General features: G+C 36.6%; 3 protein-coding genes and 1 long non-coding RNA gene across 8 annotated transcripts; 3 read left to right on the top strand and 1 right to left on the bottom strand.

Annotated features, from left to right (window-relative positions):
- Window positions 1-41,629: 41,629 nt before the first annotated feature.
- Window positions 41,630-42,697, top strand: LOC131145602 (major pollen allergen Ole e 10-like). The gene is made up of 3 exons (XM_058094774.1): window positions 41,630-41,807; window positions 42,192-42,423; window positions 42,541-42,697. Exons 1-3 carry the CDS (start codon window positions 41,703-41,705, stop codon window positions 42,573-42,575), a joined length of 372 nt encoding a protein of 123 aa, XP_057950757.1. The 5' UTR covers window positions 41,630-41,702; the 3' UTR covers window positions 42,576-42,697.
- Window positions 42,698-63,608: 20,911 nt separating this feature from the next.
- LOC131145601 (major pollen allergen Ole e 10-like) lies at window positions 63,609-64,808 on the top strand. The gene is made up of 3 exons (XM_058094773.1): window positions 63,609-63,814; window positions 64,226-64,457; window positions 64,544-64,808. Exons 1-3 carry the CDS (start codon window positions 63,710-63,712, stop codon window positions 64,576-64,578), a joined length of 372 nt encoding a protein of 123 aa, XP_057950756.1. The 5' UTR covers window positions 63,609-63,709; the 3' UTR covers window positions 64,579-64,808.
- A 13,929-nt stretch (window positions 64,809-78,737) lies between these two features.
- Window positions 78,738-79,758, top strand: LOC131145600 (uncharacterized). Its single transcript, XR_009134172.1, has 3 exons — window positions 78,738-78,865; window positions 78,982-79,210; window positions 79,498-79,758. It is a non-coding gene; the product is annotated as an uncharacterized LOC131145600 (long non-coding RNA).
- A 23,275-nt stretch (window positions 79,759-103,033) lies between these two features.
- On the bottom strand, window positions 103,034-142,857 carry LOC131145598 (uncharacterized). Of its 5 annotated transcripts, none has more exons than XM_058094772.1 (8): window positions 142,591-142,857; window positions 142,307-142,499; window positions 141,856-141,965; window positions 125,136-125,214; window positions 124,981-125,048; window positions 119,011-119,077; window positions 106,904-107,025; window positions 103,034-103,342 (listed from the first exon to the last, which is right to left on the bottom strand). In XM_058094772.1, the coding sequence occupies exons 1-7, from the start codon at window positions 142,819-142,821 to the stop codon at window positions 106,913-106,915; spliced, it is 861 nt and encodes a 286-aa protein (XP_057950755.1). In that variant the 5' UTR covers window positions 142,822-142,857; the 3' UTR covers window positions 103,034-103,342; window positions 106,904-106,912. The 5 variants fall into 5 exon arrangements, 3 of the variants coding, with proteins under 3 accessions (XP_057950755.1, XP_057950753.1, XP_057950754.1); XM_058094770.1 differs by having other exon boundaries at window positions 103,034-103,845; window positions 142,591-142,840; XM_058094771.1 differs by lacking the exon at window positions 103,034-103,342 and adding an exon at window positions 104,344-104,406 and having other exon boundaries at window positions 142,591-142,840.
- Between the last annotated feature and the right edge of the window lie 1,322 nt (window positions 142,858-144,179).

The following is a 144,179-nucleotide window of genomic DNA, read 5'->3' as shown; positions in this document are numbered from 1 at the left end:
ATTGCATGATATGCATTAGGAACCCTGACGACCATTATGTTATGAGCACAGTACCATTGCTAGAGGTTCTTTATATGACCGTGTGCACCCACATTGTACTACAAGAGTGGTGTGGATGGTTTCAACCAATTAGTTGATAGAGGGTGTACCTTCCCTAGAAGCCCGGACTTTCAAGATGTGGTAGGGCAATCGAAACCACACAAGCAAGTTGTGGATGCCTGCGTAGTCAGAGTTAGACGCGGATGTATGTTGACTTTGTCTGGAGGATCACCCCAAGCTTAGTCCAGCCTTTAGGCCACACAACCCTGAAAAACGAGGGTTTATACATGGCATTTAGTCCTAAGGATTGTCTTTTATGCATATCTGTAGATTTATGTAAATGATGTTATGTATTTAATGAACTATTTACATCAAGTAAATGATACAAGTATTTCCAACTGTATAAAGATAGTACCATGTAAGACAACTATTTTTGGTTAAATGAAGAATGGATATTTTCTGTAAGCACTAAATGCATGCTGCCCACACACTGATATTAACTTGATCATCCTTACTAAGAAGTGTCTCACTCCAATAAACAAATCATCTTTTTAGGAAATAACAAGTATTGTGCTTAGCAGGATCCGGGGGTGAAAGTTAGAAGTCTTTTTGGGAAGATCTGTATGATCTCAGGTGTATGCAAATTATGTTGTAAGTCTCTGGACTTGTATAATGGTTGTATGGACTGAGTTAGTTGCCCTTTTTGGGTCAGATTGTAATATGGATGTTTGGAAACCTTTATGTATGAAAGGAACTTAGAACTCTAGTAATGTATGTTTGGAGAATGTTTCATTAATTCTGCTACATTTATTATGATAAATATGGTATCAGGTACACAAATGTCACTAAAGTAGCACCTCGAGCGCGGGTCGGGACGTTACATGTGGTATCAGAGCCTAGGTTTGTTAGGTTCTCCACACTTAGATAGTTAAGGATTACCAGAGTATATTTTGAGATGAGATGAGGATAGAAGTGAATAAGTTAGGCAAGTTTTAGTCTGGAGGCTTGGAGGCGGATTTCCTTCGACAGTCTTCTATGCTTTTCCTGGAATGACAATTTCAGGAAAACCATGGTAAATCCATTGATGGTTTCATTTCTAGGTTGAGGGACTGGAGCTTGGAAATGTAGGTTGGGAACAATAGGTTGGAAAGTATGTATGTAGTGTCAGCGTCATGATTAGGGACTGATACCTTGGCAATATTTTAGCATAAATGTATAAGTGATTCCTTTAACTGCAAATTGGTATGTTTTAACTATTAGTCATTCCATACTTGCATCGACCTTAATAAATGTGGAATTTCTAAGTCGGTTTCTATCCTATCTTCAAGATGGATCCCAAAGGAAAGGAGGTCATGGCTGGAGGGGACAATCATGTGAATACCTCCAATGAAGATGACGTTGAGGCCTCAGCCATGATGTGTTGTATTGCACGACAGGCTGAGAAAGAAGCTCGGAGGGATTCTCAAGAGCAGGGTCAGCTAGTGGCTGATAGAGGCTACACATTCCAACAGTTTTCTCAGACGAGTCCACCGGCATTCTCAGGAGGACCGAACCCGATTGCGGTGGAAGACTGGATTTAAGAGATGGAGGAAATATTGGGTGTGTTGGAATGTACAAAGCAGCAGAAAGTGAAGTTTTCGACCTTTAAACTGGTGGGAGAGGCAAAGAGATGGTGGAGATCGGCTAAGCTAGTGGAGGAACAGCGGTTAGGGTATGCATCTATTACCTGGAGCCGTTTTAGGGAAGTCTTTTTCAACAGATACTTCCCCATTGCCACTAGAGAGGTGAAGGCATAGCAGTTTCTATATCTAACCCAAGGGTCCATGACTGTGCAGCAATATGCGGCCAGGTTCGTGGAGCTTTCTCGTTTCTCTCCACATATAGTCCCTCATAAGCCGAAGAAGGCTCGTATTTTTTAAAGGGGCCTGAGGCAAGGTGTTCGATCGCTGGTGGTAGTGTTATTGATGTAGTTTTTCATTGAGCTGGTGGACAAGGCCATGGCAGTCGAGACCAGCATGTAGGAGGGGGAGAGAGTAGCGAACCAAAAGAAGAAGCCCATGTCTTAGGGGTTTCATTCTAGCTCCAGCCAGAGTACGTGGAAATGGCCCAATAATTTTACGGGCCAGTGACAGTAGACAGGATCACGAGCCCTTCAGGGGAGTTTTCAGAGTGCCACTTGTCCCAGATGCCATAAGAAGCATTGGGGCAAGTGTAGGGTTGGAACAGTTGTCTGCTATTGGTGTAGTGTAGTAGGGCATCAGGTACGGGACTGTCATGCGATAGTGAATTACACACCTCAGTAGCATTCATATGGGAGAGGGAGTTAGGCACCTCGAGGAGGTCATTAGGGGAACACCACCCAGGCACAGGTGTATTATATGATGACGGGTGACGCTGAGTATGCAAGGGGATGTAGTTATAGGTATTAATTATATGATTTCTTATAAAGTTATTGTGCTTTTTGATTCAGGTGTGACCCACTCCTTTGTATCATGGGGATTTGTTAGAGTGTGCGGAGTAGAGACTCGGTTGTTAGGAGTTGAGCTAGGTGTGGTCATGCCGACAAGGTCGATTATTGTATGCAGTAAGGTGGTTCAAGACTACCCAGTGGAGATTCAGGGGAGAAGGTTGTCTGCTAGTCTAATCATCTTCGATATGCATAGATTTGACATTATTCTAAGGATGGATTAGCTAACATCCAACTACGCAAGCATAGACTGTCACAGGAAGGAGGTAGTATTTAGACCTTTAGGGGAGTAAGAGTTTAAATTCGAAGGGTCGTGGGTGCACTCTACACTACGGATCCTTTCAGCAATTCAAATAAGGAGATTACTTCTGGAAGGTTACTAGGGGTACTTAGCATATGTGAAAGAAGCACCAAAGGAAGGACTGAAGCTGGAGGATATACCAATGATAAGAGAGTTCTCTGATGTGTTTCTGGAGGACTTATTGGGGTTACCACCTGATTGTGAGGTGGAATTTTCCATAGAATTAACTCCAAGGATGACACCAATTTCCAAGGCTCCGTACCGAATGGCTTCAATTGAATTAAAGGAGATAAATGAGCAACTACCGGAATGCTTGGATAACGGTTTCATTAGACAGAGCGTATCACCCTGGGGAGTGCCAGTGTTGTTCGTAAAGAAGAAGCATAGGTCGATGAAGATGTGCATCGACTACAAAGAGATTAACAAAGTAATAGTGAAAAATAAATACCCGTTACCACGTATTGACGATCTGTTTGACCAGCTTAAGGGCACTCAGGTTTTCTCTAAGATTGATTTGTGATACGGGTATCACTAGTTGAAAGCGAAGTCAGAGGATGTATCGAAGACAACTTTCCGAACCCGGTATGACCATTACAAATTTTTGGTTATGCCGTTTGGTTTAACTAATGCGCTTGTAGCATTCATAGATCTTATGAATAGGGTGTTCCACGCGTACTTAGATCAATTCGTGGTGGTATTCATTGATGACATCCTGATTTATTCGAGGAGTTCTGCAGAGCATGAAGCTCATTTGGGGCTAGTACTTCATGTACTCAAAGAGAAGAGATTGTTTGCTAAATTCAAGAAATGCGAGTTCTGGCTGGAATATGTTGCATTTCTGGGATATGTAGTGTCCAGGAAAGGAATATCAGTAGACCCGGGAAAAGTAAAGGTAGTAGTAAACTGCGTGAGACCGAAGAACATACATGAGATCAGAAGTTTCTTGGGTTTGACAGGGTACTAGCACCAATTCATCAAGGGTTTTTCTAGGCTATCATGTCCTTTGACACAACTTATGAAACTAAATAGTCGGTTTGACTGGACTAGTGAGTGTGAGCAGAGCTTCTAGGAATTGAAGCAGCGTCTAGTCACGGCCCCGGTGTTGACCATTCCATCAAGGGATGGTGGTTGCGTGATCTACAGCGACGCATCCCGGAAAGGGCTCGGGTGTGTTTTGATGCAACAAGGAAAATTTATTGCATACGCTTCTCGCCAACTCAAGGAGTACGAGAAGAACTACCTTATGCATGACTTAGAGCTGACAGCAGTGGTGTTTGCACTAAAGATTTGGCGGCACTACTTATATGGTGAAAAGTGCGAGATCTTTACTGATCATAAGAGTCTCAAATACTTCTTCACCCAAAAGAAGTTGAATATGAGGCAACGCAAATAGCTTGAGCTAATTAAGGACTACGACTACACTATTAGTTACCACCCAGGAAAAGCTAATGTGGTAGTTGATGCATTGAGTCGGAAGTCAGTGCATGCGTTAGTTTCAGCAGTTGTTTTACAGCATCAAATCATGATAGATCTGGAGCGGTTGGGAGTAGAGTTGGTAGTCAGAGATCCATAGGCGTTCATAGCCAGTTTAGTTATTCAGCTAACTGTATAAGAGAGAATCAAAGCTGCTCAGATGAGAGACGTAGAGTTAATGAAAATTGTTGAGAAGGAGTGGAGTGAGCCACAGACAGACATTAATTTTTCTGAGGATGGAGTTCTCAGATTTCACACCAGATTATGTATGCCTAATGATGCAAATATTAAGAGGACGATTCTGGAGGAAACTCATCGCTCTCTCTATACTCATCATCTAGGGAGTACAAAGATGTATAGAGATTTGCAAGAATAGTTCTGGTGGAGTAATATGAAGAGGAAAATTGCTAGATTTGTGGAGCAATGCTTGACATGTCAGTAGGTTAAGGAAGAGCACCAGAGGCCAACAGGACCACTTCAGTGACTTGACATCCCAAAGTGGAAATAGGAGTATATCTCGATGGATTTTGTGTCGGATTGCCTACGACGGTGCATAGGCAGAATGCTATCTGGATTATAGTGGATCAGATGATGAAGACTAAGCACTTCGTTCCCATCAAAGTCAGTTATTCCATGAATAGGTTTATAGAGCTATATGTGCAAGAGATTGTATAACTCCACGACATTCCGATTTCTATCGCTTCAGATCGAGACCCACAATTTACCTCTCATTTTTGGAAGAGTTTGCAAGATGCCTTGGGATCGCAGCTCATATTCAATACCTTGTTTCACTCGCATACGGATAGGCAATCCGAGAGAACTATTCAGACTCTAGAGGATATGTTGCGGGTGTGTGTGTTGGATTTTGAGAACAGTTGGATTTGGTATCTACTGCTTGTGGAGTTTGCATATAATAATAATTACCAGGCCAGTATAGAGATGGCACCATATGAGGCTTTGTATGGTCACCGGTGTCAATCTCCATTGTACTAGGATAAGGTAGGCGAGTTGCAGATTTTGGGATCGGAACTGATTCAGAAGACCTCTGCAAAGGTCGAGCTTATCAAGGAGAGGATCAGAGTGGCATAGATTCGGTAGAAGAATTATTAAAATACTCGCTGACAGGAGTTAGAGTTCGAGGTTGGGGATATGATATTCCTGAAGATCGTCCCAATGAAAGGGGTGATGAGGTTTGGGAAGAAGAGGAAGTTAGGCCCTCGGTACATTGAGTCATTCAAAATCTTGGAAAGGATAGGTTTCGTTGCTTATCGAGTGGTGTTACCCCCAGCACTGTCTAGAGTTCATGACGTGTTTAACATATCAGTACTGAGGAAGTATGTGCTAGACCCTTTGCATGTGCTAAGTTATGAACCTCTGGAGATCGGGGATGTGTTAGCATACGAGGAGGTATCGATTCAAATTCTGGATCAGAAGGTACAGAAACTGCGTACTAAGGAAATACCATTAGTGAAAGTGTTGTGATGGAACCACACAGTTGAGGAGGTTTCATAGGAGTTAGAGAGAGAGATACGTCATAAGTATCCTTATATTTTCAGAGACACTTAGAGCGAGTCAGGTAAGTAGATCAGCAAGTAAGTGGTTTTATGTATGCATAGTGGTTAGATTGGGTTTGGTTTTGAATTTAGAGTATGTTTGGTCTTCGGGAGAGTTTTGTGTGGATATTGTAATCTCTCGAGACATTATGTGTAACCACGGTATTCTTTCACCATAAGTGAGGGCAGATAATAAATTGGGACAGGGTTGCTATATGGGTGGTCTCCAACTCTTCCTAGAGTCAGAGCAGGGATAGTTCCGATAACATAATAGGAAACAGTTAGTAAATTTCGAGGATGAAATTTTTATAAGGAGGGGAGATTATAGAGACCCGAACCTGGAAAATAAGTAAAATTAAATAAGAAAAGGAAAAAAGGAGATTTCAGCATGCTTCATCGATGAATTTTCTATTCTCGTCGATGAAGACCCTTCTGAGGTTTGTCGCCAAAATTCAGAGTTTCGTCAACGAAGAGATCCAAAACGAGCAAAAATATCAGACTTAGGGTTCATCGACGAGGTCCTTCTTTCGTTGATGAATGGCCTTATGTGGTTCGTCGACGAGGGCGTCATTTCGTCGACGAATTTGACCAGGTCCAGGGGTCTACAAATAGATTTTCATTTGCTTCATTGTTAAGAAATCAAAATCTCTCTCTCTCTCTCTCTCTCTCTCTCTCTCTCTCTCTCTCTCTCTCTCTCTCTCTCTCTCTCTCTCTCTCAATCTTTCACCGATCGTTGCTTGTTTCAATGATTGAAAGTTACCACGAGGATCAGGAGGCGAAGATCTACAAATTTAGCAGAGTGGATTCTTGAAATAGGGAAAAAGCTAAGGTTCGGTTTTCGAGTTTTCAATCCATTTCGGCTTCTGTTTCAAAATCAGGTGAGGAGATTGAGTTAAGTTAGCTTTTTAATGGATTTGAACCGTAGGAAATGTTTTTGGAGTAAGTATATTTATGTAAAAACTGACCGTTCAAAAGACCCGTTTTCAAACCTAGGATATTTGTTATGGTATTTTTAGTAAAAATGAATGGTAGGAAGTTTGGTTTATCTTCTAAACCAACGATGCTATGTTTTTCTTGGTTGCCTACCGGGTATGTTTTAAAATACAAGAAATTGTGTGGTAGGTGAATGATATGTATGTACTATTTCATAACTGAAATGATGAATTTTTTTGAAATACTAGAACTGTTTGTGAAAATGAAGGGAGTGTTATATGATGGCCACGAGGGCTGAGCTTTATATGTATGATGGTCGCGAGGGCCGAGCTTTATATGATGGCCGCGAGGACTGAGTTATACATATAACGGTCGCGAGGGACGAATTTATACTATGACAGGTTTTATATGACGTAAGTTGAAATATGGTTTTATATTACTTAAATTGCATTATATACTTTAGGAACCTTCATGTTATAAGCACGGTAGCGTTGCTAGAGGTTCTTATGTGACCGTGTGCGACCACACTATATTTGAGAGAGTGGTGTGGGGTGATTTCAGTCGATTAGCCTCAGTAGAAGATGTACCTTACTTGGAATCCCAGACTTTCAGGATGTGGTAGGGCAATTGGAACCACGCAAGCAAGTTGCGGATGACTGCGTAGTTGGAGTTAGACGCGGATGAATGTTGACTTTGTCTGGGTTGATCACCCCAAGCTTAGTTCAACATTCGAGCCGCACAATCCTAACCACGGGGGTTTATACATGGCGTTTAGTCCCAGGGAGTGTCTTTTATGCATATTTGTAGATTTATGTAAATGATGTTATGTAATTAATGAACTGTTTATATCAGGAAAATGATACAAGTATTTCCAACTGTATAAAGATAGTAGTACCATGTAAGACAACTATTTTCATTTAAATGAAGAATAGATGTTTTCTATAAGCACTAATTGCATGCTACCCACACACTGATATTAACTTGATCATCCTTACTGAGAAGTGTTTCACCCTAATATAAAAATCATCTTTTCAGGAAATAATAGGTATTGTGCTTAGCAGGATCAGGGGGTGAAAGTTAGAATAGTCTTTTTGGGAAGATCTGTATGATCTCAGGTGTATGTAAATTATGTTTTAAGTCTATGGACTTGTATAATGGTCGTATAGACCGAACTAGTTGTCCTTTTTGGGTCAGATTGTAATATGGATGTTTGGAAACCTTTATGTATGAAAGGAACTTAGAACCCTAGTAATGTATGTTTGGAGAATGTTTCATTACTTCTGCTGCATTTATTATGATAAATATGGTATCAAGTATACAGACATCACTAAAGTAACATCCCAAACCCATGTGGCGAGTTGGGGTGTTACATTAACTAAGTCCTTTTTCACAAGTTTTGACAGAAGATCCATGCTAGCATGCCCTAGACGTCTATGCCACAACCAACTTGCTTCATTTATAGTAGGAAAACATGTTACATGTTGTGAAGCTAACTTATCAAAACTAGTGGTGTAAACATTTTCGTGACGATCAGCAGTAAAAAGAATTTTGTTATCAAATTTATTTTCAACAATACATTTGTCATCTTCAAAGGACACTCTATAGCCTTTATCACATAATTGACTTATACTTAGTAGATTATGCTTTAAACCATTAACTAATAAGACATTATCAATAATTAGGGAAGGTTCCTTGCCAACCTTACCTACTCTGATGATTCATCCCTTTGCATTGTCACCGAAGGTCACAAACCCTCTTTCCTTGGAAGCAATGGACGCGAACTTGGCCTTGTTGCCAGTCATATGTCGTGAATAGCCATTGTCCATATACCACTTGTCCTTAGATGAGGACGACCTCAAGCACACCTGTAAAAATACTTAAGTAACTTATGTTAATCCCTAAATTCTATTAGGGGTTAGTGCTTGATTCACCTTTGACTCTCCATACTTTCTTAATTTTCACATTTCTATTTCTACATGGACAGTCAAATTGAATATGACCTATCTATTTGCATATATAACATGTCATTTTCCTGAATGAATCTTAAGGTGGGATGTGTGAATTTGATTTACGAGTAAAATGTCTCAAATGAAGATCATTTCATCTTACGTTTTCAATTCCATTAAAGTTGAGACATTCTTTACCAAGCGAATTTCTTTGGGCCCCAAGAAGTTTTTCAAAATTGTTTTAGCCCTCCATAAATTTATAGATGATTTTGGAACTATCATCCAATTTTCTTTCAAGCACAACAATTTTCAAATTCTTTTTTTCTTACCAAGTAGAGTGAACAGATTTTCCCATTTCAAAAAGTTTTGACTAATTTTTGCATTTATTTTCTAAATCAATATTTTTCTTGGTCAATTTTTGAATCGATTTGCACACACGAATATATTCATGCTGCAGTTCTTTATATGTAGGCATGCTATCAGAATCAGAATCATCAACAGAATAATATGAAGATAAAAAACAAGATGATAGTACCTCATCATTGTGTTCCATCAAGCACAAGTTAGCAACCTCATAGTCGCTAGAGCCCGTGTCTGAATCACTGCTACTATGTTTGTCCCACGATGCGCCAACTTTCATTACTTTCTTCTTTTTCCTTGATTCCTTTTTCAGCAATGGGTAATCTGGTTTGATATGCCTGACTTTGTTACAGTTATAGCATGTGGGGACATTTGATTTTTCTTTTCTTTTGCTTGATTCTCCCTTTCAGATATTGAGTCCTAAAACCTTCTATGTGGTCTACTATTCTATCTGAAGAACTTACTGAATTTCCTGGTAAGCATAGTCATATCATCTTCTGATTATGGTTCACTACATTCACTAGTGGTGTTAGAGGATATCTTTAAGGTAGTCACCTTCTTTACTCTATTTTGTTCATTTAATCTCTCATTAATAGTCAGCTCGCATGTGATGAGTGATCCTATTAGTTCATCCAGAGACATTGCCTTTAAGTCTCTACCCTCAGCTATAACAATAGCCTTTGCTTCCCAAACAGGTGGCAATCCCCTAAGAATTTTTCTAATCATTTCATATGTGGGGTATGTCTTGCCTAATGCATGTAATGAGTTAATGATGTGAGTGAAACGAGTGTACATGCTCTGTATGGATTCACTAGTGTTCATCCTGAATGCTTCGTATTCACTAGTCAATATGTCAATTCTGTTATCTTTAACATCTCTAGTACCCTCATAAGTAACCTCCATTTTATCCCATATTTCCTTAGCAGTTGTGCATGCCATAACCCTATTGAATTCATTTACATCAAGTCCACAGTATAGATTATTCATAGCAGTTGCATTTATACTTACAACATTCATATCATCATCAGTGTATTCATCCTCACTCTTAAATACTCTAACATCCTCTATAGTTTTCACAGGAACATAATTTCCTTTAATGACGACTCTCCACACCTTCCAATCAATATTTTGAAGGTAGATACACATTCTTTGTTTCCAAAAAGTGTAGTTCACACCACTAAAGACAGGAGGACGTGTGGACGAGGGTCCTTCAGGAAAAGAGGTTACAGTATTATAAGTCATAATGATCTTTTTGCAAAAAAATGATTAAGTCTAAGCAACTAGACTCTAATACCAATTGTTGACTTTACTGTAATCCCAAGAGGAGGTGAATTAGATAGTTTAAAAATCTTCTCCCTAGGTCAATTAACCAGCAGCAGTATTTCACAACCCTAGAGTCAATCTAGAACAAGAATGAAACAAACAGATAGAAGCAACTCTAATTAATTTGCTCCAGGTAAATTCAAACAAGCAAGTACAATATAGCAAGACAGATAAAGTAAAGATGACACCAGATATGTTATTGAGGTTTGGCAAATGTGCCTACATCCTTGTCTCTAGTTCGTAAGCTTAAGGATTCCACTAAAGCTCATTTTCGAGTGGAGCGACACCGAATACAACACCAGGTCAAATTACCAAGCCTAACCTCAACCTTTACAATCAATCTTTACGGGCTAGGATTTATTATATATACGTGTTTCTCCAATAAGCAGATATGTACTAATACAATCAATGCACTTCAATATGATAGGATTTATACGCTCAATGAAGATTAAATGACTACTCTCAAGATAATGCAAATATAGCAATCAGAGTGAGATTGTGTGTGTTGGGATCTTTGAAACAAGGTAACAATATCAATCACAAAGTGCAGTATCAAAGATCTTAAGGACACAAGAAAATATCTCAAACAAATTTTTCTCAAAAATTTAACCACGAGAGATATTTGGGTTTTAGCTTGTCAAAAGTGTTTTTCACAAACAAACACAATACAATCTTTTGAGTTTTGCAACAATAATGTAAGACTCACAAGCCCTAGAGTGTTGTCCCAAAAAAGAGTTATGAATAAAATCACAAGGGAAAACTCAAGTTTACTCTCAATAAAAATCAGTATGAATTAGAGAATAAGAGAGTGTAAGCTTATATGAATAATCACTAGAAACTCTCACAAAGGATATCTTGCAATAGGAATGAGTAAGAGTAGGATTTTCAAGCTTGTATGAGAAAAATGGGTATTTGAAATTTCAGAGAATATTTTTCTAATGATGTTTGCTAATCCGTGCTAATCAAATCAAATGAGGGAGTATATATATAGACACTCCAAAAAATATGGTCGTTGGGGACTTATTCGGCATTTTTGAAAAAGTTTAAGTATGGTTAATAAAAAATAACCCCTGTTTAACCTCAGTAAAAATTGGGCAACCCGAGAGGTTCGGTCGACCGTATTAAGGGTTCGATCGACCACTTTAAGAGGTTCGATCGAACTTGGAGATTTTGAACTAGGAATATGGTCAATCTTGTCCGGGTGATTTTGAGCCCCCTTTGTGGGTTCGGTCGACCATGATAGGTTCAGTCAGCTACTCAACTAGGTTCGGTTGACCGTGGCCAAAATGACCTACACATTTGGTCAGCTGAACAGTTGGCGTGTCAGACATGTGCAAGTTTGGTCGACCGAAGACACTACGTTCAAAAGCTGAACAGTTGACCATGAGAAGTCAAAGTGTTGACTTCTTTGACCGTTTATTTCTTTATGGTTCTTCGGCCTCTTTGCTCTTCAAATGCTATAATTGATGTGATCTTTGCATTCCTTATGGCTTCCTTTTGTTACTACCCTTAGTGCATGCAACGGATGATCCTGTTCAAAGAATTTAGTGCATAGGTAAGAACCATTGGATTTGTCATAATCAAAACGGAAAGGACTCATAGAGTCCACACTTAGGCAATTTAGCCAAATTGAGCATACTTCTGACTCTTTCCATGATGGTCCGATTCATCTTCTCGGCTACACCATTTTTTTGTGGGGTTTATGGAATCATCTTCTCATGTCGGATACCACGAACAGCGCAGTAGGCTTTGAACTCTCTAGAAATTTATTCGCTTCCGTTGTCTAATCATAGACACTTCAACTTCTTTCCTGTTTCTCTTTCTACCATGGCATGAAACATCTGGAAGTTGTCAAGTACCTGGTCTTTTGTTCTCAAAAAATATACCCACACCTTTCGTAAAGCATCATCAATAAATGTCAAAAAATATTTGTTACGACCTAAAGTTTCTACTTCCATGGGACCACAAACATCAAAATGTACCAAACTCAACAACTCTAATCTTCTCTTTGTAGAAGAATTAAATGAGACTCTAAGTTGTTTTCCAAATAGACAATGATCACAAGGGTTTAATGGTGTATCTTTAGACACATTGATGAGTGCCTTATTTGCCAATGCGAACAACCATTTCTCTCCTATGTGTCCAAGTCTCTTGTGTCACAGATTTGGTGATGCCCCGTCTTCAGTTGCATTGAGGCTGTATGTCATTACTTTCACATGGATCTTGTATAGGGTACCACAGATATGTCCCCGGGCGACAACCATGACTCCCTTTTCTAACTTCCAATTGCCATTTTCGAAATGGTTGTCGTAGCCCTGTCAATCGAGGGCTGCTCTGGAAATAAGATTGAGATGAAGGTCAAGGATGTGCTGAACATCGTTTAGAGTCATCGTGCAGCCAACATTTTTCTTGATTTGAATATCTCCAATACCCACAATCTTCAAAAAACTAGCATTTCCCATCCTCACAGTACCAAAGTCTCTCGTTTTGTATGAAGCAAAGAAATTACTGTGGAGAGTAGCGTGGTATGAAGCTGTTGTGTTTACCACTTAATCAATATCTTAACTTGCTACGTGAAGGCACGTCTCTTCATCAGGTGAGAGAAGTGATACGTCCCCCGTATGGGTGGCCAGAGATTCACCCCCTTCCTTCTTTGGTTGGCTACTGCTTTGACCTTGATCTCTTTGAAATTTGCAACAATTCCTTTTAACATGTCCGGCAATGGCACAATAAAAACAAATATATCTACCCTGTTGATTTTTGCCATCAGGTGTCTAAGACCATCCTCTACTTTTGCCTCTACTCCTGCTTGTACTCCTACCTTTCGCATTTGTTTGAGATCTTCCTTTGTTTTCGATGACAAGGGCATGTGTCTAATCCATGTCTGCTTTTTTTCGCTAGCTTCTTTACTGAGTAAAACATCCTTGACCAATAACATGGTAAGTTTGCCTTCAGGAGCTGAATTTTCTAGGGATGCTACCAATGTCTCCTAATTATCTAGCAGACAACTAAGCAATAATAAGGCTTGCACTTCATCATCAAGCTTCAACTCAACGTTGATGGGCTGATTCACCATGCTTTGAAACTCACTGGTGTGCTCGGCTATAGAGGTTTCGCTTTTCAGCTTCATGCTTGTTAGTCATCTGATAAGGAGGGCTTTATTTCTAGCCATCTTAGCCTGATACATATCCTCCAACTTTTTTCCAAAAGGCATAAGCTTCGGTCTCTGGGGCAACATAATAGAATACACTGTTGTCCATCCATTGTCTAATATAACCAACAGTTTTCTTATTCATTTTATTCTAATTTTGAATAGAAATTGACTCGGGTCTCTTACCTTCATCTTCCAATGGATCTATTAAATCCTTGCAATTCAAGAAATTCTCCATCCTCAGTGTCCGTAGAGTATAATTTGATGTCGTCAATTTGACCATGGCTCCAGATCATGAATCTTCCTTGGAATGGACTTGAGTTTTTGGTTCTTACTTGCGCAAACAATATAATTAGAGTAAAATCACACAAAACCGACCTCACGGTTGCATCTAAAATGGCCCAGAACCTTAGGAACAAGTCTGACCTTATCAAAAACAGACCTAAAATGGGCTAACTTAGCCCAAAAACCCGTTATAGAGTGAGTTGACTCAATAATGGAATATTCCCTGGCTGTTATGATGTCGTCTATGCTAACATGGCATTGATGACATGGCAATGAGACCTGATGATGATGTGGCAATGAGGACGTGGAAGTCAGGCCCAGGATGATGTAACTGTGATGATGTGGCAAGGGTCATATGACACGCTAACTAGACTCCTTTTTCAACCTCCAACCAAAATAGAATTGCAATAAACATGTTCAAATTGAAAAAAAGAGTAAGAACTTGAATATTGTGGCTGCCGGTGTGGCTTCGGTCGTAGTCCATTTTTTACTTCGTTTCCACCATTGTGACCGTCTCGCCACAAACTACATGATGGTATGACTGAATCGAGGTTTTGAGCAACATAGAATAACTTGGTCAGAAACCTCCTAATATTGCTCTAATACCACTTGTTGGGAAATCTGGAAAAAATCAGAGAAAAAAACATACATAGAAAGACGCCAAGATATACATTGTTTGGCCAATTGCAGCCTACGTCCACGGAAGAGATAACTACTGTATTTTTTTTTCAAAAATACAGAGGAGGAGGATGAGGAGATAAAATTCTCACTCAAAACTCTCTTAACTCTCACAGCTCTCTCTGCCTACACGCTTACTTCCCTCAACTCTATTAATCACTAATATATCTTACATTCACAACACACCTATTTATACACAAAGGAGGATTAGTCACTCAAAAATAATTGCCAAAATCATGCTTGAATTTTGCTCCTAATTTTATGGAGAACCATCCGCAAGTGATTAATGGAATGAAAGAAAAATGCCACCTGAATATCTGTTGGAGAATAACTCTTGCTTTAATTAGGATATGGACCCATCAACCACTACATAAGCCACTAGGGGCTGGCAAGTGAAACCTCGCTTGATTAAATGCAGTTGTAGCATATTGAGCCTATCTATTCAAGAAAAAAGAGACTAGCTCCAATGGTAGTTTGAGTTCGAGTTTTGGGAACAAGTTGTAATCTTTGATAGGGTTTGCATTTGGAATCATAGGGAGGATATTGATTTTACATTTTATGTTTTTTTTTTTAGTTAGATATTAAGAAATAAGATGAAGGTGTTTTCTTTTTAAAAAGTTATGTCATTTTATATGAAATATTTAAAAATGTTAAAATAAATTATATTTTTAAACGGGTGACCCGTTTATGACTCGTTTATTAAACGAACGAATTAGGTTTACATATTAGTCACCTGATAATAAATGGGTCAATTCGAACCCAAATTCATTTAACCCCTACTTGTTTATGATCCTTCTGAACTTGGCTCATTAACTCGTTTTGCCACCCCCTCCCTTAGTGCTTGTAGATTAGCATATTAAGTGACGAAGTGTTTTTTTTTTTTAGTGACTAACTGCGATTCCAACTAAGAAAATATTGAATATTAAAACTTCAGGTGTATAAATATTACCAAAAGTAAAGGAAAAAAAAAAAAAAAAGGACCGAAACTGATTGGTTCAATTTTTCAGTTTTGATTTTTGGTTTCAACTCCTATTTTACATGAAAATCGAACCAAAAATACAAAATAACCAAATTTAGTTATTCAACAATTATAAAAATCCATTTACATCATTACAATTTTTCTTTTGAAAATCGAACCAAAAATACAAAATAACCAAATATATATATAATTATTCAATAACTATAAAAACTAATTTACATCGTTATAATTTTTCTTTTGAAAATCAAACCAAAGATACAAAATAACCAAATATATATTTAATTATTCAATAACCATAAAACTCATTTACATCATTATAATCGATTTTTTGAATTTCAATATCAATAGTCTAAATTATTTTATTCATCTTATTGGTATAAATTCATATTTATTCATTTTATATATATATATATATATATATATATATATTGTGGATGAGAAGAATTTAAAGGCCAAGCATCCCTCAATTAAGAGCACCACTCCTTTCCTTCTTTGTTCAAACAGGAGCTGTGGCCAAGTTCAAATATTAATTTGTCCCCTTACACGCTTGGGCTCAATAAATTTAAAATTTTAGATTTAATAATGATATTTTATTGATATTAATAATAATTGCAGCAGTAGTAGTAATAAATAGCATAAACTTTCTCAAACTCAAGAACCGAGAAAACAACACAACCGAAATGTTGAACTGCAGTCAATTTCATGAAAAATTGTCACTTACCAGTACATGATCCATTTTTTAATTTGAAAATCAATCAGATGTCCCATATCCAAAACCAAACCAAACCAAACCGAACCAAACTAATTACATCCCTAATTAGGTTGAAATAAGTTGATTCACCTTTCCAGCCAAAGTACCCAAAGCCAACAAAATCAATCTACAAGAAATCCTCCAAATAAGGAGGACAAATCCAACTCCCAACAAACAAAAAAGATTGTTTCATAAGCACCAATCCATAGAGCATTGAAGAAATAAACGAGCCTCACTACTAGCATAACACAGTAACACACATATCGGAGAAGACAGCCATATATGGTCAACACAACTGCACGAGATTGTTGCTGTTCACTCTATTGAGGAACACCAGAATCATCCACAAGACTCATTATCCCCAGGATGAGAATGAGTAGAAGAATCTAACTAACCTAGGAGAGGAGAGCTCCTCAGTCCCCTATCATTAAGATTCCTAATAAATTAAAAATCCCAGAGAAACTTGTCAAGAGTAATGAGAGTAGAAAAAAATAAGTGCATTAAGACACAAAGTAAGACAAAGATTGAAGGAAAGACAACTGAAAAGCATAATTCTCCAAGCCAAAGGTCCTTCCAAAACTGAACAATATAGTCATCTCCCACTTAGTATTTGAGGGGAACAAAAAAAATACCTCTAGAAATGAATTTCCATGGGCTTTCATGAGTAAATCTAGCTACAGTATTAGCATCACACCCATTCTTCTGCAGACTAAATTTATTGTTAATAACCTTATGCCAAAGAGAATCTGTTTCCAAAGGGAAATGCCATAACCACTTACTCACCAAACCAAATTTCCTATTTTTAAGACAGCACCAACTTACCAAAACTCAAGCCAACCTCCACCTTACACCTACAAACAACCTCCCAACACACAAGATGATCCCTCCTCTCACCAACCCCTAGATGTGCCTCTAACTTCTAAGGTAGACATCCTCCCTAGGTCCTTTACTGTATCTCTGCTTGAAGTTTCATGGGAAAGATTAGTGGTGGAGTTCTCAGTGTATGGACTTCCTTGTTAAGGTATATGTCTTTGTTTTGGGAAAAACACTTTTATGTATTTTGTTTTTTTGTTCCCCTAGTTGTGTTTTAAGTGGGGATTTACTATTTTTACATGCTTGATTCCCAGTAGACAAGCTGGGAGGCTTTGTCTACTGGGAGGCTTTCATATTACTTCTAGCAGGGGTGGGTTGATAGATTTATTAGGGAGTGTGATCTTCATGATTTTTATTTGAGCAATGCTCTGTTTACTTGATCAGTTGGAGTTGATTATTATGTGTCCGTCTAGCCATTTAGATAGGTTTTTGTGTTGTAGTTGGAGGGTGCCTTTCTGAGTATATCACAAGCGATCGTTACTAGGTCAGTCTACTATAATTATTCCTTATTTTGGAACTATTTACTGTCAGGTGGGGTTCGATTCCACTCCATTTTTTGAAAATATATGGACTTCTCATCCTTCTTTTTTGTCCTTTGCCTTTCTGAGTATATCACAAGAGATCGTTACTAGGTCAGTCTACTATAATTTATCCTTATTTTGGATCTATTTACTGTCAGGTGGGGTTCCATTCCACTCCATTTTTGAAAATATATCGACTTCTCATCCTTCTTTTATGTCCTTTGAGTAATCGTGGGGTAGTTGTTTGTGTGAATGGTGGGAGGGCTTTAGATTCATGAATACGTTGAAAGCTTTAAAGGTAACCTTTAAAAAGTGAAATGGGAAGTCTCCGATGATTTGTTGACTGGGAAGTTCTAAAAGAGATTTCACATAGAAAAATTGGTTATTTTGGTTGATTTACCACGTAGGAGAGCACCTCTTAAGAATGATTTTGAGGCTTTGTTAATGAAAGAGTAGATGAGTTGGAGACAAAAGGTTAAATCCAAATGGGTCATAGATGTTTTTCATACAACAGCCAATGGCAAATGCAGGTGGGTGTGGCTAAAGTGGAATCAAATTGGGTGTTGTTAGGGATCAGACTGCTGTTATTGAGGAGATTACTAGGTTTTCTAGAAATCTTTATAAGCAGGACAACAATTGTCACCATATGACAGGTGTCCAATTGAAAGTGTGAGTTTGGCTAGAGAGACTTTTGAGCAGCATGAGGTTACACGACTGGGTAGGAGAAGGCTCTTGGGCCAACTTATTTTAACCTAGCTTTTTTTCTCTAAGCTGAGATGTGGTTAATGTTGATTTGATGAAGGTGTTTGAGGAGTTTCATACAAATGAGGCAATTCCCAAAAGTATGAACTTGACTTTATTGCATTAGTTCACAAGAAGGATTCCTCAGTTAGGATCAAGGTCTTAAATTTCGATTTCGACTCAAATTTTGAAGCTCCAAAAGTATGGAAATTTCGATGTCAATTTCAATTTCAATTTGAAAAAATAATGGAAACTAGTAGTAAAACATGAAATTCTTTTACAAAGCTTTAGAAATGATTAATAGACATAATAATGTAAGTTTTTGGACTAATATATTACAAGTAAATACATCTATGCTATGTATAAGGTGGAGAAGTTGTAATATAATATGTACGGCAAACATATTTGTAAGATAATGCACATTAAACATATTTAGTGAATCAGTTAATACAAATGAAATTCATAAATCATTTAAATATAATTTATTATAAAATAATGATAATTTAGAAATGAATGGTTAAATAAAATGATGTTGCACATTTATCTTTTCATATAATTTCAAAAACACTTGTAATAATCAATTGTTTCGATAAAAATAAATTAAAAGAGAAATTTCATTTCACTCCTAAATCCCTCATTTGAATTTCGAGGAAATTAAATTACATAGCTCAAATTTCGACAAGTTTCGCTAAAATTTTGAGATTTTGATAAATTTCAGATGATATGTTGAGATTTCGAAGAAAATTATGCAAGATGGAAATCAACAGCCATTTCGATTTCAAGGGTGACGGAAATCGGAAATTTCAACGAAAAATTCGACAATTCATGGAAATTTAAGACCATGGTTAGGATTAGTGAGTTCTGAGTGTCTATGAGAACATTGCAAAGGTTTTGGCTAATTGGATTAAAGAGGTGATAGATTGTACGATTTCTAGCCCCTAGGCAGCTTTTCTAGGGGGTAGATACATTCTGGATGTTGTCCTTGTGGCTATTGAGGTTTTGGGAGAAGAAGAGTAATTTTCAAGTTGGGCTTTAAGAAGGGCCTATGATAGGGACTCGAAGGGTTGGTTGTTTTTTTTTTTTTTTTTCAAATAAGATTTTCAGTAAGAAGCCATTTGGATCAAAGTGGCATTGTTGGAATAGGGGTTGCTTTCTTCTTCCTCTTTCTTTGTGATTATTAATGGTCAACTTAAGATTAGTCTTTTTGCTCTGGGGGTGTGAAGCAAGAGGAACCCCAGTGGCATTGAACAACAATGTGGAAATACTGCCAAGAGTGAGTGAAAGGGAAAGAAAAGAGAAGAAAAGAGAAGAAAAAGAAGAAGAAGAAGATATATGTAAGTGGAGAAAACTCACTTTAACTTCAATTTTCAAAAGAAAACTAACTCTTACATGGCTTTCACACCCAGTTTATAAGAAAGCTTAAAGATACACGGAAATTACAAGTAAACCCCTAAGGATACGAAAATTACAAATAAACCAGTAAAAGACATATATATTACAAACAACTACTAATACACATAAAGCTACTACAAATTAAACTAAACACACAACCACTAATTTTGAACAAAACACCCAATAATTTCTTGATCCTATTCTTCTTCATTAATCTCCAACAACAGTCTATGAATGGTCCTGCTGCTTGGTCTACATCAAATCTCCCCAAATGGAAAAACTTTGGCCTCAAATTTTGAAATGAAGGATTAAAAACAAGAAGCAATAAACTTGGACTCTTCAAAATCCAGTGTTCAAGTGATGCAAGAAATCATGTTCCTTCGGTTGCGCCAAAGAAAGAAAAGACTTGAATTGAAAATGAGCATTAATAACTACATATGGAATGACAAACTCAAGAATAGAATGTTTTGAAGACTTTGGATGTCTTCAAACATATGCATTTCCATGGTCGCAGTGTCTTCAAGTTGAGTAATTTAGAGATGATCATTTTTTTCAAATTCTTTTTCATGGCTGGTTGTTTGAGGTTTAGAGCAAGCTTCAAAATAATATTCTTACCATTACAGTGAAAGGCAGTCACACTCAAATCATCCAAGCAAGGAGAACCAAGGAAAAGATGGCCAATATTCATGGGTATGATATTATGCCAAACATTATAAAAACACTCACCCATTTGGATAGGAACCAAACACCTTTCACTACCATGTAAAGTAGTGTTGAGTTGTCAAGATAAACTATCTTATAACACGGGGTGGGGTTTAGGATGAAGCTGCATACCAGTAACACCATTTATAGAAACCATCTTCATAGGACACCATCAACCAATCACAATTTTGCAGAACTTTTTCCTCCACACTTGAGAAACGTATGAAATGGCTTGATATTCTACCCAAAGTATAGCATTTAGCTTTTCCAATAATATGTCACCTTGTTGCCGGATTTCTTCTGTATATACTGCAAATATATATCACCAAGGACCCTTAACATAATTTGTCCACAGTGCCAATCTAATCATATAAAACCACAAACTTGACCCCAGTTTCTCAAAAATTACCTTCCATTTTTTCCATCATGAGTATCATGCAGAAATTAAACAAATCCTCTTATAAAACTCACAAAATGCAGTGTTGGAGTTTGATTCTTGTTGCTGGCAGGGACAATTGATTCTTCAAAATGCTGATGGTGCAAAGGCAGTCCTTTTTCTAGAAATTCAGATCAAAATATCACACATGAATACAAAATATCGTGTTTGGAATCAACCTAATGTAGGCCGGGAAAGGGTGGCCTAGTCCTACGGTTCAACCCTCACAAGCACGTACACTCAATACACTTTTAATTAAGAATTTAATTATCTGAACATAAACACAATAAACCATGCTATAGCTCACATGTTGTTGAATTTTGAAACGGTATATGATGTTGTCCAGAAAATAAGTCTCATGAGTTCTTTCACAAAGGAATCAAGTTAAATGTGAAAAGATGCTATTTCAATATTTCAAAAATAAAAGTCCTATGATTAGCACAACAATATTCCCAGAATTGATTTAAAGCTAGCAAGTATCAATATTGTAATCTATGGATTCAAAGGTTGTATTCATGGGAAGGCACCTCAAAATCCCAAAACCCAAAACTCCTCTATACCTTGACCCAAAATATCCAAGGAGAGTCATGGCCAATGGCAATATTGTATCATTTTGCATCCTCTCCTTGTTTCTTTGTATTGGAGAGATGACAAGTGTAGCGGTAAGTGCACAATCAAAATAATTATAATTTTAAATATTAGTGGATATAAAAAAGGGGGAAGTTTATGAATTAGAAACTCACTTAAGATGTGTGTGTGTGTGTGTGTGTTGATGTAGGCAACAACATGGTGTGTGGCTAATGTCACAGGGACAGATGCTTTGTATCAACAAGCCATAAAGATGTCTTGCGGAGCACCTAGGGTGAATTGTGCACCAATATCACTTGGTGGCATATGTTTTGAACCCAATAAATTGGCTAATCATGCAACTGTGGCCCTCAATCTCAACTATTTAGCCAATAATGTTTGCCCTCGTCCATTTGGCATAACTGCAGTAACAGATCCTTGTGAGTATCCTCTCTCACCCACACCATGGTTTCGAATCATGGAGGTTAGTGAACTATTTTTTTACTACTTTAACCCCTTTGTGCAAACAATTTGTCCAGTCTATGTGCAATGGGATGTTCTTCCGTAAGGAACCAGATGAGGGCTTATCATTTTTAGACTATCTCACTGAGAGTGCCCAGCAGTGGAACGCACGACCTGAACGGGTGCCGGTAGCTGCCCAACCTATCTGAGCAATCAGTGGCGGGGGCAGATATGAGGTTAAAGAGGACACTAGCTTATAGGCCCTTGTAGCTGCGTTATCTAAAAAATTGGACGTCATGGAATCCAAAAAGTCGAAAGCTGAGATTTGCACGATTTGTGAGACTTCAGACCACAGACCTCAGGATTGTCAATTCTTACCTATGTTGCAAGAGAGCAGATTTGATCAGGTGTCATCGGCAAATTGGGTTAACAAGACGCAGAATCAGCTGCTCTCAAACACTTACAACCCGAGGTGGCGGAATCATCCAAACCTCCAATGGAGAAATGATCAGCCTGGTCCATCATCTTCATGATATCAGCAGGCACCTCAATCATATGCACCGCCTCCGCAATCGACATACAATCCAGTCGTAGCTCCTCAACCGCAGTCTCAACCGCAATAGTTTTCTCGGAGCTACGCACCACCAGGATTCCAACCAGCATTAGTCCCCATTCCAGTCAAGAAAGCTTCAGATGATAGTGTAGCGCAGGTGGCAACCATGCTCCAACAATTCATGCAAATACAAGTTACGACCAATGGAGAACTGAAAGATGCCGTAAGCAAGATGAGTACACAGCTTAATACCCTGGAAAAAGGAAAATTCCCTGCACAGCCTTAGCCTAATCCCTAGGTATATAGACAGCCACAACAGTCAGTGCACAATGTTTCAGGGGATGCGTATGAGTCAGCAAAAGAAGTTATTACTTTGCGAAGTGGAAAAGAAGTTTCCCGTCCTGAATTACCTACTGATCAACAGCCAGCCGCGCCAACACTTGAGGCGGTAGATGAGACAGATAAAGGAAAGAAAAAATCAGATGAGGCTAGCTCGAGTTCTACAACGCCCGATAAGAAGGAGGATGAGCCAGTTAAGGAATACCAACCTGTGGTACCATACCCTCAGCGTTTGACATCTGGACAAAAGAACAAGTATCATACAGAGATTCAAGAGATATTCAAGCAGATAAAAATCAATATTCCACTCTTAGATGCCATACAGCAAATCCCTGCATATGCAAAATTTCTAAAAGACCTATGCACCGTAAAAAGGAAACTGAACGTGAAGAAAAAGGTTTTCTTAACTGAGCAGGTCAGTGCATTGATTCTTAGTCAGACTCCACAGAAACTTAGAGATCCTGACTCCCCCACAATACCTATTATAATTGGTGAATCTCGTATCGGGAGAACTCTACTGGACCTAGGGAGTAGTGTGAATCTGCTTCCGTCTTCATTATATGACCAGCTGGGTTTAGGTGAATTGAAGAGAACTACTATGATGCTACAGTTGGCAGACAGATCTGTAAAGGCTCCACGAGGTATTGTTGAGGATGTTTTGGTTCAGGTTGACAAATTTTACTATCCCGTGGATTTCGTTGTTTTAGATATGCAGCAGCCTGTTTCCACCATTTATCAGGCTCCTGTCATTTTGGGGCGACCATTCCTTGCTACTTCAAACGCCCTGATTAACTGTCGGAGCGGAGTCCTGAAACTCACATTTGGGAACATGACACTGGAAATGAATGTTTTTAATGCTCATAGGATGTCAAGTGGGTGTGATGACGTATATACTAATGCAGTTGATGTGATAGATGACTTAGACACTTCAGAGCTACTGTCGGTACTCAATGTTGATGCCGCACTTGAAAATGACTCTTTTGCGCAGTTTGAAGGGATTGATGAATTATTGCTAGAATCAAAGGAGCAGATCCCAAATAGTGGTCCTCATATGTTTGATGTGAGTTATACAAGTAGTTGGCGTAAGCCTACATTTGAGGCCATTGACCTACCAGAAATTCTGAAGTCGCCCGCAGAAGAAATTCCAACACTTGAGTTGAAACCATTGCCTGCCGAGCTGAAATATGCTTTCTTGGGTCCAGTAGATGGCACATTCCCTGTGGTAATTTCTTCACACCTTACTCTTGAACAGGAAACTAAATTATTGCAGGTACTTCGAGAGCATCGAGGAGCGATTGGATGGACTATCGCTGACATCAAGGGTATCGACCCTTCCATTTGCACTCATAACATTTTCCTCGAAGGAGACGCTAAACCAGCTCGAGATGCACAAAGGAGGCTGAATCTAGCCATGAAAGAGGTGGTAAAAAATGAAGTGCTGAAATTATTAGCTGCTGACATCATCTATCCAATCTCCGACAGCAAATGGGTAAGCCCAACACAGGTAGTTCCAAAAAAATATGGTTTTACTGTTATTGAAAATGCTAATGGAGAATTGATCCCATCTAGGAAAGTAACGGGTTGGAGAATGTGCATTGATTATCGTAAATTGAATTCGGCTAGCCGAAAAGATCAATTCCCGTTACCTTTCCTAAATCAGATATTAGAGAAAGTAGCTGGTAATTCTTTTTATTGTTTCTTCAATGGATTTTCTGGTTACTATCAAATTGTCGTAGCACCTGAGGACCAAGAGAAGACTACCTTCACTTATCCCTTTGGCACCTTTGCTTTCCGCAGAATGCCATTAGGTCTATGCAATGCCCCTGCTACTTTCCAACAATGTATGATGAGTATTTTCTCTAATATGTTAGATGATATGTGCGAAATTTTTATGGATGACTTTTCTGTGTTCAGTAAGTCTTTTGATCATTGTTTGACACATTTAATTGCGATTTTGAAAAGATGTGAGGAAAAGAATTTACTTCTAAATTGGGAAAAATGTCAATTTATGGAACGTAGTGGTTTAGTACTTGGACATTTGGTTTCTAAGCGTGGTATAGAAGTTGACAGGGCCAAGGTAGAGCTGATTTCTCAGTTACCTGTCCCTAAGACAGTTCGAGATATTCGCTCCTTCCTTGGTCATGCCGGTTTCTATAGACGCTTTATTGAGGGTTTCAGTAGTATTACTAAACCATTATGTACCTTGTTGCAAAATGAAACTGAATTTTTGTGGACTGATGATTGTCAACAGGCCTTTGAAACACTAAAGCGACATTTGACTATTGCGCCTATCATGCAACCTCCCCGGTGGGACTTGCCATTTGAGATCATGACCGACGCTAGTGACTACACTCTTGGTGCTGTTTTAGGTCAACGAATTGATAACAAGCCGTCGGTTATTTATTATGCCAGTCGAACTTTGAATGATGCTCAGAGAAATTATACTACCACTGAGAAGGAATTGCTAGCTGTTGTTTTTGCTTTCGAAAAATTTCGCTCTTATGTCATTGGTGCACCTGTCATTATTTTTACTGACCACTCTGCTTTGAAATATTTATTAGCAAAGAAGGACGCCAAGCCCAGGTTGATCAGGTAGATTCTACTCCTCCAGGAATTCGATATCACCATACGCGATAAAAAGGGCGTGGAAAACGTTGTAGCTGACCACCTTTCTCGGTTACAGCTACCCGAGGTACTGGTGTCCCCTCCCTTGAATGATGACTTTCCTGATGAACGTCTCTTTGCTGTGTCAAGCGCTCCATGGTTCGCCGACATTGTGAATTACCTCGTCACCTACCGGATGCCAGACCATTGGCTCACCCAGGACAAGCGTAAGTTCCTAGATGAGGTAAGACATTATTATTTTGATAATCCATACCTATTCAAATATTGTTTCGACCAGTTGGTGCGTAGATGTGTTCCAGATGATGAATTTAGTTCGTGATGCATTTCTGCCATGGTGGGACATGTGGAGGCCACTTTGCTGCTAAGAAAACTGTTTCAAAAATATTACAAAGTGGACTTTACTGGCCTACCATGTTTAAAGATGTTGAAAATTTTTGTAAAGCATGTGAGGCCTGCCAAAAATTAGGAAAAATTACTGCCAAGAATGGAATGCCTATGTCCCCCATATTGACTCTTGAGATTTTTGATTGTTGGGGTATTGATTTTATGGGACCTTTCCTCATTTCTTTTGGGCATTCTTACATTTTGGTCGCTGTGGACTATGTTTCTAAATGGGTGGAGGCAATACCTTGTCGAACCAATGACCACAAGGTTGTCATACGTTTTCTCAAAGAGTTATTTGCACGCTTTGGCATGCCCAAGGCAATCATTAGTGATGGAGGGTCCCATTTCTGTAACAAACCTTTTGAAAAACTCATGCAAAAATATGGTGTAACCCACAAAGTCTCTGCCCCTTACCACCCTCAGACCAATGGTCAAGCTGAATTGGCTAATAGAGAGATCAAAACGATACTTGAGAAAACCGTGTGTCCTAATCGTAAGGATTGGTCAGAAAAACTTGTTGATGCACTTTGGGCCTACCGAACAGCTTTCAAGACAAACTTAGGGATGTCTCCCTACAGGTTAGTATACGGTAAGGCATGTCATTTACCTGTTGAAATTCAGCATCGTGCTTTATGGGCTATCAAACAGATTAACCTTTCACTTGATGATGCCATAGGTTTAAGAAAATTGTAGGTATGCGAGCTTGAAGAATCTCGAAGGGACGCTTATGATAATGCTCGTTTGGCTAAGGAGCGGATGAAGTTGCTACATGATAGGAACATCAAAGAAAAACAACTTTTCCCTTCTCAGCAAGTGCTACTCTATGACTCCCGACTGCATGTGTTTCCTGGGAAATTGAAATCCCGGTAGGGTGGTCCGTATATTATTGAAAAAGTTCATTCTCATGGTGCGGTAGAGATTGTCGATCCGAAGAATGGCAACCGCTTCACAGTCAATGGCCAGCGCCTAAAGCCTTTCATGACCCCATTCGATGTCGACAAAGAGGTCTTGCTTTTGCAAGACCCTAGGGGAGTCCTCTGACCTTTCTATGCTACTGTTTTATTTTTATTTTTATTTTTATTTTTTTCGTTTATTTGTTTTAGTTGTGTTTTTCCCTTTTCTTTCTTGTTACATTAGTCAGTAGTACTTTTCCATTAGTTGTTTACTATGCACAATTTTATTTCCCCTGCGCTTTCACATTGAGGACAATGTTCCACTTTAGTTGGGGGGGGGGGTGAGCATTCGCATGTAACACTGTGCACGTACACGTACCGAGTTTTTAATTTTAAAAAAAATCAAAAAAATAAAATCAAAAAGAGAGAGAAATAAAGGAGGAGCACTGAAGGATTACACTGCGCTATGTCATGCTTAACACTGTGTATACCTTTCACATACTTGCGCATAACTTACGAATTATACACTTGAGTCAATCATGCGCAGTTTTCTCTCTATATGATCTTATGACTCCATGAAGAACTGATTGGTAGTACACTCATGTTAATTTGGCTATATAATTTCCTGTATCTACATGTATCTCACGAGGCTAAATAAACACATTCACGTGATTCATTGCACTTAGGGTTTCATGTGAGCACTGAGAGAGCACCCGTGGCGACTATGACACCTTTGTGAGATATTCTTGAGCTATTATCGTCCTTTTGAGCGTTAATATCAAATCAGAGTTCATAGAACTCAATTATCTTTTTTGGGATGATTCCTTTGTACACTAGTCTTTGTTTTTTGATTTGCTAGCCTAGAGGTGACACCTAGTGGGGAGATAGAAATCTAGGTCTTGTAGCCTACTCAAAATGTGAAGGCTGAGCCACCCCTAGAGATAGACTTAATTCATGAACTCCTATTCGAGCTCAATTCCCATTGATGCTATGAAGATTACACAAGAAGTGTTAAGATTGTCCTAATTGATCAAGAAAAGACAAAAAAATGAAGAATGAGTAGAAGAAAGAACAAGAAATACACATGCGAATGAAATGAAATGTCAGTGCCGGTCTAAATACATATCATAAAAATTCAAGGATGACACATATTTTCCACGTATGAAGATTCTTCAATCGATTAATGCCTCAGATGTATTCACGACAAGTTTGTGAATGAGTTGATTTAGGGTGGCCTCAGTTGGATATGGCGAGTAGGTGAGAAGATGCTAGGGTGAAGGACCCGACACCTCATAGATAGGCTAGATCCTTTCTAGACTAGTCCACTCCATATACTTAGCGTTGTTCCTTTTAATATGTGGGATGTTTGATCGTGACACTCCTCCTCACATATGATGAGTGAACCCATTTTCTTTGAGTGTTCTTGAGGGTATACCAGTTAGGCCGAGTCAAAGCGACCGTTCTGTAGGTGTCCACTGGCGTCCTAGGTGTATTGAGTCACACACATCACACACACCTCGAGAGTTTACCTGTTTATACTCAAACTTATATGATTGCATTAACTCTAAATGTGCCACTAATTAACTTCATGTGAGTATACTGCTCTCAAATCACATATAAACGATGAAACTTGCATGAGTGGCATGCTTTGGAGTCGTGTGCATTGAATATGAACGAGCTTGTGTGAAATTTAGTTATGTCCTTGTATGTGAAGTGGTATAACTATGTCCCATGTGCATTGATTTCATGATTACTAGAGTATGTAGTTATAGGCACCACCCTGAGAATCATTCACGTCATTTGCTAGAGACTAGCAAAACGTTAGTTGGGGGGTGTGATTACGCGTCAAAACTGCGTAATTGGGCAACTTAACCCAAACTTTACGGTTTATATTTTTAATTAAATGTCTAAAATTGTCCAATATTTTAATAAAGTGCCAAAATTATCATTCTTGAACTTTATTGCATTATTTATTAAGTTTTGGTAATTTTTTGTCGCAGGAAAATTCCCCGGAACCAAAACTGACACTTGTTCATATTTCATGCATAACTTTTCCTTCCAAGCTCCGATCGAGACGATTCAAATTTCTAGAGAAATAGAAAAGGATCATCTACAACTTTTGTGTTTTGAGTTTTGTAAGATACAGGCTCCAGAAGAGTCATATTTGCGACGAACAGAGAACAAATAAAATGAGAAAATAAAAAAATATATTTGAATGAATAGTTGATGTGACCCGGCCATGCATGGCCGGGTCGGGTCAGTGCTATCCGGGTCTAGGGCACCCATTGCCTCCTATTTAAGCTCTCCTGTTTCTTCCCCCTGCGTAGACAGCTCCGGCGGGATCCTCTTCTCTTCCTTATTTTTCCTTAGTTTTTGTCTTCTCTCCTCTCTTCTTCTTCTTCGTCTTCTTCTTCTTCTTCTTCTCTTCTCCAGTCCCCTCTCTTTCCCTTAGTTTTTTCTCTATCTTCTCTCTTGTTCATTCTTTTCTCCCCTGTTTTCCTTAACCTTTTGCAGTCTCTCCCTCTCCCTGTTCCTTCCCTGCTGTGCCGGCTTCACGGACCACCCCAGCACTCCTCAGCTCACCGGAGTACCTCCATCCTCTGCAGCATCCTCAACACTCCACCCGAGTCTCTGTTCCACTCCAACGGCAGTAGCAGGTCCTTTGCAATTTGCTGCAATTCTCCATCTCAGACCAGCCTCCACAGTCCCCTACTGCAGCCGAGACCCGAAGCCACAGCAGAAAACCACCAGCCCGAGACTTCTCTGCCAGCAACACAGCACGACAGTAGCTGCCATGGCCAATTCCTCCAATTTGCCAGTACCCGAGAGCTCCACCATAGCAGTTGCCGAGTCTTCCACGGCCTACCATGGCCGCCTCTCTCTCTCTCTTCTTCTCTTTCTCTTTTAGTTTTCTTCTTCACTTTTTATTGTTATTATTATTGTCATTGAGTCTTGAGTTAATTTGTATTGCAATTTATTAAAGTTTTGATTTTTTTTCCTCTTACTTTGATTATTGTTTAGGGATTTTTGCTTGAAATATTTATTTAGTTTTTTTTCTATTGCAGTATTCAGTTATTTATTTATTTCTTTCTTTTCTTTCAATTAAGTTTGTGTTAGATTTGTTTAATGTTTCAATTTAGTAGTTTAATATGGTGATGTCTAGTTTTGTCCTAAAATAAAATTAAAAAAAAAAGAAGAAAAAAAAAAAGAGATACAAAATATAAAAGTATTTTTTTTTTTATCAAAATTCGGTTTAGTTCAGGGTCAGTTTCATTGAAGTTTTCGTTTTTATTGCGTTCAGTTACCGTTTGAACTGCTTGAGTTTTTATTCGTGTCTATGTTTATGTGAGTTTTGCTATTGCTTATTTAAAGATCAAGGTTGTCATTTTTAATTAGCACGTGTTTCGGTTTTGTTTGAGTAGATTAGGGTTTCTATTCTGGCTATTTAATTCAGTGCAAGTTAGTTTTAGGATTTTAATTCGAGGGTTTGTTTTATACAAGTTCCAACCAACTTTGAAAACTCTGAATCTGAACTAAGTTCAGTGCATTTTTGTTTTCAATTGGGTAAACGTAAAATCTGATATTAAAACGCATTCCCTGAGGAGACGATCTAGCCCTTGGGCTTAATATTACACAACAGAACTCCTATACTTGGGATAGCTTCCGAGCTGCTCATTTTTCGAGTGAGTCACTCCAAGGTACACGGGTATATTCCAAGATCGACCTCAGATCAGGGTATCATCAAGTAAGAGTGAAAGTAGAGGATATCGCGAAGACAGCTTTCAGGACCAGGTGTGGGCATTATGAATTCTTGGTGATGCCATTTGGATTTACTAATGCACCAGCAGTATTTATGGATTTAATGAACCGAGTGTTCCATTAGTATTTAGACCAGTTTCTAGTTATATTTATTAATGATATACTGGTGTACTCGAGGAGTTTTGAGGATCATGAGGTGCATTTGAGATAGGTGCTACAAACACTCAGGGAGGAGAAGTTTTATGCTAAGTTTAGTAAGTATGAGTTCTAGCTTGAGAAATTTGCATTTTTAGGCCATGTGATCTCAAGAGATGGCATAGCAGTGGATCCCAGCAAGATTGATGTTGTAGTGAATTGGGCCAGGCCGAAGAATGTACAGGAAGTCAGAAGTTTCTTGGGCTGGCAGGTTATTACCGCCGATTTGTGGAGGGATTTTCAGCTTTGTAAGGACCTCTCACGTGGTTGACTAGGAAAAATGCCAAATTTGTGTGGGATGAAGAGTGCGAGCAGAGCTTCCAGGAATTAAAGCAGCGGCTCGTCACTGCACCAGTACTGACGATTCCATCAAGAGGTGATGGTTATGTTATCTACAGTGACGCGTCTTTGAAAGGGCTCGGTTATGTACTGATACAGCATGGTAGGGTGATAGCATATGCATCCAACCAGTTGAAAGAATATGAAAAGAACTATCCTACTCACGATTTGGAATTGGTTGTGATTATACACGCACTGCAGATCTGGAGGCATTACCTTTATGGTGAGAGGTGTGAGATATTTTCGGATCATAAAAGTCTAAAGTATTTCTTCACACAAAAAGAGTTGAACATACGGCAGAGGAGGTGGTTGGAACTTATCAAGGATTACGATTGTACCATCAATTACCACCCAGGTAAAGCAAATGTGGTAGCTAATGCACTGAGCCGTAAATCGGGAGACACAGCACAGCTAGCAGCAGTAGTTCAGCATCCAATTCAAATGGACTTGGAAAGACTCGGTGTGGAGTTAGTGGAAGATGATCCTCAGGCACTTATTACCAGTTTAGTGATACAGCCTACACTGTATGAAAGAATTAAAGCTGCTCAGAGAGATGATCTAGAGTTAGTGGAGGTGCTTACCAGAATACAGGATGATCAGTGAGAAGAATTCAGTATTTTTGACGATGGGGCTCTGAGATTTCGCACCAGATTACGCGTGCCTACAGATGATAGTATCAGGAGGACGATTCTAGAAGAGACACACAGATCTCTATACACTGTCCATCTTGGCAGCATGAAAATGTATAGGGATCTGCGGGAGTATTTCTGGTGGGGTGGCATGAAAAGGGAGATAGCAGAATTTGTGCAGCAATGTTTGACGTGTCAACAAGTTAAGGCTAAGCACCAGAGGCCGGCAAGGCAGTTGCAACCACTTTTCATTCTTGAATGGAAGTGGGACCACGTATCCATGGATTTTGTTACGGGGCTACCACCGACGCCGCATGGTCAGAATGCCATCTGGGTAATTGTTGATAGGTTAATGAAGACAGCGCACTTTCTGCCCATCAAGTTTAGCTACCCTATGAACCGGTTAGCAAAGATATATATACAAGAAATTGTTCGACCTCATAGAGTGCCAATATCCATAGTCTCGGACCGTGATCCACGTTTCACATCGCGGTTCTAGAGGAGTTTACAGAAGGCACTTGGGACTTAGCTAGCATTCAGCACCGCTTTCCATCCTCAGACAGACGGTTAAACAGAGAGAACTATTCAGGTACTTGAGGATATGTTGCAAGCGTGTGTATTAGATTTTGGGGGTAGTTGGACTCAGTATATGCCATTGGTGGAATTTGCTTACAACAACAGCTGCCGGGCTAGATGGCATGGCTCCTTATGAAGCACTTTATGGTAGGAAGTTTCATTCTCCTTTATACTAGAGTAAGTTGGGTGAGAGGCGAGTTTTGGGACTAGAGATAGTTCAGCAAGCATACGATAAAATTCGACTTATTCGAGATAGAATCAATGCAGCGCAGAGTCGGCAAAAAAGCTATGCAAATACGCACCGCTGGGAACTGGAATTTGAAGTGGGTGAGCATGTTTTCCTAAAAATAGCACCATTGAAGGGGATCATGAGGTTTGGGAAGAATGGTAAGTTGAGCCCTAGGTTTATTGGTCCATTTGAGATACTCAAGAAGATTAGGTCAGTGGCCTATCGACTGGCTTTACCACCATCTCTATCCAGGATTCATGACGTGTTTCATGTTTCTACGTTAAGGAAATACGTCCCCGATCCTTCCCATATCATCAGCTATGCGGACTTGGAACTCAGGGGTGATCTAGTATATGAGGAAGCTCCAGTTTGGATCTTAGACAAAAAAGATTAGGAATTGCGCAATAAGAAGATACCGTTAGTAAAAGTCCTTTGGAGAAATCATGTGGTTGAGGAAGCCTCATGGGAGCTTGAAGATGAGAACAGACGAATGTATCCCCACTTGTTTTGAGAAGTTATAATGATAACGTATATATTAGGATAGTAATTTTCTTTTGTTCGGTAGTGTAACTGTAATATAGAGTATAGGATAGGTAGTATTTTGGTTTTGGGAGAATTTTTTTTTACAGTTGTAATCTCCCAGAACTACCCATGTAACCATAATATTCCTCCGCCATAAGTGAGGGCAGGTAATAAAATAAGTAGACCATTTTCCTTTAAGGGATGATGAATTATATGAACAGTAAATTTCGAGGACGAAATTTTATAAGGAGGGGAGAATGTAGTGACCCGAAGAATAATAGTATTTTAAAAATAAAGAGGGAGGAAAATGGAAACAGGAACCGAAGGAGGCAGTAGACTTCGCTGATGAACGTTCCGCGTTCGTCAACGACAGCGCACTTTGGAGATAATAATAATTTCAAGAAATTTCCAGGCCTCGTCAATGAATACAGGGGTTTCATCGACGAGGGTTCTTCAGGACCTTGTCGACGAGGTTCCGTCTCGTCGACCAAAAAATACCGAGAGAAGAATTTGCGCTACATTGAATTTCGTCGATGAAGGGTAAGGTTCGTCAACGAAATTACTTAAGGACTCGTCGACGAGATGACGTGGCTCGTCAAAAAAGCCCGCAGTATAAATAGCACTAAACTCATTTTAATCACAGAAAATCAGCGCCGCTCTCTTCTCTCTCTCTCTCCTATGGCCTCTCCCTCTTCTCTATTCGATTCTGGCCCTGTCAGTTGCCGGATCAACCATCTAAGGCCACCACGACGTTCCTGGTGGAGTTCTCTTCAAGTCTACTGGGGCAGATCGTTGGTGAAATGAAGTTGGAATTCATCCCAAATCCAAGGTAAGGTCTTTCATTCGGAATTTGGATTTCTAGTAGTTGTAGAAAATGTTATAGACGTAGAAATAGTGATATTTTGTTCTAAAGAAAATTCTTTTCAGGGTGTCGAGTAGGAAACCCTGTGGGTCTAGGACCAGTCTCAGTAAGGGATTTTAGTAGGAGTTAGGCAAGGGAAATATGATATGCTAGGCAATTTTACTATTTTTCAGTATAAACTATACATTTTTATCAGATGATTATTCACGACAGAAATTTATACAGTTTATCATTTATGTATAATATGTTTAAAATTTCTATGTGGCTTGAGAATATGGGTATAGTAAAGAAACATGTTTTACAGTATTTTCAGGATATGTTTTACAGAATATACAGCCAGTGGTTATGTTTTATAGTAATTACAAAAAACCATAATTATACAGTTTTCAGTACCATGACTTACAGATTACAGTTCAGTTCAGAAATACAGATGATACAATTACAATTTATTACAGTGTCATGGTAAAATAATTAGTTGTATATAGAAATATATTATATAGTATCATACCTTGTTGGACCATACAACAGAGCACGGTACTGTAGCTACAGATATTCAGTTCAGAGTGCAACCACCTATTCAGATAATACGTGGTAGTAGGTCGATCGTATAGTGCCCTAACGTGGACAGGCTCCCCATCAGATATGGGTTGAGGATGACAGATCAGACCAAGGGAGTATAGTGGTTTATCCTGGTCGACCAGCCAGGGTAGATCCCGCCTACGGGCCGCACAACCCTGTCATGAGGGGTTAAATCATGACACACAATTATCCACAGGGAAGTTTTCAGTTATTATTATGTATATACAGATTTGCAGATACAGATAATATACTTATGTACATTAGAAGTATTTTGACTAGTAACCTAAAATTACAGATATGTTAAGCAATATGGAATTGGTGGTGGTTTCTGTTATTTGTATATTATTCATAGATCTAGTTATACATGATTATATAGAAATAGATTTTCATAGTATTATAACTCATTCGCCACATACTAGTAATAGCATATTTCCTCTTACTGAGTGTTGGCTCATCCCAATTACTTTAACATTTTTCAGGTGATCTAGGTAGGCGAGCAGATCAAGCTCGCAGATAGAGGGGCCTCAGTATTGCCCTGATATTAGAGTGAGTATTTTTGGGGGTATTTTTGTATAGCTCTAGACAGTTGAGGATATTTCTGGGGAACAGTTATATATGTATATTTTGGGAAACAATTTAACACTCTGGTATTGTATATAATTACATATGGTTACGTTTATTTGATTTCTGCTTCTTGCTGCTTAGGTTGATGATTGGGTTTAATCCAATGTGGTATCAGAGCATTTTAAATGTTATATATATATATATATATATATATATATATATATATATATATATATATATATATATATATATATAAACCCAGTTAAATAGCAGGTCGTTACATCCATTTTTTGAGTACCCCCATCATTAACCTCCTCATTCACAATTTCTTTATTTTTCTCAATCCCATTCGACGGACCACTCACATTTCCAACCTTCTTCTCCTCCACACTCTGATCCTAAATCTTCAAAATAGGACCTTCCTCTTCAATTATCATATTCGCTTTTCTACCAACTTCTTTCCAAACCAACTCATCTCCCTCCTTCCTCATACCCACCTTCCTTTTATCCTTAGGCTTAACTCCAAACCCGCATTCTTCTTCAGTGTGACCTTACCTACAACATTTATTACAATAGAAACCCCTCTTCTCGTATATTACCCTTTTCCAATTCTGCTTTTGTCCTACCACCAACGGAAAACCCTCCACAAGATCCTTCTGCAAGTCCACTTCAACACATAATCTCGCACCAGTGGCTTGTGTTCTATATAAAGTGGCATTATCTGTCCCCAGGAATCTACCAAATCTAGTGAACAAACTCTGCAAACAGTCGATTCTATATAAATGTAAAGGCAGACCTGGTAGAAAAATCCACTAAGGTGCATTCGATGGCTCCTTGTTTACGTCAAAATTCATGGACCAATTAAAAAGCTGAAATTGGCACCCTGCCACCCATCTTCCTTCTCGTGCCCATGCATGAATGTAATTTTTTTCGTTTACCAAATGCAACAGAACATGATAGTTGTCCATTAAAATTATCATTGGGACTTCAGAGACACCCCAATATTGGATAGTATGCCTCCAAAGGACATCGATAAACGGACTTGCAGAAAGAAATTTAAGGACCAACGCAAACTTTAGATCCTCAGCAGCCTTTTCCATCTCCACCTCTAAGAAAACAAAACCAAATTCCCCATTAATTAGTTCCAGTTTCCTTAATGGGATTTTGAATTTTGAAGATGGAATTGGCCTCCTCAAGGCTTCCACAAATGATTTTCCCCCAGCGAAACCTTACCCCTTATCAACCTTATTATCCCCCCAAACCACTCCCCACAACCAGTAAACTAGCATCGACACCTCCCCTTGACCCTCTGGTAACAGCTACCATAGATGGCATGGTCATGTCTATTAGCTACCTTTTCTCCATATTGAACACCAAAAAGCAAAATAAAAATAATCAATAAAAAAACCAAACCTGCAGTAGACCTATGTCTATGTCGCCGACGTAGGTTCGCCGTCACCACTTCGTTATTGTCGCTGTCTCAAATTCTCGCAGTCCAATGTCTTCCTTTTATGTCACCGACGCAGATTTTCCATCACCACTTTGTTGTTTTCACCGCCTCAGACTCTCGCAGCCCACTTCGTCGTTGTCCCCATTGTTGTAGTCGCTGCTGCTTTCCGACGAGAACTACTGCCACTGCAACGCCCTGCGGAATGGTGGGTATGCAGCGGAGATGGCGGCACTTTCCTTTCCTACGAGAGTCAATCCTAAACTACTGACCTCCAACAACACCAACGAAGGCGCCTTGCCGAAACCCAAAGACAGAGTTGCACAAGAGAGTCTAAGGGCCCCCAAACGCCGTATAGGACACATAACACCAGGGCGCTCCAATGCGTCATAGTTGTCGTCTTCCTCATCACGATGGTGGCTTTCAGTGATCCACTCCATCGTCATCTTCTCGTATCGACGGTGGCTAGGTTCACAGAAATCCTCGCAGACCTTAGGAGGACCCCCAAACGACATAGAACACCAGGGTGCTCCAACACATGCAAGAGATAGGGAACTCGTGGCGACAAGGTTCATAGTCGTCGTCTTCCTCGTCGTGACGATGGTTTTCACAGCAGATGCTCCACTCTATCGTCGTCTTCTCGTCGACGGCAGCAAGGGTTCGCGAACTTTTTATTCAATGTATGTCCTTAAGCTTTTAGATACACATACATTGGACTTATTTTCAATGCAATAAATTGATGTTGTATTATAATAATTACACTTATATATTAAAGTCTAAGTATTCAAAGTTCTTTACAAATATTTTTTTTCCTTTACAATGGTTTTTTTTTTTTTTTAAGAAGGGCGACACCTCCATTTATTTATTGATAAACCCTCACTTTTGGTGGAGGAATACCATGCTTACAAGACAAGCAATGAGATATAACAAATGACAAAACTTAAAATGCCTCCCAAAAAACAACACCAACATCTAGCCAAAAACAAGGTTACAAGTCGAAAAAAACAAAACAAAACAAGGACCTACAAAACAAACCTTGCACAACAAAACAAACAAAAGATAAACAACATAAATATGGGTGTGGACAGAGACATTGATACTGCTATGACACCAAAGAGGTAAAAAAAATATAGTAAATCTTAATATACATATAACACACACACACACACACACATATGTAGGGGGATAGAGAGAGATGAAATGATACAACAAGGGCATACTAAACGAAATTAAATATTACATCCTCTTTGATTTCTCCATTTGATTGCCTAATACTATTAATTTATTGACATCAAGTTTATTATTTTGTCAAATATTTCTCCTACTAAGATTGAAATAGTTACATTCCATATATTTTGTCTTATTTCTACTTATCCTAAAACTTCTTAACTCTAAAGCTCTCTCCATAATTCTAACTTGAATTCTACTCCATTCCTACTTTTATCAATCAAAATAGCATCATATGCAAACAATATACACCAAGGGATCTCAATTGTATACATCTAAGGAGTATATAAATTACTAAAGTAAAATGATAAGAACTCCAAGTAGAACCGTGATATACACGTATTGTGATAAAATTTTTCTAGACTATCCACTTGTAGTCTTATCGCTAATCAATACTCTATCTTACACATATCTTTAATGATATCAGTATACTTATTGTGCAATCTCCTTTTTTATAAAATCCACCATAGTTATTATCTGGGAACCTCATCATATGCTTTCTTTAGGTCAATAAAAACAATATGTAAGTCCCTTTTTTGTTTATAAAATTCTCTAGACTATCCACTCCTTCTATTGATTTCTCTAGTATAAAATCAAATTGTTTCTCTAAGACTCTCATTTCTAACCTTGTTCTTTGTTCATTACCTTTTCTCACAATTTGATTGTTTGACTCATAAGTTAATTACTACAAAAGTTATTACAATTTTGAATATCACCTTTGTTTTATTATATAGGTATTGATGTGTTTTTCCTCCATTCATTTGTGTTTTATTTATTTTGTTATAATTATGTTGAATAAATTAGTTAATCATATACTTCCATTACCGCCTAGACATTTCCAAACTTCAATTGGAATATGATCCAATCATATTGATTTTTCCACTTTTCATCTTTTTATAAACTTAACTTCATTGCAAATGGATCTTAGATTTTCACCATTTTTCTAAATTTTTCACTTTTAAGTTTAAGTTTTCGATTTGATTTTCATTAAACAACTTTATTAAAGTAGCTTCGTTAGCTCTTTTAATTTTTACTTCATTAATCATCAATACATTGTCATCCTCGTTCTTTACACATTTTACATTACCTAATCCTCACACTTTGTTTCTCTACTTAACTTTAGCGAGTTCATAAATGTTTCTTTCTCCATTCTTTTGTATCTAATCTAACATATAAATTATCATAACCTCTATGTTGAGCTTCAATAAATAACTTTTTCTGTATCTTTTTGTGTCTCTTTATACTTTTTCAGTTTTCTATATTTTTTTATAATATTTTCATGTTTTACACTAAATTCTTTGTCTTTACGGCTTTTTGGACATCCTAATCCTATCACCAACTTTCTACTTAATATTAGGTGTACTAAGTGCACCTTCCACTTATTAAGTTTTATGTAATGAGAGAGTAAATAGTAGTAATGATTCACTTTTTCATTATTCTCTTTAATGTGTGTATATATATATTTATGAGAAATTGTTAGGTGCACCAAGTGTACCAACAGATTACTAAACTAACCAATAAAAAATGAACACCTGTGTGAGAGGTTTTGCCAACTACTAGAAATCTTGAATATCAAATCAAGAGAGGTCTCTTGATGTGCCAATGGAAAATTGGTGGTGTAACGACCTCAAAATTCTAACCATTTATATATATATATATATATATATATATATATATATATATATATATATTTGCATATCTATCATACCTAAGCAGCGGAAACACAAATCATCCATCCATTCACAGATATGTTATACAATACCAGAATTCAGTATATATACAAGCCATAACCATACAAAAATACCCCTCCAACATCATCTACTCAAAAAAAAAATACATACACAACTCTATCAGAACTCACCCTATAACCAGGGTAATCAAATGACACTCTATCCACGAGCCTGATATGCTCGCCTAACTAGCTCACCTAAAAAATGTTAAAGTAATAAGGTAAGTCAACGCTCAGTAAGTGGAAATATGCTATTACTAGTGTGTGGCAAATAAGTCAAGGATACTTTAAAATAGTAACTGAACTGTAATGCAATAAATCATCTGTAAAGCATATTTTTCTTTCACAATTTAAAATATACTGTATCGTCTGAATTTTCTACTTTTCATACTGATAATATCATACTATACTCATCATATACTGTAAAACTGTATATATATATACATAACTGTGTTTTATCCTTGGGATTCTGTACTTCATGATTTGACCCCTCATGACAGGATTGTGTGGTCTGTAGGTGGGACTTAACCTGGTCGGCCCTCCAGGTAAGTCATCATACTCTACACTACCTCAGTTCGGCCAAACTGCACCACTCCTAAGTGTGGGACTGGCTGCTACCTTGTCTAACCGACCCCCTCTACCCAGTGTACTGGGGAGCTGCATCCTCTCCGAGCACAGCTAGATGGTACCCACACATTATCTGAAATATGTGGTTGCACTCTATCTGTATATAGCAACGGTACTATGCTCTGCAAACTGTATCTGTCTGTAATCTTTCCACAGGGATCTGATATTATATACATATATACTCTTTTACTGTTTTCATCATGTTCCCCAAAATTACCATAACGTTATCTTTATGTACTGTAAATACTGTAATCTATGTATACTGTATATGTAGCATCTTGATGCTACCTCTGTATATCTATCTGTATACTCTGTCTATACACTCTGTATGTTATGGTAATAGGAAAACATGGCATGCTATAACACTGTACTATATATATTGATCTGAGTAAAACTATATACATGTATATGTATATATATATATATATATATATATATATATCTGTATCATGAAACTATTCGTATAAAAGTTGTATATACATGTAAATTTCTCTATGCATTCAGTATAGTACGATACATTATAAAAGCTGTATAAATTCTTCACCACGCGAAAATCTACTCAGGCCACACAAGCATTTAAATTCATATTCTGTAAATACTATATAACAAACTGGTATAAATATGTGTTCATGAAATCTATAATAGCATTATGAAAACTCCTAGCATAGCATATTTCTCTTACCCTAACTTTGAAAAGCCCCTGTAAAATTCTGACTCTATACCTACAGGGTTCCTAACTCAACATCCTGAAAACACAATCCCCCAAAACAAAACATTAGTATTTTCTTACCTACAACATTTCTTATAACTGGAAAAAAGGCAAATACTGAAGAAAATGCCTTACCCTGAGATTGGGACGAAATCCAACCCAACTTTTCCAGCGATCAGCTCTGGCAGACTTGCATAGAATCTTGCCATGAGCGTCGTGGTAGCCTTAAATCTTCGATCCGGAGAGAAATAGGCCCGGAAACGAAGAGAGAAGTGAGAGAGAGCCGTAGAGAAAGAAAGGAGAGAGAGAGAGAGAGGGGGGGGACTATAAATGATAAAAATCTGAGTTTTCCACTTTTATACTGCAGCCTTCGTCGACCAGACACGTCATCTCATTGACGAATCTTTCAATAAATTCGTCGACGAGTCCCTGTATTCATCGACGAAATTCAGACTGCCCTATAAGTCCTCTCGGTATTTTCTTGTCGGTGAGGCCCTGTATTCGTCGACGAATTTCCTTATGTACTCGTCGACGAAGCCCTATATTCGTCGACGAATTTTGGCAATTCCTTGAAATTATTATTATCGTTATTATCTTCAAAATGCGATGTCGTCGACTAAGTCTACTGCCTCCTTCTGTTCATGTTTCCATTTTCATCTCTTTTTAATATTTAAATATCAGTATTTTCTGGGTCGTTATAGGTGCTATATACACTGGAGCACTTAATATTTTCCCACGTGTTTAGGCAATGAATCATAAATACTCTATTTAATATAAAATCTTCCTTATATTAATTGCTACAACAAAAAATTAAATAGCATACTTAAATTCAGATTTTTTTATTGCTCTATTAATAAAATATGCACATTGCGTGTGTCTATATATATGAAGTTCTCTAGCTCATGAGGAGGGCATCCTGAAATCTCAAAACCAAAAATTCTTGTCCAATTTATAGAGTGACCCAAAAGTACCCAAAATAGTCATGGCCAAGGTTAATTATCTATCGATTGGTATCCTCTCTTTCTTACTTTACATTGGAGCTTGCTTAGCATTCGAAGGATACACCACTAGTTTTGAGGAGAAGAGGGTAAGTGCATTGCTTTTATCTTTGTATTACAAGTTGTGGTCATTTCTTATGATGACTTTGAGAAGAACAAAAGAAGACATTAAAGGAGATTTAAGAAAGATCTAAGCCCATTATGAAATTCATAGTTATATTTAAATTGAAGAATTCTATTTTCGAAAATCATTTTTTCAAAGCACTTACTCAGACCCCAAATATTTTAGAAAAATCATTACAAAGTTCTCAAATTTGAGATCTTGGGCAATGTCCCAGCCACTCATAGAGATAGATCCCACCAAACAAGTTGCGGGGACACTGACCAAGATCACGAATTGGGGAAGTCTAGTACAACCCAATATTAATTAATTTGTTCAATGTGTGTGTGTGTGTGCTTGTATGTGGGTATAGGCCATGACTTGGTGTGTGGCGAGTCCAAGTGCAACAACTGAGATGCTGCGGCAAGCCATAGTGACATGTTGTGAAGAGACAGGGATATCCTGCGGTCCTATATATCCTCCTAATGGAAAATGCTTCCAACCCAACACTCTGGAAAATCATGCTTCTGTGGCTCTCAATATCTTCTACAAAGCCCGTAGGCTTTGCCTTGGCCAAGCTGGTGTTGTTACCACCAAAGATCCCTGTGGGCCTAAATATCTCTCTCTCTCTCTCTCTCTCTCTCTCTCTCTCTCTCTCTCTCTCTCTCTCTCTCTCTCTCTCTCTCTCTCTCTCATGTTATTTGCTTTTTGTGGTATTGCAGCTTATGGGCAGCGCATTTTTGAAGGAACTCCATGAGGGCATGCAAGAATTATTCGATTTTTAATTTCAAGAATGGAGATCAATGCAAGAACCTGAATTAATATATGATGCAATTTTTGGTTTTGGAACCTTTTATGCATATCTATATATATATAGAGAGAGAGAGAGCATATATTAAGGAAATAGTTTTGTGTGGTTGATATTTTCCCCTAATAGAATAAGAAATCTCATAGTCACTTAAAATCTAATCCGCTCTAAATTATCTATATATATAGATGACATGGTAAATAATCTCACTTATATTATAAAAAGATAATTACCATATGTTAGGCAATTTGAATTTTGGGGTTTAATTGAATTTGAATATGTGCAGATCAATTTGAACAAAACATAGTATAAAATCATATTAAATTTTGTATAATATAAATATAAATTTAAAACCTCAAATCCATGCTCCCAAACTAAACTTTAACTTTTTTTTTTTTTTTTTTGAAGTCTCTGGCACTTTATTGAGATAGACGTCTTTTACTTACCTAATTTTACCTAACGAGATACTACATAGCTTGTAGTGTTTCACCTTTTCACTAGTCTGAGTTGCATTTAATTTATCCTAGAAGGAAATTAAACAATAAACATTGAATTTGATAAAGAATACTATATTGGGAAAAATCAAACAACACCCCTTATGTTTTCATAAAATGACACTCCACCCCTTTTGTTTTCAAAAACTATCAAAAAACCTACAACAACAACAACAAAATCAAGTCTTAAGTCCCACTAGGTGAGATTAGCAACATGAATATTTTTCAGCTAATTTATGCGATTATGGACCATTTCATTTGACAAATTCAAGGCTATTAAATCCCTACTACTCACTATCTTATTTTATGTCTATCCCTACCCCTTCTACTAACCCTCATAGTAACTAACTCACTATTCTTCACTAGCGCACTATGTGGCCTATATTGCAGTGCCCAAAGCATCTAATTTGTCCCTCTCTTACCCTATCTTCTATGGGAGTTACATTTAACTTGCCGCGAACATTTTCATTTCTTAATCTATCTTTTAGTGTTATACCACTCACTCATCTAAACGTTCTCATTTCGAAAATTTTTACATTTTGTATGTTTTGTTTCTTCGTCACCCAACATTATGATCTATATAGCACAACTATTTTTATAGTTGTCCAATAAAACTTTCCTTTCAATTACAAGGGTATTCTATGATCATAAAGCACACTTGAGACACTTCTCTATTTTATCAAACTTGTTTTAGCTTTATGCATTAAATCCTCTTCAATTTCTCCCTCAGCTTGCATGCATAATAGATCCTAGGTACTAAAATCTACAAATGTTATTTATTTCTTAATCATCAAGTTTAATTTTTTCTCTAATATTCCTCCTACTATTATTGAAATTGCATTTCTTATATTCTGTCTTATTTCTACTAATCCTAAAGTCTCTAGATTTTAAAGTTTCTCTTCATAATTCTAACTTAGCCTCTACTTGGCCCTTAATTTCATCAATCAATACAATATCATGTGCAAATGACATGCACCATGAAATCGCAGTTTGGATACTCTTAGTTAGTTGATTCATCGGTAAAGCAAAAAGATAAGGGTTTGTATGCAAGTCCATCTTCTTTTCCCAAAACTTTTTGATTAATCTTCTTAAAGGATATACAACTTATGTTGTAGATCTCCTAGCCATAAAATCAAATTGACTTTCTAAGACATTTGTTTCAAGCCGTCATCTTTGTTCAACTACCCTTTCTCATAGTTTCATCGTATAACTTATATGTTTAATTTCACGATAGTTATTACAATTTTGAATATTGCCTTCTTTTTTTAGTATATAAGTATCAAAGTGTTTTTCTTCCATTCATTTGCCATTTCTTTGTTTTTTATAATTTCATTATCATCTAAGCATTTCCAAAATTCAATTAGGATGTTGTCTTTTCCTATAGCTTTTTCATTTTTCATCCTTTTTAGTGCAAATTTAACTTTCTTGACTCTAATTTTAGAAAGAAAAAAAAATTCTCATATTTTTAGTTTTTTTCTTCCTTTGTCAATTCTAAGATTAAGTTTTCTATTTGGTTTTCATTCAACAACTTACAAAAGTAACTTCGTCATCCCTCTTTTATGTCTTGTTCCTTAACCAAGACAACACTATCCTCACTTTTTGTACATTTTACAGTACCTAAATCTTTACGTTTTCTTTCTCTAGCCCTCACAACTTTAAATATATCTCTTTCTCTTTCTTTTGTATCTAATCTATCATACAAATTATTAAATGATCTATATTTACATTCACTAATGGTCTTTTTTTGTATCTTTTCAAGTCTTTTTTATTTTTCAAACTTATCCATGTTTCTACATTTTTTTTCACATTTTATACGAAATTCTTTTTGTGTTTACAGCTTTTGGACATCTTTATTCCACCACCAACTTTTTGGCTATTTGAGAATCATCTCGTTAAATCATCTAAATTTCATTTTTCTGTCTTTTTAATAGAGTTACCTATCCTACTCCAAAGAGTGTTTTTATCTATTTCATCCTCTATAATCATATCACCATCTTTGATTGTTTTGCCTTTCAATTTTATTATATGTTTTCCCTTTAGGTTTCATCACCTACTTCTCTTACACTGGTTTATTTTATTTTTTTACTTATATTTTTTAATACATATATTGTTAACTTTTTGAGTCCGATCTCTGTTTTAATGTTAACAAAGCACATATATCTTATGTTTGTGTTTAGTGTTTTAAACAGATTTAAAATTGAGAATGCACACACAGAAGAAGAAGATGGAAGCCATAAACCTCACATCAACTAGCGTTTTCCACGAAAGATGGAAGAGCAAAGAAGAATACATTTGTTTTTTAATTGTATTGCATTTAATTTTTTATCTTTAGTCTATAATAATGCATGTATTTGCATAATATGTATGAATGCTCAGATCAACCACAGATAGACCCTAGGGACCAGCAAAAATCTTTTTCTAAAAAGGCTAAAATCATACAAAGTTTTTGCATAGTTTTAGGGTTAAAATATTCATTGTTAATGCTCTTGGTCAACCAAACCAAACTAGTAATAACTAGCTTTGTTGACTGAACCACTGTTTGCCTAGAAGTCAAGAGTTTGACCTGTGACGGTCGACTAAACCTATGGAGTTATAATTGCCACGATCGACCGAACAATTCAGAAGTCAAATTTTTTACTTTGGATGGTCGACTGTTCTGAAATGAACGTATCATTCACGGTCGACCGAATTGAAGCGTGTCTGACACCCAACTACATGGTCGACTGAACCTTGTAGTTAAAATTGGCCATGGTCGACCAAATCTATAAGAACGGTCAACCAACCTTCTCTTGGTCAACCTAACCCGCAAAAGGATTCAGAATCGCTCTGAGACTATTGGCCGAACATGTAGTTCGAAAGTTCCACAGTGGACCAAACTTGTCAATATGGTCGACCAAACCCTCTATATGGTCAACTGAACCTCTCGGGTTGGAAATTTTTTAAAGTTCTAAAACGTCATTAACTTTTAATTAAACTTTTCCCAAATACTGAGCGTGTCCCCAACGGTCATATTTTCTTGAAAATCTATAAATACTCATTTGCTTTCATTCTCAAACCCCTTGTTAATCAAAGTTCCCCCAAATAATTTTTGTTGGCCTGACAAGACTTTTCAATTTTGTTTTGATGATAACAATTGAAGGATATTTTAACATGTGTTGTTGAGTGACGTTATTTTAGAATTAAGTAAAACAACACTCCTGATCATGGAAGCAAGCTGGAAATCAAAGTCAATCAAGTGAAAGCTTATCAGAATATTGAAGCAATAAAAGACAAATGAAGAGCTTAAAGGCTTAGTGGGACTTGAAGTAAAGTTGAACCTCAAAAGACTTGAAGACTTAGAGTTAAATGAGTTCATAAATAGAAAGATATTTGTAAGTACTTCAATACAATACTATTTAGATATATGAAGCTCTTTAGGATCAAAAGACTTAGAGACCATCTTTTGAAAAACCCTTGAAAATGATTTTGAAAAAGTTATATTTTAGTTTTTCAAAATAAACTAGAGTTTAAAAATCAAAAATGAAAATATTTGAAAAAGAATGGTTTATCCAGCCAACTGACCATTTTTGAACTAAGTTGAGCCAGCCGACGACTGACCATTTTTTAACTAATTTTAGTCAGCCGACTAACTATTTATTGAAATAATTTTTGGACAGACAGAACGCTGTCAGCCGCCTCTCCAGCCAATTGACCTGCACAAAATTTGACCCAGTTGAGTGAGTCAGCCGACTAACTCCACGAAGATTTTGAAATTCGAACTAAACGGGAAGTTTTTCAAAATTAAATCTAGGATTTCAAATATTTTGTGAAATTGACCAAACACTCCAAGTCAACTTGGTAAATAAGGAAACTCTTTCACAAAAGACTCTATAAATACTCCTCTTGCTCAAAATATGCTCAAGCAATACAAGCATTCTACATTCGTACTCTCCTAAATCCATATGTGCTTACAATCTTGCTGGGAGAACTCAATGAAATTGCTGATTGATTAAAAGCCTTGGTTCTGATTTGCAACTAAGTTTTCTCTATCTATAAGAAAGAACCTTTGGTGACATCTAAATCTTGAATTTCGTATTTTCTATTTAGTATTTGCTTTGAAGTATATTAAGTGCTCTAACTTGTACAAATTTGCCCAATTTTGAGAGTGTTCTTGTACGCAGATTCTTACTTCTATTTAGTAGTTCTTTGACGATTCAAAATTGATTTGGATCGTTGGACCAAGCATGGGCCGTTGCTTGGAGAGGTTTCTCTTCCTGAAAAAGAGGTTATTTGTAATAGTTTTGTTCCACTCGGAAAGGAACAAGTATAGTTGAATCCTTAGGTGGTTTGCCTAAGGGTAGGATGTAGGCTGGGGATAAGCCGAACCTCGTAGATAGAGCGGTGTCACTCTCTTTCCCTTATTCTCTTTAAATTCCAACAAAAATATAAACTGTGTGGATGTTGTAATTCTCTCAATCATAAAAACAACGTGTATTGGAAATTAAATAAACAAAAGCTTAATTTGTTCTTGAGCTTGTGAAAACTTAAAGGGAGTACGTTGGTTAATCAATACTTTGCGAAAAACCGTAAAGGAGTACGTTGATTGGTTAACAACCCAAAACCTATTAACTGAAGGCTTATTTGAATTCTGATTTTGGAAAGAGTGATTGGATGTTATTTTGATTATCAATTGAATGGTCAATTACATTCTCTACAGGGCTTACATATTCATATACACAGGGCTGCAAACAATCAAGCTGAATATTAGCAAAAGAATTGCAAAGCATATATTGATTGGTCACTTATATTGTGGTTGATTGGTTTGAGTAGTTGATTGATTGTTTATTTGTGTTGTGGTCGTGGATTGAATAAAATACTTAAGCCTTTGTGCGATTGCTTAAAGAAGTCAAAAAATATTTGGAAGAATTATAAAAGGTTAAGAATTCATAAAAAGGATTTAAAAGAAATTTTAATAACCCAATTCACCCCCCCCCCCTCTCTTGGGGCTACACCTTAGTTTTCAATTTCTATTGTAAAAATAATTCTTATACAAATATCTTCAACTCTCTTTCATGCATTTATTTCAAAATCATTTTTGAAAAGAGTATTTTATTTAGGGCATTTTATTTGCACATACTCTCACTACACGCTTAATCTTTGAAAAACATTTTTGAGAGTATTGCTTAGGTTTTCTCCCAGTTATTTCTTTGATAAATATTTTTTGGAGAAAATTATTTACAGCACAAATATTTTCTTGAGTTTAAATGTAACGCCCTAGAAAAGGATATGCTTGGGAATGTAAAAAAAAAAAAATTTAAATTAAATAATTACTAAAAAATAAATAATAATTATTATTAATTTAATAATATAATATAAAATAATAATATATACATATATATATATATATATGGTTACCTGAAGGATCTAAGATCCTTCAGAATTTTGCTGTGCCAATCTCTCACGTCTCTCACCCTCTCTCTCTCTTCTCCTCACGTCTTCGTCTTGTCTCCTCTCCCCCTTTCCTTGATTTTCTCAGCCAAACGGGCGCCGATCGAAAAATAGAAAATATCGCTAGGATCTTATCTTTGCCACTGACATTTTCACCGGAGTGGATTTGTCATAGGAGTGACATAGGAATCACTCCTAGGGTCCTAGGTTTGATCCTCATCATGTTGGCCGGAGCACATTTTTAATTTGGATTTCCTAGGCACCACTCCAAGGCTAGGTTAGGATAGTGGAAATATATCCGTTAGTTATTTTTAAAGTTTAATTAGTACTGAGAGTGTGTGGACTTAGAAAATATTAAAATAATTATTATTTTGTGGAGTTGAATTGATTAATTTGGAAGAAATGTGAATTTCATGATTTTGAGCGCCGAACTTCATTGCCGTAGAATTTGGGTATTTTGGTGAGATCTCAATAAGTCAGGTAAGGGGAATAAATTGTTGCAGTTATTTTTGAAATTACTAGTTGAGAAAATATGTGAAAATGAAATTTAGCTATTTTGCCTGAAATTATTATGATACGAATATCGGATAAAATTGGGTGACATATGATTTATACTGAATTGAGATGTTTTAGGAAATGATGGAAAGTGATAAATGATGTTGTGTATTTTATGAGAAATAATGAAATGTGAAACATAGATATGTTTACTAGAAAAATGATGGAATAGGGCATACATATATATATATATATATATATATATATATATATATATATGGAAATATTTTCTATAGTAATTGAGGAAATATGAAATGATGGTATGTGTTATTGAAAAATGATGAGAATATTGAAATGTGATATATATTATTATGAGATAAAATATGAATACTGAAAATGTGAGTGTTGAAATGTGAATATTGAAATTTGAAATTGAAATGTGAAATATTGAAATGTGGAAGTGAGAACCCTGATAGACTGCTGTTGATTGAAAGCACGGTACCGTTTCTAGGGAGGTGTTAGTGCAACCACACAGTCTCATGGAGAGTGGTGTTAACAGACAATTGAGCCAGTGAGAAAGGTAGTTTTTTTCTTTGAGTTCAGACCAAGATGTGGCAGGCCAATCGTACTACAGACGCATCTATTTTGATCTAACCGAGTAGGCCAACCGCCATTTAAATCCAACCTATGGGCCTCACAACCCAACAATAGGGGGAAGCATGGCATGGAGAATATCCTCAGGGCAGCCATGAGTTACAGACGACACATAGATTGGTTACCGAGGACACTCATGAGTTAGATTGTGAAATGGAAATGATAACTGAAAGAGCATGAGTTTAATAATATAAATAATTAGGGCAAAGTAAAACTCTCTACCTGAGGGCTTACTGAGTAAGGTGAGTGCCCTGATAAATATCATTTGTAGCCTCACCCGAGTTACTCAAGCTAGGATACAAACGACATCGGGGTAGAGGGAAGCTTCTTGTATGGGCGGGTAATCTTCCCTATCTTCGGGAACTTTCACCGATAAATATGGGTTGCATGTGTGTAAAATTTGAGAAATGGAATAAAGCTTATAAAAGATTGTGTTTTATATCTATATGACTATCAATACGAATTTGTATATTTTCTTATATGGTATTATCACTAAAATTAGTATATTATGATATATAACGAAACTCATACTGCCACACACTGTAAATAATTTATTCTGTCTTACTGAGATGTGGCTCACCCAAATATCTAATATTTTAGGAAACTGTGATAGACTAGGTGATAGAGCTCTAAGATAGAGGAAGCTAGTACCCTAATAGATACACTACAAAAAAACAGGTTTTTAGTGACGAAAGTATTAGTGACAGTTTTAAAACCGTCACTAATAGTGTTGTATTAGTCACGGTTTTTGACAACTCTCACTAATAGTGTAAGCATTAGTGACGGTTTTAGCAGCTGTCACTAATACAAAACTATTAGTGACGATTTAGAACCATCACTAATACATTTTGTCACTAAAAACTGCGTGGCAAACAATTTTCGCGCGAACATTTTTTCAGGAAAATACTAATGACGATTTTATGGTATTAATGACAGATTAAATTCATCACTAAAAGTCACTTATTAGTGACGATTAATAAATCGTCACTACTAATAGTTATAAATATATTAAAAAAATTTAGTTAATGGTATTAGTGACGGATTGGGATATCCGTCACTAATAATGGCGTATTAGTGACGATTTTGAAACCGTCACTACTAGTATTTTTATTTAAAAAAAATATAAAAAAAATTAAGTAAAGGGTGTTAGTGACGGATTGGGAGATCTGTCACTAATAAGATCATATTAGTGATGGTTTTGAAACCGTCACTACTAGTGTTTTTATTTAAAAAAATATTAAAAAAATTAAGTAAAGGGTATTAGTGACGGATTGGGAGATCTGTCACTAATAATAGCATATTAGTGACGGTTTTAAAACCGTCACTACTCATTTTTTATTTAAAAAATATAAAATAAATTTGATTAAGGGTATTATTGACGGTTTGGGAGAACCGTCACTACTAATAGGGCATTAGTGATGGATTTGACAACCGTCACTACTAAAAAAATTTAAGTTCAGACTATTAATGACGAATTTGTGGATTCGTCACTATTGGCCATTATTAGTGACGGTTGACAACCGTCACCAATACTACCTGTTTTAAAAAAATTAAAAATATTAGGTTCAGAGTATTAGTGGCGAATTTATGAATTCGTCACTATTTGTCCCTTATTAGTGACGTATTTGAAAACCGTCACTAATAATTCTTTTTTTTAAACAAATTAAAAAAATTTCAATTTAGAGTACTAGTGACGATGTTGTACATTCATCACGAATAAGAGACTAATAATGACGAATTTTTCAATTCATCACTAATACTTCTTTTTAAAAATATATATATATATATATATATAAAAATTTAAGTTCAGAATATTAGTGATGAATTTATATATTCGTCACCATTGGTGTCTTATTAGTGACGAATTTCTATATTAGTGACGAATTTGGACCATCACTAATGTTGTGTTATTTATAAAAAAAATAAACGGAGAGTAGTAGTGACGGTTTTGAAACCGTTACTAATGTCGAGAATATTAGTGATGAATTTATAAATTCGTCACCATTGGTGTTTTATTAGTGACGAATTTGGACCGTCACTAATGCTTTGTTATTTATAAAAAAAATAAACGGAGAGTAGTAGCGACGGTTTTGAAACCGTCACTAATGCCCAAAAACCCTTATTGTTGTCTGCGAGTTATTTTTCCTCCTTCTCTTGGCTTCTTCCCCTTCCCCTCTGCCTGCTCCCGCAAACAGAGATCCCAGTCGATCTCGCGCTGCTCTCCGCCGCAAGCCACCACGCTAGCTCCTCCTCTTCCCCTCCTACTCCGGCGATCGTCTCTCCCAGACTCCCCTTGTTCTCGATCAGCCGCAAATCCACTCTAGCTCCTCCTCTTCCCCTCTCATCCTGCTCTGATGATCCTCTATATCTCTCCTAGTCTCCCCCTGCTCTCGGCCGCATTCTTTCCCTTTATCTTTTTACTTTCAAGCATAAATTTTGTAGTTATTATCCTTTAGTCGGGGATTCAACTCTTTCAAAGTCAAGATTCATGTTGTACTGTTGGTTTTGCTCATCTACTTGAAGGATGAGGGGGCCATGGTTGCTGTTAATTAATGGATCCTCAAATCATCATGCATCTTTCTTTGATTTGTGTAAGAAAAAATTTCAATTTAATACATGATTTTAATTCTGTGGATGTTCTATTAATTTAAGAGTACTTTTATGTTTATCACTGAAACATCACATTTTTACCTGCCCATTTATTTTATATAATTGTATTGTACACAATCCAATATGCCCAAAACACCAAGTAAATAATTGTGATATTTGAGCAGTAAGTGTAGTATTTTGTTAATTTAAACATATATTTGTTTGGGTTTTTATTAGATATTCAATCCATTTACGGGATGTCCTTGACCACTAGTTTAAATGAATGATGGTACCTATATGGCTAGTGTTCAGTGATAAGAGTTGTCCTCATTATCACAAATATCATGAGCTTTAAGTTTTACTCTTGTTCCATTTATCCACTAAGAAAAAGCCCATTGTCATAACTCATCCCATGCTCTTGCATTTTTACCAAACATGTTAGGCTTTTAATAAATGGGTAAGGTACAAATCAAAGCAAAAGTTTTTACTGGTCTTGTCAGCTCGATCGGTTGAATCAAGATCCGGTCTAGTTCATCATCTAAAATCAAACTTAATCAAAACTAGTCCAAATCTACTTAAGCTAATAAATAATCAAATCAATTTGATTGGTTTCATCGTCCTTAATCTCATAGTCGGATGAATTGGAAGAGAAGAATTATTGTTGTTGTCGTAGTTTGATTGGTTTGTATACAATTTTTGTTTAAAAAATATTTTATGATGAAAATTACTCTTCATTCAAAATTTACAGAGATTGTATTAACGTATGTTTGTTTTATTCTTTGAAATAATATAGAAAAATTGTTTATCTTATCTTACATAAACATTTAAAATATTTATACATAAAAAATATAAATATAAAGTTAATAAGTCATTTATTCAATTGATTCATTCTGTTTACTCTCAAGTTATAATATTTGTCCCAATTTCAAAACTAGCTATAGAATATTTGTCCCAATTTCAAAATTTTTCAACGAGCATATTACCAGATGACTCGAGATAACAATTTTTATTTAAATTATGAATTTAAGATATGGTTACATGGGTTACTGTCGTGAATATGCTACATGATTTCATGCTAGTCTAGAATGCCTCCTGCATGGCGGATGCAGTTGATGTGTATTGCATGCTGGTAGTGGATATAGGTTCTCGTGTGCCTTCAACTTCTTATAAATGATCTATTTGAACCTATTAGGTGCAGGTTTTGTGGGAAAACGTCTAATTTACAGATGGCATGTTGCCGAAATTGTGTTAAAATTTTCTCAAACAAAAAGAAAAGATAGGCTTAGTTTAATGTTAAAATATTTTTGAAAGGATGAGTGAAACTTAGGAATCATAATAAATGAGGCAATGTAAACTTAGTTCATTTAGAACGGACATTCATTTATATGTTTTTGGTCTGGTAAGCTTAAAGCATTCATTGTCGTGCTGAAATCATTGAAAATATTATATACACTTGGCTGAGGATTTGAAAATTTGAAAAAGGCATACGTTGAATATATACATAACTCACAGGGAGCATCAGTTTCATAATTATTTAAATTAAACGCTCTCATCATCTCATAACGTTCATATCCAAATGCCTAGATGAATAACAATACTACACTGAACCCAATACTATCAACTGTTCTCTGTTATTTATATTCTGAATTTAACATATGGTTACATGTATTAATGTCGTGAATATGCTACATGATTGCATGCTAGTCTAGAATGCCTCCTACATGGCGGATGCAGTTGATGTGTATTGCATGTTAGTAGTAGATATAGGTTCTCATGTGCCTTCAACTTCTTATAAATGATCTATTTGAACCTATCAGGTGCAGGTTTTGTGGTAAAACGTCTAATTTACAGACGGCATGCTACCGAAATTGTGTTAAAATTTTCTCAAACAAAAAGAAAAGATAAGCTTAGTTTAATGTTAAAATATTTTTGAAAGAATGAGTGAAACATAGAAATTATAATAAATGATGTCACGCCCCGAACCCCGAAATGGGACCCGAGGGTGAGAATGGAATCTAACCTATCCCTGTATCTGATAAAACATCCAAAGATACAGTACAATGGATGAGGGTCCGACCCCGTGGGGTTCCCAGGCACCCTAAACACATCCAGTCACAATCATATACGCAGCGGAAAAAGGTCATTCTATAAAAACATATAAATTACCATACTAGAGTCTATACAAGAGTAGAACATGGCTCTATCAAAACGTACAAACGGGTGCCCAAACACATCTCAAAATGGCAACCCACCAAAGATACAGTCTTAGCACTTACCTAAGCTCTAAACACAATACACCGGCCACTATGCTCTCTATACCAGGACGCTAGTTCTAATTACTCGAAAGACCTGTAAAAATGTACGTACAGCAGGGGTGAGACACCTCTCAGTAAGGAAGAACACAGGTTATATTGGTGTGTGGCATTTGAGTGTTATCATGATACAACATACACGCAGTTAAATGTATTCCAGTACTAATTTCCACAGTGCATACACGCACCCATACACATACACATTATCAGTAATCCCGGTGTCGTCACACCCTTCAGCCCGAAGCCGGCCCGAGACATACGGCATTGGCCCATAGCCAACTCGCAAACATGACGCCACTGGCACATGGCTCGTCCCCGATTCCCATGGCTTCGTACCGGAGCATAACTGGTGGATCCACACCCTTCGACCTGATCTGCTAGAATAGGCTCATGCCCTCAGATATAGAGTCAGACACTCTTGCCAATCTATGGCCAGCGATTTCATACGCCCTCAGATATAGAGCTGGACACTCTTGCCAATCTATAGCCAGTGATTTCATACGCCCTCGGATATAGAGCCAGACACTCTCAGTACCTGGAACAATTTCGGAACCGCGTTCCTACTAGCATTTCAACATATCACACACACACGCATGTTCATATAACCAAACAAACCACACCCATTTGGTAATCTAAAACATGGTTTTCAAACAAAACATAGTTTAACACAAGTCAAGGCACGACCATTGCAATATCACAGTATAAATCAACATATACCCACTGTTTTCAACAAAACCCGAGGATGCAGCCCATCGCCCCTTTTTTCTCAACATTGTAATAATGAAAAACTCATAGTTTTACCCGTTAGATCCCCTAAAATAAGTAGCCAAAACACATACAGGACCGTGGACCACAGTTCCACCTAGTCCGATTTCGAAAATAACCAATATAAACATAATTCCCCTTACCTTTTTCCCGAATAACAAATCCCGGACTCCAAGACCTCTAAACTGTGAACCAAGTTCCAAAACCTACAAATCACAGTATAGAATATGCTCACAAGACAATTACCTACAAAACTACTGGATCATAAATGAAAATCGAGCCTTACCTCGATTTTTTGCCAAAACCCGAAAATCTCCAAAACGAGATTCTAATCTGTAAAAATTGTAAAGAATCCTTCCACGATCCTCGTGGTAACTTTAGATTTCTGATTCTATCAACGATCGGCGAAGAAATCTAGAGAGAGAGTATAGGGAGAGTTCTAGAGAGAGAGAAAGAGAAAATTTAAGTTTCTTAGCTTGGAAGTAAAGAATATTCTATTTATAGCCCTTTTGACCCAGCCCAATTCGTCAACGAAATGGTGCCTTCGTCGACGAATCTTCCACTGATTTCATTGATGAATCGATGACCTCGTCAACGAATCTGAGATCACCAGTTTTTCTGAAACTTCTCGGCTTCTCCTCGTCGACAAGTCTTTGAATTTCTTCGACGAGAAGAATAAAGGCTTCATCGATGAAATATGCCAAATTCCCAATTTGCCCCTCTCTTATTTATTTAGACCCATTTATCACGGTTCGGGTTCTTACAATCTCCCCTCCTTACAAAAAATTTCGTCCTCAAAATTTGCCATCTCTCATTCATAAAGTCATATCCGAAATACACATACAAACTACCAACAAGAAACTGGCGACTACTACAGCGCAGTCCCATCATACACATACACATACATACCCTCACTTATGGCGGAGGAATACCGTGGTTACATATACAATTGTCTTAGGAGTTCACACACGCGCACACTCCCGAGGACTAACCACCTATCCCAACCCACAGTAGGATCATGTACAAGTGCTCAAAACAACTGTGGATACTTTCGGCATATTTCCGTTTCCAGTTCCCAAGAAGCTTCCTCAACCTCGTGGTTTCGCCACAATACCTTCACTAACGGTATCTCTTTGGTATGAAGCTTCTGAACTTTACGGTCTAAAACCTAAACAGGAATCTCCTCATATGCTAAAGTATCCCCAATTTCCAACTCATCATATCTGATAACATGTGAAGGATCCAACACGTACCTCCTCAACATGGATACGTGAAACACATCATGGACCCTCAAAAGTGCTGGAGGTAATGCAATCCTGAAGGCTACCGGACCTACTTGCTCAAGTACCTCGAATGGTCCGATATACCTCGGACTCAACTTGCCCTTCCTCCCAAATCTTATCACCCTTTTCATCAGAGCGATACCCAGAAATACCTTACCTCCCACTTTGAACTCTAACTCACGGCGCGAGCATTTGCATAACTCTTCTGCAGACTCTGAGCTGATCTAATCCTCTCCTGGATCAAACCCACTTTCTCAGATGTCTGCTGCATGAGTTCAGGTCCTAATACCTGACGTTCACCAACCTCATCCCAACACAAAGGAGATCGACACCTCCGACCATACAAAGCCTCGAACGGTGCCATCCCGATACTAGACTGGAAGTTGTTATTAAAAGCAAACTCTACAAGTGGCATAAACTATAAGGAGATACCACCGAAGTCTAACACACAAGCTCGCAACATATCTTCCAATATCTGTATCGTCCTCTCCGACTGTCCATCAATCTGGGGGTAGAACGCTGTACTAAAAGTAAGCTTCGTCCCTAATGACTCCTGTAAACTCATCCAGAATCGAGAAGTAAACCTCGGATCTCTATCTGACACAATGGACACCGGTACCCCGTGCATTCTCACAATCTCATGCACATAAAAATCTGCTAGCCTACTCAAAGGATAGCCAACTTTCATTAGTATGAAATGGGTAGATTTCGTCAATCTATCCACGATCACCCAAATAGCATTCTGCCCGTGAAGTACTAGCGGCAATTCGGTCACAAAATCCATGGAAATATGCTCTCATTTCCACACCGGAATAGGCAAGGGCTGCAACGGCCCTACCGGCCTCTGATGTTCAGCTTTCACCTACTGACACGTCAGACACTGCTCCACGAACTGAGAAATTTGCCTCTTCATACCAGACTACCAAAAGGTCTCGCGCAAGTCCCGATACATCTTTGAACTACCAGGATGTACCATATACAAAGAACGATGCGCCTCCTTTAGAATTGTCCTTCTGATCTCATCATCGTTTGGAACACACAACCTGGTCCCAAACCTCAGCACATTTCCCTCAGAGATGTTAAACTCTGTAACCAATCCCTGCTGTACCTTTTCCATAACCTCTGCCAACCCTGCATCGCTAGCCTGTGTAGCTTTTATACGCTCAAATAAGATCTGTTAGACCACTCAAATTAAACTCCCTTCCTGGTCAATCGTGTTAGAGGTCCAGACAGTTTAGAGAAACCCTTTATGAACTGACGATAATAACCCACCAGTCCAAGAAAACTTCGAACCTCCTACACATTCTTCGGCCTTACCCAGTCGACCACAGCCTCAATCTTGCTAGGATCAACTGATATACCATTCCCAGTAACCACATGGCCTAAGAACGCAATTTGTCTCAACTAGAATTCACATTTCTTCAATTTAGCATACAACTTCTTCTCTCGCAGAATTTGTAACACTAACCTCAAATGTTCCACATGCTCTTTCGTACTCCTCGAGTATACCAGAATGTCATCAATGAATACCACCACGAACCGATCCAAGTACTCATGGAAAACCCTGTTCATCATATCCATGAACACCGCCGGAGCATTCGTCAACCCAAAAGGCATGACTAAGAACTCATAATAGCCATATCTGGTTCGGAAAGCAGTCTTCGCTACATCCTCCGCTCTAACCCTCACCTGATGATATCTTGACCATAAATCGATCTTCAAAAATACCTGCATCCCCTGTAACTGATCAAAGAGATCATCTATACGAGGTAAAGGATAGCGATTATTCACAGTCACCTTGTTAATCTCACGGTAATCAATGCACATCCGCATCGACCCGTCCTTCTTCTTCACAAACAATACTAGAGCTTCCCAGGGCGAAATACTAGGCCGAACGAATCCCCTGTCTAGTAATTCCTGCAACTACTCCTTCAACTCCCATAGTTTTGCTGGAGCCATCCGGTACGAAGCTTTACAGATCGGTGCCTTACCAGGCAGCAACTCTATCGTAAACTCCACCTCACGGTCCGGAGGTAAACCGGGTAAATCATCTGGAAACACATCTGGGAACTCACTGACTACATGAATGTCCTTGAGTCTCATCTCATTCCTCGGTGGTTCCTTCATACAAGCTAGGTACCCCTGACATCCATCCAAAAGTAGCCTTCTCGCTTGTAGTACCAACAAAATCTGTGGCGCTAAACGCACACACGATCCCACAAATTCGTACTCCCGCTCCCCGGGAGGTCTAAAAAATACCACCATCCTATGACAGTTGATCACAGCATAACTTGAGAACAACCAATCCATCCGCAGAATGACATCAAACCCCGACATGTTGTATACCACAAAATTCACCGGTAGCAGCTTCCCCTGAATTTCCATTGGGTAGTCTACTAACATCTTCTAATAAAAAGATACACTCCCCGATGGCGTAGTAACAGATAACACCTCATTCATGTCCCGAGTCTTAACCCCACACCATCCCACAAAATTCACAGACACAAACGAATAGGTTGCACCTGAATCAAACAAAACAGAAGCTTTATTTGAAAGCAATAATATGGTACTTGCCACCACGTTGCCTGCATGCTCAGCATTCGCTGGAGTAAGAGAGTATACTCTAGCCGGAGCTATATTCTTCTGAACAGTTCCCCAAGGTATCTGGTTACTCCCTCGGTTCCCACTGAATGCAGGCGCATCTTGCTTTAGTGCATGACAATAACGAGACATGTGGCCTAGATGGCCATAGCTGTAACAGTTACCTCCAAATAACTGACACTCATCCTCGTGCCACCTATGGCATCTGGTACAACGACCACTAGTCTGGCTCATCTGAGAATCCTAGCACTCGGTATTCTGATGATAACCCAAGCCCTTGCTCCTTTTCTTCCACGATCCCTGACGAGATCCTATCTGAGAACCAGAAGGTACTGTCCTCTTCCTCGATTCCCGATCCACCTCGTCCTCTCAGATACCGATCTCAATCACCGTGGACTTATCCACCAACACCAAGAACTCGCAGATCTGAAGCATACCCACCAATCTGCGGGTGTCCTTCCTCAATTGCTTCTCAAACCTCCAAGTCTTCTCATACTCACTCGAGATCAAACATGGTGCAAAGTGGGACAGCTCTATGTACCGAGCCGCATACCCCTGCACCGTCATACTCCCTTGAGTCATCACTTTCAATTTCAATAAAACAGGGATGCCTGTTTTCTATTAGTTGAAAATAATATATTATGATCGGAATGATGTATCGCGGGGTCTTTCTGGAACCTTTTTTTCTATATTTTTATGTGTTGACCCACAAGTGCGAGTTCTTAATCACAAGACTTATGAAAATGGAAAAAACTTTACCTTGTTTACTATTCTATAGCATTGTGGAAAAATGCCATGCATCTATAATTTAATTTGCTAGTAGACTTAAACAATTTATTTCTAAGTGACTCCGAAAGTACTCCAACTTCATGCCTTAGATTTTGATTTATCTGGATTTGGACAAAATACAATAACAAAATTGTATTGTATTTTATTCAAACACATACAAATTTAAATTCAAAATATGAAATTCATACTGCCAAATATTACCTTAAGAATATCAATATATATATATATATGTAGAGAGAGAGAGAGAGAGAGAGAGAGAGAGAGAGAGAGAGAGAATCAAATATAAATATTCTTTAGATTATAAAAGTGACTATACTTCATTAATATAATGATGTTCTAAATAGGTAATTATGAGTTTTGATGTTCTCAAGTGATAACAAGAGTGATTGAATGGAGAATTTTAAGTCATAAAATGATCAAAAAAATTTTGAAACACTCATATAAGAAATTGGCATGAGTTTGGGTATATCTATCAAAATGCATGAACTAAAACCTAATGGTCATTTATTTGTGGAAAACATTTTTCATTTTTCATTCTATAGATTTTTAAAGAATGATAAGAATTTTTCTTTTCAATATCCATATTAAAAGGGTGAAAAATAAAAAACAATTATGTGCAAAAATATTATTCTACTTCTATAGTTGAAAATAATTACAAAAGAAACAACTTGTTTTTCAAACAATTTGTGCTTTCCACTTATACTGAATTATGGAATATTTAGATGGATGGTAATTGTAAGTTGAATATTTATATTTAATGGCCCATAGAATTTAAGACACGTATTTAATGGACTCATTTCCCTAGCATATATCTATAATGATCCATACAATTTTAGATACACATACACTGGACTTATTTTCAATGCATCGCATGGATCTTTAATGGCATAGTTTAAACTATTTTAAATAAATTGATGTTATATTATAATAATTACACTTATATATTAAAGTCTAAGTATTCAAAGTTCTTTATAAAAATTTATTTTTCCTTTACAACTGTAAAATATAGTAAATCTTAATATACATATAACACACACACGCACAAAGATATATATATATATATATATATATATATATATATATATATATATGTAAGGGGATAGAGAGAGAGATGAAATGATACAACAAGGGCAATTCGGGTACTTCAGGAGGTGGAGGAATTATTCGAGATTATCATGGCATGGTAAAAGCGGCTTTTTCAAGTTATTTTGGCAATGGTATGAATAATAGTGCAGAATTAAAAGCAATCAGGGAAGGAATTCGTTTGTGTAAATGTTTGCATTATGTTAATGTGATTATTGAAAGTGACTCACGAATTGTAGTTGATTGGCTTTGGAAAGTTAGATGTACTTTGTGGTATCTTTGGGAATTTTGGGAGGTGCTCGTGGCAGAGTTAGAAGGAGTGAATGTCATGGTGATGCATCAATATATGGAAGGCAATAGTGCGACTGATTTTCTTGCTAAAGAAGGAGAAATGGGAAATAATGTAATCTACGAAGAACAACACCTTCTACCACATTATCTGAAAGGTATCCTTCGGATGGATAGGTGGGGTCTTGTTTCCGTTCGTCGTTAGTTCAGCTCTAGAGTTTCGTTTGGTGTATTGCGTTTTGTTTTTTGTTGTTTTTATGTTTCTATCTCCTTTGTTAGTTATGTTTAACTTTGATTGTCCTAATTTGGTTGGTTGGTTTTAACTTGTAATCACGGTATTCCTCCACCAAAAGTGAGGGTTTATTAATAAATAAAGGGAGGTAACGAAATTAAATATTACATCCTCTTTGATTTCTCCATTTGATTGCATAATAAAGGTATTGAAATCTACTAGTACTATTAATTTATTGACATTGAGTTTATTATTTTGTCAAATATTTCTCCTACTATGGTTGAAATAGTTACATTCCATATATTTTGTCCTATTTCTACTTATCCTAAAACTTCTTAACTCTAAAGCTCTCTCCATAATTCTAACTTGGATTCTACTCCATTCCTACTTTTATCAATCAAAATAGTATCATATGCAAACAATATACACCAAGGGATCTCAATTGTATACATCTAGGGAGTATATAAATTACTAAAGTAAAATGATAAGAACTCCAAGTAGAACCATGATATACAAGTATTGTGATAAAATTTTTCTAGACTATCCACTTGTAGTCTTATGGCTAGTCACTACTCTATCATATACATATCTTTAATGATATCATTATACTTATTGTGCAATCTCCTTTTTTGTAAAATCCACCATAGTTATTATCTGGGAACCTCATCATATGCTTTCATTTGTCAATAAAAACAATATGTAAGTCCCTTTTTGGTTTATAAAATTCTCTAGACTATCCACTCCTTCAGTTGATTTCTCCAGTATAAAATCAAATTGTTTCTCTAAGACTCTCATTTCTAACCTTGTTCTTTGTTCATTACCTTTTCTCACAATTTGATTGTTTGACTCATAAGTTAAATACTACAAAAGTTATTACAATTTTGAATATCACCTTTGTTTTATTATATAGGTATTGATGTGTTTTTCCTCCATTCATTTGTGTTTTATTTATTTTGTTATAATCATGTTGAATAAATTAGTTAATCATATACTTCCATTACCGCCTAGACATTTCCAAACTTCAATTGGAATATGATCCAATCCTATTGATTTTGCCACTTTTCATCTTTTTATAAACTTAACTTCATTGCAAATGGATCTTAGATTTTCACCATTTTTCTAAATTTTTCACTTTTAAGTTTAAGTTTTCGATTTGATTTTCATTAAACAACTTTATTAAAGTAGCTTCGTTAGCTCTTTTAATTTTTACTTCATTAATCATCAATACATTGTCATCCTCGTTCTTTACACATTTTACATTACCTAATCCTCACACTTTGTTTCTCTACTTAACTTTAGCGAGTTCATAAATGTTTCTTTCTCCATTCTTTTGTATCTAATCTAACATATAAATTATCATAACCTCTATGTTGAGCTTCAATAATTAACTTTTTCTATATCTTTTCGTGTCTCTTTATACTTTTTCAATTTTCTATATTTTTTATAATATTTTCATGTTTTACACTAAATTCTTTGTCTTTACGGCTTTTTGGACATCCTAATCCTATCACCAACTTTCTACTTAATATTAGGTGTACTAAGTGCACCTTCCACTAATTAAGTTTTATGTAATGAGAGAGTAAATAGTAGTAATGATTCACTTTTTCACTATTCTCTTTAATGTGTGTATATATATATATTTATGAGAAATTGTTAGATGCACCAGGTGTACCAACAGATTACTAAACTAACCAATAAAAAAAGAACACCTGTGTGAGAGGTTTTGCCAACTACTAGGAATCTTGAATATCAAATCAGGAGAGATCTCTCGACGTGCCAATGGAAAATCGGTGGTGTATACACTGGAGCACTTAATATTTTCCCATGTGTTTAGGCAATGAATCATAAATACTCTATTTAATATAAAATCTTCCTTATATTAATTACTACTGCAAAAAATTAAATAGCATACTTAAATTCAGATTTTTTTATTGCTCTATTAATTAAATATGCACATTGCGTGTGTCTATATATACGAAGTTCTCTAACTCATGAGGAGGGCATCCTGAAATCTCAAAACCAAAAATTCTTGTCCAATTTATAGAGTGACCCAAAAGTACCCAAAATAGTCATGGCCAAGGTTAATTATCTATCGATTGGTATCCTCTCTTTCTTACTTTGCATTGGAGCTTGCTTAGCATTCGAAGGATACACCACTGGTTTTGAGGAGAAGAGGGTAAGTGCATTGCTTTTATCTTTGTATAACGAGTTGTGGTCATTTCTTATGATGACTTTGAGAAGAACAAAAGAAGACATTAAAGGAGATTTAAGAAAGATCTAAGCCCATTATGAAATTCATAGTTATATTTAAATTGAAGAATTCTATTTTCGAAAATCATTTTTTTCAAAACACTTACTCAGGCCCCAAATATTTTAGAAAAATTATAACAAAGTTCTCAAATTTGAGATCTTGGGCAATGTCCTAGCCACTCATAGAGATAGATCCCACCCAACAAGTTGCGGGGACACTAGCCGAGATCACGAATTGGGGAAGTCTAGTACAACCCAATATTAATTAATATGTTCAATGTGTGTGTGTGTGTGTGTGTGTGTGTGTGTGTGTGTGTGTGTTTGTATGTGGGTATAGGCCATGACTTGGTGTGTGGCGAAACCAAGTGCAACAACTGAGATGCTGCGGCAAGCCATAGTGACATGTTGTGAAGACACAGGGATATCCTGCGGCCCTATATATCCTCCTAATGGAAAATGCTTCCAGCCCAACACTTTGGCAAATCATGCTTCTGTGGCTCTCAATATCTTCTACAAAGCCCGTAGGATTTGCCCTGGCCAAGCTGGTGTTGTTACCACCAAAGATCCATGTGGGCCTTCTCTCTCTCTCTCTCTCTCTCTCTCTCTCTCTCTCTCTCTCTCTCTCTCACGTTATTTGCTTTTTATGGTGTTGCAGCTTATGGGCAGTGCATTTTTGAAGGAACTCCATGAGGGCATGCAAGAATTATTCGATTTTTAATTTCAATAATGGAGATCAATGCAAGAACCTGAATTAATATATGATGCAATTTTTGGTTGTGGAGCCTTTTATGCATATATATATATATATATATATATATGTATGTATGTATTTGAGTTGAGCATATATTAAGGAAGTACTTTTGTGTGGTTGATATTTTCTCCTAATGGAATAAAAAATCTCATAGTCACTTAAAATCTAATCAGCTCTAAATTATATATATAGATGACATGGTAAATAATCTCACTTTTAAAAAAAAAAAAGAGGGCGGCACCTCCATTTCTTTATTAATAAACCCTCACTTTTGGCAGAGGAAACCGCGGTTACAAGTTAAAACCAACCAACCAAACTAGGGCAAACAAAATTAAACATAACTAACAAAGGAGATAAAAACATAAAAGCAACCAAAAACAAAACGAAATATACCAAACGAAACTTTAGAGATTAACTAATGATGAACGGAAACAATACCCCACTTATCCATTCGAAGGATACCTTTCAAATAACGTGGTAGAAGGTGTTGTTCTTCGTACATTACATTGTTTCCCATTTCTCCTTCTTTAGCAAGAAAATCAGTCGCACTATTGTCTTCCCTATATTGATGCATCACCATGATATTCACTCCTTCTAACTCTGCCACGAGCTCCTCCCAAAATTCCCAAAGATACCACAAAGTACATCTACCTTTCTGAAGCCAATCAACTACAATTCGCGAGTCACTTTCAATAATCACATTAACATAATGCAAACATTTACACAAACGAATTCCTTCTCTGATTGCTTTTAATTCCGCACTATTATTCGTACCATTGCCAAAATAACTTGAATAAACCGTTTTTACCATGCCATGGCAATCCCGAATAATTCCTCCACCTCCTGAAGTACTCGGATTGCCCCTACAACTCCCATCATAATTAAGTTTTATCCATCCTTCTGGAGATTTAACCCATGAAATAATTTTTCCAAGCCTATCGCAAACTTCCTGATGCTTAATTTGAAATTCATTCAAAATCTTAATGTCCGACTTCTTCAATTTTTAAAAAGAAATGGTGCTCTCAGCAATAAAACTAACCTAGAATCGAACACTTCTCCACATCTGATCTGCACTTTGATAAACTCCTTCCATTCTCACTTTACATCTTCGATTCCAGAGGCACCACATAATCAAACATGGAATCAGCCCGATTAAAATACCTTTAATAGAAGATTTTTTAGCATAGTGGAATCAATTTTCCATTTTATTTTTCCAATGAAGAGATCGTTGGAAAGGAATCCCTAATGCCACACTAGTTCGACGCCAAACCTCTGAAGCCACCTCTCCTAAAGAAAGAATATGATCAATATTTTCCTGACTTCTCTGAATGCAACAATCACAAGCTCAAGCCATCGATATTCCTTTGGTTTGAATTCTATCATCTATAGTCAAGCATCTAAACCAGGCTCTCCATAAATACATTGAGATTCTTCTGGGCAATAAAGAATGTCAAAACCAGTCATTCCACAAAAATTTATCACTTCTGATCCTCACTGCCTCCCAAGCCATTTTTGTAGAAAAATTACCGTCCGGGGTAGGCTTCCTAACAAAAATATCCTGCCCACTTTTACCCGCCAACACCTGATGCAAAATTTCCCTTGTTTTATCAGCACCAACCAATTCTCGTACTAAATCAGAGTTCAAATTATTATTTAGCCAACAATCCTTAATACACAGTTTCTTGTTCAAAATATCCTCAGTGCTCACAGATAACGAGCCTGATGACAGCCACCTGTCAAACCAAAAAGAAGAGTTCCCACCTCTCACCAAAATGTTAACATTATCCATAACTTCTAGAATGGTGGCCATAATTGATTTCCAAAACCGAGAGTCATTTGGTCTCCCCTTCCTTATTAATAAATGATCATTTCTGCAATATTTAGCTCTGAACAAACTTGCCCACAGATTGTTAGAAGGGAGCAATCTGAAGGCAAATTTCATGAGAAGAGATTTCTGAACTTTTTTAAGATCTCTCAGGCCCAGACCCCCTTCCGAGGTAGGTTCACAAATTTTCCCACAAGAGCGCCAATGAATCTTCCTTTTATCTTTCATCTCTCCCCATAAAAAAATTAGAAATAAGAGAGTTAATGCAAGAATATTTTTGATTGATAATTAAATGAAAGAATTTAGAATTTTGATCCCCCTCAGTCAACCTTTTTTTTTTTTCGCAATTTATCCTAAGCGAGATGCTTCCCTCTTCTCCCACACCTGAATCCCCACCTTAGTAGTCAAGTAATCAGCTTCGACGTCCTCAGAAAAACCTGCTTATAGTTGATTTTCCAGATATTCCATCCTTTCCTCAAGAGCTTTTAAATTTTCTTCCACTCTCCCAAAGACATTTTTATTCTAAGCACGTAATGCAACTTTAGTTCTCTTAAGGTGAATAGCAAGTTTCAGAAGACCCAAGGCCGAGTCATTCCTGATCCAGACATCTTTAACATACAACAAAAACATATCATGCGAGCTTCACATATTCAAGAACCGAAATAGGGTAGGGCCATACCGGGAGAAAGACGTATTTGTATACACCACCATAGGGCTATGATCTGATGATTTTCGACTCAGATATTTGAATTGAGTCGACCCATATAGCTTGGAAAAACCATTATTAATAAGAACACGATCAAGCTTAGCCCAACTACGAGCCACCCCTTCATGGCCATTGCACCACGACATTCGTGAGTCTGTGTTTGATAAATCAAAGAGACCACAATGATGTAAGCAGTCATTAAACTCCATCATAGGTAACAGTGGTCTTGGATTTCCACCAATTCTTTCAGTATCCGTTCGAATCACTTTAAAATCACCCATGACCAACCAAGGAAAATCTAATTGGCACTCCTCTAGTTGCCGCCATAACTCTCTTCTTTCAACATAAAAACATTTGGCATAGACAAAACCCACCAAAATTCTTTGTCCATCCTTAAAAAACCACCCAGAAATCTTCTAAGTCATGATTGATATCACCTCAAAGGCATCTATATCCTTCCAAAATAGCCACAATTTACCGCCCTAATTTTCATTAGATATAAAATGGTGGTAATTCAAAAAATTACCCAGTATTACCATCCGCTCCTCAGCCGCGAACGGTTCTGAAATAGCAAACAACCCAACATTAAAATTTTTAATTAGCTTCTTTAACCTGCCTCTAGACCTGCCCAACCCCCTAATATTCCAAAAAAGAATTGTATTCATCATAAATTTAATTTACGCAGTTGGATGAGAACACTCTAAGATTTCCTCACCGAATTTTTTACGGAAATCCATCCCTGCCTTGTATCAGACTCATACATTTTTTCTTTGCCCTTTAAAACTGATATTTCACCTTCCTCCCTCTCATAGGAATAACCCTGAGCCAATTCTTCCTGTTGCAAACCTTGGTCCCGACCTTCAGTCAGTTTAGAACTATCCATCTGATCTACTTCCTCTTAAGATAGAGGTTCATCATTTGAAACTCGAGGATCATCATCACATCTGACTTCTTCACACTCCCCTTGATTCCTCTCTATTGAATCTTCATTCTCATTATTTTCTAAGCTCTCTGCGGTATATCAGAGTTTTGTCTTGCATGATCCTCATTTTCTTGAACTACAGGAGTTTCCGCTATTTCAGGGCCCCTATCATTAATCTACTTCGTCATATGTACATTACTGGGTCCTGCTTCTTGCACCACCTTCTTTGCTCCTTTATCCACGTCGGAATTGGTTTCTATTACACCGTCATTATTCTTTGGTTTCCATATCTTTTTTCTTTATATTTTTCCTCCTCCCTTTGCTTCTCTCACCCTGCAAACAATCGAGGTAAGTTCTTGCCTGCAACATTTAGAGCAGAAAAACCTCATCATTTCGTATTTGGCCTCTTGCCAAATACATTGCTTCAAAGATAAAACAAGAGGAAATCCCTTTATCGGCTCCATTGTTAGGTCAACTTCCAGGCAAATACGTGCCCCCAATGCCCTCATACGATTAATTCTTGCATTATCAGTTCCATGATAACGATCAAAACAAGTCGCTATTATTTGGAGAAAATCCGTTCGGTAAAGATGCAATGGTAACCCCAGTAAGAAAATCCATTGAGGAGCCAATGGGGATTCTTTTTTGGTATCAAAATCCTTCGTCGACTTGAACATCCAAAAAGAATTGCCTTCCATAATTCTACCTTCCTTTGCCCAACCATGCAGAAAGTCATGTTCGTTTTTCATGTGAATTAACACGTGATAATCATCCATAACACTAATCATTGGAATTTCCATCAAACCACACGTTTTCACAATCAAAAGCCGAATTTTATCAATAGATGGCCGATTCCTCAAAAATTTCATTACTAATGCAAAACGAAATTCTTCCTTAGCCTTAACCATCTCTGCTTTTGAGAAAATAAATCCTAATTCCCCATTGATATTAACGGGCAATCTCATGGGAATTTTGAACGCAAGCATCTCCACTTTTTTACTCACAATTTGTGCATATGACTGCACCTCAGGACTAGCCTGGATGGCATTACCATACGTTAGGCAATTTGAATTTTGGGGCTTAATTGAATTTGAATATGTGCAAATCAATTTGAACAAAACATAGTATAAAATCATATTAAATTTTTTATAATATAAATATAAATTTAAAACCTCAAATCCATGCTCCCAAACTCAACTTTAACTTTTTTTTTATGAAGTCTCTGGCACTTTGTTGAGATAGACGTCTTTTACTTACCTAATTTTACCTAGCGAGATACTAAATAGCTTGTAGTGTTTCACCTTTTCACTAGTCTAAGTTGCATTTAATTTATCCTAGTAGGAAATTAAATAATAAACATTGAATTTGATAAAGAATACTATATTGGGAAAAATCCAACAACGCCCCTTATGTTTTCATAAAATGACACTCCACCCCTTTTGTTTTCAAAAACTATCAAAAAACCCATAACAACAACAAAATCAAGTCTTAAGTCCCACTAGGTGGGGTTAGCAACATGAATATTTTTCGGCTAATTTATGCAATTATGGACCATTTCATTTGACAAATTCAAGGCTATTAAATCCCTACTACTCACTATCTTATTTTATGCCCATCCCTACCCCTTCTACTAACCATCATAATAACTAATTCACTATTCTTCACTAGCGCACTATGTGGCCTATATTGCAATGCCCAAAACATCTAAGTCGTCCCTCTCTTACCTTATCTTCTATAGGAGCTGCATTTAACTTGCCGCGAACATTTTCATTTCTTAATCTATCTTTTAGTATTATACCACTCATTCATCTAAGCATTCTCATTTCGACAATTTTTACATTTTCTATGTTTTGTTTCTTCGTCGCCCAACATTATGATCTATATAGCACAACTGTTTTTATAGTTGTCCTATAAAACTTTCCTTTTGATTACAAGGGTATTCTATGATCATAAAGCACACTTGAGACACTTCTCTATTTTATCAAACTTGTTTTAACTTTATGCATTTAATCCTCTTCAATTTCTCCTTTAACTTGCATGCATAATAGATCCCAGGTACTGAAATCTACAAATGTTATTTATTTCTTAATCATCAAGTTTAATTTTTTCTCTAATATTCCTCCTACTATTATTGAAATTGCATTTCTTATATTTTGTCTTATTTCTACTAATTCTAAAGTCTCTAAATTCTAAAGTTTCTCTTCATAATTCTAACTTAGCCTCTACTTGGCCCTTAATTTCATCAATCAATACAATATCATGTGCAAATGACATACACCATGAAATCTCAGTTTGGATACTCTTAGTTAGTTAATTCATCGGTAAAGCAAAAAGATAAGGGTTCATATGCAAGTCCCTCTTATTTTCCCTAAACTTTTTGATTAATCTTCTTAAAGGATATACAGCTTATGTCGCAGATCTCCTAGCCATAAAATCAAATTCACTTTCTAAGACATTTGTTTCAAGCCGTCATCTTTGTTCAACTACCCTTTTTCATAGGTTCATCGTATAACTTATATGTTTAATTTCACGATAGTTATTACAATTTTGAACATTGCCTTTTTTTTTTTTTGGTATACAAGTATCAAAGTGTTTTTCTTCCATTCATTTGCCATTTCTTTGTTTTTTATAACTATGTTAAATAAATTAGTTAACCATTATAATTTCATTATCATCTAAGCATTTCCAAAATTCAATTGGGATGTTGTCTTTTCCTATAGCTTTTTCATTTTTCATCTTTCTTAGTGCAAATTTTACTTTGTTAACTCTAATTTTAGAAAAAAAAAATCTCATATTTTTAGTTTTTTCTTCCTTTGTCAATTCTAAGATTAAGTTTTCTATTTGGTTTTCATTCAACAACTTACTAAAGTAACTTTGTCATCCTTCTTTTATGTCTTGTTCCTTAACCAAGACAACATCATCCTCACCTTTTGTACATTTTACAGTACCTAAATCTTTATGTTTTCTCTCTAGCCCTCACAACTTTAAATATATCTCTTTCTCTTTCTTTTGTATCTAATTTATCATACAAATTATTAAATGATCTATATTTACATTCACTAATGGTATTTTTTTGTATCTTTTCAAGTCTTTTGTATTTTTCAAACTTATCCGTGTTTCTACATTTTTTTCACGTTTTATACGAAATTCTTTTTGTATTTACAGCTTTTGGACATCTTTATTCCACCACCAACTTTTTGGCTATTTGAGAGTCATCTCCCTAAATCATCTAAAATTCATTTTTCAGTCTTTTTAATAGAGTTACCTATCCTACTCCAAAGAGTGTTTTTATCTATTTCATCCTGTATAATCCAAGCACCATCTTTGATTGTTTTGTCTTTAAATTTTATTATATGTTTTCCCTTTAGGTTTCATCACCTACTTCTCTTACACTGGTTTATTTTATTTTTTTTACTTATATTTTTTAATACCTATATTGTTGACTTTTTGAGTCCGATCTCTGTTTTGATGTTGACAAAGCACATATATCTTATGTATGTGCCTAGAGTTTTAAACAGATTTACAATTGATAATGCACACACAGAAGAAGAAGATGGAAGCTAGAAAGCTCACATCAACTAGTGTTTTCCACGAAAGATAGAAGAGCAAAGAAGAATACATTTGTTTTGTAATTGTATTGCATTTAATTTTTTATCTTTAGTCTATAATAATGCATGCATTTGCATAATATATATGAATGCTCAGATCAACCGTAGATAGACCCTAAGGACCAGCATATTTTAGCCAAAATCTTTTTCTAAAAAGGCTAAAATCATATAAAGTTTTTGGATAGTTTTAAGGTTAAAATATTCATTGTTAATGCTCTCAGTCAACCAAACCAAACTAGTAATAACTAGGTTGGTTGACCAAACCACTGTTTGCCCAGAAGTCAAAAGTTTGACCTGCGACGGTCGACCGAACCTGTGGAGTTATAATTGCCACGGTCAACCGAACAATTCGGAAGTCAAGTTTTTGACATTGGATGGTCGAATGTTCTAAAATGAACGTATCATTCACAGTCGACCGAACTAAAGCGTGTCTGAAACCCAACCACTTGGTCGACTGAACCTTGTAGTTCAAATTGGCCATGGTCAACCGAATCTATAAGAATGGTCAACCAACCTTGTCTTGGTCGACCGAACCCGCAAAAGGATTCAGAATCGCTCTGAGACTGTTGGCCGAACCTGTAGTTCGAAAGTTCCATGGTCGACTAAACTTGTCAATATGGTCGACTGATCCCTCTATATGGTCAATCGAACCTCTCGGGTTGGAAATTTTTTAAAGGTCTAAAACGTCATTAACTTTTAATTAAACTTTTCCCAAATACTGAGCGTGTCCCCAACGGTCATATTTTCTTGAAAATCTATAAATACCCCCTCATTTGCTTTCATTCTCAAACCACTTGTTAATCAAAGTTCCCCCAAATAATTTTTATTCGCCTGACAAGGCTTTTTAATCTTGTTTTGATGATAACAAATGAAGGATATTTTAACATGTGTCGTTGAGTGACGTTATTTTAGAATTAAGTAAAACAACACTCCTGATCATGGAAGCAAGTAGAAATCAAAGTCAATCAAGTGAAAGCTTCTCAGAATGTTGAAGCAATAAAAGACAAATGAAGAGCGGAAAGGATTAGTGGGACTTGAAGTAAAACTGAACCTCAAGAGACTTGAAGACTTAGAGTTAAATGAGTTCATACTTAGAAAGATATTTGTAAGTACTTCAATCCAATACTATTTAGATATATGAAACTCTTTAGAATCAAAAGACTTAGAGACCATCTCTTGAAAAACCCTTGAAAATGATTTTGAAAAAGTTGTATTTTAGTTTTTTAAAATAAACTAGACTTTAAAAATCAAAACTAAAAATATTTGAAAAAGAATGGTCTATCCGACCAACTGACCATTTTTTAACTAAGTTGAGTCAGCCGACTGACAAATATAAAGAATGAAAAACCTGCCCAGCCAACTGAAAATTTAAACTAGGATTCGTCAGTCAACTGACAACCTAGTCTGTCCAGCTGACTGACCATTTTTTAACTAATTTCTGTCAACCGATTGACTATTTATTGAAATAATTTTTGGACAGACAGAACGCTGTCAGGCGCTTGTCCAGCCGACTGACCTGCACAAAATTTGACCTAATTAAGTGAGTCAGCCTACTAACTCCACGAAGATTTTGAAATTCGAACTAAACGGGAAGTTTTTCAAAATTAAATCTAGGATTTCAAATATTTTGTGAAATTGACCAAACACTCTAAGTTAACTTGGTAAATAAGGAAACTCTTTCACAAAAGACTCTATAAATACTCCTCTTGCTCAATGAAAAAATACGCTCAAGCAATACAAGCATTCTACGTTCGTGCTCTCTTAAATTCATACGTGCTTATAATCTTGCTGGGAGAACTCAATGAAATTGTTGATTGATCAAAATCCTTGGTTCTGATTTGCAACTAAGTTTTCTCTATCTATAAGAAAGAACCTTTGGTGACATCTAAATCTTGAGTTTCGTATTTTCTATTTAGTATTTGCTTTGAAGTATATTAAGTGCTCTAACTTGTACAAATTTGTCTAATTTTGAGAGTGTTCTTGTACGCAGATTCTTACTTCTGTTTAGTAGTTCTTTGATGATTCAAGATTGATTTGGATCGTTGGACCAAGCATGGGTTGTTGCTTGGAGAGGTTTCTCTTCCTGAAAAAGAGGTTATTTGTAACGGTTTTGTTCCACTCGGAAAGGAACAAGTATAGTTGAATCCTTAGGTGGTTTGCCTAAGGGGAGGATGTAGGCTGGGGATAAGTCGAACCTCATAAAAAGAGCGGTGTCACTCTCTTTCCCTTATTCTCTTTAAATTCCAACAAAAATATAAACTGTGTGGATGTTGTAATTCTCTCAATCATAAAAATAACGTGGAAATTAAATAAACAAAAGCTTAATTTGTCCTTGGGCTTGTGGAAACTTAAAGGGAGTACGTTGGTTAATCAATACTTTGCGGAAACCGTAAAGGAGTACGTTGATTGGTTAACAACTCAAAACCTATTAACTGAAGGTTTATTTGAATTCTAATTTTGGAAAGAGTGATTGGATGTTATTTTGATTATCAATTGAAAGGCCAATTCCATTCTCTACAGGGCTTACATATTCATATACATAGGGCTGCAAACAATCAAGCTAAATATTACCAAAAGAATTGCAAAGCATATATTGATTGGTTACTTATATTGTGGTTGATTGGTTTGAGTACTTGATTGATTGTTTATTTGTGTTGTGGTCATGGATTGAATAAAATACTTAAGCCTTTGTGTGATTGCTTAAAGAAGTCAAAAAAACTTTGGAAGAATTATAAAAGGTTAAGAATTCATAAAAGGATTTAAAAGAAATTTTAATAACCCAATTCACCCCCTCTCTTGGGGCTACACCTTAGTTTTCAATTTTTTTTGTAAAAATCATTATTTTGTGGAAAAATCTTTTATATAAATATCTTCAACTCTCTTCCATGCATTTATTTCAAAATCATTTTTGAAAAGAGTATTTTATTTAGGGCATTTTATTTGCACATACTCTCACTACGCGCTTAATCTTTGAAAAACATTTTTGAGAGTATTGCTTAGGTTTTCTCCAAGTTATTTCTTTGATAAATATTTTTTGGAGAAAATTATTTACAGCACAAATATTTTCTTGAGTTTAAATGCAACGCCCTAGAAAAGGATATGCTTGGGAATGTAAAAAAAATATATATATATATATATATATTAAATTATTAATTAAATAATTAATTAAAAATAAATAATTATTATTATCAATTTAATAATATAATATAAAATAATAGTATATACATATATATATATATATATATGGTTACCTGAAGGATCTAAGATCCTTCAAAATTTTACTGTGCCAATCTCTCACGTCTCTCTCCCTCTCTCTCTCTCTTCTCCTCACGTCTCCGTCTTGTCTCCTCTCCCCCTTTCCTCGATTTTCTCAGCCAAACAGGCTCCGATCAAAAAATAGAAAAGACCGCTTGGATCCTATCTCCACCACTGACATTTTCACCGAAGTGGATTTTTCGTAGGAGCGACATAGGCATCACTCCTAGGGTAAGGTAGCCTCTAACTCTCACCTCAATTTTTCCCCAAATCTCCAACCAAATTGACAATCAGGCACCACCATAGGGTCCTAGGTTCGATCCTCGTCATGTTCGTCGGAGCAAATTTTTAATTTGGATTTCCTAGGCACCACTCCAAGGCTAGGTTAGGATAGTGGAAATATATCTGTTAATTATTTTTAAAGTTTAATTAGTATTGAGAGTGTGTGGGCTTAGGAAATATTAAAATAATTATTATTCTATGGAGTTGAATTGATTAATTTGGAAGAAATGTGAATTTCATGATTTTGAGCGCCGAACTTCGTGGGCGTAGAATTTGGGTATTTTGGTGAGATCTCAATAAGTCAGGTAAGGGGAATAAATTATTGCAGTTATTTTTGAAATTACTGCTTGAGAAAATATGTGAAAATGAAATTAAGATATCTTTCCTGAAATTATTATGATACGAATATCAGATAAAATTGGGTGACATATGATTTATACTGAATTGAGATGTTTTAGGAAATGATGGAAAGTGATAAATACTGTTGTGTATTTTATGAGAAATAATGAAATGTGAAACATAGATATGTTTACTAGAAAAATGATGGAATAGTATATACATATATATATATATATATATGGAAATATTTTCTATAGTAATTGAGGAAATATGAAATGATGGTATATGTTACTGAAAAATGATGAGAATATTGAAATGTGATGTATACTATTATGAGATAAAATATGAATAGTGAAAATGTGAGTGTTGAAATGTGAATATTAAAATGTGAAATATTGAAATGTGGAAATGAGAACCCTGATGGATTTCTGTTGATTGAAAGCACAGTACTATTGCTAGGGAGGTGTTAGTGCAACCACACAATCTCGTGGGGAGTGTGGTGTTGACAGACAATTGAGCAAGTGAGAAAGGTAGTTTTTCTCCCTGAGTTCGATCCAAGGTGTGGCAGGTCAATCGTACTACCGACGCATCTATTTTGATCTAACCAAGTAGGCCAACCGTAGTATAGATCCAGCCTATGGGTCGTACAACCCGACAATGGGGGGAAGCATGGCGTGGAGAATATCCTCAGGGCAGCCATAAGTTACAGACGACACATAGATTGGTTACCGAGGACACTCATGAGTTAGATTGTAAAATGGAAATGATAACTGAAAAAGCACGAGTTTAATAATATAAATAATTAGGGTGAAGTAAAACTCTCCACCTAAGGGCTTACTAAGTAAGGTGAGTGTCTTGATAAGTATCAGTTGTAGCCTCACTCAAGTTACTCAGGCCAGGATACAAACGACATCGGGGCAAAGGGAAGCTTCTTGTATGGGCGGGTAATCTTCCCTATCCTCGGGAACTTTCGCCGATAAATATGGGTTGCATGTGTGTAAAATTTGAGAAATGGAATATAGCTTATAAAAGATTGTGTTTTATATCTATATGACTATGAATACGAATTTGTATATTTTCTCATATGGTATTATCACTGAAATTAGTATATTATGATATATAACGAAACTCATACTGCCACATACTGTAAATAATTTATTCTGTTTTACTGAGATGTGTCTCACGCAAATATCTAATATTTCAAGAAACCGTGACATACTAGGTGATAGAGCTCCGAGATAGAGGAAGCTAGTACCCTGATAGACAAGGTGAGTGCTATAAGCTAGGGGTATATATTTTCCCTAGACTATTTTGTGAATTATTGGGAAAGTGTTTAGATATGTATATATATATTAAACTCTGGTTATTTGTATTCTAGATGGTTTATATATGTTGACTTCCGCCGTTAGGTTTGCGTATATGAGTTTTACCATTTACCTAGTACCCATTTCGAGTCAGGTTGTGTTGAAGTGGTATCGGAGTGTTTGACGTAGTCGATATTTGATTAATATCTTTTATTTATATGCAAAAAGGAACGAAAATTAGGGCATCACATAAATTCCTAGATTCTTTAAATATTCTCTATTTTCAAAAATATTTATAGGAGAACAATAATACTCATTTTTCAAATATATTCTACTTGTGCAAAATTATTTTATAACACCCTTACTCTTTTGAACATATTTCATATCACTAGAGAGTGCATGTTTTGAGCCTTAAATTTGTACATACCTGCTTTCTGAGAAGCATTCTCTGTTGTACAAAAAATTATTATTATTGATGTTGTATTTCTGATAGGTTGTCCGAAGAGGGAGACTACCCCTACGAATAGTCCTGGACTTGCTTAAACCCAGTTAGGAGAGCACCAGATTGGTTCAGACCCGGTTAAGAGAACTAGGAGATGCACCCTCTTGGGAAAGTGTTCATGGCGTTAGCTCCACCCGTAAAGTGAGCTGGAGAATGTCCGCCTCGTAAGGACATTGTAAACGGCTTCTACTTCACCTGTTTATGCGAGCAGGTTTAGTGGAATCCTTAGGATATATGCCCAAGACGGGGACGTAGGCTAGTTTGACCGAACCCTCGATAACAAATATCGTGGGTCGTTATCTCATTATCTCATTTAATTTATGCCCTTTTAATTCAACATGTGTATGCTTGATCATTTACAGTTATAACAAATTGCATGCACACATTTATTTTAAATGAGATACACGTGTATCTCTACACATATTGCTTATTTAGTTTTTACATACACAATCATAATTAAAATGAGATATGATATGTGGTGAATCGGTGTAAGTGTTTAAATTAGTCGAAATATTTTAAAAACCAATTTACCTCTCTCTTGGGATCACACCAATTCCAACATATATCTATTTAATTTTTTAACACATATATCTAACCTTAAGACTTTATATTGTGTGGTTAAGTTTTTACCTAGGATAACTTTACAATCCTTGCATGATAAACGATTTACCCACTTAGTTATGAAAAAAATTATTTTAATTTTTTTTTTTTTTTTTTTTTTTTTTTTTTGCCACTTTTTAAGATTATCAAGTGTTCTTCTCTCTTCTTAAAACAAGTATTTCATTGCAATAAAATCATATGACATAGGAAAGTCTAAGATCATCTCCCCATACTCCATAACCATATCCCTCATGTATCCTCTCATAACATTTATTATTCCTTCCAATGTGTCCATTCAGATCTACTCCTATGAATATTTTCTTATCCCTGATATGTTATGTATAATACTGTCTATATTTTCCAAAATTGTCTCTAAAGATTTTTTTCTAAGCCTACTTGAAAAGCATAAGCACTAATGATATTTATTATCTCTTGGCCTATGATCATCTTGATTTTTATAATTTTATCCCCTACTCTATTTACATCTATAACGCTATCTTTTAAGTTTTTGCCTACATATGGAGTATGATATTAAAAAGCCCCTCCCACCTATCTTCTTTTATGTAATGTGAAAGCAAATACCAACTAATATTTCCATTTTTTCATTTTCTTAAGCAATTAATTTCTGAATCTATGCAATTAATAGCACATTCTTTAAGTTATGTGAAAAAATCATAATTAATGCATCATTTATTATGTGTGCCCATTTGTGTATATATATGGCGTTTTATTCATGGGAAGGCATCTCAAAATCCCAAAAGCCAAAACTCTTCTATACCTTGACCCAAAATATCCAAGGAGAGTCATGGCCAATGGCAATATTGTATCATTTTGCATCCTCTCCTTCTTGTTTCTTTGTATTGGAGAGATGACAAGTGTAGCGGTAAGTGCACCATCAAAATAATTATAATTTTAAATATTAGTGGATATAAAAAAGGGGGAAGTTTATGAATTAGAAACTCACTTAAGATGTGTGTGTGTGTGTGTGTGTTGATGTAGGCAACAACATGGTGTGTGGCTAGTCTCACAGGGACAGATGCTTTGTATCAACAAGCCATAAAGATTTCTTGAGAAGCCCCTAGGGTGAATTATGCACCAATATCACCTAGTGGCATATGTTTTGAACCCAACAAATTGGCTAATCATGCAACCGTGGCCCTCAATCTCAACTATTTAGCCAATAATGTTTGCCCTCGTCCATTTGGCATAACTATAGTAACAAATCCTTGTGGGTATCCTCTCTCTCTCTCTCTCTCTCTCTCTCTCTCTCTCTCTCTCTCTCTCTCTCTCTCTCTCTCTCTCTCTCTCACACACACACACACACACACAAACACACACATACATTCATCCAAAAATTTTTAACCTGAACCCTATTTAAGTACGTGGGTCAAGGTCTTGGTCGTTGGACATTGGCTTGTTTTACCTCTCTCTCTCTCCCCCCCCCCCCCCTCTCTCTCTCTCTCTCTCTCTCTCTCACACACACACACACATTATGATTTATTCTTGTTTTTGCAGCATTTGGAAGATGCATTTTACAAGGAAAACCATCTCCAAGACAGCAATATGGAAGAACGTCATCACTTTCAATTTCAATAAAATAGGGATGCCTATTTTCTATTAGTTGAAAATAATATATTATGATCGAAATGATGTATCGCAGGGTCTTTGTGGAACCTTTTTTCTATATTTTTATGTGTTGACCCACAAGTGCGAGTTCTTAATCACAAGACTTATGAAAATGGAAAAAACTTTACCTTGTTTACTATTCTATAGCATTGTGGAAAAATGTCATGCATTTATAATTTAATCAGCTAGTAGACTTAAACAATTTATTTCTAAGTGACTCCGAAAGTACTCCAACTTCATGCCTTAGATTTGGATTTATCTGGATTTGGAAAAAATATAATAACAAAATTGTAATGTATTTTATTCAAACACATACAAATTTAAATTCAAAATAAGAAATTCATACTGCCAAATATTACCTTAAGAATATCAATATATATATATATGTAGAGAGAGAGAGAGAGAGAGAGAGAGAGAGAGGAGAGAGAGGAAGAGAGAGAGAGAGAGAGAGAGAATCAAATATAAATATTCTTTAGATTATAAAAGTGACTATACTTCATTAATATAATGAAGTTCTAAATAGGTAATTATGAGTTTTGCTGTTCTCAAGTGATAACAAGAGTGATTGAATGGAGAATTTTAAGTCATAAAATGATCAAAAAATTTGGACACACTCATATAAGAAATTGGCATGAGTTTGGGCATATCTATCAAAATTTATGAACTAAAACCTAATGGTCATTTATTTGTGGAAAACATTTTTCATTTTTCATTCTATAGATTTTTAAAGAATGATAAGAATTTTTCTTTTCAATATCCATATTTAAAGGGTGAAAAATTTTAAAAATTATGTGCAAAAATATTATTCTACTTCTATAGTTGAAAATAATTACAAAAGAAACAACTTGTTTTTCAAACAATTTGTGCTTTCCTCTTATACCGAATTATGGAATATTTAGATGGATGGTAATTGTAAGTTGAATATTCATATTTAATGGCCCATAGAATTTAAGACACGTATTTAATGGACTCATTTCCCTAGCTTATATCTATAATGATCCATACAATTTTAGATACACATACACTGGACTTAGTTTGAATGCATCGCATGGATCTTTAATGGCATAGTTTAAACTATTTTAAATAAATTGATGTTATATTATAATAATTATTCAATTCGTGCGACGTGAATAACATTATATATATATATATATATATATATATATGTGTGTGTGTGTGTGTGTGTGTGTGTGTGCATTTGTGTGTGTGTGTGTATTCATATCTTATACCATGTTAAGTTAAATTTACAAAATAAGCATGTTAACAAATATTTTCAGGAATAACATGATAAACACAGTAAATTATGATTTCAGAATATGTGATATGTTCGGCGCAAGGCCGTAATTGATGATCGGTGCAAGGCCGCAATTACTCATGTTAGTCAACACAAGGCCGCATTTATTCATATTTTCGGTGCAAGGCTATAATTATTATGTTAATGTAGGATTCATGAAATGATATTATTTGAATTACGATAAACAATATAAGTTTATGTACTATATGTTATCAGAACCCGGATGTTAGTTTAATACAGTTTCAAGAGCACAGTACCATTGCTTATAGATCAGATATTTATGATCAGATTGGTGCTAACCACCCTACGAGGGGGTGGGAGATGGATAGTCGATGTGGCTTTCAGTGTAGAGTTGTAGACGTCCACCTAGCAGTCCAGACCAGGGTGTGGCGGGCTCATCGAACTTACAGACATTTTTGACTCGGCAGTGGTCGGCCAACCATTGTCAGGTCCCGCCTTCGAGTTGCACAACCCGTCATGGGGGGTAATATATGACATCAGCTAGCTATACATCCTAAGTAGTTTTCAGTATTATAGATTATATCAAATAATACATGATTAGTATGATTACTTAGAAGTATGAAATTATGTATTTATCTAACCATATTACGATTTATGTGTTATGGTATGTGAAATGTATGGTATATGTATTACAGCAATAAATATTCATGTTGCCACATAACTGATTTTAATTTATCTACCCTTACTAAGAGGTGTCTCACCCTAAGTTTAAATTATTTCAGGAAACCTAGAGAGACCGGCGGGTCAGGGCCGCCGCTGAGTGAGTTGAGCTTCCCTGCTAGAAGGGTAAGTTTTGACCTAGGACCAGGAGATTTTTGTTGTAAGATCCTATGTTTATTTTGATGTTTTGGAGGTTGTATATAAACACAGTATCTTTGGGAATATAATAGACTCTGGCATTATGTAATTTATGGTTGATAAATGTGATTTACATTTATTGCTGCCTAGGTTCCACTGTGTATGACAGGTGTCCCCGCTACCCACGGGTTCGGGTTGACTATTTTATTTACTATGTTCTATTATATGATTAGTTAAGCAGGTTGTTATAGTTTGGTATCAGAGCCTAGGATACTAGGTTCTATAGACTCTAAAGTGCAACGGTAACAATACCAAAGTATAGGATAAGGGGATTTGAGGTCCGATTTTGTAGTCTAGATGCAGGACTTCCGTGGTGGTTTGTGTGATTTTCCTAGGGTGACGATTTCAGGAAAGTCATGGTAAACAATCGTCGGGTTGGGTATTTAGGTTGCAGGATTGAACCTTGAATTAAAATCAGGAGAGATGAATTAATTAGGAATAAATACTATATTGGTTGGGTGATATATATAGTGAAGGGGTTTTGAGTTAAGTTATTTGTTTTTCAGGATGGACCCTGGTGGCAGTAGTGCCCACGCTAGTGGGAATGAGGGTGTTGGACCCTCAGGCGCTGCAGGTGGAGATTCGGATGCAGTCTTACACTGCGTGGCATAGCAAGTTATGGCCGAAATTGCCGTGAGCTCGAGGGAACAGGGGGTCCATCGGCAGGCCACGGTAGCTTGATTGAGAAATTCATTAAGATGAATCCTCCGGCTTTCTCAGGAGGAACAGATCTTGCAGTAGCTGAGAACTGGGTACAGGAGATCGAGAAAATATTTGCAGTGCTGCAGTGTTTAGAGGAGTAGAGGATGATATTTACTACCTACAGACTGACTGGGGAGGCCGAGAGATGGTGGTCGACGGTGAAACTTTTAGAGCAGCAAAGGACAGTACCTGTGGAGATGACATGGGAGTGGTTTAAGGAGACATTCTTCGACAAGTATTTTCTAGCCTCGTCTAGGGAAGCGAAGATCGAGGAGTTCGTGAATCTGAACTAGGGACAGCAGACCGTAGAGCAATACGTGGCGAGATTCATCAAATTATCTCGCTTCACCCCGTACATCATACCAGATGAAGCAAAGAAGGTATGACAGTTTGAGAGAGGTCTAAGGAGAGAAATACATAAGAAGGTGTCAATATTGAAGTTACAGGATTTTACTGAATTGATGGATAGGGCCACTATGGCAAAGGTTGGGAAGCGATTGGAGGCTAAGGAGCAGAGGCAGAAGAAGAGATCTGCACCTTTCAGTTTCCAGCAGGGAGTCGGTCGTGGTTCGTGGAAGAGAGGTGGCTATTACAGAAATCGGAGACAAGAGACCGGGAATCACAGTTTTCAGGGTGTGCAGCCATCTCCAGTTTGCCCGTCTTGTAGGAAGAGACACCTGGGGGAGTGTCATGCTGGGCGAGGTGTCTGCTACCGGTGTGGGGAGCCTAGGCATATGATGAGGGACTTTCAGGCTCAGATTGGTGTTGCTTCTGCTCCTAGACCTACTCGAGGAGGCTACCAGGTGTCACGTGGAGGCCAGCAACGGAATATGGCCCCAACCAGGGTCTTTGCTTTGACGATGGGTGATGCTGAGGCTGCCGGCAACGTGGTGACAGGTATATTAATATGTTTTCATTTAAAGTTACTGCACTCTTTGACTCAAGGGCCACATGCTCATTTGTATCTGTGGGGTGTGTTAGATTATGTGGTACTGAAACACAATCACTAGATGTTGAATTATTAGTAGCTACACCGACCGAATCAGCAGTGAGATGTAGTAGGATGCTCCGTAGTTGTCCAGTTGATGTTTAGGGGAGAATTTTATCTGCTGATTTGGTAATGTTGGATATGCATGGTTTTGATATCATCTTCGGCATGGATTGGCTAGCAGCTAATTCTGCCATTATAGATTGTTGTACGAGAGAAGTGATATTCAGACCTCCAGGGAGACGAGAATTCAGATTTACAGGGTCACGAGTGCAATCTCTACCTCAAATGGTTTCAGCTGTTAAGGCGAGGAGACTGCACCTAAGTGGTTGTCAGGGATTCGTGGCATTCGTGAAGGAAACAATAGGGAATGAAGTGAAGCTCACCAGTATGCCAGTAGTAAAGGAGTTTACTGATGTGTTTCTAGATGAATTACCAGGTTTGCCACCTGATCGTGATGTAGATTTTTCCATTGATCTACTTCTAAGTACAGCGTCGATTTCTAAAGCACCGTACCGAATGGTGCCAGCAGAGTTGGCAGAACTGAAAAATCAGTTGCGGGATTTGCTTGATAAGGGCTTTATACGACCTAGTGTATCTCCGTAGGGAACTCCAGTGTTGTTCGTGAAGAAGAAGGACGAGTCTATGAGGATGTACATAGACTACAGGAAGATTAATAAAGTGACCATCGAGAACAAGTATCCTCTACCCTGTATCAATGATTTGTTTGACCAGCTCCAGGGTACACAGGTATATTCTAAGATCGACCTCAGGTCAGGCTACCATTAAGTAAAGGTGAGAGCAGAAGATGTATCGAAGACAGCTTTCAAGACCAGATATAGGCATTACGAGTTCCTTGTTATGCCATTTGGACTAACAAATGTTTCTGAGATATTTATGGATTTGATGAATAGGATTTTTCATCCATTTTTAGACCAATTTGTTTTTGTTTTTATTGATGATGTACTGGTCTATTCGAGGAGCTGTGAGGAGCATGAGATACATTTAAGGCAAGTTTTGCAGATGCTCAGGGAAAATAAGTTGTATCCAAAGTTCAGCAAATGTGACTTTTGGCTCGAGAAAGTTGTGTTTTTGGGGCATGTTACGAAATTTTTGTGGATCTTAGTAAGATTGAAGCGGTAGTGAATTAGGTTAGACCAAGGAACTTCCAGGAGATCAGGAGTTTCTTGGGGTTACCTGGATATTATCGTCATTTTGTCGAGGGGTTCTCAACTTTATCAGGGCCTCTGACATGACTAACTAGAAAAAATTCCAGATTTGAATAAGACGATAGTTGTGAGTAGAGTTTTTAGGAATTGAAGCAGAAGCTAGTCACAGTGCCAATGCTGACCATTCCGTCTGGGGGTGAGGGTTATACTATTTACAGTGATGCGTCATTGAGGGGACTTGGCTGTGTATTGATGCAGTATGGCAGGGTAATGGTGTATGCGTTCAGACAATTGAAAGAATATGAAAAGAACTACCCTACCCATGATCTTGAATTGGCTGCAGTGGTACACGCATTGAAAATTTGGAGGCATTATCTGTACGGCAAGCAATGCGAGATTTTCTCTGACTATATGAGTTTGAAGTATTTCTTCACCCAGAAGAAATTGCATATGAGGTAGAGAAGGTTGTTAGAGTTGATTAAGGATTTTGACTGTACTATCAATTGCCACCCAAGGAAAGCAAACGTGGTAGCTGATGCACTGAGCAGGAAGTCTGGGGAATCAGCATTGACGACCATGGAGATTCAATGTCCGATCATGATGGATCTAGAGAGACTCGACATTGAATTGATCGGGAGTAATCCTCCAGTGTGTATCGCCAGCCCAGTGGTACAGCCTACTCTACAGGAAATAATAAAAGCTGCCCAGAAAGAAGACCCAGAATTAGTAGAGGTGATGGACAAAGTGCAGAGTGGTCAAGAGGAGGAATTCAGTATTATAGACGACGGAGCTTTGCGGTTCCGTTCCAGGTTATGTGTTCTTGGCAATATTGACATTAGGAAGACTATTTTAGAGGAGTCTCACAGATCTTTGTATACAATTCAACTCGACAGTACGAAAATGTACAAGGATCTACGAGAGTTTTATTGGTGGAGTGGTATGAAGAAAGAGATTGCCGAGTATGTAGCCCAGTGCTTGACGTGCTAGCAGGTAAAATCTGAGCACCAAAGGCCAGCGGGTTAGTTGCAGTCGTCATTATCCCAAAGTGGAAGTGGGATCATATATCCATGGACTTCGTTTCAGGGCTGCCGTCAACATCGCATGGCTAGAATGCGATTTGGGTGATAGTTGATCGGTTGACTAAGACCACCCATTTCCTCCCTATCAAGATAAGCTATTCCCTCAACTGTTTAGCGGAGATTTACGTTGAGGAGATAGTTCATTCTCGTGGAGTGTCTGTATCTATTGTGTCACATCGAGACCCGCGTTTCATGTCGCGATTTAGTAAAAGATTGCAGGAAGCTCTAGGGTCTCAGGCATCATTTAGCATGACATTCCATCCTCAGTCAGACGGGCAGATTGAGAAGATGATATAGATACTAGAAGATATGCTCCGAGCATGTGTATTAGATTTTGGGGGTAGTTGGACTCAGTTATGCCACTAGTAGAATTTTCGTATAATAACAGTTTTCAGGCCAGCATTGGTATGGCATCTTTTGAGGCACTGTACGGTAGGAGATATTGATCTCTTTTGTATTGGGAAGAGATGGGTGAGCGCCGAGTTGTGGGGCCAGAGCTGGTACAGTAGGCGTACGATAAAGTTCGGCTCATCAAGGATAGAATCAGTGCAGCTCAGAGCCAATAGAAGAGTTATGCCAACCATCGCCGCAGGAATTTAAAGTTCGATGCCGGTGATCATGTATTTTTGAAGATAGCTCCATTAAAAAGGGTTATGAGGTTTGGTAGGAAGGATAAACTTAGCCCTAGGTTTACCGGTCCATTTGAGATTTTAGAGAAAGTGGGGCCGGTGACCTATAGGCTAGCTTTGCCACCTACACTATCCAGTATGCATGACGTATTCCATGTATCTATGTTGGAAAAATATATCCTAGATCCTTCTCATATTATCAACTATGGCGAGTTAGAACTCAGCGATTCGCTAGTCTATGAGGAGGTACTAGTGCAAATTCTGTACCAAAAGGAACAGGAACTACGTAATAAGAAAATTCCTCTAGTAAAGGTTCTATGAAGGAATCATGCAATAGAAGAGGCTTCTTGGGAGCTCGAGGAACAAATCAAACAGAAGTACCCACAATTGTTCCAAGAAGTTCAGATTTAATTGGAAAATGTAAGTAAATATGCAATGTTTCTTTTGCAGGTACATGTAATGCTTTAGTTAGTAAGTGGTATTTTAGTTTTGGGGAAATTTTATTTTAGTATATGTAATCTCCCAGGACTTGAAATGTAACCACGGTATTCCTCCGCAATAAGTGAGAGTGAGTAATAAAATAAGTAGACCAGTTTGCCTTTAAGGGATGATGAATTATATGAATAGTAAATTTCGAGGACGAAATTTTATAAGGAGGGGACAATATAATGACTCGAAGAATAATGGTATTTAAATAATAAAGAGGGAGGGAAATGGAAACAGAAACAGAAAGAGGCAGCAGACTTCGTCGATGAACGTAAAGCGTTGGTCGACAACATTGCACTATGGGAGTAATAACTGAGGAATTTAATCAAGGACTCGTCGATGGATACAGGGGATTCGTCGACGAGGATAACATAGGGTCTCGTCAACGAGGGTATGTTTCGTTGATGAGAAGATACCGAAAAGATATTTGGGGTGACTCTGAATTTCATCGATGAAGGAGAGAGCTCGTCAACGAATTTCCTATTAGCCTCGTCGACAAGGTGACGTGGCTCGTCGACGAAGCTACTAGTATAAATTGTGTGAAATTTGGGTTGAAAAGCAGAAATTAGGAAAAAAATCATTTTCTCTCTCTCCTCTATGGTTTCTCTCTCCTCTCTTTTCGATTTCGGCTCCATCGTTTGCCGGATCGACGATCTGAGGCCGCCACGACGCTCCTAGGGAAGTTCTCTCCAAACCTGTTAGAGCGGATCGTTGGTGGAAGCAAGTTGAAATTCATCCCTGAGTTGAGGTAAGGTTTTTTATTCGAAATTTGGTCTTTCCATAATTGAAGGAAATAATATACTCGAATAAATACTGAAGTTTAGTTCTGGAAATTATCATTTTCAGGGTACTGCTTAGGGTTTCCTACGGGTGTAAGACCAGTATTATAAAGGGGCTTTTCAGTTGCCAGGTAAGGAGATAAATTAAAACAGTTATTTTTCATTGAAATTACTATTATTTAATGGTAGAATAATTTTCAGAAAGCATGTGATTATATATGAGTATAATTGAGAAAATGTAAGTTTGGGAAAATACTGCAATTGTACAGGAAATGTGATTTCAGAACGAAATATATGGTTTCATTCAATTTGTGTGGCGTGAATATTATTATTATTATTATTATTATTATTATTATTATTATTATTATTATTATTATTATTATTATTATTATTATACCATGTTAAGTTAAATTTACAAAATAAGCATGTTGACAAATATTTTTAGGAATAACATGATAAACATAATAAATTATGATTTCAAAATATATGATATGTTCGGCGCAAGGCCGTAATTGATGATCGGCGCAAGGCCGTAATTACTCATGTTATTCGGCACAAGGCCACATTTATTCATATTTCTGGCGCGAGGCCGTAATTATTATGTTAATGTAGGATTCAGAAAATGCTATTATTTGATTTACGATAAACAGTATATGTTTATGTACTATATGTTATCAGAACCCGGATGTTTGTTTAGTACAGTTTCAGGAGCACAGTACCGTAGCTTATAGATCAGATATTTATGATCATATTGGTGCTAACCACCCCACGAAGGGGTGGGAGATGGATAGTTTATGTAACTTTCAGTGTAGAATTGTAGACATCCACCTGACAGTCCGAACTAGGATGTAGCGGACCCATCGTACTTACAAACATTTTTGACTCGGCAGTGGTCGGCCAGCCATTGTCGGGTCCCGCCTTCAGGTTGCACAACCCGTCATGGGGGGTAATATATGACATCAGCTAGCTATACATCCTGGGTAGTTTTCAGTATTATAGATTATATCAAATAATACATGATTAGTATGATTACTTAGAAGTATGAAATTATATGTTTATCTAATCATATTACGATTTATTTGTTATGGTATGTGAAATGTACGGTATATGTATTACAGCATTAAATATTCATGTTTCCGCACAATTGATTTTAATTTATCTACCCTTACTGAGAGATGTCTCACCCTAAATTTAAATTATTTCAGGAAACCCGAAGAGACTGGCAGGTCAGGGCCGCCACTGAGTGAGTTGAGCTTCCCTGCTAGAAGGGTAAGTTTTAACCTAGGACTAGGAGATTTTTGTTGTAAGATCCTAGGTTTATTTTGATGTTTTGGAGGTTGTATATAAACATAGTATCTTTGGGAATATAATAGACTCTAGCATTATGTAATTTATGGTTGATAAATGTGATTTACATTTACTGCTGCCTAGGTTCTGTTGTGTATGACAAGTGTCCCCACTACCCACGAATTCAGGTTGACTATTTTATTTACTATGTTCTATTATATGATTAATTAAGCAGGTCATTACAACGATAAAGGAGATTTGAGAAAGATCTAAGCCCATTATGAAATGCATAGTCATATTTAAATTGAAGAATTCTATTTTCGAAAATCATTGTTTCAAAACACTTACTCAAGTCCCCAAATATTTTAGAAAAATCATTACAAAGTTCTCAAATTTGAGATCTTGGGCAATGTCCTAGCCACTCATAGAGATAGATCCCACCCAACAAGTTGCGGGGACACTGGCTGAGATCCCGAATTGGGGAAGTCTAGTACAACCCAATATTAATTAATATGTTCAATGTGTGTGTGTGTGTGTGTGTGTGTGTGTGTGTGTGTGTGTGTGTGTGTGTGTGTTTGTGTATGTGGGTGTAGGCCATGACTGGGTGTGTGGCGAGTCCAAGTGCAACAACTGAGATGTTGCGGCAAGCCATAGTGACATGTTGCGAAGAGACAAGGATATCATGTGGCCCAATATATCCTCCTAATGGCAAATGCTTCTAGCCCAACACTCTGGAAAATCATGCTTCTATGGCTCTCAACATCTTTTACAAAGCCCGTAGGCTTTGCCTTGGCCAAGTAGGTGTTGTTACCACCAAAGATCCCTGTGGGCCTAAATTGCTCGCTCGCTCGCTCTCTCTGTTATTTGCTTTATGTGGTGTTGCAGCTTATGGGCAATGCATTTTTGAAGGAACTCCATGAGGGCATGCAAGAACTATTTGATTTTTAATTTCAATAATGGAGATCAATGCAAGAACCTGAATTAATATATGATGTAATTTCTAGTTGTGGAATTATAACCCCCCGACCCTTTATGTGGGACCGAAGTGCTACTAATCCATTCATTTATCTGATAATCCACATTCTAACATCATGTACGCAGCGAGAAACATTAGTATAATCTCCACAAATATAATACAAGAGTTTACTGTTTCTATCTATAATCCAAAATAACTATTCATCATCTGTATTCTCATATATACACATTCAGTATTCCAAACCATCCATATCTCATAAAACTTAAAACATAAAACGTAAAGCATAACTTAATATATATATATATACATATATATATATCCCAAAAATGTCATCAAAATTATGCCTTTTTTCCTTCTATAACCCCAAAAAAAGTTGTTATAACCTCGAGCTCTCTAAGCTCGATCTCGTGGAGGTCCTGAAAAAGATAAGTTCATATTCGGGTGAGACACATCTTAGTAAGGAAAGAAATAATATATATTAAAACAGTGTGGTCAACATGAGATTTAGAAATAACATATTAATATCATTTTCAAACCATTAACATGAATTATGAAATCATTTTCTCAACCTAATCATACACATGCAAAATATTTACCCACGAGACTACCTAAGGATAGGGGTGACTACTCGCCCATACAAGTAGCACCCCTCTACTTTGGTAGATTAGACAACCCAAAGGTCACAGTTGAAGCATACCAGGGCACTCACCTTACTCAATAAGCTCTCAAGTGATAAATTAATCTCGTGCTCACACAATTCATACAAAATTTTACCAACGAAGACTCCCGAGAATAGGAAAATCTACCGGCCCATACAAATAGTTTCCCTCTACACTAGCACGTTATGCAGCCTAGTGCCACATTTGATACAAACAGAGCACTCGCCTTTCTTAGCAAGCCCTCAGGCAAAGAGTTTGCCCCGCCCAAACGTAACATGTTCTACTAGCATAAATAGCGATAATACCATAGTACATTATTCTGTCTATTATTTCAGTAATTCACATCCGTTCATGTTCTCATCTTAATTTAACATTACATAGCATTTCACTTTACGTAACCTTTCACATTTTACATCGTTCGCATTTCACATCCATTTCATTCACATTTCCAGTTCATTTCATTCATTCGTACTACAGCTCCTTTTAGTTATACATCAATTAGTCCACATAGAAATGCGGTAAAATTTACTAACACAGCTCCTTTTAACTATCATCAATTAGTCTACAACTTCTTTTAGTTGTCATTGTATACATGGTTTCATAAACAAACACAAGATCACATTTTTATCTTCAGTGCATTCCTTACATAACCTGCATCTCATACGTATAACATATATTTGCATAACATTTATATTTACTCATGCCACACAATTTAGCAATAAAATTCATACATTCCCTGTAAAATAGGTCAATCAACTTTTAATGTTCATATACTAAAAATATATCTTTCATTTCTTACATAAATGTCCTGAAAATATTATTCACTTTCATTGGTTCATTTTCACATATACATAGTTAAATAAACAGCCCTAAGCTCCAAAAAATATAATTTACATGATTGTCATTTTATACCCACATGAAAACTCATATACATATATAACATAGTCTATTTTTATTTAATTCATAAAAACCTTATTTAATATATAAATTTTTTCCTTACCTGGTTTCTTGAACTACGCCAATAGGGACCCCGAAAAGATGCCTGCGGCGCTCACCCAAACCCTAATTTAATAATCCTAGTTCAATTAAATCAATTGTAAATAAAATACTATTTTAACATTTCCTAAACCTATAAATTCCAAATAAATAATTATACCCTCAAATATAACCAATTTACCTAATTCCCCAAATCCCACTCTCGCTTTGGAGTAGGGCCGAGGAAACCCAAATTAGAAATTTACTCATGCCAAAATGATGACGATCGCTACTAGAACCATGTGGTGGTGCCTGATCGTCAATTTAGCGGCATATTTAAGGCGAAATTGAGAAAATAGGGAAAGATTACCTTACCCCAGGAATGGTGCCTACGCCGCTCCCACGACAAATCCGCTCTAGTAGAAATGTTGGTGACGGTGTTAGGAACCCAGCGGTATCTTTGATTTTCCGATCAGCACAATATTGGTCGAGAAAATAAGGAGAGAGAGGAGGAGGCGACAGGAAGTGAGAGACACTGAGAGAGGCATAGGAGACGCAGGAACGAAGAATCCAATTTGAAATTGGATCATGGATAGGTTCTTAAAGAGCTTTAAGTAACTATATATGCATATATATATATATATATATATATATATATATGTATATATATAGACGACATGGTAAATAATCTCACTTATATTATAAAAAGATAATTACCATATGTTAGGCAATTTGAATTTTGGGGTTTAATTGAATTTGAATATGTGCAGATCGATTTGAACAAAACATAGTATAAAATCATATTAAATTTTGTATAATATAAAAATAAATTTAAAACCTCAAATCCATGTTCCCAAACTCAACTTTAACTTCTTCTTTTTTTTTCATGAAGTCTCCGGCACTTTCTTGAGATAGACGTCTTTTACTTACCTAATTTTACCTAACAAGATACTAAATAGCTTGTAGTGTTTCACCTTTTCACTAGTCTCAGCTGCATTTAATTTATCCTAGTAGGAAATTAAATAATAAACATTGAATACTACATTGGGAAAAATCCAACAACGCCCCTTATGTTTTCTTAAAATGACACTCCACCCTTTTTGTATCAAGAAACATACAACAACAACAACAACAAAATCAAGTCTTAAGTCCCACTAGGTGGGGTTAGCAACATGAATATTTTTCAGCCAATTTATGCAATTATGGACCATTTCATTTGACAAATTCAAGGCTATTAAATCTTTACTACTCACTATCTTATTTTATGTCTATCCCTACCCCTTTTACTGACCCTCATAGTAACTAACTCAATATTCTTCACTAGCACACTATGTGGCCTATATTACAGTGCCCAGAGCTAGTTATCCCTCCCTTACCTTATCTTCTATAGGAGATGCATTTAACTTCCCGTGAACATTTTCATTTCTTAATCTATCTTTCAGTTTTACCACTCGTTCATCTAAACATTCTTGTAATAACCCGAAAAATTTTTCAGTATCTCGTCAACAAACACAAGAGATTTGTCAATGAGGATATAAGAGCAGATCGTCGACGAGGACAAGTTTCGTCGACGAGAAAATACCGAGAGGTTTTTGGGGGGCAGTCTAAAATTCGTCGACGAGGGGGGAAATTAGTCGACGAAATTCCTTAGAGACTCGTCGACGAGATGACATGTCTCGTCGATGAATCCAAGGCTATAAATAGTGAATACCCGAATTTTTCCAATAGAAAATTGGTGTAAATTTCCTCTCTCTCTCTCTCTCTCTCTCTCTCTCTCTCTCTCTAAACGCTTCTCCCTCCTTCTCTCTTCAATTTCGGCCCCATTTCTCGTTGGATTGAAGATCTGAGGCCACCACGATGCTCCTAGCGAAATTCTTTGCCAAACTGCTGGAGCTGATCGTTGGTGGAAGCGGTTTGGAATTCATTCTAAATTCAGGATAAGGTGTTTTATTCAAAATCTTCTTTCCCTGCAATTATAGGAAATGTTGTATGTAGGAAAATACCGATGTTTTATTCTAGGGAATGTCGTTTTCAAGATGTTGAGTAGAGAACCCTGCGGGTTTAGGACTAGAGTTCAGTGAGAGCTTTTTAGAAACAAGGTAAGAGAAATATGTCATGTTAGGAGATTTGATTATATTAACAGAAATTTTACAGTTGCATGTATACCAATTATTATATAGTTTTTACAGAATATGAGATTATAAAATATGTGTGACCTGAGTAGATATTATTTGATGTAGAATTTTATATAGATTTCTCAGTATATAATGTTATACAAAACATATAAATATAGCCAGATTGTAAAGACCCGAAAAATTAAAATAATTGAAATAAAAAAATATATAAAATAGATAAAATAACAAATAAATAAATAAATAAAAGGAATGGCGTGGCAAAAAGAACAAAAATTAAATTTTTTTAAAAAAAATTAAATTAAATTAAGATAAATTAAATAATTAAATAACTAGTTGTTAAATTAAATATTAATGCATTGGATTTTTAAAAAAAAAAACTAATTAAAATTATATATATATATATATATATATATATATATATATATATATATATATAAAAGGTAAACTTCCTGAAGCTTTTGCTTTAGGAAGAAGATTTGCAGAAGAGACTCACGCACCCCTCCCCCCTGAGATTTCTTCTGTGCTTCGCGGTCGTCTCTATCTTCGTCTCTCTCTGCCTCTCAATTTCTCGGCGGATCGGAAAACGAAAGGTGTCGTTGGATTCCTAACTCCGCCACCAACATTTCTATTGGAATAGATTTGTCGTGAGAATGACTTAGACATTACTCCTAGGGAAAGGTAAATTTTTTTCATTTTCCCCATTTCTCTGTAAATATGCTGTTAAATCGACAATCAGGTACCACCACGTGGTCCTAGTCATGATTGTCGTCATTTTGACGTAGGTAAACTTCCAATTGGGGTTTTCTAAGTCCTACTCCAAAGCGAGAGTGGGATTTGAGAAATTTGGAAAATTGGTTATATTTGCAGGTACTATTATTTATTTGGAAATTATGACCCTAGAAAATATTTAAATAGTATTTTACTTAGGAATAATTTAATGGGATTAGGAATTCTGATTCAGGGTCCGGGTGAGCGCTGCATACATATTTTTGGAGTCCCTGTTGGCGTAATTTAAGAAATCAGATAAGGGGAAATATATTAAGTCATAATTTTTATAAATTTAATGAAAAATAAATTGTATTATAAGTACGTGTATATGTTTCGGTATGGGTTTAAAATGCCAACTGTTTAAATTATGTTTTTTCGAGTTTAGGGTTGTTTATTAGATACGTATATGTGAAAATGAACTTATGAAAGTGGAAAAATATTTTCAGGATAATTATGTAAGAATTGAAAGGTATATTTTCAGAATATAAATGTTAAATGTAGGTTGACTTATTTTATAAGAAATATATGTGTATGAATTTTACTACTAAATTGTGTGGCATGAGTAAAATAAAATTTTGTGTGAAATTATGTTATATATACGATATGCAAGATATACAGAAAATGAAATGAGTATGAAAATGATATATGAAATATGCTGCATATGAGTGTTAATACAATCATGGAAACAACCACGGCTGAAAAGATGCCGACCACGGCTGAAAGGATGCCGAAGCTAACCAATTACGGCTGAAAAGATGCCGACCACGGCTAAAAGGATGTCAAAACTAACCAATCACGGCTGAAAAGATGCCGACCACGGCTGAAAAGATGCTGAAGCTAACCAACCACGGCTGAAAAGATGCCAACCACAGCTGAAAGAATGCTGAAGCTAACCAACCACTGCTGAAAAGATGTCGAGTATTTATGAATTAAAATAAAAATGAGTATGGAATGAAAATGAAATGGAAAATGAATTAAATGGAAATGAAATGTGAAATGTGAATAATGTAAAATGAGAAAGAGTCACGTAAAGTGAAATGAAATGAAAAGTAAAAGATGAGAACATGAACAGTTGAGAGATACAAAATAATGGCAAACAAAACAATGTATTATGGTATTAGCAGTATTTATGCTAGTAGAACATGTTACATTTGGGCGAGACCAACTCTTCGCCCGAGGGCTTCCTAAGAAAGGCGAGTACCCTGGTTGTATCAGGTGTAGCAGTAGGCTGCATAACGTGCTAGAGTAAAGGGAAACTACTTGTATGGACAGGTAGATTTCCCTATTCTTCGGAGCCTTCGCCGGTAAACTTTTGTATGAACTCTGTGAGTACGAGATCAATTTATCACTTGAGAACTTACTAAGTAAGGTGAGTGCCCTAGTATGCTTTAGTTGTGACCTTTGGGTATTTATGCTAGTAGAACATGTTACATTTGGGCGAGACCAACTCTTCGCCCGAGGGCTTGCTAAGAAAGGCGGGTGCCCTGGTGGTATCAGGTGTAGCAGTATGCTGCATAACGTGCTAGAGTAAAGGAAAACTACTTATATGGACAGGTAGATTTCCCTATTCTTCGGAGCCTTCATCGGTAAACTTTTGTATGAACTCTATGAGTACGAGATCAATTTATCACTTGAGGGCTTACTGAGTAAGGTGAGTGCCTTAGTATGCTTTAGTTGTGACCTTTGGAGATATGTATTTATGTGAATACAGGTGGATGTATGATGTATGTTAGAATGTAGATGGATGTAAAAAACTCTGGTGTTGTATTTGTTGAAAGATTTTAGTTATGTTTTTCGCTGCATAAATGATATTAGAATGTGAATTATTAGGTAAATGAATTGATTAGTAGCACTCTGGGCCCACTTAGGGGGTCGGGGCGTTACACAGATATCCACAGATATTATACAAAAAGATGCATGTACACATACACTTTTATTCAAATAGTTTCACAGATGGATATATATATATATATATATATATATATATATATATATATATATACACACACACACATATGTTTATTCAGATCGGTATATATAGTATTTACAAAATGTTATGTTTTCCTAAATGCCATAACACTCGGAGTATATAAACAGATCATACAAATAGAAAATACAGACAAATTATACAGTTATAGTATCAAGATGCTACAGATATTATAGTGTTTACAGTATAGATTATTTGTGTTACGGTTATTTTGGAAACATAATAAAAACAGTAAAAAAGTGTGTGTGTGTGTGTGTGTGTGTGTGTGTATAGTATCATATCCCTGTGGAAAGAGTACAAACATATACAGTTTATAGAGCACGGTACCGTTGCTATATATAAATAGAGTGCAATCACATATCTTAGATAGTGTGTGAGTACCATCAACAGTGCTCGAAGAGTATGCAACTCCCTAGTTCGCTGGATTGAGGGGACCGGTTTGACGAGGTAGCGGCTAGTCACGCCCCTAGGAGAGTATGCAGTTTGGCTGGGCTGAGGTAGTGTAGAGTATAGTGACTTATCTGGAGGGCCAACCAGATTAAGTCCCGCCTACAGGCCGCACAACCCAGTCATGAGAGGTTAAATCATGACATACAGAGTTTCAGGGATAAAAGCATAGTTATTTATATGTATACAGTTTTACAGCTTTTGTCGTATGTAGTACGATATAGCCGTATGAATGATAGAAAGTTCAGATGATACAAATGTTTTAAGCTACTATACATGTGTCTTATAGATTTTCCAGATCATGTAGTTTTAAATATTATTATTATAATTTTACGACTCAATTGCCACACACTAGTACTAACATATTTCCATTTACTGAACGTCGTCTCACCCCATTACTTCTAACATTTTTTAGGTGAACCAGTTAGGCAAGCAGATCAGGCTCGCGGATAGAGCGTCCCTTTATTGCTCTGTATTTAGGGTAAGTTGGTACCGGGAGGTTTGAATTTTTGGGGAGGTGGTACTGGTACATGTAAATATAATATGGAAGAATTTTTGGATTCTGGTATTGTACGTATATTTATGGTTATGTGATCTATGTTTTCTCCACTGCATAGGTGTGCCCATTACATATAGATATTGGGGTAATATATCAATGTACACACACACACACACACATATATATATATATATGGAGAAAATTTTGAGGATGTTACAATTCTCATTTCGACAATTTTTACATTTTGTATGTTTTGTTTCTTCGTCGCCCAACATTATGATCTATATAGCATAACTGTTTTTATAGTTGTCCTATAAAACTTTTCTTTTAATTACAAGAGTATTTTATGATCATAAAGCACACTTGAGACACTTCTCTGTTCTATCGAACTTGTTTTAACTTTATGCATTAAATCCTCTTCAATTTCTCCTTCAGCTTGCATGCATAATAGATCCCAAGTATTGAAATCTACAAATGTTATTTATATCTTAATCATCAAATTTTATTTTGTCTCAAATATTCCTCCTACTATTATTGAAATTGCATTTCTTATATTTTGTCTTATTTCAACTAATCCCAATGTCTCTAGATTCAATAGTTTCTCTCCATAATTCTAACTTAGCCTCTACTTGGCCCTTAATTTCATCAATCAATACAATATGATGTGCAAATGACATACACCATGAAATCTGAGTTTGGATACTCTTAGTTAGTTGATTCATCGGTAAAGCAAAAATATAAGGGTTCATATGCAAGTCCCTCTTCTTTTCCCTAAACTATTGGATTAATCTTCTTAAAAGATATATAACTTATGTAGTAGATCTCCTAGCCATAAAATCCAATTGATTTTCTAAGACCTTTGTTTCAAGTCATAATCTTTGTTCAACTACCCTTTCTCATAGTTTCATCGTATAACTCATAAGTTTAATTTCACAATAGTTATTACAATTTTGAATATCTCCTTTATTTTTGTATATAAGTATCAAAGTGTTTTTCTTCCATTCATTTGCCATTTCTTTGTTTTTTATAACTATATTAAATAAATTAGTTAACTATTATAATTTCATTATCATCTAAGCATTTCTAATTCAATTGGGATGTTGTCTTTTCCTCTAACTTTTTCATTTTTTATCTTTTTTAGTGCAAATTTAACTTCATTAACTCAAATTTTAGAAAAAAAAAGTTCTCATATTTTTAGTTTTTTTCTTCATTTGTCAATTCTAAGATTAAGTCTTCTATTTGGTTTTCATTCAACAACTTACTAAAGTAAGTTCGTCATCCTTCTTTTATGTCTTGTTCCTTAACCAAGACAACATCATCCTCACTTTTTGTACATTTTACAGTACCTAAATCCTTACATTTTCTTTCTCTGGCCCTCACAACTTTAAATATATCTCTTTCTCCTTCTTTTGTATCTAATCTATCATACAAATTATTAAATGACTATATTTACCTTCACTATGGTCCTTTTTTGTATCTTTTCATGTCTTTTATATTTTTCAAACTTATCCACGTTTCTACATTTTTTTCACATTTTATACGAAATTTTTTGTCTTTACAACTTTTTGACATCTTTATTCAACCACCAACTTTTTGGCTATTTGAGAATCTTCTCCCTAAATCATCTAAAATTCATTTTGCTGTCTTTTTAATAGAGCTACCTATCCTACTCCAAAGAGTATTTTTATCTATCTCATCCTCTCAAATCCAATCACCATCTTTGATTGTTTTGTCTTTAAATTTTATTATATGTTTTCCCTTTAGGTTCCATCGCCTACTTCTCTTACACTAGTTTATTTAATTTTGTCACTTCTATTTTTTAATACATATATTGTTGACTTTTTGAATCCGATCTCTGTTTTGATGCTGGCAAACCACATGTATCTTATGTGTGTGCCCAGTGTTTTGAATAGGTTTACAATTTAGAATACACACACAGAAGAAGAAGATGAAGCCAAAAAGCTCACATCGACTGGCGTTTTCCACAAAAGACAGAAGAGTAAAGAAGAAGACATTTGTTTTGTAATTGTATTGCATTTATTTTTTTATCTTTGTCCTGTAATAATGCATGCATTTGCATGATATGGATGAATGCTAGATAGACCCTAGGGACCAACATATTTTACCAAAAACCTTTTTTTTAAAAAGACTAAAATTATACAAAGTTTTTGAAATAGTTTTAGGGTCAAAATATTCATTGTTAATGCTCTCGGTCGATCGAACCAAACTAGTAATAACTAGTTTGGTCGACCGAACCACTGTTAGCCCAAAAGTCAAAAGTTTGACCTGCAAAGATCGACCGAACTTGTGGAGTTATAATTGGCACGGTCGATCGTTCTTAAATGAACGTATCATTCACGGTCAACCGAACTAAAGTGTGTTTGACACCCAACTACTTAATCGACTGAACCTTGTAATTCAAATAGGCCAAGGTCGACTGAATTTATAGGAACGGTCAACCAACCTTGTCTTTGTCGACCGAACCCATGAAGGGGTTCAGAATCGCCCTGAGATAGTTGGCCGAACCTGCAGTTCAAAAGTTCCACGGTCGATCGAACTTGTCAATATGATCGACCGAACCTCTATATGGTCAACCGAACCTCTTGGGTTGAAAATTTTTTAAAGGGTTAAAACATCATTAACTTTTACTTAAACTTTTCTAAAATACTGAGCGTGTCCCCAACATTCATACTTTCTTGAAAATCTATAAATACCCCCTTATTTGCTTTCATTACCAACTTTGATTAGCCTAAATTTTCTCTCAAACCCCTTGTTAATCAAAGTTCCCCCAAATCATTTTTATTATCAAAATCATTATTTTGTGGCAAAATTTTTATACAAATCTCTCCAACTCTCTTTCATGCATTTATTTCAAAATCATTTTTGAAGAGAGTATTTTATTTAAGGCATTTTATTTGCATATACTCTCGCTATGCACTTAATCTTTGAAAAACATTTTTGAGAGTATAGCTTAGGTTTTCTCCCAGTTATTTCTTTAGTAAATATTTTTTGGAGAAAATTAATTTTACAGCACAAATATTTTCTTGAGTTTAAATGTAACGCCCCTAGAAATGGATATGCTTGGGAATGTAAAATAATAAAATAAAATAAAATATTAATTAAATAATAAATTAAAAGACAAATAATAATAATTATTAATTTAATAATATAATATAATATAATAATATAATGTTTTATATATATATATGGTTACCTGAAGGATCTAAGATCCTTAAGGATTTTACTGCGCCAATCTCTCACGTCTCTCTCCCTCTATCTCTCTTCTCCTCACGTCTTCGTCTTTTTCCTCTCACACTTTCCTTGATTTTCTCGGCCAAATGGGCGCCGATTGAAAAAGTTAAAATATTGTTGGGATCCTATCTCCGCCACCGACATTTTCACTTTGTATGCTTTTTCATTTACAGTCATAACAAATTGCGTGCACACATTTATTTTAAATGAGATACACGTGTGTGCCTGCACATATTGCTTATTCAGTTTTTACATACACAATCATAATTAAAATGAGATATGATATGTGATGAATCGGCGTAAGTGTTTAAATTAGCCGAAATATTTTAAAACCCAATTCACCCCCCTCTTGGGATCATACCAATTCCAACATATATCTATTTCATTTTTTAACACATATATCTAACCCTAAGACTCTATATTGTGTGGTTAAGTTTTCACCTAGGATAACTTTACAATCCTTGCATGATAAATGATTTACCCTCCTAGTTATGAAAAAAATTATTTGACTTTTATTTTTGCCATTTTTTAAGATTATCAAGTGTTCTTCTCTCTTCTTAAAATAAGTATTTCATTGTAATAAAATCATATGACATAGGAAAGTCTAAGATCATCTCCCCATACTCCATAACCATATCCCTCATGTATCCTCTCATAACATTCATTATTCCTTCCAATGTGTCCATTCAAATCTACTCCTATGAATATTTTCTTATCCCTGATATGTCTTGTATATTACTATCTATATTTTCCAAAAATTGTCTCTAAAGATTTTTTTTTTAAGCCTACTTGAAAAGCATAAGCACTAATGATATTTATTATCTCTTGCCCTATGATCATCTTGATTTTTATAATTTTATCCCCTACACTATTTACATCTGTAACACTATCTTTTAAGTTTTTGCCTACATATGGAGTATGATATTAAAAAGCCCCTTCCACCTATCTTCTTTTATGTAATGTGAAAGCAAATACCAACTAATATTTCCTTTTTCTCATTTTCTTAAGCAATTAATTTTTGAATCTATGCAATTAATAGCACAATCTTTAAGCTATGTGAAAAAATCATAATTAATGCCACATTTATTATGTGTGCGCATTTTTGTATATATATGGCGATGTATTCATGGGAAGGCATCTCAAAATCCCAAATGCCAAAACTCTTCTATACCTTGACCCAAAATATCCAAGGAGAGTCATGGCCAATGGCAATATTGTATCATTTTGCATCCTCTCCTTCTTGTTTCTTTGTATTGGAGAGATAACAAGTGTAGCGGTAAGTGCACCATCAAAATAATTATAATTTTAAATATTAGTGGATATAAAAAAGGGGGAAGTTTATGAATTAGAAACTCACTTAAGATGTGTGTGTGTGTGTGTATGTGTGTGCGTGTGTGTGTGTGTTGATGTAGGCAACAACATGGTGTGTGGCTAATGTCACAGGGACAGATGTTTTGTATCAACAAGCCATAAAGATTTCTTGCGGAGCCCCTAGGGTGAATTGTGCACCAATATCACCTGGTGGCATATGTTTTGAACCCAATAAATTGGCTAATCATGCAACTGTGGCCCTCAATCTCAACTATTTAGCCAATAATGTTTGCCCTCGTCCATTTGGCATAACTGCAGTAACAAATCCTTGTGAGTATCCTCTCTCTCTCTCTCTCTCTCTCTCAAACACACACACACACATTCATCCAAAAATTTTGAACTTGAACCCTATTTAAGTACGTGGGTCAAGGTCTTGGTCGTTGGACATTGACGGCTAATCAAATATGGAATTTCATATTTCTAGTGAAGACTTGCAATATAAAATAAGGGTTCAAATAAGTGCTGAGATTACCAAGAGAATTGTTTGGATGACTTGACATTGCCCAACACGCAGTTGGATCACACCATAGATCCTTGGATCAAGCTTTGAAACACCGGGATGAACGCAGCTATGTAATGGAGGGGAAGTGGCGGCCGTGTAGGGGGTATTTTGGTGTGGCCGTGTGGATGCATTGGAGGATGGTTAGAACTCATCTAAAGTTCTTCGTGCACACTTTGAAATATGAATATGTATGCAGCAAATGAAATGATGGATTGGTGGCCTTGGGGTGTAACTTGGTGATGGCCGTGTGGGTGATGGAGGGATGTCGTGAAGGTGGAATAGGGATGGAGTCACTGGATAGAATAGTGGTCTCTCACCACCTAATCTCCGATGAGAACGATGTAACCTCTCACTATACAATCACAAGGATTGGACAAAGCTTAAAAAGCTTCAACAAAGGAATTTCCTTTCAATATCAATACTTTACTCTCCACATAGTTCATACAATGAAGGGGTATATATAGCTAGCATGGGGGGACAAAGCATTAATAAGCTTAGCTAGCATGGGGGGACAAGGACATTAAATAACTAACAATTCCCACACAAACATGAGAGACACAAATAATAAAGACACCAACTTACTAAACACATTAATTACTCTTACAAGTTACTAACAAAATAAATCCTCCAACTTTCTAAACACAATAAATACTAACACAACTTGCAACACACACAACTTACTAAGACATGCACATGCAAGCAAGCAAGTTGTCTTGCAAGATTACAAATTAAATATAAAACAAAAGTCAAAGGGAGGCCCAATTCTATGTGGGGCCCAATGGAGCCGTGTGGGGCCCACATGGGTCTTGAACTCGGACTTGCTTCAGCATCTCTACTGGGGTCTTTCTCACAGCGAAAATTCTTCAAGCATCTACAAAATAATCACGAGCTGATGTGGACATCTGGGGTCGTCTATGTGTCAGCATATCAACAAAGGAAATGTGGACATCGGGAGGTCGTCCACGAGTCATTATGTCGGCAAAGGAAATGTGGACATCAGGAGGTCGTCCATGTGTCACAACATTTGAAAATAAGATGGGTAGGGCATGCTGATCCCCATCACAACCTATCCTACTGCAGATCAAAATTTCAAATACTGGATTTCATTCACACGCATGTCACCAGCGCGGCATGTGCCACCGGTGGTGGTCGTCCAGCAATGGTTTCCCTGGTGCTGGTAGATTGAGGGATGGGGATTGCAGTAGTAGCAGTGGTTTGAGAAGGAAAGCACAGACAGGAGTTCTTTTGCCAGTGCATGGCACCACAGAGGTGGCTGGGTAGCGATATTTTGGGGACCTGCTGTAGAGATATTTTGGGGATCTGCTGCTTGGCATTTTCTGTCTCTGATGGTAGTGGTTGTGTTGCAAATAGTTCCTGAAAAGTGGAGTTCAAAATAGGTTCAGTGGCTGTTATTTTAGATTTCACTGCGATGAACAGTGCAGCAGTCATACTGAAATTTCTGATATGCAACAATGATTACGGAGAAATAGGGAATGTGGAGAAGGAGAATAGAATAGTTTGTGGAATTGGATAGAAATGGAGTTGGATTGAAGGAGTGATATGAAATAAGGGAAGCTACAGCAGTAGTCTGTGAAATTGAATAGATCCTGTGAAAATAAGATAGGTAGGGCATGCTGATCCCCATCACAACCTATCCTGCTGCAGATCAAAATTTCAAATACTGGATTTCATTCACATGCATGTCACCAGCGCGGCATGTGCCACCGGTGGTGGTCGTCCAGCAATGGTTTTCCTGGTGCTGGTAGATTGAGGGATGGGGATTGCAGTAGTAGCAGTGGTTTGAGAAGGAAAGCACAGACAGGAGTTCTTTTGCCAGTGCATGGCACCACAGAGGTGGCTGGATAGCGATATTTTGGGGATCTGCTGCTTGGCATTTTCTGTCTCTGATGGTAGTGGTTGTGTTGCAAATAGTTCCTGAAAAGTGGAGTTCAAAACAGGTTCAGTGGCTGTTATTTTAGATTTCACTGTGATGAACAGTGCAGCAGTCATACTGAAATTTCTGATATGCAACAATGATTACGGAGAAATAGGGAATGTGGAGAAGGAGAATAGAATAGTTTGTGGAATTGGATAGAAATAGAGTAGGATTGAAGGGGTGATATGAAATAAGGGAAGCTACAGAAGTAGTCTGTGAAATTGAATAGATCCTGTGGTAATACCAAATGATGCAAAACAGCAATGAGTAATTACAGCCAAGAGAGAAATTGGAAGGGAAAAAAAGGATAGGAGAGGGAAACAAGAAGATACAAATGGGGGGAAAACTCACATTCACTTCAATTTTCAAATTCACCAAAAACTAGAACTTACATAGCTTCCACACTTTTTTATAAGAAAGCCTTAAGGTACAAGAGAATTACAAATAAACCCCAAAAGATACAAGAAATAACAAATAAGCCCCTAAAAGTCACATTGATTACAAACAAACCCCACACACATAGGCTTACTACAAATTGAAAGTTCAACTAAATATATTCGGGTTTAGGACCCAACAATCCTTTGATCCAATTCTTCTCCATTAGTCTCTTACAAGGGTCTACCCCTGGTCCAGCTTCTGGTTCTACATCACCTTCAGACCTTGTCTGCCTTCTTTATTTTGGTCACTAATGTGTTGTATGATGATGAGGGCCACAATAGGGATTTAGTCTAGGGTACTACTGTAGGCATGGATGAAGTGGTTGTCTCTCATCTGGAGTTTGATGTTGATACAATTCTATTCTTATCAGATGCCAGGAAGTCTTATTGTAACGGGCTCACCATTTTACATGGTTTTAGAGTTAGTTTTGGGTCTTAATATTTAAATTAGCCAAGTGTGGTCTAGCTGCTATTAATCTGAGTCCAGGGGTGACTTCTAGGTTTGCTGTTCTTGTAGTGTGTGTGATTCTGAGTGCACTATAAATTATTTGGGAGTTCCTCAACTAGATTTCAATCAGATGCACGAAAATAAGGCCAAGGAAAGCAATCATTTTGCGCATTTTTGTAAACTAAAATTTTGACCCTGTTGATGCGTGTTCCATTCTAAAGTGCCAAAATGAGCTTAATAAATGCTAGCAACTGGGAATCCTCAGTCTGAGAGGTTTTGGATCCAGTGTTGATAAGGTCTCTAAACATCTTGATGGGTGGAGGGAGTGTCCTCCTTGGGAGGTGTATTACTGTAGTCCAGGTGCCTCTTTTTATGATTAGGAACCAGCAACATACCCAAGAATCCCTTAGCCATAAGATCAATTTTTTATGGAAACATCCACAAAAAATAATTTTTTTTTTTTTTTTCAAATATACTTTAAATGGATTTCTTAAAATTAATAAAAATCAAAAATTAAATTTTTTTAGTGGGCCTAAGGGGCAGGTGCAGAGTTTCTCTTTTAACCTAAGTCGTAAATGAATAAGAACAATCCCATTAAGCCTATATGATATTTTCTATTATAAAGTTCCAAAAGAAACTTGCTTTAAGCACATTATTGAATACCTATATGACATTGGGGGCATGTATGCACCGTGATTCCCTTCAAGCTTCATGCCTGCCTAGTTTTAAGTACTCAGCTCTACAGCATTCTCTTTTAGTCTTATTAGTGTTAACTGCAAAGATGGATGAAAGAATCTTGATAACTCAAATAGCACAGATACATTAATAATATAGCTACATAACATAATAAGATTATTGTGACAAATTTCTCAAACTCTGACATTCCTGGATCCAGCATAATCATATTCTAATGTATGTGGTTCAAACCTTCCATAACTTGCAGTCAACTATCGAGTAGCTAGAGTATTAAGAACAGTGCCTAAAATAATCAGCAGATTATCTGAAGGGGTTCCAAGTAGACAGCAAAATGTCAACAGATGCAGTTTATCACCCTAAAGCACCCCTAAGTTTCATGCACGCATATTGTGCAATGATAAAGGGCATCCCCGGGCCATGAGGCTCCACGCTTCGCGAGGGTTGGGGAAGGGTCATCAGTGCACACAGCCTTACCCCTGCTTTTATGCAAAGAGGATGTCTCCTCGGACCCGAACTTGTGACCAAACAGTTACAAAGGAACAACCTTACCATTGATCCAATGTTGTGCAATGATAAAAAAGAATATTTTCCCTTCATAAATTCAAGGGCAAACAAAAGTTTCAAAAATAAATGTTACAAAAGCTATGAATGACTGACCAATTTATAATTTGGAAGCACAAGAGTGCCATTGTTACATTACCACCTGTTCCAAGGGGTGGTGGTGGACCCAGAAAATATGAAGAGGAAACAGTATCTAAATGTTAACCCACATCAAATACAACAGGTAAACCTATATTAATCACATCTTATTACCTACTAACTTTAAAATGTAACAACATGAAGTTCCAGGAACCAAACTATATTATGAATGTTTGAAAAATGAAAAATCAATCAATCAAACAACTGATTGGGCACCTGAAGTATTTACAATGGTGATTTCCCTGGTATCCCTGTATCACGGGGATACCTCCTTGGGGTAGGGCGGTCTTTAGTACAAACAATGGCAGTACGCTGTCCACGAAGACTCTGTGATTCAACTGGATAAGATAAAATTAAAAGAAAAGGTTAAGTCTTCCTCCAATAAATCTTGGTCTTAATGAAGCAGGTCGTGAGACACTATATAAATTATATAGTGTAACACCATACTTGGAATTTGTAAGTTAATCTGGAAATGAAAAATCTGCAACTTTCTTTGTCAAAAAACATTCAGAACCAACTTGACCAAGTTGATTAAATGGTGGCCAATGCATATAATGAACAAAAAATGAGATTGACCATGTTTCCCACAAGCCACATAAACAAATAAAGAGAAATCATCTAGTGGGAAACCTGTTAGCAGAGTTTGACATGATTAAGCTTAACCAATCCATGCTAATAAGACAGTCCTTACAGTGGAATCCAATAACACTGCACTTGATTTGTGAACCTTCAAAGACGAATGTGAGCCTTGGCTTTGATGTCCTAGTCCTAGGTTAGAGTCTCCGGGGCTTTAAATTTTGACTAAAAAAAAATATATTGTAAATAAAAAACATCAATGACAGGCATTTGGTGATAAGGGTGCAATCACTGTACTATAATAACTATAGTAAACATATTCAACCAATATAGAATGAAATTCAAAAATCAGTTTAATATTAGTTATTATGCAAATGCAACTAATTTTTTTAGGCATTAAAGATTGAATCAAATTCTGTAGCTAATATCTAAGTTCAATTTTGCATAAATTTCAAAATTGTGGAAGAGAAGGCAAGCCTTGGATCAAAAGTAAGGTTGCAAGCTATTTCTGGTAATAATCTTTAATTCAAAAAAGAAAAGAAGATTTATCAAGACAAATTTCAATTTGGGTTTTGACTTTCAATTTCATTTTCTAGGAAATTTTGTTCCGTAGTCAAAATTTTGACAAATTTCATTGAGATTTTAATAACTTTTACATGATTTGTGGAAATTTCAATAGAAAATTTGTAAGACAGAAAAAATTGACATTTCAATTTGAATTGGGTGGAAAGCCAAAACTTCAACAATGTTGTGGAAATTTAAGGCCATGAGAGTCACTAAAAATGCAAATTTTCGTCTAGATAAGAAGCCATAAAATGAAACTAGCATAATTTAAGGGTGAAATTTTTAATTTTATTAGGAAAAGGAAGAAAGAAAGAATACAAAAAAAAAATGAAAATAAAAACAAAGGGAATAATATACTCTTCTACTACAAAACGAAAACAGCAAGACAAAAAACAAATAATTACAAGACAGCTCAGATGGAGCAAAGCAATCCAATCCCGCTGCAAATCTTCCATAGACAATAAGCCAAAGGAAGTCATCACCAAACACCAGAACAATGCAAGAAAAAACACCCTACTCCAAAGCAATTTCAGACAAGTAGCCACACCCATAAAAGCTTTGGCGTTCCACCCCAACCAAAATACTCCAAATGATAGCCTTACAGACATAATTGAGCATCTCCAAGAAACTTTGCTCTCCTTCCCCTTCCCATATCCCCTAAAAAAAATAGTGCAAAAAGCCTCCAAGGAAGAGGGGCATATCCAATTCTCACCAAAAATATAAAACAAATTGCTCCAAAGAAAAAGACAGAGACATTAGGCAGCAGGTATTCCATCTTTGTTTATGAAGAAAGTCAATAGCATTCATTTTCTCAAGGATTGCAGACCATGACTTTAAAGGAACTATACCTTTGCAAACAAAAGAGTAAAATAGCAAAATGAATAGCATGGGGACTATGAATCAAATGAGAAAAGAAAGATTAGCAATAATATTCCCTATGAAAATCTAAACTCCAAAATCTTTTATCACTTCCCAACTGGAAATAAAAGGAAATCGAGCACATTAATCAAAAGGGCAAGCTCGTTAGTCTCTCTCTCATTAATGTTCCTTACAAAATGAAAATCCCTAGAATGCCTACCCTCTTGCAAGAAGAGGAAATCTAAATAGGGGGTTCATTAAAAGTAGATAATCAAGAAAGATAAGGATACACGAGCCAAAAGAGCCTCCCCAATCCATTGATTCTCCCAAAAATGGATTCTTTACCCATCACAAACTCCATGCCAAAAATTAGGGAAACAATAACAAACCAAAACACAACTTCCCAAGGATACGAGTTAGTGATATTACCCCCAACTTTAGCAGCCCACACGTTTTTATAAAAGTCCAAATTTCAGCAAATTCCCATGCGCCAAAGAGAATCAGGTTCAAAGGGAAAGCGCCATAAACATTTCCCTCACCAAGGAAATGTTTTTGGGAACCAAAATAACAATTAGACCCAAACCTGTGTCCCTTTTAGACCTAATCACACAGTCACACTCGCCCACCCTGCAAGGTTATCTCTATCTCACATTCTCATTCACCTACTCATGAGTCTGACCACAAAATCCATCATCAATTTCTCTAATCCCCATGCTATTCTCACAGGAATTTTTAAAAGAGAAACTTTAACACAGGGAAATAAAAGAAAGACGAGCATGGATAAGAGTAACACAACCCCCTTGAGTGAAGAAATCTCCCTTCCACTCATCCAAATTCCTAGAAACTCTCTCAAAAACCAGGTACAAGAAGAATCAGCAGTAGGATTACCACCTAAAAGAGCAGCTAAATAAGTCATAGATCAACTCAAAACATCACCATACCTATTTATAATGGAGTACCGGAGTTTACAATACGAATGTCCATCATGTGACCAACACGTGTTGAAAATAATTTAATGTTTCTATTTTCTAACACTTTTTGGAGACGGCTAAAGCTGCTAAACACACTAGACATGGGATATGGCTGGGACATTTCTGGGAATAAAAGCTCTGCTTTGTCCCTTTATTTCTGTCCTTGTATATAACATGCCTTAATAAATAAAATTGACAAGAGAGACAAGAGGTGCAAAGAAACTTCAAGAATAAGCCCTAGGAGTCTGCCAGGCAGCGACTGTGCATGGAGCACACTTCACCATGGACCTCCCAGGCTTCCCTTGCACTGCCAGAGCAGCAATGACCAGAAGGAGTGAATCACCATTGGAAGATGTTGCTTCTTCAGTTCTCTCTCTTAGATGACCATCCATCAGTAACTCTCTATGTCTGTTTTATTTTTTAATTTCTTGATGAGACATCACCCATTAGCCATGTGACCATGACGGAGCCTTTCATCTCTGTACCTGACTACCTCTGCCCCTTTGTTTTTCCTTTTTTTTTTTCTGCATTATATATATATATATATATATATATATATATATATATATAGTGAAGGGAACCTAGTGGTTGATGCCCAATGAGTGACAGCTCACTGCCAATCCGCCCCTAGGCTCTGTTCCTCTCTTTTTTCAAAACCTGGTAATATTAAATTATTAATCAATTGTAGGGTGCAGTGGTGCATTGAATCAGAAGTTTGTTTTATGTGACTGTAATGGCTTTGGAAAGATAGATTTCATCATTCTCTAATGAGTGACAGCTAACTACCAGCCTGCCTCAAGTATCAATTCCTCTCGTTTTGTAAAAACTGATAACATTAAATAATTAATCAATTTTAGGATGCAGTGGCGCACTGAATCAGTGGTTTTACATTATGTGACTGTAATGGCTTCAAAAAGACAGAATTCATCATCCTCTACTTCTATGACCAATAAATTTGGAACTGGCGCATCATATGATAATGCCCCTCTGTGGGCTTATGTTACTAAGGACATTGAATAGGGAAGGTGGATATTCAAGTTTCTATTGCAATTATTATCAGCATATTTATAAGGGCCCATGTTCTAGGGTAAAAGCACATTTCCTAAATATTTCAGGTGTGGGGATAAGGGTTTGTTCTACAGTGTATTAAAATGCAGATATTGGAAAATGTACACCCCCCACCCCCGGGGAAAAAAAAAAGAAAAAAAGAAAAAAAGAACTAAGCAAGTGCCATTGCCATATCTCTGCCAGCACTTTGGCCAATCAACTACCCCAGACTCATTATTGCTTAAGAGGAAAAATACTGTTGGAAATTCCCCATTGGAGAATACCTTTCAAATGGAAGCGAGGGATCATTTGGAGAACTTGATTTCTAGGATGTCTTATTCAGGTGGGCTACCCTTCCATTTTTCTAGAAATCCATACCATTTGGGAGCAGTGAGCACATAATTATGCTACCAACAATACTATTGTTGGTTTTGTTCCTCCTTGGTATGATGCTTTGAGAACAACTCTTTCATAGAAAGAGAAGGCACATATAGATAGAATTTTGCAGGCAATCAAAGGGGCTTAGAAAGCAAAAGGGTTGGGTATTGTATGAGCTGGCTGGAGGGATCCACAAAGAAGGACACCAATTAATTTTACAGCTATATTGGAGAAGAAAGAGCATTACATTGGATGTTGTCGTGGAGGCTGGGCCAGACTATGTGGTCCAATTGTTACTTATAATGCAACTTTATAAAAGATGTGATTCAAATATGGAGTATATTTTTTGGAGTCCATGTCATGCACACCCTTAATCTTGCTTTGAAGAGTATAAGTGCAGAAAAAACAATGATCAAAATGAGATTGCTGGTTGAGAATGCAATTGTATACTAATGTTGCTGAGGAAGGTGCTTTTATTTGCACTTTCATCACAAATCACTCAATGTAATTAGACATTTTCAGCGAGTATGTGCCACTAAAATTTCTTCCCATAGCCAATACTAGGCATGCTTCAACAGTAGTTAAGCTCAAAAGATTGAAGCTAATAAAGACAAGTCTCCAAGCCACGGCCATTAGTGATGAGTGGCCAAGTGGACTTCTTATAAAGAAGATGATGTTAGGAAAAATATGTTTGCAAAAGAAATTCTTAAAAGATGTTTGGTGGGGAAAGGTCGATTACATTTTAATCTTTTACCAATCCCATCTAGCGTATGCTCTGCACAGCTGATTAATAAACATGTTTTTGAAGCTAGTGTACAAAATGTGGGACAACATGATAAAAGATATGAGGAAAACAAATCAACATGAAGGAATGATAGAAAGAGATAGATCATCCTTTTATGAGGAGGTGTGCCATGTATGACATACTAATTGCTCAACCGAAAAAAAAATTGTACACCACTTCATTGCATGGCTCACTCCTTGAATATAAGGTAATTTCTTTTATTATTTTTATAACCTTTCAAGTTTCTTGAATTATATGCTCTCATTCCCTTGGTTATTATTTAGGTTTTATGACGAGCTATGGATTAAAGGGGGGACAAATAGTGTTGCTCCACACGTAGATAGGAAAAATTTTTAGGAAAGGAATAAATGAATTCAAAGATTTTTTTTTTTTTTCAGAAGAATGCAAATGAGGAATTTGCTAGGTTTTTTGCTTTCATGGATGTGTTAGTTGCCACCGACTTCATGGATGGACTTTGGATCCAATGTTTGGTGGTATGTCCATTGTTCATTGGCACCTATGCTTCAATCAATAGCCTTCATGCTTCTAGGACAACTTTGCTCATCCTCTTTTTACCAAAGAAATTAAGGTATGTCTTTTATTTCATTTATATGGCCACTCACTGAAGAGGAAGAAAATGAAAGCTAAACGTACTAAAGATTCGGTAAACGTGCATGTTGACCTTACGAGTCCTATCCCGTTTTTTATTATGATAAATCCAAAGTATCTCACTTGTGCATCTAGTGCATGAACATATAATTTTTCAAATGGCACATAAAGTCGAGATACAATCAAAGTCATGACAATCTCAAAGCTCACGCTACATGATGGCAATCAGGAGAGCAAAAAGAATGAAGACATTTTTATGTTGTATTGGAATTGCATTTAATTTTGGTCTGTAATAATGCATATCATGCATGATGGGATTGAAAGCTCAACAAAGACCATAGACTGACCTTAGGCCCCAAAACTGTTCATGAACCCTCTAACTAAAATGTCACACTCATACATATAAGGTTGAAAGTTTTAAGGTCAAAATTTGGGCAAAATCTTAGGTTTTCAATGTCCTCGGTCAACCGACCCACAAACGTTATAATCACCTCAGTCAACCGACCATAGTCTTTTGGCCTGTTCTATAAGGCCTCAGTCGACCAACCACTTTAGCATTAGAATACCTCGACCGAACCTACGAAGGATTGGAAATTGCCTATGGCCAGCCGACCAGCTCACTCCTCAGTCGACCGAGCCCCTAAAGTAATTTGAATTTTTGCCCTAGCTCAGTCGACCGGCCTCTTGCTCAGTTGACCAAACCCACAAAAAATTCAAATTCTTTCCCTATACTCTTTACATTTCTGTATTTGCATGTTTATGATTACCTGTTGATATTACTGCTTAGATAATTGAATACAAATATACGATTATACCGGAACTGTTTTTCTTGTTTAAATTTGTGCACTCTTACATATCTACTGGATTTGTGATAGCTTAGAATAGACCCGAGGTTGTGCTATACTGATTGTGGATATAAAATTAGATATAGACCTAGAAATTTTAAAATCTCCAATTCAACCCCCCTCTTGGGATTACACCAAAAAATAACATTTGGTATCAGAGCCTTATTGCATTAGACTTAAACGTTTTTGTAAAAGATCGCAATGGCTCATTTTTGTGTAACCCCTTTTGGGTGAGGGACAATTGTCCACACGTCCTCTTATTTTTTGTAGTGTTAATTACACCTTCTAGAAACAAAGGATGGGCATTTTTCTTCAAAATATTGATTCGAAAGTGTGGAGCGTTGTCTCCAAAGGAGATTTTGTCCCTATGAAAACTGTAGAAGGAAATAGTGTACCTAAGACCGAAGAAGAATTTATTGATGATGATATGAAAGGTGTTAACATTAATGCTATTGCCATGAATGTCTTATATTGTAATCTAGATGTAAATTAATTTAATAGAGTAATGGCATGTACATCTGCTAAGGAGATATGGGATAAATTATAAATTACTTATGAGGGTACTAGAGATGTAAAAGATAGTCGTATAGATATGTTGACTAGTGAGTATGAAGCATTTAGGATGAATGCTGGTGAATCAATACAAGCCATGTACACTAGATTCTTGCACATCACTAATTCTTTGCATGCTCTTGGTAAGACTTACCCCACATATGAAATGATCAGGAAAATTCTCAGGGGTGGTCTTCCTCCAATTTGGGAGCCTAAATCTACTACCGAGGGGAGAGACTTGAAAGCTATGACGCTGGATGAGCTCATCGGATTGCTCATCACGTACAAAATGGCAATCAATGAGAGAATGAACGAGCATAGCAAATCAAAGAAAAATATAGCTCTCAAAGTCTCAACGAGCAGCTCTAGTAAGGAGAGTGATTAGGAGCCTGACGAAGACATGGCCTTGTTGACCAAGAAGTTCAGCAAGTTCCTTAAAAAGAACAGGAGACCTGCCAGGAAATTTCGGGACTCGCAATCAAAAAAAGGAGAGTCAAGCAAGAAAGAACAAATGGAAGATCCTCCAACATGCTACAACTGCAAGAAGAAAGGTCACATCAAGCCGAAATGCCCATTGCCAAAGAAGGACTCAAAAAAGAAAAGGAAGGCAATGAAGGCCACCTCTTGGGACAAACATAGTATATGTAGTTCAGCTAGCAACTCCAGCAACAATGAAGTCGCAAATTTGTGCCTAACGGCACATAGTGACCATGAGGTACAATCTTCATGTTCGTTATCTTCATATTATTCTAACTATGATTTTGAAAATGATAGCATGCCTACATATGATGAATTGCAACAGGAGTATCTTTGTATGCTTAAAGTGCTTAAGAAAATGTCCAAAAAAAACTCTAAGTTGAAAAATGAAAATGAGAACTCGGAAAAACAATTCGAAGATTTTAAAGAGTCTCACACTACCTTGGAAAAAGAGAAGATTGAAAAGGATTTAGAAACTAAGAGATTAGAGAGCCAAAATGAAAAGGTGATAAATGAACTAGAATAAAAAATTCTTGTAGAAAAAGAAAATGATTTGAAAATCAAGGATTTAGTGGACAAGAATTGAAAATTAGAAAAAGAGCTGAATGTATTAAGATCCCAAGTTTCAAGTGATAATAAAAAGGATATTCTTATCTTTGAACTTGAGTGTAAAGCAAGCACGATGACTAGAGAATTCATAACATTACAAGGTGTTTGCAAGGGCCTAAAAGATTTAAAAATTCTAGGCCTAAAAAGAAAAATAGAAGACCAGTGTAAGATCATCTACACGTTCACTAAAGGCAAAGAGAATTTTGATAAATTATTAGGCGCACAGAAGATGACCCTAAACAAAGAGGGTATAGGTTATAATGGAATTGATAATAGGAAAAGAAGAACCTATACATGAGATACTTTGTAAGAGCATCAAAACATTATGCTAGTACCTCCTTCAATCCGTATGCTCACACCACCTGTGTCCTATGTAAAAAGAAAGGGCACATCAAATTTGATTACCCATTTAAAAGGAAAGGTGTGAAACCCAAAAAGGTCTGGAGAGTCAAAGAACCGCAGGGTTCTAACCCATCAAGGCTCAAAGAAAATTGGGTACCAAAACGAAAATGAATCCTCCTTAGATCTTAGAATTAAGTAAGAGGGGGTTATAATGACTAAATGATAGGGAGTGATTTGTGCCTAAAATATCAAATCTTAGTACATGCATTCATTATACACTATGGTAATACTAAGAATCATAGAGAATCAGGCCCATGTGATAACACAAGAAATATATCCAATCTTAACTTAATGCATATATATATATCAAAAGGATTGGTTAAAACATGAAAATATTGGTTGTAGCATTCCAACCTTTCAACTGTAAAGGAATGAGTTTCTCTCTGCTTGAATGGGACATTATGTCTCCACATAAGTCATATCATTCCTTCAATATGTTCAAAGAAGAGGTTAAGAGCAAAATCGATTAATATATTTAGAACCTTGTATTTCTAAGAAAAATAATCCAAGTCATCATGTTTTGAATGTTACACGTTTTGATGATCTTCCATAAATAAAGGTATATGCATGTCATAGGGGGGCATTTTTCATTTCACACTCAATCATTGAGTTATTAAGCCCCACAACATAGCTATTGCATGAATTTTTTTAGTATAGCCTTGATTGGCTATCATTTGCTAAGTTAAAATGCAATATGCAGTATCATTGTGCTAAATGAATACATATGTGTATGCTGAACTCATGTGTGCTTGAAATAATACAGGGGAGCTAAGCTCCATCATTAGAGAAAAAGAGCATTAATTTAACATTCTTGTGCATCGGATTATCATTGTTTTTGTTTTTGAATCCTAAGCTCTTCTGAAAACCATAATCATATCCCCCCCCCCCCCTTTTTTTTCTATGATTAGATATGGATTGTTCTTGGAATTTATGAATCTTACATGTCTTAAATTTTGATTGTGTGATGCATACGAGTTCTATAGGAATAATCTTGCTGGGTGAACAAAATTGGCTTAAATCAAATATCCAGTAGAAGTGTTTAAAAAATCAAAATGCTTGCCTACAGTTCTTCTACACTGTGTAATATCATTCTTGATAGGTACAAACACTTGTTTGTATCTAAACTAGCTTTCAAATTATAAAGGGGAAGCTTCTAATTTTAAAATACTTTTTTTTTTTGCTCACCAAATTTTTGGCTTAAATTTTTATTGAGTTTACTGTGGCGTGTATATTTAAAGAATAATGATGTTGTTGATCATAGTAAATCATAAGAAAATATGTTGCTTTTAGCCATATAATCTTACATTAAAACTTTCATATTTGGTATCATATGGTTGTTTTTTCGGGTTTTAATATGTTTTGTGCTTAATTGATTACCAAAAAAACTTTAACTTGCTTTACCTTTGTGATAAATTATTTTAGCAAGCATAATTCCAAGTACGTATATATAATATCTAAAGAGGAAATATTGTTAAATTTGTTTTTAAATGGCAAGAAATGAACTCTTAAATGATAAATTTTATCTCTTGCTGCTAATTTATAAGTTCAAAGCATTCATGACTTATGTTCAGAAATTATATCTTTTTAGTCATGGATTTTTTTAAGGTCTCCTTGAAAAAGGAGAAATTTTTTTTACCCTAGCCTTTTTTGCTTATGTCAAAAGGGGGAGAAATATCCTTGCAAAATTGGGGGTATATGTGCAATCTTAAGTGAAAATATTGGGGGATCCATATTTAGTATATGAGCCTAACTATCAAATTTAAATGCAAATCATTTTTTAATGTCTTCTTTCCTAGATATGCTTGCAATGTATTGAAAATCTTAAAATATGCATATTCTCAGGGGGAGCCTTTTAAGGCAGTACCCACTTTTACTTTTGTATTTGTCATCATAAAAAAGGGGAAGATTGTTGACTTTATGAGTCCTATCCCGCTTTTGATTATGACAAATCCAAAGTATCTCACTTGTGCATCTAGTGTGTGAATAGATAATTTTTCAGATGGCACGTAAAGTCGAGGTACAATCAAAGCCATAATGATCTCAAAGCTCACACTACATGATGGCAATCAGGAGAGCAAAAAGAATGAAGACATTTTTATATTGTATTCTAATTGCATTTAATTTTGGTCTATAATAATGCATATCATGCATGATGGGATTGAAAGCTCAACAAAGACCATAGACTGACCTTAGGCCCCAAAACTTTTCATGATTGAAAGTTTTAAAGTCAAAATTTGGGCAAAATCTTAGGTTTTCAATGTCCTTGGTCGGCCGACCCACACACGTTATAATCACCTCTGTCAATTGACCATAGTCTTTTGGCCTGTTCTATAAGGTCTCGGTCGACCAGCCACTTTAGCTTTAGAATACCTTAGTCGACCGAGCCTACAAAGGATTGGAAATCGCCTATGGCCAGCCGACCAGCTCGCTCCTCAGTCGACCAAGCCCCTAAAGTAATTTGAATTTTTTCCCAAGCTCAATCGATCGGCCTCTTGCTTAGTCAACCGAACCCACAGAATATTCAAATTCTTTCCCTATACTCTTTACATATCTGTATTTGCATGTTTATGACTACCTGTTGATATTACTGCTTAGATAATTGAATATAGATATACGATTGGTTGAGAATATACCAGAACTATTTTTCTTGTTTAAATTCGTGCTCTTATATATCTACCGGATTTGTGATAGCTTAGAATAGACCCGAGGTTGTGCTATACTGATTGGGGATATAAAATTAGTTATACTTGACCTAGAAATTTTAAAATCTCCAATTCACCCCCCCCCCCCCCCCTTTTCTCTTGGGATTACACCAAAAATAACAGTGCATACTAATCTTCAGATTTTATTATAAAAATGAAGAATACAATAAGGACCAAGCAAGATGTGCGACATTGGAGAAGATAGTTGGGATGAGCCATTTGGAGTTTGGACATGCTAAGGTGCTCAAGGTTGTGAGTCTTTCCCTTGATAAACTGTGCTTTTTCAAAAATGGTGATGGTGACAATGATGGTTGATGGATGGGTGTCCTATTGAGTCCTTATGCTTTTCTAATCAGATTTGTACTAGAACAAATGATTTTCATGTTTCTTATTGTTGGTTGTCTAGTTTTAATTTGCTTGGATGATTTTTTGTTGTTGATGACCTTATTTATTTTGATGTCCCTTGTTTTGCATTTTTGTTGTTGGACCAGTGTTTTTAACATTTACTATAATCTACCACAAATGTAGCTAATAAATATAATAGTAGATGAAATACACTTGTAGAATGAGCATGAATGATGCATATATTGCATTTTAAATTAAGATTGCCTCAACAATAGTCATCTAAATTATATAAGAGCAAAAACATGTTTATATATATATATATAGCATTAGTTATTACCATATCCCTACATGTCATATCAGAGTTTGTTCAAAATTGCCTTATCTTTAAGTCAGTATCATGTCATATCCATGTTGGTATCGATGCCATAGCAAGATATAAATGTCCAGAATCCTTACAAGATATCTCCTAACCATTAGCATATCCCTTTTTCTTTTTTCCAGTGGAGGGCATGGAGGGCAGAGAGGGGCTGATTAGCATATCTCATTTGACGATCAACTACAGGATGGATCAATAAACCAGAACAGAAGACATGATGAACTTTACCTGAGCACTGTTGAAGTACTGAAGCTCCCATCAGTCTAATTGCTCTTTCTGCATTTCTAACTTCTTCCTGTCCATATGTATCAAGCAGGAGAATTAGTCAATAGTTCACATCCATGGGTATAATTAAAATTGAAGGCAGCATCAGAATAGGCATTTCATCATGATATCACAGGTATCTGAGAGCATAGAAATATCCTGGGTCATAGCACTTCAAAGTCAAAAGACATTTGACTTTGTTCATTTATAGCATTAAAAACAATTCTAGAATATTTCTTGCATATAACCATATTTTTACTTTTTTCTGACAAGATACTAATAATTTTCACTTTTACTTGCAAAGACTTATTCTCTAGAATTTTCAGCCTTTGCCTTCAGATATAGTACTCCAATTAAAACTATTTTGTTCTTTTGTACTCTAGAATTCATTCTTTGGGGGCTAGGGATGTGCACAAAGTCCTCACCTTCCGTCCCTTCATTACATGTCTGTTACTTCACCAATCTATAACAATTTGAAGGCTGCTATGGCATAAGTGGATGAATTGGCATGTTCAAATTATATAAATATGATCTTTTTCCCCTTTTTTTTTTCTCAGTTGACAGTTAGCTGCAAAGTATTTTAGTAATTTATGATTTACACTCAATAAGGAAAATTTCCTCGAAACAATAGCTAAACATAGATCAAGCAGAAAAATATTTAGTATATAGTAAAAAATATTTGAAATAAACAGCATTTTTATTTTTTAGGTCTGTTGACAAAGTGTCCCCTTAATTTCTATGGTGGTTGCAATGTTATCCCTCAAGTCTTAGTTTAAGCAATAACCCTTTATTTCTCATCACCAAAGCAATGTTCCCCCAAACTTGGAAGGAAACCAAATTGCAAATGTGGGAAAAAAGGAACCTTGAAAAGACAACTATACTCTTACAAAATGGTAAAGAAAGAGAAAGCAACTTGAACCATAATCTCAATACATACTCTCCATATGTCTCACTCCCTCCCTCTCCCAAAAACACTTGAAATCTCAATCTACATCAACAATAGCAGTGAATGTTAAGATCAGTGAGATTACCAAGTTTCATAACCATTTCAACATTACACATCTATTGAATGGTTTAAAAGATTGCTCAATAGCAAAGAGGTGCTTGTAGGCTCCCATTGTGCTTGATGTTTTTCATTTAGTGTAGTCATCTTTACAAATGAAATTTTTGTTGGCCTTTAATGGTTGTAGACAAATTAAAATACATGTTACCAATATAATGATAAGTTGGTTAAAAAAGGTGACTCTAATTCTAGACTTTCACAATAAAGAAAATAATGATAAAAAGTGTAAAGGTTTCATTAAGGAATCAGAGAATGCGGAGGAATGGGATCAAAAGACCTAAAAAAAGTTGAGCTCCAAATGCATGCTTTCTTTGTTTCCAAAAAAAAATAAAATAAAAGCTCATTTATTTTTGTATTGCCTGTTTTCTTGGGGCATTTGGAGCAAGATTTTTGTTATGTTTGGAGAACCCCTTCCTTTTTGGAAGGTTTTTTTTCAATTTTTCCTTAAAAAACAAAGGGTTTTGGTGATCACGGGAAAGGAAAATACTTTTGAAGATATGGCCATTTTTGTTGTGTGGAGCAATTGCTTTAAGTTCTTGTATTGGGTTTACTCTTCACCTAGACCATTCTATAGCACCAAGATTTGTTGGAAAGCAACCTAGCTTCCCCTTGAAGGTCGCAATGTAGTGCTGTTGATCTATGGAATGGATGGACCACCACATATGGCCCATGTTCCTTCATTTCCTTGTGGGGAACTTCATGACTATTCACGAAATGGTATGTAAAGGTGACAACCTTCATTGCGATCAAGCTTGGCCTACCAAAATAATTTATATGTTAAGCTGCCATTCAAGACAAAGAAGTTAACCATCACTATAGTTTGATTAAGCTATTTACCCATTGTAATAGGTAAGGTTATTAGTCCCTCAAGCAACATTACTCTGATAAATCCAATGACGAGGATGTCAACTGACCTCAATCTTCCCTCCTTATCTTCATTTTTAGGACAACATGGGAGAAACATGCATTGGCCACTGTCCCCTAGAATCCTCCTCACTATATGATTGGAGACACCACTACACCAATCACTGATGCATCATTATGCTAGGTCAAGGTCTGAGAAGTTTATTGCCTCCTCATTAGACTCTAGTGGGCTTCTAATATTGGCCCCTTCTAAACTCATATTTTGTGATATTGAGATCACAACTCTAACGGAGCCACCCGAGGTGATGTAACTTTCTATATTTGGTCAGTTGTCCACCACATCTACTCTGTTTCAGCTCCAACCATTCCCAACGAAATACTAATTTCATTTTTAAGAACTCCATAAGCCCAATGATACCATAGCCTTCTACTTTCCTGCCAAGTGAGTCCAATTGCCGTTCTACATTTGCAGTGAGACCTTTAACCTCATTGTAGTCAAAGGCATGCACCCATTATAGCAGGGGTTTGAATTCTCCTTTGTCACTGCCACTTGACTTGTCTTTTCTCTTCTCAATCTCCTAATCCATCTCTTTTGGGTCTTTTGCCTTTTTAACATCCCAAGTTTCCAACGTATTGATCAACTCGAATGAATAAATTAAAGAAGTCTTTAGGCAATGGCTTTTTAGGAGGGAGACATTGAGCTTTACATCCTTTATTCTTGCCAATAATGTTGCAGTCTTCACATCATGGTTGAGCTCAGGATTTGTAATAAGACCATATTAAACCAATGGTAAAAATCACGCCAAAATTCATCAAAGCGTGTCTTAGAGTCAACAAATCTAGAGTCATTTTCGTCACTTTCTCAAACAGCTCAAGCGATTTATCATAACTTCTGACTAAACTCAATAGCAAACTCTTGATGCGGAGCCTTTGAGAGTGGCAGAGAAGGCACAACACATGATGATACATGTACTCCCATGCATCATCATAATAGTCCAAAAGTTTTCCACATGGTCAATTGAGCCCTTCGTCGCATCATAGCTCTCAACTGAGGCTATCTGAAAATCTTAGGCAACAACTCCTCCAAGATATCTTGGTTGAATGTGAGTTGACATCGATGACAAGTTCCACGGTGTGATTTGGCTTCCCATTAACTGTCTTCTTGTCATCCTTCATGTTTACCTTGCCCATTTTGTTTGAGGTTCAATGGAGGGTTTCATCTTCATGGGCACATCTCTACAGAGATTATCCTTGTCATAGTAGGAGTGACAAGTATGATGCCACGTTTCATAGCGCCTTGTTCCATCCAACTTCATTAAGCTCATATATCTTCACATCAGCCTCCTTCTTGGCCATGTCTGCAGGGTCAAGCTGCGGCATTATATTGATTGGGTACCTTCAATATCTGTCCACTCCTAGATCAGATCACTGCTGTCCTATTCCACGCAAGGTTCAACAACTCATTTCCTAATGGACTGAATTTCCTTGACAGTTTTCCTCACACAAGGGTCATAACTACAATCTAAGGAGATTACTTGGGGTTGCAATAATGCCACTTGAATTGCCTGGGTTTTGTTTGTTGAATCTAGGGGTATAGGTTGTCACTCATAATTATGAAGATAACCCCTTCTTGCAAGGATAGTATCCACTGGGTTTGCAGTCTCGCTTAAAAGAGTCACCATAGCTTTCGTTCAGTTAACCACAGACAGCACCATTTGACAATGCTGAATTTCAGCCCAATGGCATATATAGGTTGGCAAGCCTGAAGTTCAGATTTGAGCTGAAAACTTACAAAATAAAACCAGCAGGAGAGTGCTCCAGCAACGGCCCTCTAAATACTAATTTCGTAAAAGTTGTAGGAGAATAGACAAGAGAGTAGATTAGTCTCTCATGCACACTTAAATTTCTTATTTATATTTAGGAGTTAGGAGAACACAAATCTATTATAAGAAATCTGACATTGATTGTGGAGCAATTTTGGTGTGTCATTTTGTTGTTTGACCAATGCAAGTGGCTAATCGAAATTTATATGTTGCCATTACATGGTTGATGTTTTTTTTGTATTTAATGTATTTTTATGAAGGCACAGATAGCTGACTTAACCTAACATGAGCTGGCCGACCTGACATCTATGAGACATTAACCTCGCTCATGTAGCTCAGTTGACCTAGCCCTTATTGACCTTACTATCCTCTCTCACTTAGCTTGACCATGACTATCCTTGCTCACTTAGTTCAACTAACTTTTGACCAAATTTGTTGACCAGTCAATGAGGCCAAACGGTCTAACCTTAGACTTGTGTATATAAAAAAGCTCTTATTTTTAACTATAAAATTTTATCATTCCGCATCCTTTCCTGAGCTTTTGTACGCTTCTTCAAAAATATATTTATTAGCCCAAATATCTAGGAAGAAGAGGATCCATTATTACAGCCCAAAAACACCTAATTCCCTTAATATATTATGCTGTTGAAAAAGAATAAAAAGATCATTAAAACATTTGAACAAACTATTATGAACAATTTTGCCATAATGAATAACTTTAAATAATTTTATTTTTCAAAAAATTATATAGGAATTAACCTACAAACTAGTAATTCAACAAATTGTCTATATATATAATATCTTACACGTATTTTTACCAAGAAGATACACTCCTATAGAGGACAGCCTTGGAACATTTTCAAGGTTGCTTCATTGTGACCTAAGGTTTCAAGTTTGGATGGAGAAACAACCTCGCCGCATACAGCAATAAGGCAATGAACATCCTCCCCTGCTCACACCCTGCTTTATCAAGGGTTTCGTGTGGTCGGGAACCTTTTTACACTTCATAATATATAGAAACAACTTTAAAAATAACATGGTTATACAATATAAGAAAATATTACTAATAAATCATGGAGAGATTGAGCCAATTTGGTTAAGATTTTGAATATAGCTTTCTATGTCCAGAAACGAGGGATACAACCAATATACAAAATAGCATTTGGTTAAGTGTTTTTGGAAACGTATCCAAAAACACCCCTAAAAGTTATAGGTTTTAAGGAAACGATATTACGAAATTTCCCAATTTTCCGATGCAGAATTTCCAGATAAAATTAATAAGAAAAAAAAAAAAAGGTTCCAAAATAGATAATGAATCACATTTATAATAAATACATGATATATGTCCTTGCTTTCATTTTCAAATATATATATATATATATATAAAAACTCCTTTCTGGATCCTTAAATACCATAGCCTGTTAATTTGCATAATAATAAGTAGGAAGAGAAATAGAACAAGGGAAACAGAAGTTTTGGGGAGGGGAGGAGGGCTGCTATACTGCGGAAAACAAATAGAATGATTTTACTTTGATGGCAACATAATCTTAACTCACAAGTAATATTCCACCTTTATAACATAATGCTCCACATCTGTTGTGGCTTATAAATGCTTACTTTGAGTGACACTGTGTGTGTACTGTGTAGGAGGTAAGGTGACAAACATTGGTTCCACTTTTCCAACAGACCATCCACAAGAAGGAATATCATTATATTCCTTGATCCTCACAATAAAAATACAACCTGAATCTATATAAATTGCATCCATCCAATGCCCAATTGAGATCTAAACAAATGAGAAAATTCACACTTTTGCGCTGAAAAGTGCTATCATAGAGTAATTCAATATGGGTTGTATGACAAGAATCCAATTTCCCATGTTATAAATGAGAAGTACATTTTCTCGCACACAGGAGACCAAGACACAAAAAATACATCACTGCTGGGTGCTGAAACTTTTCCTAAAAGAGCTAATGGACTGGAGAATTAGTCTACATTCTCACACACTAAATATTTACTAAAAATAATCTAGCTTTAGCATAAATGTCTCTCATAGATAAAGCACAGAAATTTTCAAACAATGGAATTATGCCAAAAGTCATCTCAGAAAGAGGATATGCAACTTCTTATCAAAAAATATTAATCAGAAGGTTTAAGTTCCAAGTGCAGAAAACAAGCACTCACCTGAGGATCATGACCCTTTGCAGCCACAAAGAGTCCACCAACACGAACAAAAGGAATACAATACTCCACTGGAAATCAAAAGGCCACAATATCCAACATAAACAATAGCATAGGCAGTTCAAGATAGATAGAAGAGATGCAAATGATTATTTAACCTAGAATTCTCATTTCTGCAACCGCTCGGGCCACTGCCACATCAAACGTTTCTCTGAAGCCAAGATCTTGTCCCAAGTTCTGTCCTATAGCAAGGTTCAAAATATGTATTATAAAGAGAAAGGGCAGGCCAAAAAAATGTTCAAGCAAGATCTTTAAAGAGTGAACAAAATGGTCAATCAAGATCTAAAAGAAAGAATAAGCATTCACAAACGAATTCTCAAAGCAAAGCAGAAAATGTATTAACAGGAGGCAAAAAATGGAAGAGGAAATTCTTTATAGTTCATGTTTTGAATGGTAAGTTGTCCACATGAGACTGCATTATGTGTTACCTAAGTTTGACAAAGCATGGAGCAAACTAGAGCCTGGTGCAGTCACTATACCAGTATGGAACTCAGGAGGGGCATTAAAGAGAACAATAAAAGTGTTCTTCTCAGATGCTATACCTGAGGCAGAATTACAGCCACCTATCCACAGAAACCCATCAAAAAAAAAAACCCATGTCAAGACAACATTTTGTAATCCAACCAAACATGCAGTATCCCAACTACTTGGATCACCATCTTGAGTCCTGCACTAGCAAGTAAAAGTGCAGAAACCATAACGTCAAACATGCCCCTTGAAGTTGTAGAAACTAACTTCAACTGTTCCTCTTATGGCTGCCTCTCTCTTTCCTCATTTAAAAAAAAAAAAAATGAAAGTAAAAAAACAATTAAAATTACTTTTTTCACGTCAACAAAAGAATATTAGAAAGGGCTTTTGAAATTATGTGAAAAACTAAACTTAGATTTTAGCAAGAAAATATTATTCATTCATGTCTAAATTAACTTTATTTACACAGTAAATTTTATTTTAATGATTTATGAATTAATTTACATTAACCAAATATGTTACATTACAATTATTGCACTTCATACACAACATAGATGTATTGGTTTATAATATATTTTTCCTAAAATTTACATTCTTAACCATTTTTAAAGAATTCCATCCTTTACAACTAATTTCCATAGTTTTTTTTCAAATCAAAATCGAACCGACATTGAAATTCTGCACTTTTGGGCCTATCAAATTTTAGTTAAATTGAAATTTAAGATGTGCGCATCAAAAAGGTTGCTCCAATGTCAACTGCACTTCATGGGTTTGAATAACGAAAACAGCCTCTTTGCATGCACAGATGAGGAAATATGTCACCCTCCCCAAATCCCTGAAATGTCAAGAGCCTTGTGCACTAGGGTCTAGGCTGCCTATTTTACATTTAACAAGAGGTAACCATATATAAGGTGTACAAAGTTCAAGAAAGAATGATCTTTCAGGCCGAAAGAATACCATTTTCACATTCAAAGAGAGGGCCCAAAATAGATTGTCCTCTTTGCACAATGAAAATATTTCTTCATTCTTTATTTCTAATGGGGCTGGTTTCTATAAGGATTTCCATATTTGTAGGGCTCTTAATGAAAGGGAGGTGTTGGAGCTAGCCTCCTTATTAAGTTTGTTGGATGGTAGGCTTCTTTCCAAAAAGAGAGACTACCATCCCTAGATTCTTGATTCTACTGGGGAGTATTCTTGTAAATTTGTTTTGAGAATTTAACCAATAAAAACTAGTTTTTCCTGCTTCATATATCTTTATGGAGGGCTAAAGTCCCCTCTACATTAAGGCATTTTATTTGATTGGCACTTCTTAATAGAGTTAACACTAAAAATCTGTCGCAGAGTAGGATGCCTTCTAAAGCTTTATCATCGGATTTATGTTCTCTTTGTTTTGAAAAGTCAGAATCTGCTTCTCACCTATTCCTTCATTGTTCCTTTTCTAGAAGGGTGTGGAATAATCTTTTTGGCTTATTTGGAGAGAGTTGCGTGTTTCAGAGATGGTGGAGGATTTGTTGGCCATCTCTTTTTTAGGTTTTGGAAGGGGTAAAGATGCTTTGGTTGGACGAGCACAATTTTGCAGTTTTGTGGGGGATTTGGTTGGAGAGGACTGCTAGAATTTTTGTGCACTTACATAGCAAATTTTATAAAACCCATACTAAATGAATGGTGGATATTTTGGCAGCATTAAGTTAAAGGGCCTTATGGAAAGTGATCACCATATTTAGTCTTGGGCCCTAAGCACCAAGTTATGGCAATTAGAATGTGTGGGCTTTGTTTGCACAAGGAGGCCATGATGGGTAGGGTTTCCTTATGCTAGAATTTAAGCAACAAGGAGAGGTCCTGACCTCGCCCTTATTCAGTGTGGTTCCCATCAAATCACACATTAGGGAAGGGAAGAGGGTAGTAAGCTCTTGATGGATATGCACAAAGTTCATTTCAGACCGGAAAAATGGAATGTGTTGTGCAAGGTATGCATCTTTAATGTTCTTATTAACAGTTTCATGCTCACACACCTGTGGTTGATTTGAGAAAACTATTGTTGTTGCTCCGAAAATATCATCATGAAATTCTCGTATTTTTACATGAAGAGGATGTCTTTGATTATGCTTTGGGATAGGATTCATTATCTGGCCTCCTTGTGGGGTTTTACAGCTGGATGTTTCAACGGGTTTTCTTTTTCTGATTTACAGCGTGACTGGCTAGCTGCTGTTTTTATTTATTTTGATTTTTTTGCTTTTTGTTCTTGTATCTTTTAAAGACAATTTCTTATGCTCCTTGTTGTAGTTCTTCTTTGTAACGAAATCTCTTTTTCTTCAATTAAAAATGGGAGGGCCCAGAGTGATGCGGAAATAGAGTACCCCCTAAACTACAAGATGCTTGAGTGCAAAAGGCCACCAATCGTTGATTTCCACCTCCATGGGAGCAATGTCCATTTCCACAAACTCGAACTGCAAAGGTGCAGTGAAGGAATCTTCAAAATATGCACTCCTTGGTTGAGACGATGGCACCACACAAGCATACCAATCTAACCTAGGACATGGGGAAAAACCCAAAATTTGAATGTGCAACAATCAAATGAACTTTGCTGAGCATGGATCATTTGGAGAGTGGAGACCAATCAAAGAATGCAACAAACAAAGACTGATGACCTCCTTGAGATATGATTATATGGAGTAAATATGATATCCAAAACCATGGGAAAGTTGAAACACAAATAAAATCATCCTGCTCAAACTTCCAATTGGTCTCTGCTAGGCATGACCAACTTACGAAAATGCTGACAAAACACTACATTCATCAGCCACTAGGATCACTTCAATGTCTTAAATGTAAACTCACCAACCCTGATGTCCATCTATTGCAGTTCTGTAAAATTTTCCCTTTAGTTTGCTTGAAAACTGATGGCCCAACAACTCTTATCACAAATGCCTCATCTCATTAAAACCAGTTGACTAAAATCACATACAGAAAAGATCCATGCACTGGCTGAACTCGGAGGCCTTGAGGTGGCTGCAACACTGATTGGGTCTGTAGACGGTCTATCAGATGGGATGGAGCCTGGAAAGTGAACTTGTTGAAGCTGATGAAGATCAAGGGGGTAGAGTCAAAGTTGACCAAGAATGTAAGTGCCATGTTGATGCTAGACTCATAGGGTGATCCCTGGGTAAACTTGAGCTGGGTGTACCACCATGGACAAAGGAATCCAGAGAAATAATGAGTCTCTGAACATTGTAAAGGTGATCAGTAGGAGTAGCCTGAAGTAGCAAAAGAGTGGAGAAAGGAACTCCAACAAACCTTTGAATCAAAGGGGATCAGGAGCAAAGGAAGAAGAATACCTGGAGCTATCCTAGATAAAGCTTCAGCTGGCTATGGTGATCAAGATTGTGGCACACAGAATGGAGGCGTATAGGAGGAGCTACTGCTGGAAGGTCCAGTGGCCGAGCTTCAGAGGGAGGATGGAATGTCCAGAGGGGATTTGGTTTCAAATTCATGGGCTGGTGGGGGATTTGAAACCCATGCATTTAGCATTTTAATATACATCGCATATTTGATTGAAGTTTGAAATTCCAATCCAAAATATACAGCCAAACAAAACAACGTATTTGTATTTGAATCTCTTCAAATTCAAATACACAACCCCAAACTCACATTCCAAACAGACCATAATTGCATTAGACATCGGAAAAAAAAAAAACAAATGACCCTTATCTATTTACATGGAATTCCAAGGTTAGAAATTTAAAACCTTGAATGGAAAATAGAGCAATCAGAGGAAGTGGCAGCCGCCTCATCCATGATGGCAGAAAATTTAAATGTTGTCATTTCAGTAAAACCTTCAAAAATAAAATAACCAAGACTATATGATGTGGTGAAGTCTCCGAGTACATTTGACCTGGGAGAAAGAGGTAGAAGAAGAGAGAAAACTATGGTACTAGGAAGTTAGAAGTTAACAAAGATGGATAAAAGGGGCCTAGATCAACCGTGTAAAATAGCATAAGCAATAAAAGACACTTAATTCAAAACAGACCATAACAATTATCATTGCACAAAACTTCGTTTTATACTCCTAGAGTTTGCTAATTACTCTAGACTCTCATTTCCAAGGAACTCCACAATAATAATATTAAAAATGCATTGTACTTTTCCTAGGAAAGGCTAACCACTTCCAAGATTTGACCCATATATCCCAACACATAACAAAACCTCTTAGGTTGTTCAACACAACTTACAAAAGCCAAAACATAAAATATTTCTTTCTTGAAAGACGTAAGTTTTAATCATCTTCCTTTAATTTATCCGCTTGTACACTCTGTTTGTCCCCCAAGGTGAGAAGGAACTCACCCTCGAGCTCAAAACATTCTTTTCTAAATCTTGTGGATGACTGATCAATCTTTTCCATATTTTTCACCCCATGGCATCTAAAGCAAACACTAATACTAATCATTAACATTAACTCAGGATGCGGACTGCAATTGTACATAAATCTTGTGGATGATTGATCAACCTTTTCCATCTTTTTCATCCCTTGGCATCTAAAGCAGACACTAATACTAATCATTAACATTAACACAGGTTGCAGAATGCAATTGTACATGCTGCTTATTCCATTTTAATTGAACATTTGACGGAGGGGTGATAGGAGTACATCAACTCAATTGTACTTTGTTAATATAGATCCTTCACAAATTCTCATTGCACAAGACTTCCTTTTATACACCTAGATAATGTCCTAATTACTCTAGACTCTCGTTTCCTAGGCACCCAATGTTACTATAAGTATAAACACATCATACTTCTCCTAGGAAAGGCTAGCTATTTTCAAGACTTGACCTACATATTCCAACACATAACAGAACCTTAGGTTGTCCAACATAACTTACAGAAGTCAAAACATAAATATATCTTTCTTGAAAGACACAACTCAAAGGAGGCTTCTCAAAAAATAAATAAATAAATAAAATTAACCATCTTAATTTAATCCCTCATACACTGCCCTAGTCTCCCAATGTGAGAAAGAACTCCCCCTCAAGTTCAAAACATTCTTGCCTCAATCCAATTGATGACCGATCAATCCTTGCCATCCATTTCCCCCCTCAGCATCTGAAGCAAAGACCAATACTAGTCATTAACATTAGTTCGCTCATGATGAACTTCACAGAAGCAAGACACAATTGTAGAGGTTGCTTCTTTCATTTTAGTTGAAAGTGACACGGGTAATAGAAATACAGAACTCAATTGTACTTTGCCCATATAGATCATTCTCTCACAAATTTACTCAATTTCATTTTTGTACATGTTCCATAAATGCTTCCTAAATGGGATCAGACTTCAACGTGTAGCCTTTTTTTTTTTTGCAAACATAAGTGTCATGAGTGTGGCGATCTAAAATACTTTAAAAGTGGGCATGAGGGCACTTTCCACTTTTAAAGTGGAACCAAGGGTACTAACCTTACCAATACTAAAATCTTTGATCTTATACTTTTAGTGTTATCTAACTATGTTCCAAAATTGATAGATATACAGATAGAAAGAACACGTTAAATAACAAATTTGCATTTTTGCAGGTAAATATTTTGAAATTTTAACTTTTTGTCAAATATGCATTAAGCCATTCATGCATCTAGTTTCTTTAAACTTATAGAAAACATATTTTATAATTTCACTAATTACTTCATCCTTGCAGTTCTTCAAGCTCAATATAAATGTGAGGAAAGCAATCTATCAAGAATTCCATGACAAGATCACGAGGTATTTCTTTAACTTATAGAAAACATATTTTAATGTCAATGCAACTATTTGACCAATTGAACTGTTTACCTTACTATGCATAAAATAATCAGTCATAAGCACGCTTGTTGTAATTTTGATGGAAAGATATTAGAACTTAAACCAGTGCAAGAAGTCAAACATTGAATTGTCTGTTTATAATGGTTTGTACCAGAACAGATTTCAAATTTTGACAATGATTTGTGTTTATAAGACACTTTGCTTCCTCGTTATCTGTTTGGGTTGTTTACAACATTTATATGTAAATATATACATAGATTACTATCACAGTTTTAAAAATCGTCTGTTACATAGGTACATCGACTATTACAGGGTGTTATCACAGAGGTCCTCCAATTCACAACTGTATCTTCCAACACAAGCTCTTACATTGTTAGACGGTTGTGAATGACTAAAATAGCTTTTTTGAGTCCTCTCCCATTTTCACACTCTTTTCCCTATATTAAATCTTGAAACTCAACTTCAAGTGGGTTTATTTTAGTTAATAATTTTTTATTAAAAAAATATCATTTTTAGGTTTGTTTGTTTTATATTTAGTATATATTTTTTTAATAACTGACATTAAAATAAACCTATTTTTTTCACTAAAATTGCATATTTGCATACTGCAAATTCTTTCAACTTAATTTTTGGTTTTTTTTAACCCCTAATTTGTAGACAAAACTACATTGCAGTGACTTTTGTTCTTGTTTGATATGTGAACATTCTATATTATAATCAATAAAGTAGCAAATGCATGCTTCTTTTTGCCAATAGCAACTAAACCAACCAAGATGACATCTAATACTTGAAGTATACATTATATTTAGATTGATTTAAATTTACTAAAAATCATTTAAAACATTAGTATACAGCATTTTTGGACCAAAACATGTGAATGTATATGTTTTAAGAAGTTTTCTAATGCAAAAAAATGAATTTATGAATGTTGTGTCTGTTTTTTTTTTTTTTTTTTGGTGGGTAAAAGAGGGTGGCACCTCCAAGCTTTATTAGAAAACCCCTCACTTGTGGCGGAGGAATACCGTGGTTCCAATCTTGAGACTTTGGGACAACAAAAGCAAACTCCAAGACACTAAAACTAACTTAACCAACATAAACCAAACCAAAAAACCAAAGACCACCAACCAAACAAAAAAACTAAGAACTAAACAACTATAAGTGGAAAACAAACAAAACTCCAAAAGATAACACAAAACATCATGAGCACAAAGAAGGAAATCCCAACAAATCCAATCAAATCATTCCCCTGACTTGTTGAGGAAGATCATCTTGACAACTATATGATCGAGAAATATCAGATTCACCCTGTTTGGCAAAGAAATCTGCACATTTATTCGCCTCCCTGTAAACATGTTCCACTTTGAACTGTATGTCTCTCAATGCTAGCATAAGCTCTTCCAACAATTCCCATAAGTTCCAAACCGAGCACTTCCCAGAATTTATCCACTGAACCAACAAAGCAGAGTCACATGCAATCTCCACTTGATCAAATCCGAGATCTTTGCACAGATTAATCCTTAAAATAATCGCCTTCAATTCAGCCATGTTATTTGTTCCATAACCCAATAATGAAGAAAAAGCTGCTTTAAATAAAACTTTTTCATCTCTTATCACGCCTCCACCACCACAATTACCTGGATTACCTCTATAGCTCCCATCCACATTCAACTTAACCCAACCTATCCTAGGTTTACACCATCTGACTACACGAGGAAGACGAACCCCCACATTTTTTACTTGAATATTCAAAGCACGAAGGACTGCAATATCCGTGCAAGAAGCAGGTGCACATTTATTTAACTTGTCTAAAATGGATCTCAGCCAATATTTAATATCAAGCCACACAGTTCTCATCGAATCATGAATTGATTCCATCCTGGCTCTACATCGACGAGTCCAGAGCCTCCAAATGATGAGACTAGGTATAAGACCTACCAAAATGCCTAACTGTGAGGCCCGTCTTGCACAACTAAACCAGACATTAATTCTGCCTTTCCAAGTACTCGTTGTCATACAACTAACACCCAACGCCACTGCTGCTTTTTTCCATACCTCCTGAGCAAAAGATCCAGTGCAAAACACATGGTCTAAAGATTCAATCTTGGCATTTGAACAAAAATCACATCGAGAGGCCATCTGAACACCACTTCTTTAATACGAGTATCAACCAGAAGACAAGCGAACCAAGACTTCCACATACAAATTGACACCTTTTTTGGCAACATAGGATGCCAGATCCATTTTGCAACTGAGAATTCCTCTTTATGCTCCCTTATAATTTCCCAAGCACTTGCCGTGGTGAATTTCCCATCTGTTGAAGGTTCCCAAATTACTGTATCTGGACCCTCCTTGCAAGAAATAGCAGAGTTCATTACTTCCTCAGCCTGATCTTCACCCAACAAATCCACTAATAAATCAACATTCCACCCATCTCTATCCCAACAATCTCGAGTTCGTAGCTTATGGTTACTGATATCCTGAACCTTAGCACAAAGGGGACCGGAGGCTAACCAACGATCAAACCAGAAAGAAACCAACCCTTCTTTAATTCGAACACGGACATGCTCTAAAACTTCAGAATCACACGAACAATCAATCTCCAAAATCTGGTTCCTTTATCTAGTTTCATTTCTCTCAAGTACAAATACTTGGCTTTAAAGAATTAAGTCCAGAGATTATCTATAGTTAACAATCTCCACACAAACTTCATATGCAATGATTTTTATACCTCCTTCAAATCCCTAACACCCAAACCACCCTGACAAACAGGCTTACATATATTAGACCAGGAACACCAATTCCTTTTCCTTTTGTCATTTACTCCACTCCAAAAAAAATTCGATAACATAGAATTTATCTTTGTGAAGACAGTATTAGGAATGTCCAATACCGCCAATTGATGAACCGCCATTGATGATAATACATGCTTAATTAAAATTAGGCGCTTAAATTTCCAACCCGCTATCTTTTTCCTCAATTTATCAACTAGGGGCTCTAAAATACGAGCCGTAAGACGTCCCGATACCAAAGGAACACCCAAGTATGTAGCAGGGAAACCTCCTTCCGCAAAACCAATCGTCCTTAACAAAGATCTCTTCCGAGCAAAAGCAATTCTCTTTGACAAAAAAATACTTGACTTTTCTTTATTTATCAATTGATCAGACCAATCCTCATACTTCTTTAGAGTCTTAATAAGCATTCGAATGGAACTTCTCTTGCCATTGGCAAAAATAAGAATGTCATCCGCATAGAGAAGGTGAGATACCAAAGGCGCCCCACGAGGATAATAGTAAGCCCCTATCTTATTCTCCATAAATTTTTTCTTTAGAAGCCGAGAGAGAACTTCCTATAAAATAATAAATAGATAAGGAGATAGAGGATCTCCTTGGCGAAGCCCTCGAGAAGGTTTAAAGAAACCTTTATAAATGTCATTCATCATAATGGAGAACCAAGGAGACGAAACACATTCCGCCACTAAACCACAGAATCTTCGTGAGAAACCAAAGCTTTACCCATTACAAAACGTCTGTGATGGCCCCATCATTACACCACAACTATTACCATTATGCTAATCGCTACTTTGAAACCAATTACGATGAAATGACACGCATAAAATATACTTCCAAGTACAAATAAGTCATCAATAAAAGAACAATTATACAAATTATAATGCAATTTGAAAACATTGTTATGGCATTTTAAATTTCAAAAAAATATATCACGCACTTTAAATTTAAAATATCAATATCATGCATTCAACAAACAAAAAAATATAATCCAATTACAAATAAGTCATCAATAAAAGAACAATTATACAAATTATAATGCAATTTGGAAACATTGTTATGGCATTTTAAATTTCAAAGAATTACATCACGCACTTTAAATTTAAAATATTGTATATCAAGCATTCAAGAAGTTGTAAAGCACGTTCTCCTATGGCTTGAAAAAGAGAAATTTGTAGAAATTAGAAGCACTAACAAAGAAAATGAGACAAGGAAAGATAAAACAAGGCCTAGCTCCACTTGTAATTGCATAAACAATAAGAAACAGTTCATTCCAAACAAAACATAATACTTCTCACTATATAAGACTTTTTTCAACTGACCTACATGACTTGCTAATCACTCTAGACTCTCATTTCCTAGGGCACCCAACACCAATATTATTATAAATGCATTTTATTTTTCCTAGGAAAGACTAACTAGTAACTGCTTACTGATTGGCCAAAAAAAAAAAAGAGTCTTTTAACTACTTTTGAGACCGAACACACATATTCCAATACATAACAAGACCCTAAGTAATCTAAACAATTTAAAAGTCAAACAAAAAACTACTTATTTCTTAAAACACTCTACCCAAGAACTTGAGGAGGCTTCCCAAATAAGATTCGAATTCTAGTCTTTGATTTTCATTTACCGTACACTAATTAACTTAGTGTAGATGACTAATTTTCTCTTGAAATGATGCCATGGAAAAAGCAATAGGGTACTTCAATTCAAATAGACATCCAAATGTTCCCTTTCTTGATTATAACCACAAAAAACAATGAACTTGGACAAAATTAAATGAAGAAACCTGCTACAGTGGGGGCACCTCCAGGACAAGGTGAATCACAATCAAACATGCGATTCACATGGTTCCAGCAGTAGGCTATGTCCATGGATAACAATAAAGAGGTTAAATCGACTGTCAAATGATAGATTACAAAATACATGGCTAGCAATGTTGCTCCACCACAACTGTCTCAGCACTTTAAATAGCTGATTCTTCATTCCAGAATTAACTTGTAATAGCAGTGGCCAACAAGCTTGAAGCCCCTGAGATTTAGAGGTGAGCTTCAACACTGGAAGCTAAGAGTAAGCCAAAGACCAACATTAAAATATCACTTTTTCCACATATATATCCACAATCCCTCCTCTACAACACTCACCAAAGCCAACCCTGTTGCTCCACTGCAGGTCCGCAGCATGTCAGCACTTAAATTATCAAATTACAGAGCAAACCTGTTATAGAACAGATCGGCAAGCCCTTGAAGACATTGTTCAGAAATTCAGCCCAATTCCTAACTCAACCCTTCAGGATAATTGCTGACCTACTAGTGAGTTTCAATGGCTAGCATGCAAAAGAATGGAGACCATTCCTATAGTTCCTTTCCACCCAGACGGCTATATTGTTCCCTTGAAGGTATCGTTTAACCAGACCAAACTGGAAATTTAAAACATATTTTGAAACTTGTCCTTAGTTCATCCTCAAACATTGCTACTAAGAACCAATGATCGAGAATCTACTCATTAGTCATTACCAATCCCAACAACACTTCAAAAACATTAATTTATTTTAGCTGCCCCAAAGCATGCACTGTTGACACCCCAATTTTAACTAGGCCACCCAGGAAGACCCGGCACAATAAAAGTTGACATCGAATCCCAAAAATTGGAGGACCCTGTTTGAGTCCCGGCATTTTAAATTGAGTCCCGGTATTTTAAATCAAGTCCCAGTATTTTTAGTTGAGTCCCGGTACTTCTATTTGAGTCCTAGTATGTTTATTTAAGTCCCGATGTTTTAAATCAAGTCTCGGTGTTCTAAATCGAGTCCCGGTAGTTTAAATTGAGTCTTTTAATTTTAAATTGAGTCCTTCAATTTTTAGTTGAGCACGAATTTTTAAATTGGGATGGAGTTTTAAATGTTAAACTCAGTTTTTAAATTTTTGAATTGAGTTTTTTCTAAGCTGGGTCTTTTTATTTTAAAATCGAGTATTTTATCGAGTAGTCTTTCCGAGTCTGAGTTCTCCCAATTTCCGGGAATCAAGTGTTATTAAATTGAATTTCTCATTTTTGGAAAGATAAAAGTGGACAACAAATAAATAAATAAATAAATAAGAAATTCAAAAATAAAAGGAAAAGGCATGTGCGCAGCTCTCCTAACGGAACCACACGTGTAAAGTGGGGAGGGAATATTTTCTGTTAAGATTGCTCTCCTTTCCCACGGGCTTTTTGCGCACCATTTCTCCAGCAGCTCTTGCGTCTCAGTTCCCCAGACTCCGGCAGCAGGTCTTCGTCCGACATCGTCCCCTTGTTGTGAGCTTCCCTGCTCTTTCACGACCATGCACACACACACGCAGTAGCACACAAAGTATAACACACACACACAAAACACGCAATAAAAACTCACACTAACACACACTTTTACACACACTAAACCACAAACACAGAAAACACACACTGTTACACACACTACGCACACACCACTACCCACAACGCACACCTCCAAACACACAATACGCACGCAGCAAAACATACACTACACGCACCTGCACACACACGTTGCAGCAAAACACACTACACACACTGTTACACACACCCACGACTTCACGCACTCTCACACACACTAAAAACCACACTATTTACACACACCGTTTCACGCACTAAAGCATGCACCACTCACCATTACATACACACACCACAAGACGCCAACACCCACTGTCTCACCCACACACACTCACACACACACCCCTAACCCATCAATTTAAAATCACCCACACACACTGACACACACCACTAACCCACCAATTTAAAATCACCCATCAAATTTAAAATCACCCACTCACACTGACACACACACCACTAACCCACCAATTTAAAATCACCCGAACACACTAAAACTCACACTTACCATGCTCCCATGCACACACATTTTTCATATTCCATGCACGCACATTTTTCACATTCCATGCACACACGTTTTTTACACATTCCATGCACACACTAATACATACGTCAACTTGCGCGCCCCATAGGCACCACGTGTTGACTTGGCCTTGACCGGGCCTAAAACAGGTCAACCTTTCTTGGACTAGTTTTTTCCCGAATTGGTTGGGTCTTCTGAGCCGGTATGAAACCAGTTTGGCCTTCCATTTTATTTCTCATCTTCTTTTTAATTTTTGCGGATTTCGCCTTAATTCCCTTTTTTTTATTTAAACACTTCGGGAAAAATATTAGAAAATCACAAATATCAGAAATTTCCAAAAATGTACTTGCACTTGAAAAAATCACAAAAAAATCCAAAAAAGTCTTAGAAAAATCACAAAAAATATTCTTGAGTTCTGTGTCATCCCGAAGGAGTCTGAAAACCTCCTGAAATATTACTTTTCACTTAGAAAACTCTATAAAGATTTCAAAACCCCGGGAGTGTATTTTTGTAAACTATTTTCTTGATTTTCCACCACAATGATTGCAAATGGAGGCATTGAGCTCTTGAGAGTACGGTATGCCCCGGTTCTGAGGGAATATTTATATAGTATTTGTTTTGTGCATTTTCTTTGATTTCTGAAAGGGAATAATTTTCTAAGGCTTATTAAATTTATTTTGGGATAATTTTCGATTAATTTGGTACCATTTGTAAGAACGGGCGCGTAGGGGGTGCTAATACCTTCCCCTCGCGTAACCGTACTCCCAAGCCCGACTCTAATAACGCAGACCGATTCTACCCCTACTAGGGTAGCAATCAACTGTTCTAACCGCACTCCAAAAGGTTTGTAGCGACTCCATCACACATTTTTTTTCCACAAAAATCACATTTTCGAAATCACATATCCATTTTTCCCTGTTTGCAGCCGCACCCAGGTGCCAGAGTGGTTTCTGGCGGGTCCGGGACGTCACAACAACTTGCCGACTCCGCTGGGGACACTTAAGAGTTAAGCCGATGATTAATTGAAGATTATCCCAAAATCCTAATCTAATGAGCCTTCTTGATTGCTCCTTCCCTGTTTTGTACACACTGTCGTTATGATTATTTTGTTTGCAGGTACTTCGCAAATAAATCACAGTAAGTAATTAAATAAATGCTCGGCTTTGCTTGTGTTTTCATTATCTACTGAATGAGCATGCGATTAACTGTGAATGCCTTGATTTGGCATGAGATGATAAGCATGTGACTACTTGTTTCCATGACTTGTGTGAATAAAGCATATGTTTAATTCTGAATAATGGATGGATGTGGGGTAGAGGGTGTAGGCCGAAACTGTTAAATTCACACACTCTCACAGCTCTATACCCGAGCTTTCCCTTTTAGGATTACATAGGGGTGTAATAGCGTTTGTCCCCATGTGGCAGGCTCTATGGGGACCCGTGAACCACTCCGCTCAGTGCGAGCTTTGTCCGGACCTCTGTGAGGGAGGGTGGAGTTTCAATCTGGGGACCTTTTTCAATAGAGATTAGAGCCTACCCACACATGGTTTTCCATAATCCCTTGCTTAAGGTAGAGCCTCAGAGAACCCTATGTACATACCTTCCCTTGGGTCGAGACAGAAGCCACATCCTTCTCCACAGGTGGTAATCTATGTCTGTTGTACATATGTCTGGAAAATGTTGTGTTGTACATTTTACATCCACTTAGGCATCCCTATCACTTGGCCATTATTACAGAAAAAGCCCATTTCATTTATGGAGTCAAATTTTATCTCCCAAGATACCCTGCCAAGGGGAAAATGGATCATTCCCGAGATCAACAGTGAATAGGGTTTTTCCCAAAACTCTGGCCAAATGATTATTTAGGTCGCATCACATGCATCCATGCATAAATTCACACATAATCCATGCAAAAGATTTCCTCTCCAATGGGCATAATCATGCTCCAACTTCCTATCAGGCCAAATTGAAATCCAGAATTCCAACATTGAGCCCACCTCTGCCCACCCTTACAACACTAGGAGAAAAACAAAGATCATGGCAGAACAAATAGAGAGTAGACTCTCGGGACTAGAGCAAAAGCAGGAGGATATCGACGATAAGCTAAGCAAGATCCTAGCCATGATGATAAAGAGGAAAACCCCACAAATCGAGGATGATGAGGAAGAAAGAGGACCCGCCCATGCTCCCGGGTCTACATCAGTCCAAGGGCAGGCGTCTGGACCACCCCCGATTTTTGTGGAGCGCCTGCCACCACCAAACATGGCTACCTTCGTTCCCACGGCACCCGTACCAGGGTTTCTGACAGTTAGTTTACCTCCAATGATGACTTTGGAAACAGGGGTAGGCATGAACCAATTTGCAAGTGAGCACCGCAACAATAAGCTCAAAGAACGGTTGAGAGCAGTTGAAGGGACTCGGGTCTCCAATTTCGCCAAGCCCGCAAATTTGTACTTGGTCTTTGCTCTCTTTTGTGGATATTTGAGGAGTGTTTGAATCTTAATTTCTGGACAGATACAATGTGGTGAGTATCGATCTTGGCTGGCAATGGCATCAAGTTCTACCCTAAGATCTTCGCGTTGTTATTCCGAGCGGTAGCCTTCGTCCTCATCCTCTTCTAAGGCTTATTAAATTTATTTTGGGATAATTTTTGATTAATTTAGTACTGTTCGTAAGAACAGGCGCGTAGGGGGTGCTAATACCTTCCCCTCCCATAACCGTACTCCCGAGCCCGACTCTAGTAACGCAGACCGATTCTAACCCTAACGGGATAGCAATCAAGTGTTCTAACCACACTCCAAAAAGTTTGTAGCGACTCCATCACACTTTTTTTTTTCCACGAAAATCACATCTTCGAAATCACACATCCATTTTTCCTAGTTCGCAGCCGCACCCACGTGCCAGAGTGGTTTCTGGCGAATCCGGGATGTCGCAACATGCACCATTCTCCTCAATTCTCCCCAGAAACTTCTCTATGTACAAGGTTTATTCAAGTGGCTCGAACATTCTGAGAAGCCCGCCCTTAGAGCTCTTATCAATTAAATTGCTTATTAGAGCTCTATGCATGAAAAGGATTACACAACAATCTTTTCATTCATGCGGGTCTGATCCCTCCAATTCCAGTATCAAAGTCAAGCAGCAGCATATCCTTAGGTATAACGCTGAAGAGCATCACATACAACAATTGCCTAATAAAGTAATGGTCATTAGAGACGAACAATATTATTCTCGATAAAAGACCTCCTTAGATGGCCATCTCTAATCACTGTGTTGCACTGCTTCAACATCTCAAGCCTATCGTCTCTTTAAAAAGCTTATCCAACACAGGCTTTTACCATAATTGCTTTCACAATTACCCAAGCAATAAACTCATAAAAGTAATTTAAATTTAAAATATTTATAAAAAAATAAAAACAAAAATTACAGTCTGTAAACTTTTTCACCCATGTGTGCTCACTGCATAACAATTCCTGATTATTTTAACTTGCTGTATGTGTTAGCAGTTATAATTACCACTCACAATATTCATATCGTACCAGTATATTTTCAAGCATGGCTGTTATTTCCTTCTTCATAAACAAGTATCCTTTAACATAGGACATAGCTCATGGCAGAATCAATTAATTTCATTTTTTCCTACTCCGTATGACAAGATTTCTCACAAATTCTCTCTCAAAAACTTACAAGTTAGACAAAAAGGGAAAAAATGGAAAAAAAATAAAGACAAAAATAGAATCATTTCATGGAATTTTTTTTTTTTTTGGTAGTGGGTGTGGGTGGTGTTCCACAGGCATAAAATCATTTGACATCTACATAATAACGCATTCAGTAAGGTGGATGAAAAAAGAATAAGAAAATGGAACCATGTTAATACCTCTGCTCTTCCTCGTACAACTACCACATTTGACAATCCAATAAGGTTAATTGCATGCTCCAAGAAAACACAACGCTTGCTCATGGACTCCAAAAGTGTTACTTTCCAATCTACACAACAAAAGTTAAAAGTAAAAACAATGCCACATGCCACAGCAACAGCTATCTGTATTTTGTTTTTCCTTTGAACAGCAATGATTGTTAACAAATACAAACCCGTCAACATACACATCAAGCAGACAAGCTAATGTTAACTATCTGTTTTCCGGCCGAGTTAATATAGGAAAAGCAAAGAACATAAAAATTTTTGGACGATATATTTTTTGGTAGTTATGAACACGAAAAAACTGCAGCTTGCCTAATTAAGCCAAGCGTTTTAATCTTTACATCTGATATTACTGCAGTACAGCAAGAAAACTCATGGTCGTATTTGATAAAGGTAGATACATCACCTGGACAAGCGATAGCTAAGATTAATCCAGGAAGCCCAGGACCGCTTCCAACATCAACTAGGCTCAGATTGTCGCATGAATTGATACAATGCGAGGTATAAGAGCTCAGAATCGGAGGTATAATTGCAAGCGAGTCCTCAACGTGCCTCTCCATGACCTCATTCGCTTCCCTAACAGCCGTTAGATTCATTTTCTGGAAAATAAAGATGACCCATTTCTGTTATTAGTGTGCATTCAAGCCCGGGGAGAGAGAGAGAGAGAGAGAGAGAGAGAGAGAGAGAGACTTGATTCCATTTGAGAAGAGTGTCAACATAGAGATGAATCTGGTCTTTCTGTGAGGAGTTTAGGGTTTCGAAATAGGCACACTTCAGGGTTTTGGGGGTTGCCAAGGTTTTTGGGGTGATCGTGCAAGAACGCAGTTTGTTTGCTTTGAATGTCGAGAGGTGTTCGACGAAATTCCCCAAAGGGAATGCGTGTAGAGCGACGTTGGTGAATTTACAGCGCCAAACCAGCATCTTCACGCGCTCTTTGGCATGGCCGGAGCAGGAGGTTAGTTTACCGTTTAAAATGTGTACTTCGGCTATATTTGCACTTGGGCTTGACTGCTCAAGGCCCAAGCGAGGCAGCCCGGGCAAGGTTGGCCAAAGCTTGACAATTGAGCCCACAATTCAAGGCTGGGCCTAATGAACTGCATATTTTTTGGGTTGGACTAACCTTAGGTCCCATTGAAGGGATGAATTCCAACAATAATTACCTAGTCAGTGAGTTAAGGACTTGTTTGGTAATATTATTTTCTATTTTCTCCCTCTATTTTTTCACTGTAAATAAATATATTATAAAAACATATTTGTTTATTTTATTCATTTTCTATTTCTGTTTTTGGTTTTCAATTATTTGTATAAAAACTAAAAGCCAGTATTTATGATTTTAAGCTATTTTGGAAACCTATTGCCAAAAAAAATTTAATATTTAGAAATAGTTTTTTATTAAATTATTCATTTTTTATAATTTTTAAATTAAAATAAAAATAAAATGATCATGTGAATTTAAATATAATTAAAATAAAAACATTCATAAATTTCAAAAATAATAATGTGTCGATTACAAAAAAAAAATTACTATTTTTTAATTGTCATGTCCAATAAAATTTTTATTGTCAAATAAAATTTGAAAGTATAGTAATTAATTTTTAATTGAATTGTTCCTACTTTAGATGAAATTGAAAGTAATCAGGAAGATCACCTGAAAGATTTCACACAATAAGGAGGAAGATACTAAAAGATTAAGAAATGAATCATTTTGTGGGGATCTTGTATGTGTATTACCATGGGTCTTATATATGCCTAACCTTGGATGGATTCAAAAAGAAAAGGATTAAATTATGTTGTGTGTAATTCCAGTTGATTGCTAATTCAATTTTTCATATTTTAATTTAAGCATCAACCACAATCACACCTAAACATAAACCTGTTTATTTTGACGCGTGTGTGCTAAGTTTGATCAAGAAAAATATATGTTCACCAAATAATATTCAGCAACACATAAACATGTTAATCACACAATTACAATTCACAAGAACATATTTACGTGGTTCGACCCAAAAATTGGCCTACATCCACGGTAGAAACTCACCTCCAGAGACACTATATTAAATAGGTAGAAATAAATACAAGTACACACAGATTTACCATTTCTTGTCTTACCGATCTCCTCTGAAAATCAATCTAAGAATAACCCAAGAAACCCTCTCTTTGCACCTGCAAAGAACCCTAGATTTCTCCTTATATTCCTCCCTGATTTCCCTACAAGAAATCCCTCCCAAGAAACCAAATCTGAGCTTACCTTGTCTTACCCTTGCGCATGCCTCCGCCGG

Source organism: Malania oleifera, chromosome 13, assembly GCF_029873635.1.
Source record: "Malania oleifera isolate guangnan ecotype guangnan chromosome 13, ASM2987363v1, whole genome shotgun sequence".
Taxonomy (NCBI): domain Eukaryota; kingdom Viridiplantae; phylum Streptophyta; class Magnoliopsida; order Santalales; family Ximeniaceae; genus Malania; species Malania oleifera.
Note: the sequence above shows the minus strand (reverse complement) of the source record. Positions and strands in the feature narration are given on the sequence as shown.

What these genes read in the sequence shown, in the direction of transcription:
- LOC131145602 (XM_058094774.1), top strand. Translation starts at nt 41,703, where the DNA reads ATGGCCAAGGTTAATTATCTATCGATTGGTATCCTCTCTTTCTTACTT. An exon ending in CTAGTTTTGAGGAGAAGAGG is followed by an intron (nt 41,808 to 42,191) that starts GTAAGTGCATTG and finishes ATGTGGGTATAG; the next exon opens with GCCATGACTTGGTGTGTGGC. An exon ending in TGTTACCACCAAAGATCCCT is followed by an intron (nt 42,424 to 42,540) that starts GTGGGCCTAAAT and finishes GTGGTATTGCAG; the next exon opens with CTTATGGGCAGCGCATTTTT.
- LOC131145601 (XM_058094773.1), top strand. Translation starts at nt 63,710, where the DNA reads ATGGCCAAGGTTAATTATCTATCGATTGGTATCCTCTCTTTCTTACTT. An exon ending in CTGGTTTTGAGGAGAAGAGG is followed by an intron (nt 63,815 to 64,225) that starts GTAAGTGCATTG and finishes ATGTGGGTATAG; the next exon opens with GCCATGACTTGGTGTGTGGC. An exon ending in TGTTACCACCAAAGATCCAT is followed by an intron (nt 64,458 to 64,543) that starts GTGGGCCTTCTC and finishes ATGGTGTTGCAG; the next exon opens with CTTATGGGCAGTGCATTTTT.
- LOC131145598 (XM_058094772.1), bottom strand. Translation starts at nt 142,821, where the DNA reads ATGCTGGTTTGGCGCTGTAAATTCACCAACGTCGCTCTACACGCATTC. An exon ending in TTGTACGAGGAAGAGCAGAG is followed by an intron (nt 125,215 to 141,855) that starts GTATTAACATGG and finishes GCTATAGGACAG; the next exon opens with AACTTGGGACAAGATCTTGG. An exon ending in TGCAGAAATGAGAATTCTAG is followed by an intron (nt 125,049 to 125,135) that starts GTTAAATAATCA and finishes TTTGATTTCCAG; the next exon opens with TGGAGTATTGTATTCCTTTT.